Source organism: Electrophorus electricus, chromosome 24 (assembly GCF_013358815.1).
Source record: "Electrophorus electricus isolate fEleEle1 chromosome 24, fEleEle1.pri, whole genome shotgun sequence".
In the NCBI taxonomy this organism is placed as follows: Eukaryota; Metazoa; Chordata; class Actinopteri; order Gymnotiformes; family Gymnotidae; genus Electrophorus; species Electrophorus electricus.
The window spans coordinates 4,266,728-4,410,121 of NC_049558.1; the positions used below are offsets into that span (position 1 = coordinate 4,266,728).

The 143,394-nt window shown below is 42.5% G+C and overlaps 6 protein-coding genes and 2 long non-coding RNA genes across 29 annotated transcripts in view; 3 read left to right on the forward strand and 5 right to left on the reverse strand.

Moving 5' to 3' along the window:
* Nucleotides 1-8,182: 8,182 nt before the first annotated feature.
* eif4g3b (eukaryotic translation initiation factor 4 gamma, 3b) lies at nt 8,183-31,060 on the reverse strand. 15 transcript variants are annotated; one of them, XM_035522311.1, is made up of 35 exons: nt 30,342-31,060; nt 27,023-27,122; nt 25,719-25,895; nt 23,485-23,577; nt 23,068-23,100; nt 22,061-22,081; nt 20,930-21,118; nt 20,525-20,639; nt 20,285-20,391; nt 20,074-20,199; nt 18,738-18,879; nt 17,419-18,312; nt 17,265-17,344; nt 16,922-17,138; nt 16,712-16,836; nt 16,499-16,618; nt 16,209-16,364; nt 14,868-15,065; nt 14,577-14,723; nt 14,208-14,444; nt 13,078-13,182; nt 12,847-12,985; nt 12,625-12,710; nt 12,271-12,367; nt 12,054-12,174; nt 11,726-11,940; nt 11,338-11,453; nt 11,026-11,198; nt 10,585-10,710; nt 10,387-10,468; nt 10,114-10,212; nt 9,764-9,910; nt 9,582-9,684; nt 9,297-9,443; nt 8,183-9,173 (listed from the first exon to the last, which is right to left on the reverse strand). In XM_035522311.1, exons 1-35 carry the CDS (start codon nt 30,485-30,487, stop codon nt 8,992-8,994), a joined length of 5,361 nt encoding a protein of 1,786 aa, XP_035378204.1. In that variant the 5' UTR covers nt 30,488-31,060; the 3' UTR covers nt 8,183-8,991. The 15 variants fall into 15 exon arrangements, with proteins under 15 accessions (XP_035378204.1, XP_035378205.1, XP_035378209.1 ...); XM_035522312.1 differs by having other exon boundaries at nt 9,770-9,910; nt 12,625-12,713; XM_035522316.1 differs by having other exon boundaries at nt 12,625-12,713; nt 27,023-27,095; nt 30,342-31,058.
* A 5,003-nt stretch (nt 31,061-36,063) lies between these two features.
* On the reverse strand, nt 36,064-37,284 carry lactbl1a (lactamase, beta-like 1a). The gene is given in 6 exon segments (XM_035522650.1): nt 36,064-36,411; nt 36,413-36,530; nt 36,532-36,619; nt 36,622-36,794; nt 36,796-36,863; nt 37,192-37,284. Coding segments are annotated over 6 exon segments (888 nt in total).
* A 1,155-nt stretch (nt 37,285-38,439) lies between these two features.
* On the reverse strand, nt 38,440-48,067 carry LOC113569981. The gene is made up of 3 exons (XR_003409857.2): nt 47,881-48,067; nt 39,614-39,713; nt 38,440-38,891 (listed from the first exon to the last, which is right to left on the reverse strand). It is a non-coding gene; the product is annotated as an uncharacterized LOC113569981 (long non-coding RNA).
* On the forward strand, nt 45,622-81,761 carry ephb2a (eph receptor B2a). 4 transcript variants are annotated; one of them, XM_026998130.2, is made up of 16 exons: nt 45,622-45,751; nt 54,117-54,181; nt 54,514-55,198; nt 67,262-67,417; nt 69,033-69,368; nt 72,536-72,660; nt 72,941-73,103; nt 73,795-73,903; nt 74,000-74,064; nt 75,285-75,407; nt 75,584-75,831; nt 76,431-76,646; nt 76,941-77,090; nt 77,539-77,732; nt 78,091-78,246; nt 78,793-81,761. In XM_026998130.2, the coding sequence occupies exons 1-16, from the start codon at nt 45,652-45,654 to the stop codon at nt 78,899-78,901; spliced, it is 3,000 nt and encodes a 999-aa protein (XP_026853931.2). In that variant the 5' UTR covers nt 45,622-45,651; the 3' UTR covers nt 78,902-81,761. The 4 variants fall into 4 exon arrangements, with proteins under 4 accessions (XP_026853931.2, XP_035378299.1, XP_035378301.1 ...); XM_035522406.1 differs by having other exon boundaries at nt 78,118-78,246; XM_035522407.1 differs by lacking the exon at nt 45,622-45,751 and adding an exon at nt 50,965-51,034.
* A 711-nt stretch (nt 81,762-82,472) lies between these two features.
* LOC118240722 lies at nt 82,473-85,340 on the reverse strand. The gene is made up of 3 exons (XR_004775600.1): nt 85,233-85,340; nt 85,044-85,120; nt 82,473-83,150 (listed from the first exon to the last, which is right to left on the reverse strand). It is a non-coding gene; the product is annotated as an uncharacterized LOC118240722 (long non-coding RNA).
* Nucleotides 85,341-86,132: 792 nt separating this feature from the next.
* lrrc38a (leucine rich repeat containing 38a) lies at nt 86,133-91,946 on the forward strand. The gene is made up of 2 exons (XM_026998204.2): nt 86,133-87,099; nt 90,999-91,946. Exons 1-2 carry the CDS (start codon nt 86,472-86,474, stop codon nt 91,241-91,243), a joined length of 873 nt encoding a protein of 290 aa, XP_026854005.2. The 5' UTR covers nt 86,133-86,471; the 3' UTR covers nt 91,244-91,946.
* Nucleotides 91,947-97,488: 5,542 nt separating this feature from the next.
* On the forward strand, nt 97,489-137,951 carry vps13d (vacuolar protein sorting 13 homolog D). Of its 4 annotated transcripts, none has more exons than XM_026998240.2 (70): nt 97,489-97,994; nt 98,579-98,788; nt 98,888-98,965; nt 99,306-99,496; nt 99,633-99,713; nt 99,806-99,922; nt 100,004-100,108; nt 100,265-100,435; nt 100,620-100,720; nt 100,866-101,034; nt 101,179-101,280; nt 101,747-101,948; nt 103,027-103,209; nt 103,321-103,451; nt 103,581-103,647; nt 103,795-103,974; nt 104,056-104,186; nt 104,293-104,425; nt 104,583-106,832; nt 107,178-107,317; nt 107,415-108,497; nt 108,608-108,698; nt 108,812-108,938; nt 109,033-109,213; nt 109,751-109,951; nt 110,929-111,082; nt 111,298-111,511; nt 111,837-112,008; nt 112,405-112,520; nt 112,627-112,839; nt 113,007-113,275; nt 113,373-113,506; nt 113,888-114,043; nt 114,190-114,388; nt 114,488-114,562; nt 114,693-114,890; nt 115,230-115,319; nt 115,490-115,630; nt 115,756-115,881; nt 116,303-116,377; nt 116,874-116,979; nt 117,086-117,238; nt 117,461-117,596; nt 117,852-117,899; nt 117,995-118,145; nt 118,252-118,468; nt 118,549-118,796; nt 118,952-119,143; nt 119,233-119,359; nt 119,566-119,708; nt 119,814-119,944; nt 120,071-120,246; nt 120,349-120,472; nt 120,597-120,832; nt 120,974-121,076; nt 121,209-121,366; nt 121,905-122,013; nt 122,137-122,307; nt 122,409-122,513; nt 122,715-122,864; nt 122,965-123,114; nt 123,286-123,379; nt 123,511-123,659; nt 124,065-124,199; nt 125,391-125,558; nt 130,433-130,565; nt 130,764-130,959; nt 135,003-135,134; nt 136,285-136,525; nt 136,658-137,951. In XM_026998240.2, the coding sequence occupies exons 2-70, from the start codon at nt 98,692-98,694 to the stop codon at nt 136,787-136,789; spliced, it is 13,158 nt and encodes a 4,385-aa protein (XP_026854041.2). In that variant the 5' UTR covers nt 97,489-97,994; nt 98,579-98,691; the 3' UTR covers nt 136,790-137,951. The 4 variants fall into 4 exon arrangements, with proteins under 4 accessions (XP_026854041.2, XP_035378570.1, XP_035378571.1 ...); XM_035522677.1 differs by having other exon boundaries at nt 109,751-109,933; nt 120,971-121,076; XM_035522678.1 differs by lacking the exon at nt 116,303-116,377 and having other exon boundaries at nt 120,971-121,076.
* A 3,526-nt stretch (nt 137,952-141,477) lies between these two features.
* The window catches only part of dhrs3a (dehydrogenase/reductase (SDR family) member 3a), a 10,150-nt gene continuing 8,233 nt past the window's right edge, over nt 141,478-143,394 (reverse strand). For both annotated transcript variants that reach the window (XM_026998244.2, XM_026998243.2), the window contains 4 exons: nt 143,391-143,394; nt 142,362-142,600; nt 142,067-142,192; nt 141,478-141,865 (listed from right to left, as the gene is read on the reverse strand). The exon at nt 143,391-143,394 is cut by the window's right edge and continues 116 nt beyond it. In XM_026998244.2, the coding sequence (XP_026854045.2) occupies nt 141,781-141,865; nt 142,067-142,192; nt 142,362-142,600; nt 143,391-143,394 (454 nt within the window). In that variant the 3' untranslated portion in view covers nt 141,478-141,780. The remainder of the gene's footprint in view (nt 141,866-142,066; nt 142,193-142,361; nt 142,601-143,390) is intronic.

Genomic DNA, 143,394 nt, shown 5'->3' on the forward strand with positions numbered 1-143,394 from the left:
TTGTGTGTGTGTGTGTCCTTGCAGCTCCTATGCCTGAAGTAGGAGGGGGTTGTGCGTCTGTGGGCTCTCGCTCTCCCTCCCGCTTGTGCTCTGACGGCTCCCTCACACTCCTTTGTTTATCAGCAAAAAGCCTACTACAGCTCCCTGCTAAAATAAAAAAACATTACTATATACTATATTACTATATACTATACTACTTGCAATTCCTAACATTTACACTTGCTGCATACATTTAAATCACTCACTTATGCTCTTCACTTTCTGTGGGTCTCCATGGGGACCATTTTGAGTGAACCTTTGAGTGATCTTGTTAATTCTGGGGCAAGTATAACCATGATGCATCGTATATATAATGCCTTACAATCAGTGTTCATGTTCACTAATCACTCCATGAGCATTATGTGTGCATGTCATAACAGCCTCTAGCTCTTGATTAGGTCTTGGTATTTTATACAGTGGTTCTTTGTTTCACAGCATATCGAAAATCCCTTTTTGTAATTTCATGCCGCCCTTCAAAAAAACCATCCAAAAGCTTCCTTTTTTTCTCCTTTTCCACAGTTGTTCTGAAGGCATCCACTAATTCACTACTACACCATATTTAAAATAAACTTCCTTTACTGATCTACCAGTTTTGACCCATTTCTCTCTGAAGACTCTTGGGATTGAGGACTTGCTCCCTTGAGTTTAACACAGCAATTATTTTTCCTCACAGTTGCAGCTTTCTGCACAGGTGTCTGCCTCCAATTCTCTGAGCTCAATGAGTTAATTCTGTTCACCAATATGGACGTAGCCAGCCCTCTATCCCACTAAACCTGCCTCTTGTCTATCATTACAAGAATCTCTAACCCTCTACACTGCCTCCCATCATCCAGCACTGGCAGTAGTTCAGACAGTCCCCACAATAACCGCTCTAATCCAACTGTTGCTCTTACAGTCACTTGGCTAAACAGCAACTGCAGCCAACAGAGCCCTTTTCCAAATGCTCCTTATTCTTTCCCTTACTAAAATGAGGAAATACATTTTATGTCACTTAGTCACATTATACAATTTAAGATTTATTAACTCTAGCGATTGCCAACACTCCTCGCCTGCAGTTTCTATGTATTTTTTTTCTCAAGGCAAAATGCGTTCGCACTCAACAAATCGCTGTCCATATGATTATTTTAACCGCAAATCTATTCCCTCGATTCTAAGTTGTTTTGTTGGATTTAACTGATTATTAACGTATTGACTTAGCCAGAATTTACTTGGGTAAATTAGATATTCACTGTTCCAAAATTCTATTAACTGTTAAATTTCTTATCCTGTAATATTTTAACTCTACCCTTCTCCTATTTCTGCTACCGCTGTAACTGTCACCGGTTTTATATACTGTATCCTCTAATCATTTCCTTTATATTACTAAAACCACGTAAATATATTTTGCGTATACGCATTAGATGATATTAAACAGATCTGTCTGCGTATCCATTCACTTCCTTTGTTAAATTAGTGACCTATACAACCAAACCAAAATAATCTTAATTATAACCCGCAAAAAAACTGTTGTGTGTGACGGGGCAAGCTTAGTCAGACGCTAGCGGATAAGAGGTAGAGCTTTTATTACAATCCAAATCCGTAGTGGTGAAACAAGCAAGGGACAGAAGCAGAAAAACGAAGCCCGGTGTAATCACAATCATGAAGAAAAAAACTGTCCGATTCAAAAACCAGAGATCAATCAAAGGGTAGGCAAAAATCGGAAGATAGTAACACGGGGGAAAACCTGGTCAGAAACACAAACAGGAGACCCTGGAGGCAATACTTAGCATCATTGAACAACCCTAGGCATGTTCACATGCACTGAATACTAGGGAAACAGGTGAAGTCAATACTCTGGTGATGAGGATCTGACGAACTGGTGGCGATTGGATGAGTTGGCCTCCGGGCGACGAACAGCATGTTGGGTCTTGTAGTGTGCTTGGGTGTCGGGCGGCATGACATTATGCTGGTATGCGTCGTACAATACGTTATTGTTGGTAATCTATTAACTCGCGACGGCCATATCAAGACAAACGTTTAACATTTATCTCTTAGCGCTTTTTAATTCACAGGCTCTATTATTATTTTCTTTTATTGTCTTTATTCTCTTTTATTCTCTGCGCATTTTCTTTACATCACTCGTTGTGGCCACAGTTAGACAAAAACAACTGGAACAAACACAACATTTAAATTCAAGTTCAAGTTTGGTTTATTTGTCACATACATAGTCATACACAGTATAACTCGCAGTGAAATGGTTTAACATTTATCTGCTCAGCTCTTCTTTGTCTGGAGCGCTATTTATTTCTCTTTATTCTCTGTATTCAATTTATTCACTGTGCATTATTCTTTACTTCATCATTTTTTATAAAATTGTTTTTTTCTCACTATTTCTCTTTATAGTAAGTTTTTGTGAAACTATTTTCACTTTCACTGGCTAGTTTTTGTCGTTCCTAAATCCCCAGTCGGGTAGTTGTAAAGTTAAACATTCAAATATAAAATGAAGATACAGACTTCAGAATTAATTAAAGAGAATAGTGGGTCCATGTTTTATTGCAAATAAACATTAACAAGCATTACTGAGGCACCCTCCAGAGAATATCTAACAGCCGAACAAAGAGTCCAAATTCTGATACATTGGTCAGAATTGATTATTCACCCCATCGTTTTACATGCTAGGGTATGCATTCACCACCATTACATCCAAACCATATATTAGTCAACATATGCAAACTGACATTGAACACCAACACCATTTGTAACCCGTTACCACCACATTCCAAGAGAAGACGTCTCTTAACCTTGTCCTAAAGAAGATTATTTTCTGTAGCATGCTGAGCCTGGTGGGGAGGTCATATATCTTACCCTGAGGTCCACCAAAGCCTTCCCAGGATCCTAGGTTGAAGCCTGCATAGGCCTCTACAGAGGTCCTGTATGCAAATAATCCTGAAAGGACAAAAGCTCTCTATACTCCTTTATGTTTTATATTATTAATATGTATAATGCAATATTCGGCCTCTTTTGCCTGTTAACACTCTTTTATTACCTCATTTTCTAACTGTTACTCCTTTTTGTTGTTATTTTATATGTTTTATCAGACTATTCTCACTCCCTTAATTCTCAGTCTGCACCCTTAAGACCCCCAAGACCCGACTACAAAACTCTGTGGACAAGGTCTGAATACCACCTATGCAGAATGTTTCAGACAGGCATTCTGCTTACCTTTGACAGTGTACACGTGTGGATTCAGACCCTGATCACAGAACAGTGCAGCTTTGGGTGGTCCGTCAGCTGGCGCTTTGTCCTGCCGACAGCATGGGTCCGTTGCCAATTGTTCCAATTGATCCACCAGGTACGGGCCACCAATTAATGTGATTCCTACATTTTCCCCATATTCCAGTAATTTTATTAACTACACTTTAAACAGAAAATAAGATACAGACTGTGGAATTAACTGAAGAGAATAGCTTTATTCTGAGCTCAGTGTTACTATTACGTGACAGGTGTGCACGTTTGTGTTTTGTATTGGTTCCTTTCCCTGTAAACCAAAAAGATGCCTGTGGGCCGAGACGTGGGCGGGACTGCTGCTTTAAAGGCGGATCTTCGGAGAAAGTGTACAGCGCTGATTCAGGACATGCTTGAGTATTATTTTGGGCATTTTGTGAACGTGTACAGCTCTGATTCGGGACATGCTTGAGTTATTATTTTGTGAAAGTGTGCAGCGCTGATTCGGGACATGCTTGAGTTATTATTTTGGGCATTTTGTGAAAGTGTGCAACACTGATTAGGACCATTCGGACCAACCTATTCCACCGGCTCCGTAGTTCTATGCCAGTGAACCTTTTGAGAGGGTACTGGTGGATTGTGTTGGGCCGTTACCTAAATCGAAGTCGGGAAATAAATTTCTGCTTACCATCGTGTGTGCCGATACGCGTTTTCAAGAGACTATATCACTACGTAGGATTACCACTTCAAATATTGTTCAACCCTTTGTGAAGGTTTTTCTGTTTGGCTTGTCTAAAGTGATTCAGACTGATCGGGATATACATTTTCAGTCGAAACCTTTTGCTCGTGTTACGGAGAGTTTAAAAGTTAAGCATGTTATTTCTAGTCCATGTTATTTCTAATCGCAGGGATGCCATGGAATGTTTCCATCAGTCTTTATTCAATGCTTCGTAAATATTGTTTTGAGACTGGAAAAGCGTGGGATGAGGGAGTCCCTCTTGTTTTGTTTGCAGCCCGAGAAGCCGTTCAAAAATCTTTCAGTCTTTCTACATTGGTGTTTGGTCATACGGTACGGGGACCCTTGAAACTTTTGAAAGAATCTTTTGTGGGTGCTGATACGACGCAAAAACCGCGCCATGTGGTAGAATGTCAGTGCGTTTCGTGAGCGGTCGCTTAAAAAGCGTGGGATGTTGCTCAGGAAGCGGTACAGACACAAATGAAGGAAACTTTTGATAAAAATGCAGTGGTTCGTAGATTTAACCCAAGAGATCGATTGCTGGCTTTGCTTCCTGTTTCTGGTTCATCTCTTGCAGCTCGTTTTGCTGGACTGTGCGTCGTAGAGAAAAAGATGAGCGATACAGATTACGTTAAGATTCCTGAACGTAGGGAAAGTTCCCGCGTCTGTCACATTAATATGTTGATATCGTATCATAGTCGTTCCATTAACTGATAGCGTGAGTGGTTAAGTTTCTGTGGGAATTGTTGCAGCCTTGTCTGTACCCGATACCGATAGTATAGATGGACTGACCTCTTGTGTTAAATCAAGTCATACTGCTAGGCTTCCTAATTCCGAGGCTTTGTTACGATTGTCTTCTCAAATTGGTCATTTATCGGAAGAATAGCAGAAAGATATTATTCATTTAACTGCTGAGTTTCTTAGGATATTTGGTGATGTTCCAACTCAAACTCATGTGTTGCAACACGATGTGAAAGTCACTGTTGAAAAGCCAATTAAACAGCACCCGTATGGTATGAACGCTCTTATAAAACAAGTGAAGTAGCTGGTGGATCACGTCTTTGCTAAGACCAGCAATAGTCCGTGGAGTTCCCCTTGTTTGTTGGTTCCTAAACCAGACGGAACGTTTAGGCTCTGTACGGACAATAGGAAGGTAAATGCGGTCACCGTTTCTGACTCATACCTTTTACCGCGAGGATTTATGAAGGATTGTGTTGATAATGTTGGTGCTGCTTGTTTTGTAAGTACGTTTGATATGCTGAAAGGTTATGCTGAGGCTTCAGAGACTTCTGCCTTTGTTACTTCTGATTTTATGCAGTACACCATTATGGCTTTTAGACTTAAAATGCACCTGCCACTTTCTAGAGACTAATACTATTTTGGGTGATGTGCCGGATTGTTCCTCGTATTTGGATGACTTGGTTGTGTATTCGCTTGATCGGTCCAGTCATGTGAAGTCTTTGCGTGTTCTTTATTCAGCGTTTGGAGAAGGCATCTTTTGACCATGAATTTGGCTAAATATGAATTCGGCAAAGCAACCGTCATCGAGCAACCATCGACCTTTAGAGACGAAAGTGACCGCTATAGTGAATTATACTGTCCCAAACACACGTCGGGAGTTTGGCTGGATGTTATATGGGATTTTGTAAAAGATTCTACCGTAGTTGAGCCTCTAACGAGGCTGCTTAATCCTTCAGTCGTTTGAGTGCGATTGTGCTTTTAACAGTGTTAAAAACCCTTTTAAATCATACGCCCGTGCTAGTTGCTCCCAATTTTGCTCGGCCATTCATGCAGGAGGTCGATGCAAGTGCGGTTAATGCTGGATGGGTGCTTTTACAGGAAGATACGGGGATGGATCATCGTGTTATTACTCGCGTAATTTTAATGGGCATCATTTGAATTACTCTACGATCGAGATGCTGTTGCTTTTAGCGATCCAACATTTTGAGGTTTACGTGGGATCTACACATCTGCCTGTTGCGGTATAAACCGATCAAAACCCTTTGGTGTTCCGATCCAGGATGTACAACCAGAACCAGCAATTGATGCGCTGGGTTCTTTTGATCCAGGACTATAATCCGGCGATTAAACATACAAAGGGTGTGGATAATGCGGTCGCTGATACGTTATTCCGTTCCTTCTAAAGGAGCATTTTGATAAGGGACCAGGCTGGGGTGGACATTATATAGAAAGGTCTTAATTTTGGGGGCGTGCTGCGTGCCAGGTGTGCTCGAGTGTGTTTCGTATTGGTTGCTTTTCCCTGTTGCAGGTAAACCAATAAGCCTTGTGGGCGGAGGCGGGACTGCCGCTCTAAAGGCTGATCTCGTGCATTGAGTTATTACTTGAGGCCGCTTTGTGACAATGTATGAACTATACTGTTTAGTTTGTTTGCGAGATGTGGACAAGTCCGGTAACATGGTCACAGGTGACTTCAATGTATAGATGGGATAGATTAGGGGCAGGTGCCACTTTGTTGCATTGTTGCAGGAAAGGTATGCTGTAGGCAGGGAAGATATTTAATTTTAGTTTGTTGGGCATCGCTCATAGCGTCCACCCTTGAACTATATGCTCTCGCCATTGATTTTTAGTGGTACAAGTAAATTGATAAACGTAGAGGTTACTGGTGTTGGTCTCATCCTTGGCTATTTTACACATGCCTTATTAATTCATTCATATATATATATATATATATATATATAAAATTACACACACTCCTCTTAGGACTGTTACAGCACTGTCGATTTTGCCACAAACGAGGCATTGTCCGGAGAATCTCTAACGATAACAGAAAGAGCACACATTTAAACAAATTTCAGAAGTGATTATGTAATCGCCCCATCTATACGTACTAGTGTTTGAAATCGCCAGTTCTATCCAAACATGCATTATGCAGTATATGCAAACTGAGAACTCATGCAAATTGAAGCTTGACACCATTGTCCCATTGGAGGATTTTCCTCGTTTTTTAAGCGAAGATGATCTTTTCCCAGTATTAATGACATTTCTCACGAGAACAGTTCAGAGTGATCTGCCTTAGACTTGCAGAGGCCTTGAAACCACCTGTATCAGAGCCTCTGTTCTGCACTTACAGACTCAAAAGGGTCTCTCAACTTTAAGATACCCCAAAACATTTTATTACATTATTTGTACAATTATCCAGTTCTGCTACCATTATCTGCAGATGTAAGGTGGTGTGTTAGTGTTCTCATTCAAACCACCTGGTGTTCACTGTAGTTATAGTTTTGGTCTGTCTCAATGTCCTGGCTTTAGTCCAAGACCTGACACAAAGGCCTTCTGTGAGGCCTTATAGTGAAGTCTGCAGAAGCCTTTTCTCTACATAATCCTGTTTATTTTAGACCATCTGCATTCTTCTGCTTACAATATTATTTTATTAGCTCAATACCATGCAGATCCTTCATAATACCCTATGCTTCTGTGCATGTGCTAATCAGATTTAAGATTGTCTAAGATAGCTCAGCATGGTCTCATTTGTCTACAAACCTACACTAGACAAATGTTGATTTCTATTCACAGATAACATTTATCCAAGTGTGTGAATCAGCATTTTGGCATACCACTGAAGCCAGTTCCTACTAAATTGCACCCATCCTCTTTCAAACTTCATTAAATTCGAACGTGTAGTTCAGGAGTTACAGCTAAAGTTAAAGCCTGACCTTTGTACTACTGATTAGATTGGAATAGGACAGCTCTCTGTCAGTTTAAAAAAAAAAAAAAAAAGATTGAGGTTCAAACTCTTGCAAATATTTTGGCACCAATTTCACTCAGATCAGGTGAAAATCCTAGGACTGGTTTGCAAATTATCAACAAAAAAAAGGTGAAACAGGCAGAGCCTCTGTGAATTCAGAAGCAAAGGAAGAATAAAATAAGAATAAATAAAAATAAAAACAAGAGCAAGATTGGGCTTATGTTGCTTGCTCGAGTAGCAGGAGGGACTAGTGGCTATATTTCATGTCTCCATGTCTTAGTTTGGTCTACAAACATTGTTGTGGAGGAGGAAGAGGATGAAAGCCACCTAACAAATACAATAGGGCTTGGAGCCCTAATAAGTCCAGTCCAACTTCCTACTGTAGTCCAGTGCTTCTAGTTTCTGGAAGCATGGCTGTCTGACACCACCCACTGCAGAGAAAAACCACACCATCACCACCGTTTGTGTTCATGTATAGAAATATCACATCAACATGGTTTGTGTTTATGTATCATTGTTGTTGTTTTTTTTTAATTTATTTACAAGCTTTAAATTTGCTCTATCAGTATGAAGAATTACAAGCACTTTAGGTTCAGCAACATCCCTTTAGTGTTTTGCACTAGTTGCCATTTGCTCATTTTATTTCCATTCAAGGTTCTTGTTGTGACTGTAATCTCAGCAGTCTCCTGAATGCATAGTTCTGCCGGTTTATATGTTTCCACATAGAGCAAGCTAAAGCAGAAGGAAAGGTGACATGGTTATTGAAATAATAACCTTAAACATCTGACGTACAACTACGTCAATCCTGCCTAGAACCCAGACTGAGTTGATATCCCCATCAAAATTTACTGTCCCAAACCCAACAATCTGAAAGTCAGGGAGGCTCTAATGATTTTTTACCATTATATTAATATCATTATTGACATTATTTCTATATTCACCACTGTCTCTTGTTTTAACCATCTGCAAATGTTAAATATAGTTTTGTCTGCTGTTCTTAAAAAAGGAAAAAACAAAAACATAAATTAGAGTCTGAACTTTTGTTTCTTTGTCGCACATAGTTGTATTATTAAAGTCTTTTCCTTAAAAAAAATTAAAAACTTAACTGAAATATTACTATAAATAATACAGGTATTTATTTTAGTGCTCCAGCAATTTTAAGTCATCCTGTTGCTGTCCCTCATTGAAGTGTGAACTCTTCCCATGATTTTGCTTTTATTATGTTTCGTTTTAGAAGATGCAGTTATTGTTTCAGCGACTATTGTCTTTCAGCACACGTTGGCAAATGTGTCCATTTTCCCTCTCGTCAATTGTCCTCAGACTCTTCCTCGGCCTCGCGCAGCCAAGTGAAAAAAGCTGTCACGGATTTGAGGGCCACGCCCTTGCCTTGCTGCTCAGCGGGGTCTTTGCTGGCCTCCCACTTGTAGAAGGCATCCTCTGAGATCACATCCTCGTCATACAAACAGTCAAAGAACATCCGGAGCAAGTCTGGGGAACACAGCAAAAATGTAGCAAAGTGAACACTTAGCAACAAAGACTTTGGTAGTTTAGAGTGGGGCCCACTGGCATGCATTAAACAGCAAGGAGAATGAAGAGGGGGTTTGTACTCACTGGGGGGCTGGTCCAGTTTTACTATCAATGCTTGAAGTGCATAAAGTGCTTGCAACTGTCTCTCTGTGTCCGAGTTAAGGTACTTGTGTAAGACAGGCAACCGCTTCTGGATAATGGCCGTGTCCACTTTTGAGGAGGAGCTCTCAGCTGTGTCCACGCAGCCCGCACAGACACACAAAACAAACAAGCAGTACATCTGTAAATACATTTTGACTGACTAAAGCAATTAAGATAAAAGCAATGCCGGATGTGTGAGTGTACTAAACACACAATGCCTTTACATACAGACCAGGCCAACAGGCTTACTTCTCACTGCTGCTCTGCATACGGCAGTCATCAGAGCTCTGAGGAAGGGAGCTGAACTCATTTCGGATTCATCTAGATTTGCCTGCCAGGGAGAGACCACAAATTAGAAAGGCCATCCTAATGAGTCAAGCCTGCCTGAAATGGCGGCAATAGCGGAATACCTCTACCCAGTCGAAGATTTGTTCATCGCTAGCCATGTCCTCCAGGAGAAGCTTCTCCAGCTGCTTGTTCAGCTCCTCAGGCGAGAGCGCTCTCTTAGAGACCGCACATGCCGGACTCGAGCAATCAGACAGAGTGAAGTCTAGTTTCTGGTGGAGGTTAAAAATGGAAGTGTAAGTGCCGAAATTTCCTTCAACAAATCCAAGCCACACAGTTGTAAAACGCTGCACAAATGTATGACACAAACTTAATTTACAAAGATATTACTGCAAAAGTGGATAGTTTCTTTAAAGCTACACAGTGACATCCAAATCGGCCGAGCATGTGTGATGGAGTGGTGGCAAGAGCTCACCTGCTCAGTGATGAAGCGAGGCACATCCTCCATGTCTGGGAGGAAATTAACCCAACTCAACTCAGAATCCCTCCATAAGGCTCCCACTTTCCTATGGCTCTGCAGCACAGAGAAACCCAAAGCACAAACTGCTATAACCTCAGGTACCATGACTACCAACTACACAAGCACCAATGACCTGACAATATCTGGTAAAAACAAGATCAAACATGTAAAGAAGGGATCAAGCAATAATTACCAATAGACTGATATTGTAATTTCTTTTCAGCTTACCATATGTTTGCATAGCAGGTGCAATATTTCAGAAAATAATATCCCAGCTCTTCCCACAGGGAGTAATGGTTTACTAAATTCACTGCAAGACCAAGAATAAAGAAGACACTGATGTCAGCACGCAAAACACATGCACAGATTACTTGCAAACTGGTTGACTCATTCGCAATAATGATGAGATCCAAACAATCATCATACCTAAATAATTCTCTCATAGAGATTCCTCCTTCGCGGAGCACAGGACTAACCAGCTCCGCTAAGTACAGCCATATATGGGGAATGTCAATGGCCATATCATCTGCCAACTCAAGGGTTTCTGAGAACCTGGGCAAACACAGAGATGGGGAGAAAGGCAAGTTATGTCAGGAAATCCTCTCTGTTGCCTGTTGCTTTTCTGATGAGGTTTGTGGTTGTCTAACAGCATTTACTAGCAGTAGAAGTTGATGAGATTCTCAAAGATTCAAATTCTCAAAGTCTTCCCTCCTCTTAAAATTTTTTCTCAAACTACTAACAAGGAAACTGTAAAGCAGACAATCTTTTAAATAATAACACTAACACAAGTGCACTCAAGCTGTCCTAGTCTCCTGAGCTACAAAAGAGCAGGCAGAATAAGATGAGTGATGAGGAATGCGAGCTCACCCTTTAAAGAACTGAGGTTTGGAGAGGCTTCCAGCCTGCAGCAGCTGATAGAGCAGCTGGCCCATGTGGTCGCGTGTTATCTGGCTCCTCTCCAGTGTGGACTCCACACCCACCCGCACAAACACGTGAAGCATTGAGGCCTGCTCCAGCTCCTCCACACACTGCATAGCCTCCTGCACGCATGCACCATCATAGAAATCATTGCAAAATTTTAAAGAACGTTATCCAACATGACAGACACTCAGCTCCTGAATGTGATTTGGATTAAAAAAAGGATCAGGCACTGCATGAGGATTAAATAGCAACCCATACCTTATAATCGCTAATGTGCAAAAACTCATCGATGATGGACTTGGAGCGTTTCTCCATCTCCTCCTCTGATAGTGCAGGCTTGTCCGTAGCAGGGCCTGACGCTGCTTCAAGTTTTACTGCCACAAGGAAGAGAGCACACGAATGAGGCAACACGAAGCCGAAGCTCTGATAGCACTGCTGACTCCAGACGCAATTAACTGAATCAAGTCTGATCCAAAGGCTTTATGTACCTCCAATTTACAATAGAGATCAAGGTCATCATCACTAATTGGACAATGCAACCAGTCCACTCATTGATTAAATCTTGCATGCACAGGTTAGTTAATGTACATTCCAAGGTACGTGTTTCCACACTATTCAGTTGTGCTACCCTGTGTGCATATCGCACCAGATTCCCTGGATTGGCTGCGCTCCAGTTTGCTCCTGTTGGCTGTGCTGGGCAGCAGTTTTGGTGTGGGGGGGACGTGCGTGTCCTTGTGCGCCTCCTCCTTAGGAGGCTCCTCGGGGGCCTCTTTACTGGCCCCACCCACAGAGGGAGGCCCCGCCCGCGAAGGGGCCGAACTCAGTGGCTTATCATTGCGCTCCCGTCCTGAGCTCCCACGGCTAGGATACACACACACAAACACATTTGAAAATCACCTTTAAATGAGACAAATGACTCAGACAGACACTTTATAGAGACCTATGGCTAAGACGGAACCCGTGCCAGGCGGTACCTGCTCAGGCCTCGCTTGGACTCAAAGTCTGGGCCTGCGGAGGATGTGGGGGCGGCTGCCGGGACCGAGGGCTGCAGGGCTGAGTAGCGGTTCAGGCTGCTGGCACTGGGCCGCAGGGTGTCTGCATGGACAACAGCTGCATCACAATCCGACGCTTTTGTCACACTGCAAAAAGCATAAGCACGGCACTGGCCCGGTAGAAGCTCCACTGGCTTACCTGACTCGCTGGCTCTGGCTCCAGCTCCTCCACTGCTGCCTTTCATCCAGTTCATCTGCGCTCGCGGGCCAAGCTGGATTTTATCGTCTATCGTTGGCTAAAGATACACACGGGCAAACATCAATTCAGTGTATGCAAATTACATTTAGATATTCATGTTGCTCAAGAGGATGCACCATTATCACCAGCAGGAGGGGCTGTTCGGTGCTAATGTTCAAGCTGATACATAGCACATTACTGTGTCTCAGACATGCAAGAAACTCTTGAACATCTTTCATTACTAAAACTCCAGTTCAGTCCTCGAGACTTAGCCAGAGATGTGTTACAAGAGAACAGGTAATGAAAATGTTCTACCTTGGAGATTTTGGGGATTTTGGTGGGGTCTATTGTCCTACTGTTCTTGGGCACAGGCACAGTGTTCCAGGTCTCTTCTCTCTGCACTACTGTAGCAAGAAAGGTGAGAGGGATGGAGGACTAAATGAGGTGTGTGCTTTGACTATATAATGTAAAAGAGAGAGAAACATGGGGGACTAGGACAAGCTGTAAACAGTCTATAGTATCTAGCATCTCTGTGACCTGTTCTCCTCTTGTTGTCCTTGGACAGCAGCTGCTGGTGCACCTTCCTCTGCTCCTCCTGCTCCTCGATTTTGGCCTCCTTGTGGATCTGCTCAATGGTCTTGGGCCCCTGGTCAGCTCGCCGCGACACCCAGTTATGCTGGAAAGGCAAAACCAGCAGATGCACACTTTTGCATCACCATCCTCTGGAATGGGAAACACAAACACACAAACACTGGCATAGTCACCAACCAGTCGCAGGTCGATGACGTCCTGGAGCATGAACCGAATGCGTGAGGAAGTCTTCCTCTCCTTCACTATCTTTTCCATCTGGTTGAAGTACTGATCCATTCGTGGCTGGGAGAGAGGGAGAGACAAACGACAAATTTCAGGTATTCTTCTTCGGCTATCGAGTCGACCAGTTGTGGTCTCAGCTGAACTCCTGAGTTTTTGCCAGCACGAGATGTTTATGACGCTTATGTAAACCATACTGCCATGCACGTTGGTCAGTGCTGTAAAGCAGTTCACCAACACTGTGGGTGTAGCTGTGCTGTCATTTGGCCTTGGGGAATCCAGCAGTAGCAGGCGGCGGTGAACGGGGAGCAGGCTGTCAGAGCACACCCCACGTCCCCAAGGGCAAAAGCTCCTACTAGCAGCTGACCAGTCCTGAATAAAAGTCTTTCAATTTTGGCGGCTGCAGTACGAGCAGAGCTAGTCTAACAACCACACTAACAACTTCACTAAATAACATGAACTTGGGCACTTTTTAAATCATTGCCAAGGCCTAATAATACACTGATATCAGCACAGCATGCTAGTCGTACTATAAATGAGAAAGAATAAGGGTTGTGTGTTTGACTGTTTGTTTGTTTTTTTTGGGGGGGGGGGGGGGTGTTCCTACTCCTAATTAGTTGGCCATCCTGTCACACATCAGAGTGCAGGCAACAGGCAAGCAACAGAAAACACTACGACAGCAAGACTTTTAGCGACAACATTTAAACATGCTTGTTTTTAGGTTAAAAGCATGCATGGAAAATTTTTAGAAATGACCAGGAAAATTGAAAACAAATAACCAATCACATCAGTTGGGGACTGAACTGTCAACATCATAATTGCTGGTCCTACTAGACACAAAATGGACACTCAACATGGACAGTCAATATCCAAATGTAGCTGCAACTTCATCCAGTTTCCATGTGCAAATTACTTGCTGTGAAAAATGCATTCCGGACAAAATGTACACAGACGCAGCACTGCATGCCAGCATTCGTCTCCGCATGCGCTGTAAACCCATACACGACACATTAAAAGATAAACCGGTGCAATGCTGAGCATCTGCTGAGAATATTAATCAACCCAGACCAGGCCCATTGCCTGCTTACCTTGGCCTTCTCGAAGTCCAGGTCTTTTCCGATGGTGGTGAGGAGGCGGCACAGACACTCCAGGCTCTCCTCGTCGTGGTTCTTGAGCAGCTTGACCACGCAATCGTGCATGATGGCCTCCGTCAGCATGCGCAGCTTGAACAGCTCCCCGATGAACTTGATGTTGCCAATGGACCTCCTGCGGGCCTTGTCCTTCGCCTCCTCCAGTTCCTCCTCCAGCCTCTCCCGCTCGCTGGCCTGGCGTGGCGAAGACGAATACAAAAACAAGAAACAACACATTTGGATTTGATAATGACTTGATCGCTTTCCGGCGCCGCTGCCGATTTCGGGACTGGCGAGTAGGGTAAACTAGATAGGGGTGGCGTTTACCGAGGAAGCTGCTTCCAGCTCCCGCTGCTTCTTCTCAAAGACATCATCGTCCACCTTGTCCTTCTCAAACTCTTTCTGACAGCGGTTCAGCAGCAGCTTTCGGAAGTTCACAGTGCTGGTGGGCTTGTCTGCCATGGGCACTTTTAACTGCGCAGGAAAGACATGTAGGGCAAACACTGGGGTATAAGACAGTTGAGTGTTCTCTTACTAAACACAAAGTAATTAAAGTTCCCGTCAATTTAGGGTGGTTCGACCAGAATTCACTTCCGTGTATGGGAATGTGTTACTCACCATAGCCAGGCAGCTACACATATTGCCATAGGCCACAGAGAAGCTTGGCTCATCGATGGCTTTTTCGAAAACCAGGTCGATGACGCCTTTGAGGCGTTCCTCTGTGTCGATGGTGAGGTCCATCACCTGCTTCATCAGCTGGTTAAACATCTGCGGTGTCAGTTTGTTAAGGATACTGCGCACCTTCCGGAAAAGCTCCTGGAGAAGACCCAAGGAAAACGGGCTACCAACCAAGTTTACCATTGCAAAGATCCCAATCTTTTGTTAAATTCCGGCATTTTTCCACACATTACTAACTCCTCATTTTCACCAAATATTAACTTCTGCCATTTGGAACTTCCTCATGAACAAAAATCACTCATCTTTACTGTATAGACTGATAAAGGCATCACACTTTCCAAGAAGTATAGCATTGGCAGCAAACAGTTTATCAAATTTTATCAACTAAAATCTCTTATGTCCTCCAAATTCAAATGAAAACACATTACACCCACCTACAACTATTTCAGATTTTATCAACATACAACTCCTATTAAAAAAATATACATAACAATAACCAAATCTAATCCAATCATAACCCTATCAACCAGACAATGCAATGAAGATCAGTCAATCGTTCCCAATGCTGAATTGGGCACAAATTTGAAAGAATAATTTTAACTCATCCAATAGGCACTAATCTACAACATCACAGAATTCAGACAAAACACCATAGATAACTATATGCATGCCATATGGTACAGTACACCCATAAAACATTTTTGGCAGGAAGCTGCCAACCTTTTATCACAATCTCTAAATATCACTCGGCCCTCATCTCCAGCAGTGTCTGCTAGGAGACAAGTCAGCAATCACTGTGACAGAGAAGGCTCCACAGCATAAACCAGTGCCAAGAAAACTATCCTTGTGAACTGACAAGCAAAAAATACCATTACTCACTGGAGAAACTTACTACTGGATTACATTTCAATGGCAAAAGGTATCAACATGCATCAATAACAAAACTACTAATTTTTAACTCAATTGAAGTGAGGTGTTCAGACTATCTACAACACTGACTATCTCACCAAAATCAACACAAGGAACAGCAAGCAAACAACATCTGGCCCTCAGTATCATCACACCCCCTGTTTACACTAGAAACCAAATGTTCCCTGCACAGCTACATTCACGCACACTGCCCACATAGACACCCAATTAAACAATGACTCTATAATTGAAATATCCAATTCTTGAAGAGCATATTGTGAAAAATTAAGTAGTTTTCAAGCTCACCATATCAGGCTGTGACTCTGAAATCTGAAAACAGAGGTCCAGTGCATGGTGGAGTCAGGAGCTAACCTGAGTTTTCTGGGTCTCGGGGTCCTCTGTGACATTCTCCCTCTTCAGGCCAGGTTTCCAGGCGTTCTCGGCCTTCTTCAGCTGCACCTCGTCGTTCACGGACACATTGGTGATAATTTTGCGCGGAGGCGGCCGTCTCGGGCCGACACTGAGCAGCTGAAGGAACAAATGGGTGCTCTTTATCATGGTAGGTAACACCGTGGCATAGACCTCGGTCACATCAGATGACCATGTGCTCGTTCGTTTGTGAGAGAGACAGAGGAGGAGAAGGGAAGAACGGAGAGACCAACCGGTGCACCCCTGCCTCCAGGAATTGCCCTGCCAAAGTCTGCGAATGCTGGGGTGAAGTCTGGGCCTCTGGAGATGATGCGAGGGTCCACCTGCCGCAGCGGCAGCTTGTTTTGGTTAATCTAGAAAAGAACAGAGTAAAGCCAAAGTCCATCAGCCCCTCCCTGCGGAATGGTTTTACATGTCCCCCAAGGCCAATGTTTTAGCAGGCTTACCTTGTCCAGTACCACATCGGAAATTGGAGGAAGCCCCTCTGGCTTCTGCACGCAGGCAGGCATGAACTGGAATCCCAACAGGAAGTCTCTATTATACTGCCTCTTCCCATCCTTCAGCTCTGGCTCTGCAGGCAGAGAAGGGTACAGTGAGCACCTGGAGAGAGTAATCAGGTGAAAAGAATCTGAAGGCTAGTCGGAAGTGGGACTCACTATGTATTGCGTTGGGGGTGGGCTCTTTTAGGACAGTAGCGGGTACGCCATCGCTGCTTTCCGTCTCAGGGATATGCGCTGGTCCATTCCTCAAAGGCTCCGCCTCCTGCTCTCCGTTCTCCTCTGGTGGCACCCCCGCAGAGGCCCGTCTCTCCCCACCAAAAGGAGGAGGGCTAGTGCGCTCCACGAAAGCCTCCATACCCAGCTCCAGCTTCTCCTAAAACACACACACACACGTTTAACTTAAACTAACAGTAACAGAGCATATTTGAATAAGTAATTAATCTAATATCTAATCTATATACATATAAAACACAAGAGCAGCAGAGTGACCCAATCTCACCTCTCTGTCAGGACACTGGACCTGCCCCACAGAAGTGTCTTCTTTTGGCTTCTTCCACGTCTTTGGTAAACTAGTCATTGCTGTCAAACATAACAAATCAGTCTGGTGCCTTTTTACTGCACCAACATAGCATGTCGTGCATGTAGTTATTTACCTTGACTCAAGCTTTGTCTAAGATTGGGCTGTAAGGTGGGCTCCACTTTATCCTCCAGCAAGACCTCTGGCTCCGTCCCAGCCTCTTTCAGCTCTGGCCCAGTGGAGGCTTCCCGGGCCAGGCCTGCCTCTCTGGCAGCCTGGCCTGGGAGAGTGAGGCCTGGAGGAGGCGTGAGCACAGTACCAATATCAGCAGCAGTGGTGGAAGGCAACGAGGGCGTCGCCGTGCCTGAGGCAACCGCATCTCCGGCTGCTGGATGTGCAGCCTTCGCCTCCGCACAGTGGGCCTCCAGGGCCGGGCTGGCGGGGCCGGGCTCTGAGATGGGAGCCTGTGGCCGGGTAGGGCCGGGGGCAGGCTGCGGCTGGGGGGTGTGGCTGGGCTGGAAGCCCAGATCATCGCAGGGAGGAGTGGGATTTGTTTCGGCCAGCCCGTTGACAGCTTTGACCTCCTGGGTTGGAGAGATGAGCAGCTCTGAGGGGGCCTGCTGGACCTCCAGTTTCTCTGGCTCTGGAGAGATGGCTGGTTCAGGCTCTGGTGAAGGGCCGGGGGTCTCTGTCCCCTCTGCTGCTGACAAAGGCTTGGAGGGGTTGGGGGCTGGAGCTGAGGCTACACTGGGGGCTGGTTCTAGGCCACAGGGAGGAAGCTCAGATTTCTCAGGGGGATAAGAGTCTGGGGTGGGGGCAGGAGCTGGAGCTGGAGCTGGAGCTGGGACAGGTCCAGGTCCAGGTGCAGAGACAGGGACAGGAGCAGGAGCAGGAGCAGGAGCAGGGGCAGGAGCAGGGGCAGGAGCAGGGGCAGGACTGCCGGGCTCTCGCCTCTGCACAGGAGGGTCGACTGGCCGTAGCCCTGGTGATGAAGACTTCAGCATTGCACACTCAAGCTTTGGCTTGTCATCTATAGCCAATCAGAGAGGAGGGTTGGGAAAGTTGAACCACCAAAGGGGGGGGAAACAAAAAAAAACAAAAAACAAATCAGTGGAAAGTCAAAAGCAAATCAACAACAAAACAAATCCGCAGCCCATCGTGACACTAGATTCATAAGGAAAGGTCATGCATATGTTTCCTAGCCCTAAACCAGCTGTGTGTGTGTGTGTGTGTGTGTATTTATTTTATATATATATATATATATATATATATATATATATATATATATATATATATATATATATATATATATATATATATATAAAAATAAAATAATATAAATAATAGATAGATAGATAGAGAGAGAGAGAGAGAGAGAGAGAGAGAGAGAGAGAGAGAGAGAGAGAGAGAGAGTGTGTGTGTGTCAGAGGGTTCAAAGGAACAGTGAGCTCTGACCTGGTTTCAAGTCAACGGAAGCAGGAAGGACCTGAGCGCTGTCCACGTTATACATGACATGCCCATGCTCTGCTACCTGGCTGTTCAGCTGCTGGGATTTGAGGTAGAAAATGTGAGGATAATGAGGGTGTGGACATAAAAACTAGCAAGAGAGAGAGAGAGAGAGAGAGAGAGAGAGAGGATATTGCACACACATGCAGAAGAAGGAGAATGGGAATGGGGGGGAGGTTGAGTGAGCACAGCAGCAGAAGTGAGTAGAGAAAGAGGGGAAATGAGAAAGCACAAGAGGGCAAAAGATCCAGCAGCAAAGGCACAAAATGTGTGTGTGTGTGTGTGTGTGTGTGTGTGTGTGTGTGTGTGTGTGTGTGTGTGGGGGGGGGGGGGTGGGTGGGGGGGGGTTGAGGACACAAAGACAGCAAGAGACAGCAGACAAGCATGGGGTGGTGTGGGGAGGTGGTTAAATAAATGGGCAGGGGAAATAGGGAAAGAGAGGAGAGATGAACACTGTTAACATTTAGGGAAAGAGGACACAAAGTAAGTGCAACAACGCAATAGTGAGTGTTCCCTTTACAGAGAGGCCTTTCCTCAGAGAAGCTGAGGTGCTCAGGTTTTGGCCGAATCATTCTTAGAGGGCCTTTACATGGGCTGTCTGTGTAGAGGGAACACGAGGGGAGATCAGGAGGAGTCGAGCAGCTGTGAGGGAGAACTAGGATGGAGGCAGATGAAAGAATAGGTAAGGCAAGTTGAAACATCAAAAGACATCTGAAGAGGCTTCTTAAATACATCAGAACAGCCACAATCACACAAGCTACTTAAACAAGTCAAATATGACGGAGGAGGGTCAATGGTACTGATTTGTTATGTTTTGCTACAGAGAAATAGCAACAGTAACTAAGCAACTAAAGCTGGATTTACTTATTTATTGGTAAATGCAGGGTGGGTAAAGCCAGACTAGAGGCATGAGATAGCTTGAGATAAGGAGACAAAGAGGAGATTATAAAGAGGGAAGCGATACAACCAGATGTTGTGATTGCCACTATGTACGTGGGACCTACTGCTTCACTACAGAATTTAAGGCAACCCCGCCCCCGCCAACCAGCTGGCTCAACAGTGCAGAAATATCCGTGACAGACTCACTGAAGGAGGAAGTGAGAAGGGCTGGAAATCAAACTATGACGCTTTTAATAGGACAAGACAATGAAACTAGCCAAACAACCTGCTGAAGCCTTGTTATGAGGGAGGACTAGATGAGAGCACTTTGGCCTGTGGAGTGGCCCACGCGAGGCAGTGCCCTGCAGACGATCAGGGGTTCAGGCTGCGGGACCGAATGGCTTACCTGTGGAGGAGTAGGGGTAGTGGAGGGACGTCCCACTGGAGGGGTTGGGTTCCGGCTGCCGCCTACGCCTGACATGATCTCCTCTGTGATATCCTTGCCACCCTGGTTAGGGTCGCGGATACGGATCTTGAAGGGTAAACGGTAAGTTATTTGCATCCAAGTCAATCCACAGTCAAATTAATTTCACCTCTGAAGCAGGGGGAACACTCACTGTTTTCTTTTCCCTCTTAGTCGGTGGAGGCTGCTGAGCTGTAGGCACTATTATGGATGGAGATGGGGTGTACATGGTCTGGCCAGGATAGTATGAAGGCCCTGCCGCTAGCGGTGACCAAAAAAAGCACTAGTTTCAGTTAGAGAGCAAACAAAAAACTAGTTCCAGCCAGCATCAATACCCATAAGAGAGCACACATGTGTTTCGCAGGTGCGGGTAGAGAGAGATGTCCAAACTCACCATATGCTGGAGGGAAGTCTGCAGGAGAGGGCCCAGGGTAGAATGTGCTGGGTCCTGTGGGCTGGACGGTGTACTGCTGGGGAGGTCCCACGTAGGGAGGGCCACTGTGGCGATACTGAGAATGAAAAAGTACGCAGAGGTGAAGGGACTACTAGCACCAGACATAGCCAATCAAATATGACAACCCAAAAAGGGATATTCTAAGTGGTAAACAAAGTTAGTTTATTCAGTGTAAAAACTTTAAACAGAACTTCTCATGTCTGCTTACAAGATAAAAAGGTACAGTAGCTATATATTTTGGGAGTAGTTTATTTATTCTTGGCCAACCTCTTTATAGACAGATTTTCAGCCCATTTGCTACACTGTGTACATATTTGCACAGGCACCTTTCTCTGCTCTGGGTACCTGGGGTATGTAGTACTGGGCGGTCTGGGGTGAGGGGAAAGGCATGGGCGTCATGGACGTCATGGACATCATGATGGGCTGGCTGGGGGGGTAGACGGTGGCGGCTGGTGCCTGGGACGCAGGTCGAATGGAAGGGCTGTTACTTGGAATGGCAGGCCGGGCTGTCTGCATCTGAGGCCTCTGGAAAAACTGGGAGAGGAGCGCGAGGGTCACAGAGCCGCGTGGAGTATGCTGCAGCGGCTGGCTCAGACCCTCGGAGTGAAGACTTTGGTCAAGAGTTATGTCGTGGACACTACAGCAGTTGTACTGGCAATGTTGAAGAGATATATACATAAAAAAAAGTTATACATTTTCAACAAATCTTGAATGCCCTGTAATGTTAGACATGCAAGACATGAAAAGAAAACCTTTCAAGAGTCTATTTTACATGCATGGCACTAATACACAGGTGATTGAACTACCATGAAAAATTAAACAATCGATACAAATGAAGGATGCAACTAATTAGCCATTACTGCAGGAGAGGGGATATATATATATGTAAAAAGGTACTACTGACATGGAGGGCCCTCTAGTGCTAGGTCCTTTTCCCTGACGTCAGGACATGGTTTGTACATGTGAACCTTGTTCACTTTTAGGTCAAGAGTCAGAAACCACAACTCTGGGCATAAACCAGTCCAAATGCAGCTTTTATATCTTGCATTGACTTCTGTCAGCACAATCACAGTTCTAAAAAATGGTTAGGGCAGTAAACAACAATTATTGCAATCACAACATGACTTCTCATGATTCTCACATACTGTCTCCCACCGAGCCGTCACCATCTTAACATTTTCTGGACATAAAATCCCCCCTCCAGCAGTTATGTAGACAGGCAGAAATGAACCTTTGTATGGGCTCCTGGGTTATGGAGCATCCATAACATGTCCAAAACAGATTATTAAAAAGCACTGCAGTCCGGAGGAAACAAAGAGAAAGAAACTAAAAGACAAAGCAAAGGTGCTGGAGTCCTCCGAGCTGGGGAGCAGAGTGGAGCACAGGTGCAGTGAGCAGGCTTGAGGAACAAAGAGGCCAGCTCCAATGAGCTACTGGAACGTCATGCCATGCATTTCTTGAAGTTTGCAAAATTACCTGAATGGGTCTGAATCCTCCCTTGAAAATTGAAGCAGGAAAGAGAGAAAAGCTAATGGGAGAACGCACTGATTGGTGTGGAGGGTCAGAGAGACTGGAACACGCTCACATACACTGGCACACACGATTTAAACAGGTCTATATTCCGGAACTCTATATTCTGGCCCTTCAGAATAAACATGCCCAGCTAAGCATGTCACTTCTTTTATGAAAAGTATAAAAGTAAGACTCCATGAGAGAAAAGTGTAGACTATGCCGTTTACACTACTACAGACAGACTGAAAACAAACGTCACCTAAATAAAATCACACTGTACCTCTTGAAAACATGTACACAGACAAGCACTGAATGAGTGGTAAAGGGTATTGTAGCCCAACTATTACACATATATCACCGCTCACATTTTCCACTTTTTCCTTTGACAAAACAGCTCACATTAACAGCTGAGGCACTGCACTGGCTTTCTAAAAGGAGATGGCAGATGGCACTATAAATTACCTTCACTCAAGAATGGAAGAAAACAAGGAATGCGGCATGTTATGCGCTCGTGTACATAGCTCGGTCACACATCCCTGCTTTGGTCTTCCGACATACACTGCCCTTGATATGAGGTAATATGGCCACCTACTGTAAGATCAACCTTGGGTCAAGATATTATGCAGATCCTTTATAATACCATATGCTTTTGTGCATGTGCTAGTCAGATTTAAACTTAAAAACTCTCTCCTAGATAGCTCAGCCTGGCCTCATCTGTCTACAAACCTTCAAGAGGTCTCCGGTACACTAGACAAATGTTGCTGTGTTCCATTCACAGATAACATTTATACAAGTGTTTATGCAGGTCAGAGAGCTGGGATGCAGTTGGGAGACAGGAATCCATCTCCCCGTTAGATCAATGTGCGAGTTGGGGAGGGGAGTGCAGTGGCTAGAACTCTAAGCTCAGCGAGGTTTTACCACAGGCACACAGCATACAGTGGGAGGTGCTGCTCTGCGGCGGTGGACGTTACCTGGTGGTGGGCAGGACGAGACCCCGGGGCAAACTGGGGGTGGAGGAGGGTGGGGGAGCCAGGCAGAGACAGGGGTGGGGGGCAGGCAGGAAGAGAAGGGGAGAGACAGGGGGAAAGAGAAAGAGATGACAAATAAAATATAAATCACAGGCTGTGTGAGGCTGGTGGGCAGGTTGCCATGCTATCCGGGCACAAGCATGAAGCCACCCACATCACACTGCCACCATCTACGCAACAGCTCTGACCAAATCAACTGTAACATCAGCAGCCTACAGCAGTGGCACAAGAAGACTAAAGCATTTTTGTCCAACAGTGCTCAGGACTAGACACCTTACTCAAAAGGCAGCACAGCACACAGAAGGTAAAGAGGAAGAGGAAGACGCCATTCTGAAAATGCGGCTAGAGGCGGGCACTCACCGGGCGGCTCTGCGGCTGGGCGTTCATTGGTTGCGTTGGCGGGGAGTAGACGAGAGGGGTCGTGCCAGCATTCTGGCCCGCCGTGTACGGAGACTGCAGCAAACAGGGCAGGGTCACGGAGAGGGACCAGACGGGGGAGGAAGGGGGAAGGAACAAAAACAGAAAACAAAAACAAAAACAAAAACAAACAAACAAAAAAACAGAACAACCAAGTGATTAGGAAAAAAATATAGAGCAGATGGAGAAAAGAATCAGGCTGGGTGAAATTCCTGACTAAGTTGGGCCCTGTCCCGCATAAGGCTGGGGCGAGTGTGGGTGACAGAGCGAGGGTGTCCACTCGCTGCTGCTGCTGTGCTCTGCTGACTCCTGCAAATCTGCCATCGCCTCAACGCTGCCTTCAGGACCCAGCGAGGGGCGGGGTAGGGGTGGGGGTTGGGAGCAGAGTAGGAGAGAGGGCTAGGCGTCGCCCTGGCCGGCCGCAAGTGGGCGCTGGCTCAAAGACTGCATGCGACAGTCTGTCTTACAGAGACAGAGAGCACAGCAGAGTGGGGGAGCTTAGCCAACACCTCACCACTTCCTTCCTTTCTCCTTCCTTCTTGTCTCCATTCAGACCTGGGGTCTGCTTTTTTTTTTGCGGGGGGGTTTAGTTGTGATTAAGGCTTTAGATCCTGAAGCATGTTCACTGGAGTCTCTATAAATAGCAGTCTAGCAGGGCCATGCTTGCCGACAGCATGGTGCGGGCGTAGAGCGGAAATCTGAGTGCTCTACAGAACAGCTGAGTCACTGTGACTGACTTTCTATTTCAGGGAGACTATCAGCTGGGCACAGTGAGTATTTGTGTGTGTGAGCGTGCATTTGCGATGCGACAGTTTACACACAGAGCCATCAGTAATAGGCAAGCAGAATCGGACAAGGGGTGATCCGCGGTACATGCAGGCTTGGCCAAGCATCTTCACAGGCCAGGTTACCACCCAGGTCACATGGCCTGGGGTTTCTGAACTGATTAATGCTCCACCATGCTGGGAAAACTCACTGTTTGGAGCTACATGTAGACTTCAGAATTCATATTGACATGTGAACCTGTTTCGAACTCAATACTGCCATGTCAGTCATGGCCTCAATATCAGTAAAGCTGAATCCTATCAAAAACAACAATTTTGATCATTGTGCCTTGTGCTGTGAGGACCAAGTTAAAAGAAGAGCATGTAAAATGACTGCTCTCTCTGAGGGACCACTTGGGACTCACAACAAAGGAAACATGTGAACCTGCTCACTGGAAAATTCTACAGTTCATTGGTCTCATGGCAGTGATCACACACATGACTTGGGCACTGGAGGCACCAGTAGAGAAGTTTTAAAACTGCAATACACAATTAATTTTATAGTCCAGTTATTACACAAAGTTAGAGATTGCAAATGGATCTTTGGAATAGAAGACAGGACAGTGTGCTGATTGTCCATTCTTTTCTGTATTTTTTAAAGGAAAGCTGAAATACCAAAAAGTATAAGAAACACAGACACTGCGCTAAAAAGCAGTTTCCACTCACAGACAGTGAACACAGCAGGCCACAGAACACTACACAAAACTGGCTGAGCTGAGGACCATTTTCAAACAGAGCAAGCAGGGATGCCCAGCATAAAGCCAACAACCAAAGTAGCTCAAACTAAAATGGCAGTATGGTTCTCTTTTAAAATCAAAGATGGGTCTGAAGGTACATTTGTTGGAGAGAGAGAGAGAGAGAGAGAGAGAGAGAGAGAGAGAGAGAGAGATCTAGCTATCTCCATCTTACTCTGAGCCCACCACTCAAATGACAAGCATACTTCCTTCTTTTAAGTTACAGAGGGCATAACCAGAGATTTAGGAATGCTTGGCCCATTTCAGCTGGGTTTGGCTCTGCTGAGAGTGAAGATAAGATGGACTGGTTGGTTATTCTAACAAGAATAGGACGTTTGACATGCTAGCGCTCGTCCTGACTTCATTCGTGAAGTCCATTTGATTTGACTGTTTGCGTCTTGTGAATAACGCACACTGTATGCCACCAGCATGAGCGCATCCCTAATTCCTCTGCCTGGAGACTGAGCATAATCTCTTACTCATCTCAAAGATCTCATAGATGAGTAAGGAGCTTGACACAAACAAACACCAAGATGCTGATCAGCTCAACGGTGGAAGAACACACACACATTCGTACGCACTCCCATGCTTTCTCAGGCAGTCGCATGGGTGCACTCACCCCTCCTCCTGCCTCCCAGCCTTTAGGGTGGCCATACAGATGCGCAGTGGATACTGTGGAAACTGATACCTGAGAGAGGCCAGGGGAGGACGCATGGCCCGGCGGTGTGGCCGCTAGGCTGGGGTGTCCTTTGTTGATTTCGTGCGCTGTGTAAGGGGGGCCAGCAGGTCTCTGTACCTGTAACCCATCAAGAGAGAGAAAGTACAGTTGTGATGAGGTATGGACAGGGGACAACCACAACACGCACACTGGGGGCGTGGCTCCTCATGATGAAGGGCAGTCTTAAGACAACAGCAAGGGAAAAAAGGGGAAAGTTAATCAATAAAAATCGAAATCATCAACTTTGGCGACCTTAACTGTCACTTCGGGCTCCTGAGCCTCAATCACAAATGACTTTTATTCCCATGGCACTCAGACCCGCTTCACAAAAAGGCAGCAGCACACCCTGGCTGCACCCGTCTGCAGGGCTCTTTAAAGGAAAGTGGAGAGGTGCCACCACATCTCCTGCTCCATGGGCGGGAACTACGGCCGAGCTAGCATTAATGCGGCCAGCCGGGTTTAGCGTGGCTCTGGTGCAGCTGGAAAAAGCCCTGGCCGTGGCTCCGGTCTCTGGCTCAACAGAGAGCCCACTTTCCCAGGTTCCATCCACAGGTGGAGAGTGACTCACTTTTTGTGGTTTGACCCAGGATTAGGGCATCTTATCTGAGAGGGGGTGGAATGAGGTTGTGTTCAGAGAACGAGAAAAAGAGAACGAGACTGTGTGTGTGAGAGCGAGAACGGATAAGATGACAAATACAGCCATCCAGGTGGATGATCACAAGGCCAGCAGCCAGACTCCCCTACAGCCCAGGAAACAGGAGCGGGGGGAGTACAGCTCAGCAGAAAAGCAGCCAAGCTCCACGCTGCTGTCGTGGCACAGAAACGAGTGGCCCTCTCCGCTGAGCCTCAAGCCCTGCTAAACTCCCCCTGAGCCTGCCGCGCCGATCCTCGCAGCTGTAACACAATACACCTGCTTCTTTTCTCTTCCTGGCTCAGGCTGAGACCTGGTTTAAATGCAACTCTGATTAAACGAGAAGGATGAGGATTGTCAGAGTGAGGCGAAACTCTTCAGCCCTTTTAATTACTTGGTTTGTGTATTTGTTTATTGGGCTAAAAAGAAGTGTGCAGGGGACAGCAATAAAAATCTACCACAAAACTCACACAGACACAAAGCACCTGGGGTCAATGATGCATGCACCTGCACAGCGTCAGACCGTATGTGAATACATAACCATAAGAATAAGAGACAGGAGGGTCTCACTTACACTGTAGACGGCAGTGACGCCAGGCTGTGTAGGGAAGATTCGCTCGTCCAGGGTTGGCTGCACTCGGGGGATCCTGGGGTGCAACGCATTAAGGAAAACTCTGGAGAAGCAACCACTTAAGGCCAAACACATCAACAAGGTGGGAGAACACACAAAACGCAGGCATGCGGCACACAAGGTTGTATATATGCAATCAAAAAGATCAATTTTAATCAGCAAGTTTAATCACTAATGAGTCACAACATACAGCATTATGTCAAAGGAAGACAGATTTACCCCCCCCCTTAGGCACTGGTATCCAGGAGAAATGAACAGCTTAAGTCAACAGCTCCTACAAAAATGGAAACATCTGTTGTACTCGTTTTTTTTTCCACCAACTGTTGCTCTTTCGTTTCTCTCTGCCCCTCACCCCCCAGTAAGAGAACATGTAGTTTGGAGAGAGAGGCTCCTGTGGGCTGTCGCAGTGATACAGGCTGCTCCGGGTGCTGAGTGGACTGGAATTCACAATGTTGTCAAGACATGCCTGCTGTCATTAATGTATAAAGCACTCTGCACTCACCACTGCTCTCCGAGGTGCAGTGCAAAAGAAACGCCGCACGCCCTGCGTGGTCATCCGCAAACTATACGTGCTACACTGTGCATACAAACAAGACATACATCTTACTGAGGTACTCAGTTCCAAATATTTCCTTGCTGCCCTGCAGAGCAGCACCGGGGTGAGAGCATGGACTGAGAAAGGAAAAGTGCCGGGAGCAGGGCCCCTGCCATCAGACGGCTGGATGAATGGCAGAGCTTGTCAAGTGAAGCAGTGATGGCTGAATGTACAGCAGGGTACAGGAGCCCTGGAACCCATACAGATGGAGACGCCTCTCCCATCTCCAGGCCACCGGGAGCTTCACAAACAGGGCTATTGTTACGAGGGTGGAGGCACCCTTCCTCCAAAGCCTCACTTCAATCAGACTCAGCCTGCACCCAGAAAATATGAAGATTAACTGTAAATGGATTAACGCAACAGCTGGCAGGCACTGATTTAAATTTCGCCTTGGTTTAGTGCCACAAAATGAAGGCCAAGGATGAAAAGTCCCGGATGACTAAGGGTGGCTACTGGAGTGCTTCCGGGTCATGCTTGTTTCCCACTTTAACAACTACACTTAAAAGGAGTGCACAGGTTAAGATATTTTTAGTACTAGAGTCTGATTAATAATTCCAGTATTCTCACTTTTAACACTGCAGCTAAGGATTGGGTTTTCCTCTGGGCCTTGGGAGTTCAGTTAAAATAAGACTAAGGCCCTGTTTCATACAAGTGTACTGATGCCTAAAATTCAGACCGCAGAATAAAGAATTGTCTCTTAACACAAACACAAATCAATGAGCAGTGATATAAAACTTTAATTTTCTAGACTTGCAGTAAGCACTAAAATTTCTAAAAGGTCGTTTTTCTAATTAACCAACTTTTAAAAGGAGACCACCCATTTTCAGATAACAGCTTTCAAGATGAAGAGCTCCCAGAAGTAGACACCGAAAGTTTATGATGAGAACACTCCCTGAATCTCAGGCGGGCATGCTAAACAGCACAGCCTTTGTCAGGGAAACAAAGCGGAGGCTGAATACGCAGTACCATCACCTTACAATACCAACAGAAGCTCTCAGTGCAAAACAATTACTTTTCCAGTGGTGTGTATCAGTACATGCTAATAAAATGACCAAACTCATTTCAAACTTGAAAGGAACCTGCACATGAGAAAGAAGAGACCAAAAGTGAAAGAAAACATTACCCGTAAATCAGTTTGGGGAATCCCCTGCTCCTCTATGACAAACAAGACAGACTGACGAAAACTATATTTAGGTATTAACTATAGCTTCTCTGTAATCTCAACACTGTTTACATGGAAACTAAAGACTACAACTACAAACACTTTAAGAAGCCTGACAACTCAATGTCTATAAATGATCATACTCTCACCTTCTCCTGGTCTTATCTTTCCACAACTGCCATACAACACAGAAATCAGAATCTGCCCGCAAAGTCTATTATAATAGCAATAAAAATTCTCAAATATATGAATACAAATATAATATATGCATCATTATTTATTTAAGAACCTACACTGTGCTTTTCTTTTTGACTGGCTCAATGTTGCTTCATTCCTTGTTCTGCATAATAAAAGACAGCATGTCTGTACATTAGATGACTGTCACTGTCAGCAGATTCTGAAAGCAGGTTAATGCTTCTGTCTCTGAACTTCATAAGTTTATTGGCACCTTCACATATTGGTGTCGTTCATTTATCGTTGTTTCATAATAGTAAGAGAACGTTACAAATCTTATCCTTAAGCAAGAATAACTCATTACAAGTTGTGCCAATCACGTCACAACGACACAAACCAAATGGGCACTTGAACATACTCATCTATTAGGCAAGCTCCTCCAGCTACAATACCATAACTGAGCCGCGTCACTACAGACATTTGAGAGTGGAGATGAAAAATGAAATAGACTGATAATTACACAACATACCGATTTGCTAACATCTTGTATACAAGCCGTAAACAAATACTTGACAGGCATGGTCCCTCAAGTTTCCCCAGCACACACTGCGGTACGGCGAGGTCTTAATTTAAAAAGGGTCAATATAAATACGTTACTATAAACTACACCGTAGTTTAAATGTTACAAGGAAGAATGTAAGGGTTTAATGAAAAACGCTCAAAAGACGTGGATAGCAAGCGACTGGCAACTTAGGGATGTGTCAAACGAGACGATATGGCCCTCAAAATGTTGTCTGGCTACATACCACCCACCTCCCTAGCCAACTTAGCTTAGCTAAACGATGAGGAAAAACCAACCGGTATAGGCTTCCCGAAATTGCTGCTATTCGTTACTGAATCTAGCGAACACCCTGACGAAGCTGCTGTACAATGATAAAACAACTATCCCACCACGTTTAATAACATGGGCATATAATGTCTAATCTTGACGCTCTCTTATTTACAAGTGTCACACAGCCATGTAGCGGGGAGAGCGAGTTAGCAAGCTAAGTGGTTAGCCTGCAAAATCGGCGATTTGAAAGCTAGTAACCAGTCACGTAGCTAGTTAAAACGGTTATTTTCTGACAGTTGGGAGAGGTAGCAAGGTTAGCTGTATCAACGTAAAGAAGGCAGACGAACTGTGGCCAAACGGCAACAATCAAAACACTTCACGCTGGACTCACCCGGCTCTACACACAGGGAAAAGGACACAAAGCCCTCGCTAACTAGCTAACGGACAAAAAGAAAAAATGTTTTCAATATAGTACACAGGGGACGTTTTCAAAGGATACTGCGTTGGTGGTACCGGAGGAGGCTGCTGGGGCCCCGGCAACGGTACTGTAGCCAGGGTAGCCCGCAGTTGATTTGAGGGTGACGGCCCGGTTCCAGGTCCAGCGGCAGCGGCTGACTTCGGCACCGCTTTCGGCGGCAAACTCATTGCAAAAATCAAATGGTAAATATTTACAATAATAAACAGCTAGCTATTTATAACTAGTAGCTTAAAAAATAACGCGCATAAAAATATAGCTAGCCAGCAAGTTGCGCCAAGAGCAGGCCTTGACCAAGCAAGTTGCCGGTGGCAGAAATGCTTGCTAGCTAGCTAGCTAGACAGAAAGCTTTAGCCAGCTAGCTAACAGTCCAGCTAGCTTATTGAGCAGCAAGCTAACGTTAGCTAGCTAGCGCTTATTGTGGTTTATCTTCATTGCTGAAGGATGGGGGCTGTTCCCCCTCCCCGGTCGGGGTTTCCGAGGATCCAGTTCGTCTCTGCTTGCCAGTGCGTTCGTGAAGACGTACCCTTATTAAATTAATAATACTTGATTTTACAACTGCTATTTAACGAGTATCTCTCCACTGAGTAGGATGACTTCGTTCAACATGGCGCTGTGGCCGCCTCCAGCAGTCCTACAGGACTGACGACTCGTAGAACATCGGACAGTTCCGACAGCTTTCGGTCAATGGAATTTCGGCGATTGACAACTGTAACTCTCCTGACACAGTTAATAAGTAAATTCTGAACCATCGTGTATTTGAGCCAAGTTAGTTTTTCAGTAGTTCTACACTGAAAATAATTGATGGGTTACGGCTCACGTCAGCTATGTCGCTCAAGTTTAAAAATATTTCAAATACGTTCTGGTCCGATACAGAACAATCCGTGGTGTTACAGTGTCACCTTGTGTCCACAATGGAACTTGCAGTCTAGTCTACAAAAATGTGCCCATTATTTATGTTGCTGCTGTTTTTATATATATATATATATATATATATATATATATATATATATATATATATATATATATATATATATATATATATATATATTTTTTAATCTATCTATTTATTTATTTATTGTGGGTCAGGAAGTGTTCCATGTAGTGTAAATAATGCTTTTATAAATATATATAAATATAAATATAAATATCAGAATAAAAATATCACAAAAGAAAGTAACAGATGAAAAAGTGGACCATTAATGTAGATGAGATACATGACATAAACTGCACCTTTAACACAATCTTAGACATTACAGTTGATGTACCACCTCTGAAAGAGACCTTTGATGCCGAATAATGCAAGTTTTACTAAAATAAAAATTGGACATAAAAAAAACTTATTTGTAAATGATGCTGTAATTGCTTGCAAAATATCCTAGTTAAATATTCATGTGTGTTACATAAACAGGAAAGCAAATAAACTTACACAGAATTAAAAAAATAGAAGTTAAGATTTAAACTTTGAAAATTAGTCAAAATAGAAGTAGGCATTCCTTAGAGTCGCATTCAGCAACCAGTGCAAGCAGCAAAAGCACAAATCTGACACAAGCCAGCATGTCTGGAAAGAAGTGCTGCAAGACACGCAAAAATATTTTTTTCCAGCAGTTCCAGCAGTGTCCTGTCTTTATCAGTAAGTACTTCAATATAATAAAATATCATATAAACAAACATGGACTTTCAATTTCACCCCTTTACATGAAATAACCCACTAAGTTGTTTGTTGGAGCTGCTGCATGCTTACCAAGTCTGGAAAAAGAGCCTTGTGCATTTTTGGTTTGGCACAGAGGCTGAAATTCTTCAGGGAGGTCTTGGTTTTTGCATACTGCCAGCGTAGTGGCTGTTCCAATTTACTGGGGAATCCTTAGCCATGAGGACCCAAAGCTTTTTTACTGAGTCTAGTAAGAAAGACCTGGAGGGAAAAAAAAGTGTGTGTGTGTGTGTGTGTGTGTGTGTGTGTGTGTGTATATATAAATGTTTCTTTTCTTCAAACTTGCCATCATCACTGTAATTAACATCTCAGAACATCTCAGGATTACACATTTTGCAATAAACTAGACTCTGCCATCTCAAGTATAGTCATTAAGTTGGCTAAATGTACTTGAACCAGGCCAAACTTGCCGGCTATATCAGCTTCATTTAAATATGTTTGAGAGACAGCATAATTCCAAAAACATTCCAACTCAACTTTAATCCCAACAAAGTAACAACTCCTACTAAAGGCCACCCACTCTCTATTAATGCAGTATGAGAATTATGAGGCAAACAGTAGCAGCTATGTTTGGAAATCCATAAGCGTAATGAAGAAATTGATCTTTTTAAAACCAATCCTTTCACATAATTCAGATAATTTTTAAATGTCAGGGTTTAATCCACTAACTGAATTATGATATTTTTTCAATTCATGGTTTGTACTAAAATCAAGAAATTGGCTTTGCTCAGGAAAACAAATGAAAACAAAAGAACAGATTGCAGACAGATTGCTTCCCCTGCTTGATTAATTAAACCACAAGAAAGTTGTCATTATTCCCAGTGATTTGGAATTGACTTCTTCTGAGCAATCTGTACTATTAAAAGGTCTAATATTTGTTCCTACAAGGCTCATTAATTAATTACTCTAAAGATTTGAAGGCAATTCAAGGCTATATGCTCATTATATAAATGTGCATTTTATATATATATATATATATATATATATATATATATATATATATATATATATATATATATACACACACACACACACACACACACACACACACACACACACACACACACTGAATAGAGTTTTCACTGCTAGCACTAGTATGAGCTATTATTTAATATAAAGATTTTAGAGTTAAACTAATATTCCATGATAGCTGTAGTTATTGTCATGATGGCAAATTCTTACTTGAACAATCACAGCATCTAAAATAAGAATGAATACCAAAATTAGCAGGACATTTCTCAATAATGTGCTCATCTTTAGTTCACCTTAGGTCTGAACACATGCCAGGTCTAAACAGATTTCCTTTTCAACTATTTGTGCCTTATGCCTTCTCCCTATCCTTTTATATTGCTTTCCCTCTGACAATTATCATCTCCGCCCTGTGGTTGGGATAGATAATAAACTGCCAGCCAATTTCCAGTGTAATGATAAAATACCTTTTTATTAACCTTGCTAACACATTTAGAGAGACATACAATGTGGCATGATGACTTTAATTCCTATCAGCACTGTACTACTACTACTACTCTAATAATAATATATCCTCTATGTTTAGTATATAGAAAATTATTTTTGTCAAATATATTGCTTACAAATGGTTTAAGTTTTGTTCAGATGCTACTGGTTTGTTATCAAACCAAATGTATTGATATAGCTCTTTTTAAAACATGTTGTCCAAGCCCCCAGTGAGCAAGCCAAGGGTGACAGTGCCAAAAACTCAAGGAGGGGGGGCATCCTCCTCTGGTATGATCATACTAGTACACATAAATATGAGTACTAGAACACATGAGTAATCAGTAATGTCCCTTTTCACAATGAATTTATGACATGTTTTACAAAAAGAAAGATAACAATGCTAAATGCGATGACCCTGGGGAAACACCTCTCGTCCTCTTAACATGTTATTCGAATTGCATATTTCTACTGGCTACTGGCAGTGGTGGGAGGTTAATGATTAAAGTAATATCTTTTGAATCACAGTTTTGTTTCAGGAAGTGTGATTAATCCTATTTTACTGCCCTGTACATTTCAAGGGCAGTATTAACAGTACTTTTTAATCGTTAGCTGAAGTTTGTGAAGCATAAGGCCTGAAGTGAGAATTTATGACATTTATGCTGCTCCCAATTCCAACAATAGGTAACCAAAACAGATAATAATAGTAACAATGTGTGTGTGTGTGTGTGTGTGTGTGTGTGTGTGTGTGTGTGTGTGTGTGTGTGTGTATGTATGTATATATATATATATATATATATATATATATATATATATATATATATATATATATATATATATATATATATATATATATAAAGGGTGTGGATTAACGTTTTTGTAAAATAATGTTTTACAAATTTCCATATTACTCTTGACATTATGATCTACATCCACCATAAATATAACTTCTTGACAACTATCACAAAACGCTAGTGGGAAGGTATCCGCGTGCAAGGCGTGTAGAGAGTGAATGGAAGCACAAGTCTACTACAAGAGATGGGGACCTTAGAACAAGCTAGGGTCAAAACTGAGGAAACTGAGAGAATGAGCAAAGGTACCAAATGCTACTCCAAAAATATGAAACCCCCTCCCCCAAAAAACAGGTCGATTGTCAGGGGTGTGACAAAAATGATCACAAATATAGTCACAAATACAATGTGCCAGAAATAAAAAATAAGTTTGTTTAACACCCATGATTCCCAAAACAGCTATACATTTTCCATGGCAAAAACACATATACATTTACACTTATAATAGTTGCACTTGACCAGAGAAACTTAAAGAAGTACTTTGTAGTCTCTATGAAAAAAATATCCACATGTGAGAATAGATAGGTCAGTGTTCAGAATACGTTCAGGTTAAAGTTTAAGTATTTAAAAGCCTAGTGACTCAGTGAAGAGGCAAGTCTTCAGTCTTCATTTGAAGACTCAAGTGTCTCAGCTGTATGGAGAGCAGGGGAAGTTAATTTCATCACCTAGGTAGCAGGACAGAGAAGAGAAAAAAACCTCACTTAAGATCAACAGGTACTCTTAGGGCACATGTTCGATTACAAAATTCTACATATGGGAGAGTGATTAAAGGTTTATTTGTAAATTACCATTTACAAAAAACAAACAAACAAACAAACAAACAAACAAAAAAGAATGGAACTGTTCATTATTAATATGTCCTCAGCATTTGTTACTAATCAAACAATAGTGCTTTGTCTTCCCTCAAGCATAACCCAATTATCCGCTCTCACTTGATAATCTACACTTGGTGAAATTTTATACCATTTTCTCTTTCAGGAATTGACGGCCTCCATCTCAGTGTGGTATCTGCATCACTTTGTAAGCGTTCAGACCTGGGACCACAAATCCAGATGCAAGTGCCTTCTCATCCTGGCTAGAGTACTGTTCAAGTTTGGTTTATTCGTCACATACATAGTCATACACAGTATAACTCGCAGTGAAATGGTGGAGAGTGCGCTGTCCAAACTGAGGATAAGAAAACAGGGGTGCATAGAGAAATATAGATATTCTCTATATGTGAAATATATATATATGCAAGATAAATATATATATTCTATGTATGTACAAAATATATTAACAATGTATGTACAATATATGTACTAAACTGTACATATATATGTACTAAACTGTACTAAACCAGCACTGTACTCTGAACTCTTCTGGCTGCTACTGGTGACTGCTATGTTCAGTGTAGCATGTCACTGACTCCTATGCACAACTCACTTTACATATGCCCAGTACTGTGTACTGGACTAAATAATTGCACTGTCTACTCATTTTGTATTTGTCCTGTCCTGTATTTATTATTGTTTATTTAATGTTTATTTAATTACATTTTTGCACTATATTGGACTGTTTGCACTTATGTAGCATGTTGTCTGTTACACTGTTGTTTTGTGTTGCACCATGGTCCTGGAGGAACATTGTCTCATTTTTGTTGTGTACTTGTATATAGCTGAAATGACAATAAAACCTCTTTGAACTTTGATCTAAAATGTGGAATTTAACCAGCTGTCTCTTGGGCTTCCAGTTATATAGAAGTGGTGCCAACCTTTAGCTTGTACCTTTCTTCTAAGTGACCTACTAAGTAACACTTTCTGTGTTTCAAAGACACCAGTGCATCTGCCTGTGGCCCACACTGCTGCAGGGTCAGCACTCCATTACACCCTGCTTTGATCACATAGAAGGTCACGACATTGTAAGTGAAGCTGCCCAAGTAGGATGTCGAGTTAGGCGGAGAGAGGAGGACATGTTTGGTACTTCTCAAGGTGCTCTTCATGGTGGGGAAGAGGTAGTTGTAGACCTTGGCCACGGGGTCCTTCCCATCGGACTTGGTCCCAGCTACCAGGATGATCAAGCCCAAGCTCAAGCTCAAAACAAAGGGAGTACAAGACCAAATAGCTGTGCAGATCTCCATCTTTGTGGATGATCTCATATTCCAGCTGCTACCAGGACATGCCGGATTGGTGTGCGAGAGACATCAGTTTGGTCTTGAGGGTCATGGCAGAGCACACAGTGGGGGCAGGAAACAAACAGTACCATAAGAAGCTTGGTCCTGTCCACCATAGTGGAGTACATCTGCCCAAGGGCTGGTATCAGCTGAGGTCACAGAGAGGCAAGGACTGCCTGCTCAAGTAAATGCCCACTGCCATCTGCTTCTTGGTGTCTGTGGTGATGTCAAAACTGGTGTCCTCCTCGCCTAACGTTTAAAGGATATTTTTAGACATCCAGCTCTTGTAATCAGTTCCTGTCACTTCATGGGACATGGGCCAGCACAGAGAAGGCCAGGTTACTGTAGTGACATCTGAGAACAGAGAGGCTCACAGAGAACTACTGTGTATAGGCTTTGAATTCCCTCCTGGCATCCTTCTCAAATGTTGTATATTTCAAGCATTTAATTTGTTGAATTCATTACTGCATCTATTTACACTTTCCAAACTGTTCATTCCTCATTATGTCCAGAGATGTATTACACAAATGACTCTGGACCTTGTGCTCTGCACATCTGTGTGTGCAGGGTTTCTTGGTGTTTCCCTTGCTCTTTCACACCTGATTGAACTAATCAGGTATTAGAAACCAATGTGGAAAATTGCAACCATGTGCAGTGCATGGGATCCTCTGCCTTAAGATTTGCAATGGCTGTTCCTTGGTCTAGAACATCATCCCATAATAAATCAACCACAGCCTGGGTCTCACTATTCTAGAGTAGACTGGTCCCTATGAGCCACCTGGGTACATTTACCTGATACATTTATCCAAAGCAACTTGCAATTATGACAGAGGACAAGTTAAGCAATTGAGGGTTAAGGGCCTTCCTCAGGGGCCCAACAGTGGCAAATGGGCAGTACTGGGGCTTGAACCAGCAACCTTCCAATTACAAGGCAAACCTTAGGTATTAGAAACCTTAACCACTGAGCTACCACTGCTCAGCTACAACCACTAATACGTTATCTTAGACAACTTACCATGTAATCAGTAATTTCTATTATTTTAGTACTTCATCTATGAACTGTCAAATAAAAAACAGTTAATACATATGATTAAGCCCCAAAATAAAATGGCATACTAAAAGTGGGCTATTAGAAGCTCAATGAATGGACTTTCAAGGACATTGCCAGAATAATGGCTTTAGACTAAAAAGGCTGGACAAAAACATTTTCTGTAACGTGTTCTCAGATAGGAGAACTGATTACAGCAACCACATATAGCAACACATTATTTGATTGCAAACCTTACTGTTCTCCTTCATAACAACTTATATAATATGTAACAATACATTTTCATAACTATTTTAATTAATTCAGTTGGCTATTCTGTGTGAAATACAAAAAGCATCCTGTGTTAAGTGAATCTGCTAGATTTAGGCCTCAACTACCTATAACAAAATATACCTAGATGATGATAACTAGGTTATTGTTACTAACAAAGATGTTACAACTAGGCATAATTATCTATTCTGTTAACTAATGCTGGTAAATAATTAACTGAGAATTAAGAATTAACAATGGCAGCAGAGAACCCTCAAACAAAATGATTACTGTCCATCAGGTCATCTTGAATAATTGGATTTATTAGCATGGTTGTTTCTGATATTTTGATGGAGGTAAGATACCAGCCCTGAACTGGAGACCTAATGTTTTTCATGACACACATATAAGACTACAGTGATACCCAATTGTGCAGTTTCCTCACCTGTAGACTGTTTACTCATTTGGAATGGGTTACTTCTGTTTTTTTCTGCCAACATTCCCATTCCACAGCACATATAAATCATATATAATGGTTCTGTTGTATCATTGCTGTTCTTCAGCATCCACCTAGATAAGACAAGATTTACAGTGTCTTTCAAAGTGCATTTTAAGGTTGTTTAGCAAGCGCGAGACATTATATACAATATAGTACAATATAGTATGAACCAATCAAAATTTATTTATATAGTACTTTTGCAGCAGACATCACAAAACAAATGTCCAAGCCCCCCAGTGCATGTCCAAACATTGCAAAGGTGACAGTGGTAAGGAAAACTTTCCCAGGAGTGTGAGGAAGAAACCTCAAGAGAAGCGAAGACTCAAAGAGGGAACTCATCCTTCTGTGGTTGACAAGAGACAGCACAACAACAAAATGATATTGTACTGGGTGCCAAGACTCAGTAAAGCACATTACTGATCCAGCAGTACTGATTGCTGGTATTGATCCTGGCTAAGGTGACCTATTTCTTGTGGTTTGATTTCACACCACATGATGTGACCTTTTCCTGAACCTCCACGAGGGCAGGGCCAGATGCTCCAGCAGCTCCGGCTGTGGGATACATGGACACAACTTCTCCTCTTTCACCCTCCTTGACTTTTGTTTTAGCCACTGGCTTGGACAAATTGACAAAAACAACAACAAACAAACAAACAAGCAAACAAAAAACAAGCTGTAAGGCTTGGTCCAAAAGATCTCTATACAATAATGCATAAAAGGTTGACACTTTTCTGCATTATGGATAGCACTTATCATGCAGATACAAGACCAAGGACAAGGGCGATGTTGTGCCACCCTAATATACCCTCATCTTATCATTTAAGCAATGTCTCCATTCATTTGCCTTATCTACAGAACAAAGCCCTGAAATGTAATCAGGCAGTCAGCCATATTATTCCAATATCACAGAATATTCGTATTGTATTTATTGTTACATAATGTGGTGTGGATGTGGAATGGAGGGTAATGCTAGTATGGGTGCTCAACCATAATGGAGTCATTTACGCTGCTGTTGCATTCACCTTCCCCCAGGAGACAATCAGGCTTTACAGTGCAAAGAAACCTGTGAGCCTCTGTGTCAAGCTTTGTGTAATCCCTAGACTTCCCCCACAAACAATCAATTAAGCATAAGGAGATCAGAAGGCCAAATGTACAAATGTACTTCCAGGCATTATCTGCACCAAGAGCACCTTTTTAAAATGTCATTCCCCACACAGAACAAATGGAACTACTTATTTGCTGCTGAGGACAAATATGACTGTCAGGTTTTGGTATTGAATCATTAAAAGAAAAACACTTTTTGAAGAAGAAGCATTGTTATTTTGCACTCCTACCTCATTTTGCCTTGGCAAGCCTGGAGTGCCACAGGAAACAGCCTTGAGAACAGATTCACCTTCAGATTCCACATTTTCATACAGCTGTATCTCCGCTGCTCTGGTATGCAAAACAGTTAAAGAGATAGGCTGCAGTTCACATCATATTCTTGTTCCAGTAGCACAATTTGTTAAAGTATCGTTTTTTCCCCCAATATGTAATGATTTTTCAGCTGTAACATAGAGACTGATTTTTCTGTGCGTTTTCAAACTTCATTGCTGCCAATTGGAAATGCAAACAGATATGTCATTAATGCAGTATCCTTTAGTATTAGAGTTAAAATTCCTTGTCACTGGGATTGACAAATCCTTGGAACCCCATAGAATTAATTTTAGTCATTTAAATATCTGCTTTTTCTGAAACTGGTTCCACCTCTTCGAACTTCCAAATCACTCTGCTTGCACCAGTCCCATTATTTTGGTAGCCCTGGCTTTCCTTAGGGTTTTTTTGGCATCACATAATATCCATAATTGATCACCTTGTAAACAACTCCTCAAACATCTCAAATAAAAGCTAGAGAAGTTAGTCCAGTTCAAGCCATTTCCAGTATATTTTGTGGATGTGTTTTGTTTATTAATATTTTCCTTGCTCAGTTTAGTACATTGCTGCATTGTTATTCATTCAACTATTTTGTCCTTTGGATAATTATTATAATTAGGCGTCCGCTAGTGTAACTACTATGTGGTACAGTTTCTCTCTCAGCAAACAGCACAAGAGGGCAGTAGATTCTTAAGCAATTTTTCTGTTTTACTTAATGTCATATAACATTCATCCTATAACCTTTATAATTTTTTTTATATCAACAAAACCTATAAATATAACCTCTATGCTATATAAGTATTATGTGTATTGAATGTATTATCTTTGTAAGTATTATATTTGCTGTTTTGGTGCTCCTGTTGCTGTGACATCATGGTTGATGTGCAGTTAGTAACATTGAAGCATATGAAAAACACGTCAGCTATTTTGCTTGTGTGGAAATAATTTTAACAAAGAACCAGGCATGAAATTAACTGCTGTGAATTGCTGCTGAAACAGGACTCACTGGCCAGCCCCGAAGTACATGGCAGACCTACTTATTTAATGTTGTCAAGGACATACAATCAATGCCGACATTCATCTTTGGCATTACACTAGTTTATACCTGTTACAGTTAAATCATAATCTGACAGGTACACGGTTACCCTTTCTATACAATTAGAGCGTTGCAATTTTTTATTTTTTATTTTTTGGAAAAGAAAAGGTTTCTGTTGTGTCTATGGGTGAAGAATGAGCAGGGCAACAAGGTTTGCTATTTCTAACTAGCTGAAAGTGGCAGCAGGACCCACCCCCTACACCCACCAAGAGGCCACCGATAGGAGCCACGGTCATTTGGCTCCTCTCCCTTCTTATTATTTAGTGGTTCTCTATGTCTGTCTCTGGTTTTCCAATCACTGTCCTTACTGTTGTACTTGCCAAACCTTCAGGACTGTGGGGCTTCTGTATAGCATCCATATCACTCACCATTTCCTGGGTCTAATTCATACAGGGGGCATGTCCATGCTCCAGATATTAAGTTACTCATTAAATATTTGCTTGCCCCCTAGGCTTTGCAGCAACCTTAACAGAAAACTCAAGCAAGTCCTGGAAATGTCTGAGAGAGCAAACTTGTATAACCTCCACGTCATTTTTTCCAATTTAGATCAACAGTTTTAGAACGGCAGCCACATATCACTGTGTGTTAATATCACGGATGTGTATTTGGCAGAATGCTTTGGTATTTGTTTCTTATCTTAAAAAAATGTTTTTTTTTATGTGCGACATTCAGACTTTCTGGTTGTAGATGAATGCCTATATGAGATTTGACCATTTGTATTGTAGTTCTTGAAACATATAAAGCAGTGGCATTTGAGCCTTTTCAAACCAGTGGGTGGTTGCTCGAATAATCCACTGCTGTTGTAATTTCCAGATCTTAGTCTAACTGTGCTAAAAATATGGGCAATTTAAAACATTGCCTGATTATTTCAGCATGTTATTGCTGCTGCTTTAAAGCAGCAATATTTGAAATGGATCAGGGCATGTAAACAAGCCAAACAAATAACATCACACAAGATGCACAAACACCATTAAATATTCAAAAGTCCTCTATGGTTTATATACACTTACACCTAGTTAAAATACCCAATTAAATGTTGCATAATTACATTTATCTGACACCTTTATCCAAAAAAAAGCTTGCAATTATGAGTGAGTACAACCTGAGCAATTAAGGATTAAGGGCATTGCCCAGTGGCAAAAGGGAGGCTTGAATCAACAATCTTCTGATTACAAATCAAGTATCTTAACCACTGAGCTACCACAGCAAGTCATGAAGGTGCTTGTTAAAATGGTAGCTACAAACACTCAAGCCAAATTATTTCAGCAGCGCCATCGTATACTTTACTATAGAACCCCCTCTCATTTCCCCTGTGTGGCAATGCTCGTGGTCATTCCCCCATACTGCCCCCCACCACCCGCAAGTCCTAACAAAAGCATAAACAACCATTTATATTTGCCGTTGGCCTGCATGTTGAAGTGGACTGCTGTTCCTGTCATGGCTCACCACTGAGGGGATGGTTGCATCAACAGGGCCTAACTAATATGGTCAAAATTGCTAAACTGGTCCTAGGTAAGACCACTGAGTTTACGCCTATTGTACCAAGTAAAGTTATACCTATGTGCAACTAGTTGGTCCATGTAAAATATTTGTAAGAGTGACACTTGCTAAGCATTTTGCACTACTACTAAGCAAAATTGCTGCTAATACTTAATGTATAAACCTAGTATGCATCTATCCTACTAACTATAGAGCAAAACAAAACAAAACCTGCAAAATTAATTTCGCAGACAGTGAAATATGCGCATTGATTGAATTATATAGTTTACATAAAGCCACACTGACCTCTAAACAAAGCAGCATAATAACAAATAAAAAACACATCTAGCTAAAGACATCTAGATGAAGGGTTGCTACAATGTTTACATCACCTCACCTTGCCATTGTGACCTTCTCTATACCATAGAAAAGGTACAGAATCTGACTTTATGCCTGTTCATGACTATGGATACATTTTACACCTTCGGCTTGCGACTGCTTTGTGCAACAGTCTTAAAGTTAGAAGCAAGCAAGGGAGCAAAGCAAAGCAAGCAAAGTTTATTTATATATAGCGCTTCTTACAACAGCTGTTGTCACAAAGCAGCTTTACATGTCTGTATCCAAGCCCCAGTAGAGCAAGTCAGAAGCAGTATTAGTGAGGAAAACAGTAGTGAGTAAATAGTCACTTTTATTACAGTGATGAATGTGGCAACATAATACTCAAAAGATGTGTATAGGTCAGAATAACTTATCATTGCATGAGGACAATATGCTAGCCAAAAGACTGTGCAAACAGGTAGGTTTTCAGTCTAATTTTACATATTGAGAGTGTGTCTGAATCCTGTACCGAGGTACAATATGCATTCCATAGTCGGGGTGCCTATGGCTAAGCTACCTGCTGTGATTTACATCCAGAAAGTTACATTTACACTTACGGCATTTAGCAGACACTCTTATCCAGAGAGACTTACAAAAGTGTAATTTACTCACAGAATATATCCTAGCCAGTACAGTAGGTTAGAGTTCAAGATACCATTGCTGTTGAAATATAGAGATCAATGCTGATACCTAGAAATGTGAAACAAGTGTAAGTTCTATAACAGACAACGATTTAGTTACGACCGATTTAGTTTACGACCACGGCACTGTCCCAATTTTTGCCCTAAGCACTAAGGTCCTCCTTCAAGAACTTTTATGACAATGTAACGACAAGAATACCTTGCTGAAATTTGATTGTGAATGCCCTTCTGACGTGATGCCTTTACATCTGCCCAGCTTTTTTGTTCAACCTTAAGATTACACGAAAACAGGATAACAAAACAGGATAATTCTCCACAATTTCAGCTGGTGACAATTCTAATTAAGTACAGTTAAAAACATTACTCATACAAGTATTCAGTTAAGTAGTGCTTTTTTTTTCTCCTAACCTTTCCAGATGTACAACCTTCAAATCATATCAATCTTGCTAAAGAAAAAAATATAAAAGATTCTAAACTTTTTTTTTTTTCCTCAAATGTTCCATCCATGTTTGATTGGGATAACAATGGAACACGGCTGCTGGCTTTCACGAAACTGTGCTCTGATGCAGACATACGAGAGGGACACGTCAAGTGCTCATCAAGTGCTCACGAGCACCCCAGTTGGGGAAATGAAAGAAACCGGGCACCCTGTAGCCTCGCACACCTAAACGGGCACAGGCAAAGGAGGGGAGCGAGAGTGCAAGTGGAAGTAATGGGACAGGGCCCACATAAATAAGGTTTCCAGAGAAAGAGGACGTTTCGGACAGAGGTCCTTCATCAGTTCTTCAACTGTGCCAGCAAAGTGCTTCTGAAGGTCTTTATATATCTATAATTTGTGCACTGGATAGTCACTGATACAAGTCAGAATAGAAACCTGTTTCACGGTTCAATTCACGACCCACAAGTCAAGGCAGATTAGACCTGATTGGGTTGTTGGTGCCATATGTGACCTACAATCTGTGCTCTGTGTGCATTAGTAGACAGGAGGGTCGTTGATCTCCCTGGGCAAAGGTTTCCATGGGAACGACCCCCAGATCCTCTAGAGTGCTGTTTTTTAGCTTCCACTCATCTTGAGGCTGAATTATTCTAGATTTCTTTATGTCAGTTCCATATTCTTCTGCTCTATTTCCTCTCTCTCTGTCGCGCTCACTCTTGTTGCCCAGTTTATACCAGTTTGCAGTCACCTCTTGCTCCTAGCTTTTCTGTGCTCCTTTTGTCTGGTGTACATTCTTGATCTACTTTTACAATGAGTCATCGTGATTTGTCCTCCCACTTTCATATCAGCCACAGCCACACAGAGCAAAATAGTATTCTGCCAAAAATGTCTTACATAAAAAACAAGCACATTTGTGTGTTCCTTTGCCTTTTTTTTTTATAATAGCCTACAAAATGAAGAATATAACAAAACAGCAATTTCCCTATAGAAATGTGATTGTAGCTATAAAGTGAAGTTGCTTTCATTTTCATTACCTACATTTAGGTTTACATTCAATACCTGTCTCAGGCTATATTAATGAATAACATATCCAGAGGCAAATTATGAAATGAAATAATAACCAAACCAAGCATGATGGGTTTTGTGGCCAGCAGTGCTGTGCCAGCTGTGTAGAAGCATGTAAATGTAATTCTCACGTTGGGGTTAAAGGTCATGTGTACAGATGAAAAAGGAGAAGGCACACCAGCTGATCTGTCATCTATCTTCAATTTACACAGTGATGAGCTAATGAGGTTTGATGTACTTATGAAAAATTTGAATGGATTCAATGATGATATATTCGATAGTGGATCAACACCCTTGCCTGAACCACCGTCCTTCACTCCATACCCTCTCAACGTTTCTTATTCAAACTCCAGGTGGCACTGTTGATGCTGATACATTTCTGAACGCAAACACAATAGAAGCCTACTCTGTAAGGCATGTTCTGTGCAACATATACATATACTCATAATTTACTGATTTTAACCATCTTGAAATAGGTTGGTGTTCCCCAGAGTTTATTTTATTAACACCTACTTGGTGCTGCTTTAATAATTATGAATCATTAATCATTGGAGCTGATTTTACAATTGGTTACAATTTTTATTATGTTAAATTAGCATCACAATTTCAATCGATAACAACAAAAACTATTATTATTATTATTATTATTATTATTAATAATAATAATAAATAGTTATTGAGTCTATCATAATGTGCTTTCCGTCGTTTTGTAGACTAAAGCAACACATTACCGTCCCCCCATGTCTGTGTTTTATTGGTTTCGCCCAAACTTGGCGTAGTTGTGTGTTCATCCTACCCAATGTGGCTTATTCAATTGGTTGCTAAGACGGAGCTTTTACAGATGGGCCAGCGGATAATTTTTCAATGAGTATACCGGCTCTTTATAGTCATATGGCCAGATTTACAGCAGTTATGCTCATGCTTCGTTTATTATGGATAATACCACCTTTGTGGGCTGTGGAAGGTAAGAAACCTTGTATCCCGTCTTGTGTCTATCAGAACGCGTGGTCTGAGATGTCAGTGCGAACTTGTGAGATGGTACACCACCGTTGGCTTTTATCAGTGAAAAAATCCTTCATTCTACATGCACATTCAGTTTGAACGATAATCCTGATGTGTTTTTCAAGCACTAACTGCTTGAGTGTAGCATCGTGATCATTGAGGGAATTGGTGCAGGTGCAATGCATCTGCGAATAATATTAAAAATGCTTCTTTATGTGGCTCGGAATTGCCTTTATGTTAGATCTACTGTTAGCTTATAACTGCCTAGGCATTGTGTGCTAAGTTCATATATTAAATCACATCATTGTTAATCACAGAAAAAGTTGTAGCGATAATAGCCTACATCTGCTTGTTTCTTTTCTTTGATGCTTTATTTACGTCAAGTGAAGAGTACTATGAATGTGTTGAAAAAATAAAACACGAATAGATAAACAGGATAAGGTTAAGTGATTAGGTTAAGTGATTACTATCTACGATATAAAGTAGTTATTTATATTCCTATATGAAATGCAATGTGCTTCGTGAATAGCTCATGTGAGCGATGCGCTCGAACATAGCGGGCCATGAGCCATCTTTTAAAGCGCGACTGTGTAGGTACACGGGCAACTGTCTGCACATCTGCTGCTGCTGCTGACCATCACCAGGCGCCATAGCGCCATAACCAAGCTGACCAGTCCCCAGGAATGGCATATATATACTACTCTTCTGTTGTTATATACAGGCTGTGCATGTGTGTTATTTTTTTGTTTTGTGTCTGAGAGAATTCATAAAGCTAAAGGTAAGTTTAAAGAAACATTCAGTAACTTATATACTCCCCCCCCCTCCCCCGCGCAACACGCTCTCCTTGTGGTGAGAGAACTGGGCGTTGTTGGATTTCATACCTGTTGCAAATTAATTCTAAATGAGAACGTAAATGCTAAAAATGCAAAATGAGAAAAGTTTAATGAAAAGGTTCAGACATTAGCTTCACTATTCTATTCTATTATGAAATTACATTTCAGATAGATTATTAGCACTGTATTTTCCAATTTTAGATTTGTGGCAGTAGTGTCAATAAATATTTGCAGTAGTTTAAATGTCCAGTGTATGCAGCCGAGGTGATACTTTCCTTCAGGAGGAAGCTTAGTTTAGATAAAAATCTGTTAAACCAGTCACGTATCTTTAAGGAATTATGCAAAATTGATGAACAAAGATTGGGATGAACTGCTGTTTTCTTTTTTCTCACTGGTTTAATACGGCTGGGCAGACTGCACACTTGTCCAAAGTTAAACCGTTGGATTCAGTCAATACTATGGAATTTTTGATAGCTATTTTTCTTTTGATGAGCAAAGAGGTTAAACAAAAATAACCACCGGAAGAATTGCCTTTGTGCGTTCTTGTGCTTGCCAGTGTAAACTGATATTTTGTTGAAAATGTCATTTTAAGTTTAATTTAAAAATACAAATATTGTACGATTGTGGTTATCTTTTTTTTTTTTTGCCTGCATTTTTATTTGTAAATTATTGTCTTTTCTATAGCCTAACTTGACCCTGCATTTGTAATTATAAGAAATCGTAGCATTTTTGAAAAGGAAATTCTGCATCTGGTTTGTTACTCTAGATGCTTTCACAACGTCCTGGTCCTGGCGTAGAGCAGTAGAGGGGAGTTATGAACAGAATCTTATAAAAGCAGGGGAAAGCCATGACGTCCCAAGCAGGACAGAAACTCAGACTCCTCAGCGACTAGCGTCAAGGAAAGCAAAATATGGTCACTTCGCGTCTAGTCATTTGATTTGTTTGAAGTACAAAACGACTGAATTGCACACACATTCCCCTGTTGACTTGTAAAAACACTCTCCATTCTAGATAGTTTTTTGCTTCATTGCTCTCTTTTCAGGTAATATAAGTAGCTTTGTAATTGGCATTGTACATGTAATTTTTGAAATATATGACTTTATACCTTAACACTTAATTAGCTTTGAATATTTATTTAACATCTATATGCCTTCACTTCAACACTATGGTTAATTTTAATCATGAGAACAATGTATGAAAAATGTTATGTATGAATTAAATGTTTGTGTCATGCATGGTAATTGAATGTTATACTCACTCTGCATATTTTCAGTCGCCCCTTTTGCATGTTCAGATGAACTCATCAACGAATTTGGTTCTGGATCGGAACAACAATGCAGCTTATTTACATTTGGATAAAGAAAGAATAAAATAAAAAATCTCCATGCGCACCTGGGTGACAGTTGTGTGGTCATGAGATGTCTGCTAGTGCTGGCTCCATGTGACGTGTGTCAGACGGGGTCCTTGGCCTCCTGAGCTCCCCTGTACCTCTGCGTTAGGAGGACCTCCCCCTGGCTTCTCTGCTATCTTTTGGAGACCTTATGCAACGAGGGCAAACCTGACCGATTTCTGCCACATCCATGGCTTTGGGACGGCTTCTGAGTGCCCATTTAGGAACTCAGAGTGCCGCTGCCATCTCCCGAGTCCGGACAGACTTTTTTTTTTTTTTTTAATAATCAAGGAAATTTTAGCATGCAATTATGCATGCTGTTTTTAGGTTGTACCACCTCATCCTTTTATCATATCGCTCTTGTTGACTTGCAATGTTAACGTCTGATTGAGAGTTTTGGCCGTGCTAGCCAGAGAGACCTTGAATTGTTTCTTGCGAAATGACAGAATTTTGTCTGCAGGCTTAGCAGGGGTCAGAATAGTGAAATTATCAGGTATTCAAGAGGGACTTGGCAACTGCTTGACAACTTAATTATCCCTCTGTCTCCTCAGTTTTGTTTAATGTGTCAGTTTGGATGGAATTGGGCGAGCTGCACTGTCTTTTCAATGTTGGTTACATTGTGTGACTAATTTGCTGGGAAGCTTGTTTTCCTAAATAAACAGCTAATTTTGAAATGCTATAAAATGTGCCGCATCTAAACAGAATTCATGTGTGCATCACGCCTGATAATTCCCCAGTGCTCATGCACTGCTTTTTCCTCGAAGCTGTTTTCTTGCATTCTGGCTGATTGAGCATGAGCGGCAGAACATTTTTGTGTTTCCTACATTGTGTAGTTCCTCTAACTCATCTGGTCCCTGAGTGCGAAGGTGGTTGGAGGGAAAATAGATGTCTCCTACTTCTCTAATCTAGCTCTGATCTCTGCCCCTTCACATTTAAAATGGATGCAGTGAAGTGAACCTCTGTAGCTGCAGCTTTCTTTGTTGAAGGGATCCCGCTTGGACACGATGTATCATTGACCCAGAAGATTTTGTTCCAAGGAGAATTGTGGGAAAAGTGGGAGAGCTCCCTGAGCTAAATATTCAGTGCTCAGAGTGATTAAAAATCAGATGAAAAGTTAATTTGCTCTTATGGCCTGAAGCTACTAATCTAGTCTCATGTCCACTGAGGCACAGATGTGATTTTCAAATGGATATGGATATTTTAGAGACCATCAGTCTTTAGTCAAAATACCACGAATTAGATGTTCATAGAGTACTTCTGAAGCATGCCATTTCCTGAATTTGTTTTACATAATTGGGGTTTCTATTTCCTATTGAATAAAGGGTAAATGAAAAGCTGCCGTTTCCAACTGTGCAAAAGAAGGTAGCCAAAAACACTTTTAATATGTGCTGCAGCCACCTTTTCAGGGGTTAGTTTTGTTACAGATTTCCTTTCTTCTTTGATCTTATACCTTTTATCTTGATAAATAACCCTCCTATTAGTAGATTTGGCTCTTTGTAATTTGCCTGCAGTGGAGTGTACTCAGCAGTCACCCATGCCAGGCTTATGACAGGGAATCATCACAACATTCTCATTGGCAACTCAGATTCATTTTACTGTTAGTCAATACATATCATTATGCAATAGTTTCCCCTCGCTAATTTCCCCTAGCTAAATAAAAAATCACTAAAGCTATTGCGAAAATAAATGCAAAGCATAGGGATGCTGAGAAGGAAACAAAATATCTTTTGGATTGTACAAATAGATTTTTTTTTCTTGTAATTAACTTTTTTTTATAGCACTGACAAGACTTTGACATAAATTTGTAGCATGCAGTGATATCCTTGTGTGATATCATTGACACATCCTTGACACAGACAAGAAAGGAAAATGTGGCCCAGGCACTACTCTATCCTTTATTAACTTTATTAATGTTGGGGGCTAGTTGTGTTTTATACTACAATATTCACAGTTTTTAATAGTTTTTAATGTTCACTATTTCTTAAAAAAAAAAAAAAAAAAAATTCTGTTTGTTTCTGTGCTTAATAATAGAAGTTTTGAGTTTTTGACTAAACAGATTGAACAGTCCCAGCAATCTTTTGGTTTACTGCTTGTATCACTGAAGCATCATGGCCTCTGTGCTCAGTCTCTCTTAGCTTGGCTGTGTTTAGGAGCTTGGCTGCTTTTTATCTATGCCCAGCATGGTGATCACTGATTGGCTAAGATGATTGAGTGAGGGAGGACTATTGTATTGTCTAGGCTTGGGTGTTTATTCCTGCCCATCCTCCTCCTCATTGGCATGACAATGCGGCTTGTATTTCTGGGGCCATGCTGATTGGTCACTGGGGCTGTGTACTAGACACCACCATTACTCTGACCCTTTGCCCTTTCAGCCATACAAAATCCATCTCCTGCTCACAAACATGAGCTGCCCTTATTATCTAAGATATGCTTCAAGAAAAGCGCTAAGATAAATGTGTCAGACATTTGAGTAATTGAAGAACCAAAGCAGTAAATGATAAATGACTGAATACCACAAGGGTCCTGTTGGACTCCTGAACACTAAACCATTAATTATAATGACTTAATATTGCACACTCATAACTCTGTGATCAAAAGCTTTGATAGAATCTTAGACATAGTTATAGTTGATATGGAAACACACAGTTATTTGAAATAGATTTTTTTAAAATGAGCCAATACTCCCATTTACATATTTACCCACACTATATGAATCACACAATGACCGAGTAAACATTTCAGCAACCCACCCACAGGCTGAGTGACAGAACTAGAGCACAGAGGATCAATTGGCCCTGTCCCCTTTCTAAATTGAGGATGCATTCTCTGCATGGTCCCTGTGAGTCCACAGAGTCTTATGGCACATGGAAAGGATTGCATGGCCTTTCACACGTTCCATCGATTTTGTCTGAAACTTGCTGGAAGTGTTCCCTCCGTAAGAGATGTGATGTGGGAAAGATTCGTCAAACCCCGTGGTCCACACAGGCGTTTGTTCCATCGGCGGGCCAGAACACCTAATCAGGTACTCCTCTTTGTTTTTGCCGAGGAGGAGATAGTCATTTACAGCCACTGTTATATAGAAATCAGCAGTGCATATGCAAGTGATGGGCCCAAGATTTTTCTTTTAATATTTTTGGTACGGTGGAATTTGCCCGAGATTGTGGTGGGCTGCCGAGTTCGTGAGGGATTTTCTAGCACATGTCATGTTTGATCAAAGCTCACTGTGAATTAATTAACTCTACATGAATTATTCAGCATGTTTCAAGTGCGGTGTATGAGGCTTTTCACAAGCTCTCTTGGGAAAACAGACAAAGAGGCAACCTCATGATAGTATTCCACACTGGGAGGGATGAGAGTGTATTGTCATAAATAAACTCACCAGTGTGCATGTAAGATTGTTTATGGAAGATCTCAATGGGTAAAGCCTAATTATCACATGTCCTTAAGATGGTGCTTGAATTAAGAGTTTAGCAGGTGCAGTACTGAATGCAGGTGATGATAGCTTTTATAAGTTCTAGATTTAAAAAGAGCCAGAAAGATGTATTCTATTCTGTTGGACAGCACAGGGGAATTTTTAGCATTTTTGACTTGTAGGTGAAAAAATGTCAAATATTTTTGTAAAAATGTCAAATGCCACTATTACATATTTTTAAAAAGCTTGGAAAGTTGATATACGCAACTTTAACAGTATGGCAGTTTGAGTTGGAAAAAAATATTGTTATTATTTTGACTGACTGGTACACACAGGTGGATTTCAAATTAGTCTGTACTATTGATGTGCTTTGTCCAGCTGCAACAGTATTGCCCTGTGTTAATTGCCTGCTTATGGAGCAGGAAACTGTTTCCTGAGTTACGACGAGGTCATCTGTTCTCAATGCATGTCTGGACAGAAAAACAGTGACTCCTTTGATTTCATTTTGAAGGAAACCTAGGCTGGTGTGTATTTCTTTTATCATGCAGAAATGTGAACACTTACAACCGCTAATTACAAGTGTGACTTTGATGAGGTCCACCGCACACTATGCTCATGCTAAGGGAGACCAAGCAGGGTGATCAATATACACCATAGCATCTCGCTAGTGCTGTCATGTCCCAGTGGGACCATGCGTCTCCTGTGCCTTCTTCATGTGATCCAACTCCCATGCCGCAGACATGAGAGACGGAATGAATAAACATACCAAAAACCGATAAATAAATAATTAAAAAGAAATGTGGGACTGAAAGTTGTCTTTTGGCATAATGAGCTGAAATTCAGCAGAGCCTAGCCACACTTCCTTTGGGATTAATCCAGTGTAATGTACAGAGTGTGGCTCAGCCTGTCGGGATTATACGTGCCGGACTGGCACTCCCATTGCCCTAGTTTTCATTAAAATATCGAGCAAGTGAGTAAGAGGGAGAGAGACAGGGAGAGAGGTGTATTACAGGAATGCTTTGACAGATGGAGTGGGGGTTTCATTTGACTGTACCATGTGTGGCGGAATGTTCAGACCTTCTCTCTCAATCTTTTGCAGGTCTGTCTTTTTTGATGGCAATGTTTAAAGAATCTGCTATTCAAAGGGAGAGATTTTTGCAAACTGCGAAATTTTGGACCTCGGTCAACTAGACCGTTTGAATATGTCACCTCTTAAGGGCTCTTAGGATTGTCACACAGTCTGCACAGCCACATCTACAGTTGTCATATGGTTATATCCAGAGCCTTACCCACCCACTGGTGGTGGTGTGCTTGAGCAGAATTGCACGGGTTATCCCTCAGCTGCAGAAGCTGCTGAAATATAAATGAGGCACTTAAAGGCATGGTCTGTATGGAGCCAGTGTTTAACAGGGATCCCAGGATTTTGTGTTGGGGTGGGTGGGGGGGGGGGGGGGTGGGGGGGTTGGGATGTGGATCCCATCTCAGGAAGTCTTTCTGCCCCTCATCAAGTCCTAATACAGAAATGCAGTGGACAATCTCTTTCTGCCCATGTAAGGCCCATATAGAGCCCATATGCTCTGACAATCTGACAAACCTCCACATGATCATCTCTCAACATATGAAGGATTGGCTTAGTATTGCTTCACTGTTATCCATTAAAAAAGTGACCTCCTGAGTATGCAGAAGCTGTAGGTACAAATCCTAATTCATTTTAATAGCCTCACTGTCTCGCCCATTCCAAATACCCTACTGCCTCCCTGAGCAGAGTGTGCTGTTAGGTTAATGAGTGGATGGTCAGTGAGTTCATCAAGACTATGCCTGCCTGAGTATGCAGAATCTTTTGGGGTTTTTTGCTATATTTTATCTGCTATATTTGCCTCCTTTGATTTAGGGCTTTGCTTGTAAAATGTGGTTTTGTTTGACAGTTTCAAAGCAGCGTAGTATACTATATTCTTTAGCCCTCTTCCTGAAAATAACCCTGCAGAGACTCGTGGTGAAAGGCTGTTCCCATAGGCTCTGCAAATGTGCAGCGGCAGTTGGGCCGAAACTGGCTGAATAATTGAAAATGTGTCAGACTGCAGGGCCATTTCAGAGCAGTTTTATACTACTCGCGGTAAAGCAGAAGAACGTGCCCTACTGTGCCTGGACACACAGTAACGGTGTGTGGGCCAGTTATTTTTTTCCTTGATTTTTTTTCTTTCCTTCCACCCACCTGTGCTTCTGAGAAGCTGACCTTCGGTCTCCAATTCAAATAATTAAACTGATTTTCTGAGCCTAACCTGAACACATTCCTTAAAACACCTTGGCATAAAAATTTATTCAGATATCCTCTTCGTCATATATTAGCCCACACCTGCTTGATTGAAGTTAATATTATGTAAACCTACCCCGCCAGACAACCTGCTCCGCCTCTTTGCTCCTAGACAGATTGAAATCGTGTAGGTTAGCGGAACTCAGAAAGCAAGGTGATCCATTGCTGATGGTACCAGTCACCTTTAAACCAATAACAAGCCTGACTCCCATCCATTTATTAGGGTTAAGAGGCTAACCCCAGCCGTTGTTTTTCTACATGGCATAATATAAGTCATTGCAGATTTAGCATTCAGGAAAGCTATTTATTATAGAGCATAATTAAAATCTAATCACAGCAGCTGCATTGTACTCATGTGTCCCCATCCTGTGTTTCTTTCAGATGTGTTGATGGACTCAACAACAGCGACAGCAGAGCTGGGCTGGACAATATACCCATCATTAGGGGTGAGGGCTACCAAAGGGATCTGCTCTGTCTTTTTACAAGTGCCTTTTGTAAATGCTTTGCTGATTTACATTACATAAAATCAGTGCTATGCTGCACAAATGCACAATGACTCACCATGTTCAATGCCAAAAATAGCATTTGAATGTATTCCAAATGAAGCCTAATAAAGCTTCTGCTCAGTTTTTACTGCTGTAGGTATGTGAGTATATTGCCTGTGTAGGGCATATAAACAGTAGAATACTTTTTAAAAAGTGCCTACTCATGTTCGTGGAACATGTTTTCGCTCTTGGGAGAAGACACTTCAGCTTTACAGCTTCTGCTCTGTCTCTAGTGGGAGGAGGTGAGCGGCTACGACGAGAACATGAACACCATCCGCACCTACCAGGTGTGCAACGTCTTCGACACCAACCAGAACAACTGGGTACGCACCAAGTACATCCGCCGGCGCGGCGCCCAGCGCATCCACGTTGAGATAAAGTTCTCTGTGCGCGACTGCAGCAGCATCCCCAATGTCCCGGGCTCCTGCAAGGAGACCTTCAACCTCTACTACTTTGAATCGGACTCAGATGTGGCCACCAAGGCCTACCCAGCCTGGATGGAGAACCCGTGGGTTAAGGTGGACACCATTGCGGCTGATGAGAGCTTCTCGCAGGTGGACCTTGGCGGCCGAGTGATGAAGATCAACACTGAGGTGCGCAGCTTTGGCCCTGTGTCCCGCCATGGCTTCTACCTGGCCTTCCAGGACTATGGTGCTTGCATGTCCCTCATCGCTGTGCGTGTCTACTACCGCAAGTGTCCCCGCGCTGTGCGTAACGGCGCCGTCTTCCCAGAGACCCTGTCCGGGGCCGAGAGCACCTCCTTGGTGGCGGCCAGGGGCACCTGTGTGCCGAACGCAGAGGAGGTGGATGTGCCCATTAAACTGTACTGTAACGGAGACGGCGAGTGGTTGGTCCCCATTGGCCGCTGCATGTGCAAGGCGGGCCACGAGGCTGTGGAGAATGGCACCGTCTGCAAGGGTGAGTTTGCTTGAGCATTTGGGACTGTTGATTGAGAGCTGGTCTGATTTCATTTAAAGCACATTTAATATTCTGTGGCGTATTAGCTCTTCAGACCTACATATCGTTAAAAGAAAAAAAGAATCATTGTCAGTGGTCTCTATATGTATTGTGACAATGAAATAAGAATTCAAATTCAGAGTGTATCTGGGCATATAAGAGGGGACTCTCTCTTCCCTTCATGTGCATATGGAGGTGTATCACACAGCCCTTCAGTTAGAAACCTTTCACTCTGTGGAATAACGAGAGACAGGAAGACATCAAGCCATTGTGTCTTTGCCTTTATCTGTCTCCACGTCTCCATCTCAAAATCCATGCAGGTTGTGCCTAATGACACATAAGTATACATAACACGCATAAACACACACACACACACACACCTACACTCAAACTAACATGAGGATATGTTGTTTAAGTATTAATGCATGAAATGAGTGCTCCTTCTCCTGTAAGGATAATGGAACAATAACAAATAGAGATCCTTCAGTCAGTGGTAATGCAAGCTAGATAGCTCTGAATGACTAGAAGGATTTAGGGAAAAGGTGTTTTTTCTTCTTCTCCTCTCAGCTCTCAGCAGATATGATTACATTCATAGAGAGCTGAGCTGCAATGAGGAAATGGTTTTGGCAGAGTTCTCCTGGGCACTGTTGACAGAATATAAATTACTAATGTCCCTCCATCTGGAGCAGTTGATGGATGGAAATCGGCAATATCCTCGGCGAGCACGCAGCAGATTGTCTCTTTTATTTCCCCCGGTGTTAATCCCCCTCGCTGCCACTGCTTTAATGACACTACTAATTGACTAATTTGGAGTGTGGAAGGGGAGCGGCATGGACACTTAGACACGGCTCTCCCTGGCGATTCGGTTCAAATATCACGCACAACTAATATATCCCCCCGAGGTGGTTAACCAAGAAGTGCATGTAGACAAAGGGATTTGAGAGCTGTGTTCTGGCATCATTGGAAACAGTGGTATTCTCATTAGTGGGAGGTAATGATGTAATGACTTAATTATTTGTAAGCCTTTTGTTATTTTAGAGCATATCAATTAAATAAGATTTATATATAGTGCATTGTGCTTGAGGGTAGTGTAAATCCAAAATACAGAGGTAAGTGATTTTATCTAATGGATCATATAAACCCCAGGCTCCATTTTTAGCCAAAAGAAGTAATAGACAATATATTAATAATCATAATTCATGAATTATGAAAGTCCAAACCTCAGAACAGCTGGATCTCAGATTCTTAGAATTGGGAATACACTGGCCTGAAAATTCTAGGCCAGTGCCGATCATCAAGATTATTGTATGAGTCGATAACATGCAATGTATTTAAACACAAATGCCCATATTATTTGAGTAATGAATATACATACTATTAACGACATATAAAAAAAAAAAGTAATTGGGTTCAGCAGCTTTGTTATGGTATTTAAAAATGTTGTTGTGTTTCAAGCAGTACTGGTAATTTTAAAACAGTATTTGCCAATCCCAAAAACGTCACCTTACATTATTAATCCCTCCTTAGAAGAAGATTATTAGAATGTTAAATTCCTGTCAAAAAGCCAAGGGCAAAACGAGTCTTGGCTATACCTGAGGCAGTTACAGCGCTGGCAGTAATTCAGTTAATGCCCCCAGCCATTTGCTTTCTCTACTCGCATGCAGAGATGTCTTACATATAGCTGCCATTCTGTATGTGTTTACTGACCACTGACATATTTGACTATTTCGCTATTGAACGTCTAAACTACATGTTTTAAATATAAAAAGATTAAGAAAGGGGGGAAAAAAAATATCACACATCTGTTTTTCTGCACCAAAAATAAAATTCAAAGGCTAACATATACCTTGAATGCTACATGAGGGAAATCTATTTTCTTCAGATCTGCACTTAATCTATGTTTTGTAACTGGCCCGTGGAGTGTACACTCGCATATAAATGAATTAACTCCGTTTTTAAGCAGCTGGAATGCAGCCAAAGCAAAGTTTCTAGCCAAGATTGCATATGTCTGCAAACATAATGAGCTGAGCACACCCTTATATACTGTTACAGCTTCAAATCAATAGTGCGTTCCCAGGCGAGTTTAATGAACATTTATTTCATCATGTTGTGTTTTCAGCTGCAGGCTGAGGTTGCAGCATCTGCCCCAAAGGACCTCTTTACAAGTCTCACAGCACCCCCCCCCCCCCCCCCCCCCCCACACACACACAAACACACCTCACCCCCCAACCCAAGTCTAACCGAAGGGAGGCATAAGACATTCGGTTGCTGGTACAAATGATGAATGAGTTCTATGGAATTGAGGCTAAGCCTCAAGGTGTGCTATTGCATCGTGATGCACTTCTTTCTCTTTCGGGATCACTGCTGTCAGGCCAGGACAACTAGAGAAGGACACATGGAAAAGGAATCCTGTGACCTTAATGGAGTACCACAGCTGGTCAAGGGCAACTCTGTGTGTGTTCCGGTATTTGTGTTAGCTGGTTCATTTGTTCACGTCAGTGTAAGGCATTGAGCCCACCAACAGAACAAGACCAGAATGGAACTGTAGGTTGAGCTCTAAACCTCTCCATGGGACATGAAGACATTACCGGCTGCCAGCCTCAGTATTATCATAACAAGAATATTGTGGGTTGCCTTTTAAAAAGGATTTAACTTAACATCAAATTCAAAGACTAATTATCGTGATTACATTCAACTCCATTATGATGATTACATTTAACTTATCGTGATTACTTAATTCAATTAAGATGAATCAATTACAGACTGAAACTGCTAAAGCTTCCCTGAACCAAGAAAACATTTGAAGATGCATGCTTTGATTGATCCATGACATGGTCTGATATGCCCGTACAACACTGAAACACAATGTATGAAGAAAGAGTTTAATATGTAGTCTGGTTGCTAATTTTACACTTAGTTTGAACACGTGGATCTCTGTGGCAAATATATAGGGTCTGAGGAAGGCTCGGTATCTTTGCTGTCATCTTCAAGGTCCGGTTGCATGTTGACAGCAGTGCAACCGTACTGAGAGCACAGGTTCTGGACAGACCCAGTACAAACATGGTTACTCACAGATGGGGAAAGCAGAGTGCTGGAGTCAGCCTCCAGGACAGGACGCAGCAGATGCACACTAACCTCATGTCTGGGAGATGCACATTAGATTGCTATATGAAATTAGTGCACCTTAGATGGAAAGATGGAAATGGAAAGTCCCAACCAAATTTAAATTAAATGGCAAATTTGTGTATAAAGATAAAATGGGATATATATGGTTATCATTACACGATACAAATGCACAAAAAAGGCATATAGAACATAAGACAAACACTGAGATTAGCAACAATTGTTAGGGGACTAGACAAAATGCTTTTTATGCCTGCAGATAGAATAGGACACCAATAAGGTTATCAAAGTGTAGTTTTGAGATACAAAAATACCTTCAATTCAAGGTTCGGAACTTGGTTATGTAGTCATGCAGTCACTCTTTAGTATGAATACCACATATTTGCACTTCTTCATGGACTAACGCTGGTTAGTTGGCTTTGTCTTTTTAGTTAATATAATTGAAGCTGTATTAGTTTATGGTGTTAGGCAGTGGGAAATGCATTACAATGTAGGAGTAATCTATTGCCCTGTTTAGGAAGCACATACAATGCAACTGAATGAACGGCTCTTTATTTTTCAGTCCGGTTTGGAGAAACGGGCTGAGTGTCACACAGCATTTAGAGCAATTCGCAACCCCCACACAGTACATACATCCTTTTATAACCACATGCTGATGTCCCCACCCTTGAGTTTCTCTTTCCACTCAGACAGGCAGACAGTACCTGTCTGCCACTAGATAAGCAGAGCTACAAAGTTGTTTCTAAGAATACCAGGCATATCAGCTCTAGTGCCAATCACTCAGGACCTTGTGACTCTTATATGTCTAGATGAAACTATTCTAATACTAATTCTAATAATCATGTGGTATTATCATTTCTTGAAATGCAGCAAGGCAAGTCAAAGGTTTATTGACCTCTTATCCCTGTTAATGCATTGATATGTGGGGAAAAATCCCCACAATCTGTAGGAAAAAGAAATTAAAAGTTAAAAGGTTATATGTGAATAAAGCGAGATATTATAGTAAGGTGGAAATGCTGTGTAACTGTAAGAGTAGTTGTTGCAGTAGTTCAGATTCCTATTTTTTTTACTCAAATGTCATTTAATTAAATGTCACTTATTTTGCACTTTTCTCTCAATATAACTGACTGAGAGCTGAATGATGTTTGGGAAGGTGACCTTGCTGTTCTGTCAGTAGGGGCATTTCAGGAGGTGACTGACATTGATTGTCTTGACAAACCAGGCATGGATTTTTCTCGTCCTTCCAATTAGAAGCGTAAAAAACTTGGTAGTTTTGCCTGACAACTCTCAACACAGTGTAGCTCTAAGATTCTTAATCCTCTCCAGCTCTCCTAATGCTTAATGTGATGTATTTATCAGAAAATACAAATATATATGTAAAACATTTTGTGTAATGGAATTTTTAATAAAATGATAGTAGGAATGTTGCTCATGATGCTTTAGGCATTATCAGGTTAATTAATGTTACTACATATATTTAAGTATGCCATGTCTATATTTGATGTTTCTATATTTTTCAGCTTCAGGCAAGTATTGCTTCTTCCACTTTATTTTAAGGTGTAATTATCCAAATTAATAATCATCAATATTATTAATAATTAATTACCTTCATGGCTGTAGTTGCATTTTGTTTTCATACTGATGATTCAATGAAAGGATATTTTCTATACTGAGTGTGGTGAGGCAAGCAATCTGCTCTGACGCCAGCACTTCATTCTGTATCTGGGTACGCTGAGCCTGAGACATGAGAGGGGTCACTCAACTGCCTTTTGTCTTTTGTCTTTTTTTTTTGATCCATGATGCCGTGTGTCCTGACAACAAAGTTAGAGATACAGTGCGATATAATCCGCGGACAGTGGAAGTCATAGATGACCACTTAAGGGTACCTAAAACCTCACGTGTAAAATTTTAAAAAGTTACATTTTTAAAAAGGTTTTATTAGATATGGTGTAAATTACTACATGCTCTTTTTTAAATTTAAATAGTGAGCTGAGAGGTTATAGTTCTCTTATATTTGCAGTGTAAGATCCAGCTGATAACAGACATTTACCTTTTTTTACCTTTCTTTAGCAAGCTGCCACTAACCCCGAACAACACAGTACACGCCCTCGGATCATATCCTGCACGTTTACAAACCACTTTGGGTCTTGGTAGCCTGTGATCTGGCTTCAGGCTGTCCGAACAGCCTGGAAAGCTACAGCAGGGTTAATCTATGCTGAGTACTGGCTGTCTGCACTGGCGCTACCAGGCCTTCCTCTCTTTGATGGGAAGCAGGTGTCCTGTTGTCATCGATGAGGGACTCATTGATCAAAGGCCCGTCGGGAGTCCAGGCTTCGTCCATCCGTCCCCAGCAGGCAGACAGTGTCGGGTGAGTGGGGCCTGTCGCTGGCTCTCCTCCTCATGCCTCTCCTCTTCCTTTCAGCCGCCATGAAAGGAAAAGTGCCTCCGACGAAAGAAAGGCGAGCGGGAGGGGTCCTTTGTTACGCGTCGTATCTGTCCTGGATCAAATTTGAGATATCTCCATAGGTGTAATATGGCCTTTTCTGTTCCTGTTTAAACGAACCCCCCAGCGTGCACCCTGTCACAGAGAAAGGACCTGTTGTAATTTTGGAGAGTCGGACACCTCCATCATACCTTACTCGGGCCAGTTGACCTACTTGGAGACATAAATTGTGCTTAAAATGGCATGAAAGCCATCATCAGATGATCTCCCAGCTAGACACACCTGCTCAGATGAGGAACAAAAAGCCGGCTACAGGGAAGGAGGGCAAACGGAGCATACGCGCCCTCTGCAGAGCTGCAGCGGTGAAATCGCACTCAATATCACACTTATCAACCTGTATTCTCTTAGCCAAGGCCACTACCAAACCGTTCATAGCGGTACCCGTTCTCAGATTAAAGTGTCCTTCTGAGTGGAGCTGTTTTTGCTGGATGTGCGTCGGCCTGAATGCACTTTGACTCAGTCCAAAGGAGCTCACATGGCAGGATAGCTCGAACTGGGCACGTGTAATCATTGTGAAACATTCTCGCACACATTGTTTTTCTCCCACCCACATAAATATGCACTCACATTTAAACAGAAAAACAAATTATCGTGGATATGGAGGCATCGTTGTTGTTAGTTTGTGGTTAAGTGTAATGTGCAGGGTTACATTAAATGTTGCTCTCGCGTGTTTCTGCAGTAGTGGGCTATTTCACTCACACACACACACACACACACACACACACACACACACACACACACAAACACATATACAAACACACACACGCCGACAGGAGTACTGCACCAATATGAGTAGATGTCGGTTTGAGATAACTAAATAGTTTATTTATATACAGTATAGTATATTTGGTATCTACTCTACAGTCATTTGTTGTTTCCTGATTTTCAGTGTGGTCCTTAGCCAAGGACAAGCTTACTTACCGTTTCTTACTAGTCGAACAATTTGAAGAACAGTCGCTTTGAACTGATTTATGACCATACAAACCTTTTTGATCTAGATGCACGTACCCAGTGACGTTCTTTACTTGAAGTCAGGCTCACTGTAGCTTTGAAGTTCCCCAGCGTAACGCTGGAATGGCTCTGGTTAACCATTTCTGCATCACCCATCACCTCATCACACAACGTCGGCTTCCTTTCCCGAGGTCGTCGTGCACCTGCAGGCCTGCGTACCGTGCCTCTGCGTTCGCAGCGTTGAGTCCCAACTGCGGCGAATCATCTGAACACCACCACCGCCCATGGACCCAGCCCCCCCCCCCTGCATCGCCCCACTGCATGATGGACCGGCCTCTTTGTCAGTGTCATATTATCAGTCGTCGCCATTCACGCGTTGCCAGCACTCTCCCCAGCGGTGCGGCTGATGACTGACGCGCTCGGATTTCGCTGTCAGGCGCACAAAGGAAGCCCCAAGCATCATGGATGTGCGATGTTGACACCACACAGTCAGCGCTGGACCGGGTGTCACAGTGTCACATAAAAGAGCTTGTCGGGTTAACGCGCAGGGCTTTGTCTCAGGTAGAGGTTAGCAGATGGAGTTGACACCATTAATATTTACAACTCCAAATGAAATGAATACATTTCAACTGTCAGTCACGGCACAATGGAGGCAGTCAGCAGAAAACTGCTCCCTGGGGAGCAGAGTCTGAGGCACTGGGGACTAATGAAATATTAACATCAAACACGATGAATGAATACATAACACCAAATATCTGCCAAATATCTGGCCTGTCTGCAACTAAACTGGTTTTGACACCTTTTTAGACAAGAGTTTTTTGTTCCTTTTTTGTAACAGTACCCTGTATTCATAGTCACTAATCTGTGAAAATAAGGTCTCCTGGGTGTATGGTATAGTGTACTAAACAAGGAACGTATGATGTAACTGTGTGCCAAAATTCAGCGAAGTAATACATCGCAGAGCAAATGTTCCAGCAAAAGATTCAGGCTTTGGTCTTTGGAATAGGTTTCAGTGGCATAGACGAGGACGTATCCCTGTGGACAGTGTTCTGGAATGTTCAGGCCAGATCAGAAAATAAAGCTCAGCACGGAGTCCACCCTCACTGGGCCACTTTTAAAACCTTTCATAACACACCATACCATATCACAATAGAAGGATTGTGGTCAGTGCGTTTTTGTTTTGTTGTTTTTTTTAAAAAAATTTTAATGTGGGTATCAGTTGCTTGCAGGAACAGGCCTATCATGCAAACTATTTAAGAAGAGACAGAACAGGGCTGTTCTGACTCAAATCAAAAATCACTTCCTCTAATTTTTGGCAAGTTGTACAGTACTGAAATCTGAATTCAGCATCCTGTTGAACAGACGTCCATCGAACTGTGGTTCGGTTAGCACTGGGACTAGACCACCATCTCACAAGGCACAATAGAGGTAGTCAGATTTTTGTCAGGTTTTAAGGAAATGTCACCCCCTCTCCTACCACACGCACCCCAAATATTCTCTAGCTCACTCTTCATAAGATTCCAGACGTCAGCCACAAAGTTCTTACAAAGAGCCTGTGAGTGCCTTTGCTCTTCAGCGTTTTCTCCCCTTAATCCTGGAGCGCTGTGCTTGGAGCTGCGGAGCATGTGTCTCGGGTTGCTGCCCCTCGTATTAGGCCTCCATCACACTGCTGGCCCCAGCCTTGGCCCGGGCCCTCCCCACACGCTTTGGAGCAAGATTCCTGTCCCCCACCGTCCTGATAATCCCATGCCTCAGCAAAGAATTCAGTGCTAATCCTCCAGTCGTCTGGCCCCGGAGTTGAAAATCCGGTAGGATTCCCTTGGATGTCATGTGGAGTTAATGAGTCTATGTGATGATGAAAACAAGCTGATGGCTGCAGTGGTGCGGTGTTACAGTGCAGCGGCGAAAGATAGCAAAATGCACAACAGATATCTGAAAATTCCACATTTGTGGGTGTTTTTTCCCTTTGAAGTCATTAAAACAGGCCAAATTTTCCAGGTCTGAGTAACAAACTATTATTACACAAACTGGTACACAAACTTGGGGGATTTCTTTCGTTACATCAGGTGATATAATTTTAATATATACTACTTGAGAACACCACTACTAATACTATAGTTCTAGCGCATCCTAGAAATACTGGAGTATTATAATATGGTACATCATGAAGGTTTGTTGGCATCTGAAGTGCTGAGAATCAGGCCTTACTATGATTTGCGTGTTTGCGCGTGTGCGCTCGCACGTCTGCCACCTGCATTTGCGGCGCTCTCGCCCGTCTCCCTGCTGACTGACAGTTCGGTGCTGTGCCAGCCTTCGGGAATGGTCTGGGCACGTGATGTCTGCAGCAGGGTGCGTGTGACTGCGCGCTCACGTTAGCAGCGTTGTCTGTCTGCTCCACACTTGCTAAGTGCCAGCCTGGCCTTCCTGGTTTTTTTTTTTCTGTTTTTTTTCTTTTCTTTTCTAGTCTTTTCTTTTTTACGAACCTTTATTTATTCGGCCCGCATTTAGATGAGAACTGGTGAATAAATTAGCCAGTATGCGACCGAAGCATTTTTACAGCTATATTCAGTACATATATTTATTCAATTGATTAGACTTTGTTTGAAGTTGACTGTTAAGAAACATTAAGTTGTTTTAAAGTTGTAACGTGGCGAACATATCTTACACAGTCTCCGTCTCCATAACATTTACGATTATTGTTATTGCATATTTTGCAGTAGCAGTATCTATGACATGTACTCTGCACAGTCCTTTTAACAAAATCAGTGTAATGTCCTTACATAGCAGCGCTGGAGTAGCAATATGAGGCTAATGGATTAGAATTTAGGACTTACGGTCTTGTAGTCTATAGAAAGCTTCACTTTGAGGTGGGTTGTAGGAGCACAGGTTCTGCCTGATCACCAGCTGCTCGGTGGGCCTGTGTTCCTGTCCTCCTAACCCCTGACCTCCGCGCTTCCGCTTTCACCCCCAGTCACCAAAGACACAAGTTGTCCCCAGCCGTCGGCTAACCTGCTTCACTGGGTCTTTGTTAGTCAACGTGGATGTGGTGCTCACCTGTTTTCATGGAACAGGAATGAACATTGCAGAGTCCACCAGTCTGGCTGTCAGCTATAGCTAACTACTAGATATGCCTTATATGAGTATCACATTTCTTGCAATTTGCTCAGACAGTTGTTTGTTGCAGTGAGTCTCATTATAATCTAAAAAAATATATAATCACAGTATTATTAATGAGGTATGTGGGCTAGGAATATTTCAAAGGACAGATTAACCCACAGATTCAGCTCAAGGTTATAAAAAGACGTGTTGAAAATCTGTGATCTCAAACTAAACTCTCTTATTAATGTTTTGCTTCTGGTCTCCGACCAACATAAACAATATCCCTAACAGATTAATCCCAGACTATTTTAGCTACATAATGCCAGCCATACTGATGGTAGACATCGTGTTGACTTTACCGCTAGGTTGAGAGGTAGTACAGGGATAATGAACTGGCTGGAGCTCAGCTCCTCATCTCCCTTTAGGCTGCAGCGGTATTAGAGTGCAGCCTGTTGGCAGACGACGTCTAATGGATATTAATATTTCTCCTGCTGCCTGCACCACCAAGGAGACTTACCCAGACAGCTGTGGCTCTGTGCTGAAATAGGCCATGCAAGCCGAAGGGGTGGCGGGTGGGAGGTAATGGGGGAACTCATATACAGGTTCCTCAAAGCTGGCCGTGCACTCTGATCTGTGACACAAGACCTGCAGCAGATTGCGTCAATGCCTTATAGCATCACAGGTGTCTGGGAAAGGGCACTGTGGTGCCAGTCCCTGTAGTCACTGAAGAGACGGTGGCCCGTGCGTCTTGCAGGTTTAATATGCTCACTGTCCTAAAGTCCTCATTCACTCCTCATTCATTCTCGTTCACATTTAGCAAAGGAATCCCACACTGATTGAATCTTTATGAAGCTGTTATTAAGTATATTCCATGCTCAGTACTATTTCGCGGCAGAAAGCCACTGAAAATTACATTAGTTAAACTTATTTGACGATGAAGAGGTTATATGATACTGTTTTAATCGTCGTTCTCATTAAATTTTGGAATCTTTTAAAAAACTTTTTACTGCCTCTGTGACTTATAGAACCTAGAATGTTGTCTAAAATCTTATAGAAATGACTGTTAATGAAGGGTGCCGTGTCATATGTGGTGGCAGTAAGGAGGTTTCCCAGTCATACATTCGCATTGTAAATGAACTCTGGCCCAGAAGCTCACGTCCCCTCTTCACCAGGATCTCCAGGCCGCCTGCGCCCTAAATGCTCCTGTCCTAACATCCAAAGCCACGGCTTATTGCGGTACTCGTCCTCTTCTTCTGTTGCCCTTCGTGGCGCCACGGACATTAAATTCCGTTCCCCTCCGTTTATGTTTCTGCCACTCAGCCGTCCGCCTGCAGAGGCGTCCCCGGCACCTCGCCGTGGGCCTCCCCTCTCGCGCCTCGCTGCGAAGTGTGAATATGGAAGCTTCATACTCGTGCTGGCAGAGAAGCAAACCCCCTGTCATCAATCACTGGGCCAAGACTAATGCTCTTCTGTCAGAGCCACTGTGGGATATTAGTCTTAATAGAATGAGCTTCATTATATTAGCTCCGTCTCAGCGTGCTGCTGGAGGAGGCGGCGGCTGCGCACCTGCGCAAAACGTGCCACGCGTTTGATTTGCCTTTGTTCGTACCATTATTGGCACAGTCAGGTTGTTATTTCTGTTTTTCATATAAGGGCTCATTGTTTTGTATCCTGATATAGTGCTTTTGCCTGGGGGGGAGTGGTTGAAGTTGATTAACTTGCAATGAGGCGATATAAGATGATACCCTTCACTTGTCAGCGGTGAGAACGATGAAGAATTCTTATGAACTCTTTATTGCCTTGTTAGGTTACACATCATGCCCATTGCATGCTTTAGAGTAACAGCACCTGCAGTGTTTTCTCATGAGGATCTAATATTAATGTCAGACTTTTTAGTGCAGTAGGTTTGACTGCTCGTGAAAAAGGTTTACCTAACAGTATATGTCAATGCACTGATGCAGTAAGTGCAAAATAAAGGCACACACAGAGCTCTGGGTGATGTATGCACATGTTCTTTAAGGTGGCCCGTGTTAGTATACACTGATATTTGTGAGGGAAGCTTTAAAAAGGAGCCCATGAGAGGCCCAGCACAACACTTTGTGATGACGCATTGAGTCTGTCTGTCTATAGGATTGCACACTGAGTAATAAAAAACGCTTAATCAAAAACCATATGAGATGGTGCTTCCACATTTCTCTTAGTAACTACGCCGCTCCATTCAGTCTATATAACGTTTCAGAATTTCAGCTAAAGCAATAGGGTACAGTGGTTTGGCTCGGCGCAGGCTGATCTCTAGAGCGCAGCAAGCACTCTCCTTCACCATCATCTCTGTGCCTGTCTTCCGCCAGCGTGCTCCTCGGGATTCTTCAAAGCGTCCCAGGGAGACCAGCAGTGCCTGCAGTGCCCCATCAACAGCCGCACCACCACCGAGGGGGCCACCAACTGCGTCTGCCGGAACAGCTACTACCGCACTGACTCGGACCCCGTCCAGATGCCCTGCACAAGTATATCCATCCCTCAAACATGTTTATTTTTGTTCAGTCGCTGCATTTGCATGCACAGCAATAGCTCAAAATTAGTCGAAGTATGTCTAAGCTACTAGTCTAAAATAACTACGACTGCTAGTCAGAGTAGGCTGTGATCACGTAAACAGTGCGGTCCAGTTGTCATGGTCTTACTAAGGTCTTGGACGTCCTTCGTTTATCTTCATCCTAAGTGCAATTAAAAGCTGTGGTCCAGGCGGATTTTAGTGGCATTGTTTGAGGTAGATTCTGCAGTGTAAATGCCTAGATTGAGCCAAGCCAAATGCTGACTCTTGCCAAATTCTCGCCACATTATGCAGCAGTCCTGGCAATATTACATGTGTGATGCCAGCTTTATAATGCCACAAAAAACCATCAAATGAGAAACAAAAGAAGAAGGCGTCCACATTTTTGTGGGGATGAAGAGACATGCTTAATATTCTTTTGGAAATCAACATAATGCATTTTTTGGGGAAAAAAAATGCTGACATTAGTAAGTGTGTCGATGGATAAGGGAGTGGCAGTTTGACAACTTCAGGAAGCTTGTTTTAAGACAGGAAACTCACAGGGGTAAACTTCTGTTGCGTTGTGAAGGGGCTGCTTGCCATTATAGTCACACTATGCTGCCTGCAAACAGCACTATGGACAGATTAAGCTGTTATACATCTTGTTATACATCTTGGTTTCATAGACTCACTAAGAGCTTAGTTGGGTTCTTTTGTGCATGTAAGCATAGTCGATAAATCCCACTCCCAAAAGCGCACAAAAACAGTACCAGTGTGATCCGTGGCTGCATCTGTTTAATACGGAAATCTCCAAATCCTCAAGTAATTCATATTGCATATGCCTAAGCACGCAGAGCTGGGTGGTTTCATCTCTGGATGTGGCTGCCCTTTTTAGAAGTGCCAGTTAGTAGACCTGCAGCACTCTGAATGAAAATGTCAGTCTTTGGCGCATCTGAAAAGGAGCCAAGAAATAACAGGCCCAATGCAATTTGCATAATTCCCTGTCCCTTTTTAAGAGAGTAGGCATTTGTGAATGAGAGAAGCACTCTGATACAGGCTGAGGAGCGAGGAATACTTTTCTCTCGGTGTTGCTTTGCATTATAATAAACACAATGCTCTTTTCATCACATCACACATTAAAGAGTTAACAGAGGGGCCAGATTGCTTTGATTTTGCTCTCACTAATGGAGCAATCATAATGGCCTGAATGAATGCGAATAAGCTCATAAAAGTACAGGAAGAAGAACAATCGCTTAGCGTTAAAGGCATCCACCAGGCAGGCATCAGAAAAGAGGCAGACAGTGTTGATGATCATTCGGCATCACGTTGCTAGTTTCTATGATTTAGATTTCAATCAGTGGTAACATTAATGAAGCGTCTTATTCATTTGAGATATACTTGGAATCATGTGTCCAATTAAGCATATTCTGTAAGGCTCCTGGGCAAGAGGCCATAGTTTGGAGCACGGTCCTTTCAGCGTGCTTCAGCTGCACATAATGGCAGCGAGTCGTGGACCAGGCTCTTCCGGGGTGCACAAGACACCGTGGGCGGCCTCGCTGACAGACCACCCGTGGCCGTTTCCTTCCCTGTAGCTGTGCCGGCCGCCCCCCAGTGGGTGATCTCCAGTGTGAACGAGACATCGCTGCGGCTGGACTGGGGAGCACCGCGTGAGAGCGGTGGCCGCGAGGACGTCGTCTACAATGTCATCTGCAAAAGCTGCGGTTCAGGCCGCGGGGCCTGCACCCGCTGCGGCGACAACGTGCAGTTCTTGCCGCGCCAGCTGGGCCTTGCCGAGCCCCGAGTGCACGTCAGCAACCTGCTCGCTCACACGCAGTACACCTTCGAGATCCAGGCGGTGAACGGCGTCTCCGACCAGAGCCCCTACTCGCCCCAGTTTGCCTCGGTGAACATCACCACTAACCAGGCCGGTAAGAGACCACATGCTATGGCTGGCCAGATCCCAAGTTTAATCTCTTACTTTTGACAAAATAGGTCTCCTCATCTAGTTCATGTTTTGATGATGAATTAAGATCAAAGTCCTTTGGTGGAGGTTGATACGCCACACTGATTCACACTTTAGATATTTTCCTATATGCAAACTTGGTCTTGTTTTGTTTTTTGCCTTTTCATATTTCCCGTTTTCTTGCTTTTGTGAGAACGGAGTAGCGGGTCACATTGTTAACATCGCATTGGCAGGCATGCAATTTTTTTAAAAAAAAGAAACATCATCAGTTCAAAGGAGCACAGTAAAGTTTAATAGAGCATTTTAATGAGAGCTTTGTCCGTGTCTGCACTACAGTGAACTCGCTAGCCCTGGCACTGCAGGCTTTGGCCTTTTACCGGTGGGCCTGTCAGCCCACATTACTGCCTCACTGCTGCTGTGAAACTGCACCAAACAGCTCCAGCCTCCTCTAAAGCTCTGCGAGAGGCCACAGAGCGCTGCTGGACAGCCCGCGTCCATGTCAGCTCTCAGAGGCTGGCCCCGCCAGCAGGAAACCTACTTCACGCAGCATGGGGGACATAAAAACCCTTGCTCCCAGGCAGAAACTCATGCACAATCTCTGAGAAATGGCGAGATCTAATGACTTTTGAAAAATACTTAATGTGCATTCATTAAGTTACAGATGGTAAATAAAAATGTAGTGATTGCAAAGCGATGCAAGAAAAGTTTGGATTCGTAATGGCACAAATGCTCTTGGCTCAGAGACACACTGCAGTTTTACCAGCACAGTGCTATTTACCTCACATGTAAGTGGTAAATCAAAACGGGCAGGTGTAGTGCCGCATAGCAAATAGCGCTAGCAGACGCCAAACTTTCTTACTCCTCTTCACTGGAGATGTTTACTGCTCTCAGTGCAGTCATGCATTGCCTAGAAGTGTTTATGTATGAACTGCTATTGATCACCTGTGGAGCAGTGCGGCATACTCAGTACACTACATCCACTAGAACCTGTTCACAATTTAACCGAAATTTACATGGCCCTGTAAACCATGCCTACAAATGTTTTATTTGAATCAGCATTGGGAAATGGCCTCCACATTTCAAATCTGTTATTTTTTTCTGAGTGCCTGTAATAAAGTTTATACTTTATGAATGAGTTTTACATTCCAGCATTTGAACTTAATATTTCCTCCCATATACCATTTCAACCCCTGACATGGCCGTTTTAAACGTTAGATGGAGTGTAGATACATAAATACATAATAAAATCTTCTGAATTAAAAATTGGGAAAAGTTTGAATACCTTTGGTATAACTGTCGTTTACCACAGTGGAAAAACTCTTGGTTAGCAGAAAGACTTTCAGATGCGTTGCAGATAATTGGTTCCTCTGGTTCACAACTTGAATATCACAAGGACCTGTGAACTTGCGTTTCTTTCCCTTGTTAGAATACTAGTTGGATTTCTCTTAAATTGAACTCATTGAGACAAGTTGACTGATAGAGTTCCACTTGCAGCATTCTGTGTGGAAAATGGATTGCTTCGGCAGAGCTGAACAGGTTCAGGGAAATACGGAAGCTTTTTAGATGTACAGTGTAGTCGCAAATGCATGGCTGCTTCCGCCCCTGAGGATGTGCCATTTTAGTGCTTCACAAGACATGAGGAAAGTTGAGAATAACCTCAAATGCAGAATGTGATCCCATCTATATGATTGGAATATATTTTTTTGCCATTCAGTGAAAATTTGTTATCAATCTCATGAAATGAATTGAATTTGATGAGTGATTTGAGGAGCATTTTTTCCAGTTCTAGAGCTTCTGCTTCATCCCATGCTAATTGAAATAGACTCACTGTCAGACAAGTGGTGTACATGGATTTGCCTTATCATTAATAAAGCACTAAAACTCATATCATGACGGGAGTGCTAAATTAGTCCACACATTTTCATTGGCATGAGTCACTGGGAGTTTGGAAGTCGTTTGATTCATCTTTTTACAACCTACTCAAATCTGACAAGGCATTTATCATTACAGTTTTACAATCAGCGTCCTTTTTGGTTCAGTCCCACCTGGCACTCTTGCATCTTATATTACTCGCACACTAAACCTACAGGTCTGCGTGGTACACCAGCACGCCAAGTTTTGACTGTGAATTCAGTGATGAACTCCATCTTCATCGCTGGTGTTTTCATGGATTTCCTAGTGAAAGGAACAGGCAAAAGGCACATGGCCTGCTGCTTCTGAATGCTAGGGTGTGTTTAATATTCCTGGGCTCTACTCCACAGCCTCTACAGCAGGGGGAGGTTTATAACCCCAGGCCTGGAACACCCAGAGCAATCAGCCAATGGCAGACAAACGTCCCATTGCTGCCAGCCATAAACGGCATTTACAATATGGTCATCAGAGTTATCATTGGTGTGCACTTAACTGAAATGCTGACACACAAAGATGGAGAAAGGGAGTGATCAGCTGGCATTTCCCTGCTTTATGTCCTATCAATAAATTGAATGGCTTGTCTGAAAACAACTGGGGTTAAAGAAAGCAGAAAACATGCATGACCTGATGTCCTTACCCTTTGTCTCATCTCCCTTCAGAGATTTTTTTGCACTATTCACACTGACTTGCCAAGGCCAAAGCTAATGGACTTTGTTGCCCACTACTGCTATAGCTGGAGCCTGGTGATCATAGCGACTGCTTTAAACGCACAGTCAGTCATTAAGTAGCAAAAGGAACCACTTCACTGGGCATCTGCCAGCTTTCTCACTCTGCTTTTTGGCTTGTTTGAGACAGCAAGTGACATGAAGGATGTAGAGTTAGTCTTCAGTTTTGTGTTGGGTAAAGACTTCCCAGTGTCCTATACAGAATTGATGCCAGATTTGATGTACTGTGCAAAAGCCAAGTATTCAAAGCGGAAAAATGGGGTTTTGAATGTTTAAGTGGATTTTGTGCTCTTCTCACAGTCCTTTCAATTAGCCACTGTTTTATAGAATAGGCTCTCTGGTTTATTCTGTCTCTGACCCGATATTCACACTATCCCTCATTTTCTCTCTCTCTCTCTCTCTCTCTCTCTCTCTCTCTGTCTTTCCCTCCCTCTCTCTCTCTCTTTCTTTCTCTGTCTCTCTCTGTGTCCTGTTTTCTTTGTGTCTGTGCACATAGCTCCATCAGTGGTGTCCATCATGCATCAGGTGAGCAGGACAGTAGACAGCGTCACACTGTCCTGGTCACAGCCAGACCAGCCCAATGGAGTCATTCTAGACTATGAGCTGCAGTACTATGAAAAGGTAAATTCATGCTTTCACTTCACTGCCTGAGTTCAGGCCAAGGTGTCCTGCACTGCCCATGAGAAGGCCGGGACCTCACGTCTTCTCTTTGTCTTGAAGATGAGCTCTGATGTCTAAAACGTGGTATTATGTCTCATCATGTCTGTTACTTTAAAAGTACATAAAAGAGGTTCATGGTGTACCGATGTCTTCCAGAACGTGGCAGAGCCAAACTCTTCTGTTCTGAACTGAACTCCTCTGGGCTGGACTGGACTGAACCTGGTGTGTTGATGTCTTTCAGAACATGGCAGAGCTGAATGCTTCTGTACTGAGGAGCCAGACTAACACTGTGGTGGTTCGGTCACTGAAGCCAGGGGCTATCTACGTGTTCCAGGTACGAGCACGCACTGTGGCTGGCTTCGGACGCTTCAGTGGAAAAATGTACTTCCAGACCATGACCGAAGGTAAGGATCTGTGTGAAGCAGTCTGAGAAATATCTTTCCAGTTTCAACCTCTACTGTTTTTCTCTTCTTTGGGTTTGCCTTTTGCCACTGTCGACACAAGATCGTCCGAGTCATATCATGAGGTGTCCCGACAGCACCAACCGCCTAAAGCTTTGTCAGCAATTAGTTTAATCAATTGCTGCTAAGTGACGAGCTCCAGTAATGCTGTTGTGAATCGCTGCCAGTCAGTGAAATGGCACTGACTTCAGTCAGATGGAGCATGTCAATGGATCTCTGTGCCAAGAGCAGCACCAAAAAGAGCTCTCAGCACTACCATCCCAGCATGTACCTGTTTTCCAAAAGTGAGCAGCAACACGCAGCACTGCCCAGGGCACTTTCACTGCTACTTTTAGAGAGTTCCTAGAAGCTAACAGACATGTGAAAAGTGTGATATTTGGAACTCATACAGCACCATTTGCAGCTCTAGTGGCAGTGGAAAAATTTTGTGGACTTTCTGGTAATGTTATTAAATGCCAAGAGCCAGCACTCATAAACCCAGATCACTGCATGGATGAAACTGAACATTATGAATGCTGACACTTTGCATTGCATGGCATTAACTTCATGGAGTATGAATTTTTCCAATTTTAGGTTGTCTCTGCTGTGTTTGTGTTTGTGTGTGTTATGTTTTGTGTGTTGTGTCTCTGTATAGAGGAGTATAACTCCAGCCTTCAGGAAAAACTGCCTCTCATCGTCGGCTCGGCTGCTGCAGGTGTTGTTTTTCTCATTGCGGTCATCGTGCTCGTATTCGTATGCAACCGGTGAGCTTTTCTAAATCCTTCCCAGGAGGAATCTCATGTGCCAGAAAAATGCACACTGCTTTGTTTGCCTGTTAATAAATGTCTGACTCTCCACAGGAGAGGCAGCGACAGGACAGAGTCAGAGTACACAGACAAGCTGCAGCACTACACCAGCGGCCACAGTGAGTGTTCTCTTAGTAGCCCTCAGACAAAATGCATGTCTGTTGAAGTAATAATACTCAGGACACAGGCTTGGTGCTAGCACTGTCAGCCAATCAATACGAGCGCCAGGCAATAAGAGAATGGAATAGCACACTGGTGTTCAGTCTCCCTAATGTGTTTATGCTGTCACATTGTTAGTGGGATTGAAATGAATAATGAAACTGGTTCAGTGGAAAGACTCATTTAAATTTTAATAGTGAGAATAGATTTTTTAATGAAAAGTTGTGAAATGTGGGTCCTGTATAATTGGGGTTGGGAAAAGTGGGGACAAACACAGATGCATTGTCCAGAGCCAAGTCAGCACAGTTTATGGACCCTTCACTATATTCTACAGACTTGGTAAGTTTCATACATCTCTTGTTGTACAAGGGTGGAAGGGTTGGTGAAAAGAAATGAGACATCCATGCAATTAGGGCAGGGCCAGGTGTGTGCTGTTAGTGAAAACTTTCCGATGACCACGTCTGCTTTCATCTAAGCATCTAAAACCCAGCTGATGTCAGGCCCCAAATCAAACATGGCAGGCAAGCCCGGAAACTAGGCCAAATCCTCTCTTCCTTTCTGACATCCTTTCACATTTAAGCAGTTATAACTAGCTCTCTCTATCCTTGATGAACATGAGAAGAGGATATAAGGTGTAAACCCCAAACCTGATGCTCGATGTTTTTTCCTGCTGCGTGAAATACAAGACACAGATGTGTTATTTTCATTTCATTACACACACTGGATTTTGATGGCTAATTTCTGATGAATGGTCTGTCTCCACCTGATTGGCTTTGCTTCAGTAAGGTAATGCAGTATATTGGGCTTTGCTAATGTTGTGCTTGTGCACACACATCTCTCATGTCTCATCCTCTGTCTCTTCCACTTGGCACTGCCTTTTATAGTTTCCTGTTTAACCATTGCACTCAGAGCAGCTGGTTAAAAAGTATGAAGCAAGTACTAAGATTGGCTGAGAAGAGACTAATTATTTATTGTATTATTGGACAATTAATAATTGTATCACCTCAATCTATGGTTAAATGTAAACATTTAACTATGCAGATTAACTTTTAAATTAAATTAGCAGCACCAGTTCTAAGTTAAGTTGACAGTTATACAGTATTTACTGGAATTTCTTGGCATTTTTAGTTCTGGCTCAGCCATTCGTACATGAATTAAAGCTCCACTTCCTCTTCCTAAGTGTCACCTGGTATGAAGATCTACATAGATCCTTTCACTTATGAAGACCCCAACGAAGCAGTGCGTGAGTTCGCTAAAGAGATCGACATGTCCTGTGTGAAGATCGAACAAGTCATCGGCGCGGGTAAATGCAAGCGTGAATCTAAAGTTCCCCTTCCATTCCGAAACGGTTGGCATCGAGGCTTCAAGCTCATGCTGAATTTTGTCAGCAGACAGATTCTGTAAAAGGGAGCCTTTTAAAAGACAGATGCTGTGCTCGAAGAATGTACTACTGACACTAAACCTCTGACTCTCTGTAAGGTGAGTTCGGGGAGGTGTGCAGTGGAAGCCTGCGTCTTCCTGGGAAGAGAGAGATCCTGGTGGCCATTAAGACGCTGAAGTCAGGCTACACGGAGAAGCAGAGGCGGGACTTCCTGAGCGAGGCCAGCATCATGGGCCAGTTTGACCAGCCCAACATTATCCACCTGGAGGGGGTGGTGACAAAGAGCAGCCCTGTCATGATCATCACTGAGTTCATGGAGAACGGCTCGCTGGACTCCTTCCTCAGGGTGGGCATGAGGCACTAGTCTCATTTTAGTCCATTATCATGTTGTCTCCATTCAGTTTTGTTCATCCTTTCTGAAAACCCTCATTTGATTCCTTATAAAATATCAAATTAGTTAACTACAGACCTGAAAAACTACAAGTCTGTTTGTGTTTCATTGGCTCCCATGTTTTCCCTGCATATGGACAAATGAGAAAATCAACAGTGAGGAATCGAACGGTAATGGTTGTTAACCACGACCACTTCCAGTGTGCTTTCTGTCTCAGTCCCACATGGCGTGAAGCCACTCTTCCCTCTGCGGCCTCCAGTCGTCCTGGCGTGCCTGCAGTGTGGGACCAGCTGCGTCTGGCTTGAGGCACAGCTGGACGAGGGGACATTCCAGGCGCAGATGTATCTCTGGTGGGCTCCAGTAACACAGCTTAGGGAGGCAGCCAGAGTTCTACATTATGGGAGGGCCAAAAGGCCTCCTCTGGTAGCAGACAGAAAGAACTGCTGCAGGCTTACCCCGTAAAAAAGGGGGGAAAAGGAAAACCGAAAATACAGAGAAAAGTGGAACGCCCACGGCTCTGCTACACTGAGTTATCCTGCTGTGTGTGTTTTCAGCAAAACGACGGGCAGTTCACTGTGATCCAGCTGGTGGGAATGCTACGTGGCATCGCCTCAGGGATGAAATACCTGGGTGACATGAACTACGTGCACCGTGACCTGGCCGCCCGCAACATCCTGGTCAACAGCAACCTGGTGTGCAAGGTGTCCGACTTCGGGCTCTCCCGCTTCCTGGAGGACGATGCTTCAGATCCGACCTACACCAGTGCCCTGGTGAGCGGGCTCGTGTGCTCACCTGGTTTCCCTTACTGGTGCAAGCCTTGGTTTGGTCACATGGGGCAGAGGGGGTCAGGATGTATCATCCTGATTGGTTGCCGTTATTTTGTGGGCTATATGATTGCAAAGACACAGTGTGTTGCAGAACAGATGAGTCGTTCCCATCAGCATTTTAGCTGAAAGATGTAGCCTTTTCCTTCCCCTATGAGTTTTCCTTTTCCTGATGTAGCCTTTTCCTTCCCCTATGAGTTTAGCTTCTCCCGCTCCTGCTAAGTCCGTTTTCACTCCCAGGGGGGGAAGATTCCCATCCGATGGACTGCCCCAGAGGCCATCCAGTACAGGAAGTTCACCTCTTCCAGTGATGTGTGGAGCTATGGCATCGTCATGTGGGAGGTCATGTCCTATGGAGAGAGGCCGTACTGGGACATGAGCAATCAAGATGTAGGATATTCTGTAGATATTAGTTTATGATTGTCATTTTGTGTGATTTTACAAGTATAATTTAGAACAGTCTGGCCCTGGACATCTACTGCTGGGCAAAATTTAGATCAAAACATAATCATCCGGAATGCACCTGGCTCTAATGTTGAGATCCTACTAATTAATTAGATGAAGTGTGTTAGAAATTTACTTTCAATCAGAGGTATATCCCGGACTGGCCTTGAGCCCCTTGGTCTAACATTTTGTGTTGCTAACATACAGAGACCCCTAGTGGACAAAAATGAGTTTAACAAATCATCCTCACATTACGGTTTAGTAAAATCCAAAATTTGAGACAAATGTCCAGTTCGTTAAAAAATAATAAGTCTCAAATTAAATAGTAATGTTTTATATGTTTGTTCTCCTCTGCTGTCACTGCAAGTGCTTTAATCTGTCTTAATCTCTCCAGGTGATCAATGCCATAGAGCAGGATTACAGGTTACCTCCTCCTATGGATTGTCCAAATGCGCTACACCAGCTAATGCTAGATTGCTGGCAGAAGGACCGGAACAACCGGCCTAAATTTGGCCAGATTGTGAACACCTTGGATAAAATGATCCGAAACCCCAACAGCCTAAAGGCCACCACCCCGCTCTCTTCAGGGTGAGATAACACTGCCTTGCGAAGTGATAGAGCTTCACCTACAACACATAGCCATGGTAGATAAAGAGGCAAATAGGATTTTTATGTTTGCTGACTGCTGCAGAAATTCGAGATGCCCAGTAAATAATAAGCACTGTACACATCCGTTTTCACACCACGCTGAAAATCTATCAGTGGCAATCTTTCAGTGGCCCAAACGTCATCCCATTCATAAATGTGACATTGTTTATGTCTGATGCTGGAAATCACCCCTGTACCTTGTATTGCACGGCCTTGCTGCTGATGCTGTGTGTATGTGTGTGTGTGTGTGTGTGTGTGTGTGTGTGTGTGTGTGTGTGTGTGTGTGGGCTTGCTGTAGCATGCACCTACCTCTCTTGGACCGCAGCACACCAGACTTCTCCAGCTTTGGCAGCGTGGCTGAGTGGCTGGATGCTATCAAAATGGGCCAGTATAAAGAGAACTTTGCCAGCGAGGATTTCAGCACCTTCGATGCTGTTTCCCAAATGACTCTCGAGTACGTTTCTTCATCCTGCAGTCCTTGTGCATGTGCTTAACCATACTGAGAATCCCTCGTTATCAGCTGGGCTTGAGCGAGAAATGATATTTTACCATTATTAGAATAAATTGTCACAGTCTGCTTTTTTAACATATCATGGGTGCTGTCCGTACTTCATAAACACTGACGAGCTGCATGATCCATTAAAAAACAATTATGAACCTGTAAACAACAACCAGGGATGTGTCCATTTTTTTATTAATTTTTTTTTTAACCTGTTGCTTCCTTAAATATTTTATTTAATAATATTTTATACTTTTAGTTAATAATATTTTTTGTAGACATGAAAATTTAAAAACATCATTTCACTCATAGGCTTTTTTAAAAAATGTGGCACTCGCTTCACTGATGGCTTTTGAGTATGGTGACATTGTGTTCTTGCTATATCACCCTCTATTGCAAGCTCTAACCGCACAAGGCACAGGCTGCTGTAGGTGCAGTCTGCGTGCTTTGCCTTCCAGGCTGTGCAGCATGTGCTAATCGGGCTCTCCTTCCTCCTCACAGTGACATCCTAAGAGTGGGTGTCACACTAGCTGGCCACCAGAAGAAGATCCTCAACAGTGTGCAGGTGATGCGAGTGCAGATGAACCATGTCCAGTCGGTGGAGGTCTGACCCTCAGGACTGGAGGCCAGAGACGGACGGCACGTGCTCGGGCTCCCCGGGCTGCTCTTCCCCTCGGACCGACTCCCTCCTCCGCCAGCCCCAGCTCCAGAGCTCAGCGGTAGCCTGTCCCCACTGGGGAAGGTCCCTGCTGGGGAAGGGCCCTGTGAGGCAGGGCCCCCACTGGGGGGGACTCCCACGCACCACTGCCCCTGAACCCACCAGCACGCAGCAGGTGGGATGCTGCTGGCCCGTGTCCTGCTGACATTGCGGTGTCGACCACTGGACCCTTTTCACTCTCATGTACTGTGGTACGTTGATGACGATGGTGATGATTATAATGACAACAGTATAAAGGAGCCAAGGTAAAACAGCTTTGTCCTTATTATGATCATCACCATTAGCATTGTTAGTTTTGATCCATAACTTGAGAAATCTGTATTGATAGATTGCAAGGCTACCCTTTAAAAGGGCAATAGGTAAAATCCAATTAGCTCTGTCTTCTGAAGCTGTGTGTGAGTCTTCTGCTAAGAGCTTTGTTCGTGTTGAGAAAAGTGCATACAGCAGCACAATAGAGTGTGGAGGGAATGATGTGGGTTTGATTTGGAGTCTAAAATGGATTGTGGGCTAATGGAAAAAAAAAAAGCCTCTTCTGTTGCTGCCATATGGTAAGGAAGGAATCCATGTGGCAGCCCATTCCTAAGAGGACCCTTGTAGAATTCATGCTGTTTAAAAATTTGTGATGAACAGAGACTTGGAACATTATTTTTAATGAATATTGTGGTGATTTTTTTTTTCATGCTTTTGGTATATATTTATTTATTTTGTACATTTCGACATGAACCGTGCAGTCGTTATTTCCTGACAGCCTTCCACACACTCTCGTGTAATGCGTATATATCAAAGGCACTCCACTTCCTGACTTCACCACTGTCCTGACTTGCCGTTCCAGTGCAACTGGAGCGGGCTGCGTGGGTGTGGTCGCGAACGGCCATCGCTTCCGCTCCCGATGTTCGTACAGTATGCACGCCTTGGTGACAAAGTAAATGTTGACATGACTTTGGAATGAGATGTCATGTTTTAAGAGCCTTGACTGTTCTTTTCACTCCCCCCGCCCCCCTCTTCTAGCTGTGTATATAGTACGTTTCCACTGCACATGGAATAGTGGCGTGTATTGAACGGTGCAGTCAGGTGTGTGCTGTTGGCATACACTGGCAGCTGGTGGACTCTGAGCAGTACTAGCCTCAAGAGGGCTGACCTAAAGACACTTCACAGGACACTTTGTTCAGTCTACGTTTTTATATATGTTGTTTATAATTGTTGTTTATAACTCATTAAACATTGTGATTTTTAATATAACGTACATTATCCAGTATAGTATAAAGCAGTTGATGCATTTTTAGGAGTGTTTGGCAGTATTTATGCCATGTATTAACATGACAGTCATAATTATTTGAAAACCGTCCTCATCCAAGCTTCCAAGAGTTTTTTTTAATAGATTTAACTTTTGATTAGTCTTAATTCCAATCCTTCCATCTTGATTTTCCATCTTGATTCTGCTTTTATGTCTGACTGTGGTTGAATATCACTGTGGAATTGAATGGAACAACTGGGCTGTTTCCTGCATCACACACAGCGACAGACAGAGGGTATCTTGATTCACTGTAGTAAGTCCCACTCCTTACATCTCTAGGGGACTTTGTTGAGCTAGAACACTGGCCGGAGGAATTTTTTTAAACGCACACCTCCTTCCCTGAGATAGGTGTGGCCATTCATCCAAGCAGTATCAATGTGATCACCTGAAATTCAGTGCTATCTTTTAAGCTGTTGAAGAGGTACATGTTTTTCCACAAAACTCCTGTAAAGTACTCCGCTCTGTAAATGTCTTCTTTTTTTTTCTCTACTACATGCAGTGTGGATTTAGGAAAAATTTAAAGACAGATGTTCTAAACACTGCAAATTACTAACCCAAATGTATTCATTGCATTTACACTGTGACAATCATGTCCTGAATGTGCTTCCTTTCACATAGTAAGCCAGTCTTCCACTCCTGACCAACTCTCAAGCATATATGTTTTGCTTTCTTTCCTTGGTTACAGAGTTCATTACAAGGATGTGCATATTGTTTTGCCATACCTTTTTGATCTTCCCAAAGGACAGTTATACTGTCAGAGAATGTGGAATGTGTGTATGTGGTCTGTGAGCATGTGGTCTGTGTAGCATGTGAAAGTGGTCTGTGAGAATGTGGCATGTGAGCGTGTGGTCTGTGAGCGTGTGGTCTGTGTAGCATGTGAGAGTGGTCTGAGAATGTGGCATGTGAGAGTGTGGTGTTTGAGAGTGTGGTGTTTGAGAGTGTGGTCTGTGAGTGTGCGGTCTGTGAGCATCTCTCATGTCCATGCCTTTTTTCCAAGCCAAGCCCATTGGTTTCACCTTGCACCTTGGATTATTGATGAATGACAAGTAGGTCAGTCAAAGAACTGAAAAAGTGAGTGCGATCAATGCTGGTTGTTATAAGGCCAGCTGTCCTGTGATGTACTGCTTATTTAAGAGGATGTTTATTGCACTTTTACCTGCAGAATGAGTTGACTAAAAGAATTACATTTTGCCAAGATGGGTGCTGTTGTAATTAGGAGAACACACTTTCTGTACCCTCGAGAATGGAACAAAAGTAGAAAACTAATGAGGATTCAGTCTCAAAAAATGTGTGAAGCTTTTCTCCCACTAGACAACAACTATGGCTACTCACTCCGAATTCCTTTGTCCTTTTTTTAAAATGAGAATGGGTCATTATGTAAAGAGGGACATTTGGTGCCCCAGAGTCTGTGGCCATGGTTATATATGGATATACAAAGCTTTCAGGTTGATGCTATCATATTTCTGTACAGTCTCTGTGTGTTCTGGATATTAAAAGAATGCTTAAGACACTTCTTCATTCACATAACCAATTCATTTGCTTTTGTTTTGCCTTTTCTTTCTTTGCGGTGCTACTTGCCCCATGCAGCGGACACGGTAAGAAAAAACTATTGGATTTGAAGTCAATTCAGTGTGAAAAACCGAAATATTATTCCTTTCAAGAATAAAAAGGTATTAACGTCACTATAGTCTCATTCCTAGCTGTGAACCTTTGACTAGCATGCCATTTGTGGAAGTTTTTTTTTCATTCTACTTTTAGGCTCTGTCTTAGTCAGTAGAGGTCATTGGCTCTGCACACACACACAGAAACACACACAAACACACAAATGCGCGCACACACACACACACACACACACACACACACACACACACCATTTTACTATGAGTTATACTGTGTATGACTATGTATGTGACAAATAAACCAAACTTGAAACACACACGCACACACACACAGAAACACACACACACACACACACAGAAACACACACACACACACAGAGAGCTCTGTTCATTCTGATACTGTGAATGAAACTGGACACCATGTAAAATAATCCTGCCCTGTCAATGAGTTTCCTGATGAACTGTACTTATGGGTTTACTTTCTAAAAAATAAGAAAGAAGTGAGAGAAAATGTTTATTCAATAAAAAAAGACTAAAGGTTGTGATCACATTCTAGACGTTTCTACTTCTTTGAAAGAAAAAAAAAGGATAAGGAGGTTGTGGATTATGTGAGAAGGCATTCATACGACTAACACAAGGGGGCAGTATAGGGCACAGAGTAACGCATGTCCCATTAATCTGGTTTACGAATTGTGTATTTGCTGAGATGAAGACTATGTATAGAATGACAATTTTGTTGCATTTAATCAAAACAAACACTTTAAACAATTTACTGGAAATCCATGCTATTAACTTAATTTAAATATTACATAATCTAAAAAAAAAAAAAAAAAAAAAAAGAACAGCAACAAACAAAAAAACATTTACTGTCTTGTTATCCATTTTAGCCAGGAGTTTACACTGTTTAGACTACAGAGCGCTTCTGTGTGAGGCCTCTACCAGAGTCTCTGCTATTAGGATTAATTACAGTTTCTCTCATCTGTCCCCCCTTGCAGATTCTTTGTCTTTGACTCCTTTTTAAGGAGCCAACAATCAAGAGCTCGCTGTATTTCTCAGCAGCCTGTAAACTCCTCTAGCTTTGTCTGAGGATATCTAGGCAGAGAGAGCCTGCAGACTCCCGAAATCCCTCTGATCTGTGGAATCCCACAAGCACTTGGCCGGGAACATTTTTGAACGCCGATGTATGCCCCTGCCAAGTGGTGCTGTAACAACTTCCACCTGGCAGCAACTGGTGAGAGACAGGCGGATGGACAGACAGACAAAGGAGCGGTCAGAGAGAGCAGTGGTGGGGGTTTAAACCACTGTGGGATGAGAACTATGGGGCTGCTGCTATGGAGCAGCATGCTACTGACCACCCGCTGCACTCTTAATCTTTTACCTTTCAACATAGACTGCTGTAAATCAAGACTGTCCCACAGCCGTCATGCACAATATTAAATTAGTTTCATCTATATGGATAGATAGACAGATATATAGAGATAGATAAATAGATATAGATAGATAGACAGATAGATATAGATCGATATATATATATATATATAGATAGATAGTCAGATATATAGGGATAGATAGATAGATCTATATATATGTAAATAGATAGATATAGATCGATAGATAGATATATCTATATGGATAGATAGACAGATATATAGAGATAGATAAATAGATCTATATATATAGATAGATAGATAGATAGATAGATAGATAGATAGATAGATAGATAGATAGATAGATAGATATATCTATTGATCTATAATCTATCTCTATCTATCTATATAGATAGATAGATGGATAGATGGATGGATATGCCTAGATTGGTGCTTGCTAAGAGCTGGAAAATGAACTATCCCATAAAAACAACATAGAAATTAAATGTATTTATTGGCAAAAAATGTTTATATATAAACCAAATTATAAACCCCTTATTCAGATGTCAGACTTTAATTGCACATGTAAGAAATTACTCCATAAAACTCTTTTTGGAATATATTCATTACTAATTCTATTTGTTTTGGGAGTTGTTATCCATGCTCATTCTTTAAGCATTTTATGTATGTCTAAACAAGCTAAATCAAACTTATACCTCCTGTGTAGCTTCTGAATGCACATCATAGGGAAGAAAGCAAATTCTAATAAATGGTGACAAAAGTCACTTAATGTTGGTGTAAATTGTCTAGACCAGTTGCACTTCTCCATCATCCGTTCATAATGTCCTCTCAGTCCGAAAGCTGAGCTGTTTGGCTATTCGGTCAGGGTTACAGGAGACCAAGACATGCCGTTCTTGGCTGTGTTGCTCAGGATCATGTGGCGTGAAGTCTCAGAACACACCTGGAACAAAGCTTTGTCACTGCGTTCAACCTCTGCTGATGGGTGCTCTTTTTGAACATGTTAGCACCCTGCCTTCTCCTGGCTAGGAACACCTTCCATGCGGCTAGCCTGCGGAAGGCCACCTCGGGTTTCCCATCTTGATCAGGTTCCTATATCCAGGACCCGGGCTGGACGTCCTGCTGCACCCGTCCCTCCTGGGCTGGCCTCGGCTGTGACAGTTGGCTTCGTACAATGTATTGAGTGACCCTCACCTACTGCTGCACAGCCAAAAGATTCTACAGCTGCCCCAGTGTCTTGAGCCACATCACTGTTTTTAGACCCTTAGAGGCATTGTTGGCATGGGTTGCTCATGTTTCCCCTCCTTTCCCCGCGGCACTCTGAGGGCAGCTGGCTACGGTAAGCCTCTCCTGACATTTATTACTTATTCAGATGTCAGACCTTAATTGCACATGGGAAGTCAGTGCGGGTTTTCCCACATCACTGGCTGTCCCACTGCGAAGATATATTGTGTTTATCCCTCATCTGCTAATGAAAATGGCATTTCATTTTTTTGTTCAAAGGCTGGACATGAGGAAGAAATGGATTTTCTGCTAATGCAATTGCAAAAATCAGCATTTGTTGTTTTTTTAATTTATTTTATTTTAGTATACAAAAGATAAACTTTGTTTCACAAACTAAAATAGTTGGACCTTACAGTACTTTTATGCTCAGTTCAAATGGAATGTTTCTGACATGTATGGTTTTTAGGTAACATGGCCATTAATCTTGATGTAAGAGTTATGGCTATATTTACCATCTGGAACATCCCTCTTCTTCTCCTGCTTTTCCATTCTTTACATAATGACAAATGAGTGTACTGGCACAAAAACTCTGTGGGTGATAAAGAAATTCTGAAAACATATTTGGACTCAACACGCAAAAATACATAATAAACAGGTTTTTTGTTTTTGCAAGAAGCAAAATCATAGTTGACTAGCGTTACCTGTTAGATGTTTCTCTGTAAGATCAAGGCTACAGTAGTATGAGAGTATTGGTCTGCACTGGTCTGTCGTTCTCTGTTCTGTGCTGTGATGTTAGTGGAAATGCGTCTGTGCTCCCAGCATGTGTTCTACTGAGCCGGGGATTTATGGTGGCCCAGCGGTGAACACGAGACTGGACCACAGCGAGGTGGAAACAAAAAGCCCATGGAGAGGAGAAATGCTCTTGATATAACACTCACGGCTTTTTCATGCACTTGGAGCAATAATTGTGACTGTCGCTCATTGGTATGCGGTTTCAAGATTGCATAATTTACAGCCTGTATGCTATTTTAGATTTGTGTTGCACTCAAAAGAAAGGTCTTCCCCTGTACAGCTCATGGTCGATTCGTTTCATGCTCGCTGTCTCTCTATTTCATGGCAGCGCTGTGCAGATGGCTCTGTGTTAGTGCTCATCGCCATGGCAATGGAGCTGGAATTTGCATTCACATGCTGACTTGAAATGTGGCACAGGCACGACAGCAGAAGACAAGCTGAGTGTTACTGTGTGTGTGACCACCACTTCTAGGCATCACGATCCACCTGACTCCAGCCAGCATGGGATATCAAATCTGTGGTAGCTGGCATACCATGCGTTGTGTGCACTGAAGAACAGGAGCACATGGACAAACATGGAGACATGCATAGGACGAGCTGAAGATTTAGATTTAGAGTTTGCAGATGAACAGACTGTGAGTTAACCCAGCCAATCAGAACCTCCCCTTTTGTCACATCCTGTCTCCCGCCCAACCCCCCTTCACACCCCCAGCTCTTCCTGGTCTGTGGTTTGCTCGTTTCTATTTACCTCTCCGCTAATCCCCGGCGTGTCTCTCATGCTCTTGCGCTCTCTCTCTCTCTCTCTCTCTCCTTCCTTTGCTCACGCTCTCTGCCTCTTTCCTGCTCACAGCCAGCGGGCTGCCACACGATCCGCACCGCCTGCTATATGATCTCTTGGAAAGCAGCCTTGCACATCTCTGTTTGCTGTTGGATGCTGGAGCTTTTGTAAACTGTGATCTAACAGAATGGATATGATGCCTTTGCAACAGCCCTGACTCTTCGCTCACCCTCATGCTCCCCCCTCCCTCCCTCTCTTCTCCTCAACTCCCACCCCCTGACCCTTACCCAGTTCCATTCTCATCCTGTGCCCCTTTCTAAATCTCCCTTCCAGTCCCCCATTCTCACATTCCCTCCTCACCCTCCCGACGATGTTCTCATGTGTTTGCTGTCTTCAGTCTTTCCTTGTCTTGCTGTCCATTGCCTCAGTCACTTTGGGCCAGCGCTGCCCAGCCAGCTGCCTGTGTCCAGACCATCACACAGTGGACTGCACTGGTCAAGGGCTCACCCGTTTGCCAGACTCCATCCCTCTTGGCGTCCGGAGGCTGCTTCTCGCTGACAACGGAATTCTTTGGATCCCCTCTGATTTCTTGGTTGTCTACAGCGATCTTGTGTACCTGGACCTGAGGAACAACTCCCTTACCAAGCTGGAGCCAGGGACACTGCCTACCTTCTCCAGGCTTGTCTACTTAGACCTGAGAAACAACAATCTTACTGAGATCCCCTCAGGGACTTTTGGAGAATCCCACAGCCTGATCAAGCTTCGTTTAGGCAACAATCCCTATCTGAGCATGCTCAGTCGGGGAGCCTTAGCAGGCCTCACCTCCTTGAGGGAGCTGGAACTGGAGAGGAATGGGTTTTCTGTCCTGGATGTTGGGATGTTGAGACAGCTGCCTTCCCTCCGAATAATACGTTTGGAAGGGAATCCCTGGGTATGCAATTGTAGGTTTACCAAGCTGTTTTTCTGGCTGGTGGAAAATCATCACAAGCTCCCAAATGGTAAGCTGCTTAAATCCACTTTTTCATTGAGCACATGCTTTTGTCTTTTACACATGAACATGCCATGCTCTTTCACCTGCCCACAACAACAGTCTGGTTTGTTAGGCCATATACACAAAATGATCTTGGCGCTTACTTCACACCACATTTCATATAGTGTATAGCCTGTTGTCAATTTTAGAATGAACGGCATCTTTTTATTGTACTTACGTCAATATTGTGCATATGAAATGCATTTCCCGGTAAGAGGGTAATTGCTTTTCTGTGCAAAAGAAATTGTCACATGACATCAGTTACCAGAAGAAGATGGACTACTTCACATCCACATTCACACACTATCAAAGTCATATTCTATTGATTGGGGTTCGTTCCCCCATCTGTGCAAGTGCACCACACTATACTAAAAAGAGTCCATGGGCAGGACTCCTAGCAACACATTCGCCCGCCTCCGTAACATGGTTGAAATTGTAAGTTGCTCTGGATAAGTGCATTTGTCAAACATGTAAATGTATTACATTTGAATGCATTTGCTGTCCGTATTTTCACTGAAAGCCTTCGAACTGTGACATGGCACACCACCTAAGTGCCTAGAAGACACTATATGAATGTATGCGAGAGATGTAATAGCACTAAACCAACACTGGGGGCAATCTCAACAATATGCTACGTTTTTGGCCATGCCAATAATTATGGAACATGTGCAATGTTATGACTACTCACCTTGAACTCCTTTTGCTCTTCTGTTTTCTTGTAATCGACCATTTTCTAAGTGAGAGATGAGTGATGGGCTGATACTGATTGATCACTAGTTCCACAGTGTATGGTCAGACAGTATCTGATGTAGGTTCAAGGTCTTCAGGTTTCTGAAGGCTGACCTGGACAGAGAATTTCTGTAAGCAAATGAAAAACCAACTTCACTCAATGTCCACCCTTTCCACTGCTCTGTTCTCCTTCATAGAGACACTGTTGACATATGTCAGCTGGAGTCAAAACCCAAGGACTGTATTTCCTCATTCTAAGGCTAAATAATAAAGTTGAAAGAACCTTGGGGGAAAAAAACCCCACTACAGATTGGTAGATTACATAATCATGCGTTTTCAACAATGTTTTCCAGATGTAATTTGTGTAATTTGCAGTTAAACTGAAGAGCTAAATGAAGTAAAGAGCCAACTCAGATGGGTCAAGTCATTTGAGTCACCAAAATCGCGAACAACTAATTAAATTAACGAAACTAACAAAAATAATGAAGAAAAAGGTTGATTATTAACTTAAGGTTGATGACCCAACATACACAGGGGTCAAAGGTGACCACATGGCATCCATAATTTAATGCAACACTGAATGTGATACTGATGACAAAGTACTTGTAATGCACTATAGATGCTTGCCACCAGGTAACATGAACTCCGCTCTCCTGAAAGGCCAAGAAATAACAGGACTTTCACTGATAATGTGCTGTATTTGTAAGCAAAATGTCATGTGCAGTGCAAATGTATCAAGCATGCACCAAGTAAGACAGACATGACTGGAGTGGTTATAGTACCATATCAGGTTCCATTTCCAGCTGATTGACTGATTGTTTGTTTTTGCAACCCGTCATGACACTACATTGGAAAATTACCTATACAGTTATGACAATGCAGGCATCTAGATGGTTAATATCAGTATTTTAACATAGATGTCCTTGAGTCCTAATATAGCACTCTTGAGTCTGAGAAAGGTGCTATATAAATGTAAATAATAACAATAATAACTCTGTATTTCTAAAAAAAATATTTTTTTGTATTCAAAATGCAAGCTGTGGATGTGTGTGCATATATAATAATATGATTAAAAAGGCCTATATATATATATATATATATATATATATATATATATATATATATATATATATATATATATATATATATATATCCACAAGCATATCATACCCATGCATACACTCCCATATATGTGTGTGTGTGTGTGTGTGTGTGTGTGTGTGTGTGTGTGTGTGTCTCAGTATAACAGTGACACGACAGTGACATGATAATGGGTGCTGCACTGTTATGAGTGTAATAGGCACAGCAGTGTCACTGCTGGGTTGAGAGTCCTTTGCCACCCAAAGACTGTGAACAAACTGAGCATTAATGAAGAGATGAAGAATAACCAATACACACTGCATGTGGCAACAGAGGTGGTGTAATCTCCCACATCTTAACATGATTCATTTTGTGGCTAATATATAAAAGTACATATCATATCACACATCATTTGGGAAAAGTTGGTTTACTTGCGTATTTGTTTGTTTTTGTGCTGTTGGGTGGGGGAGAATGTGCTCCTGTGTAAAACACTTAGCAGTCAGGAATGCTGAAAGTCTGGAAGAGCTTGTGAGGCTAGGAGCAAGGCCAGGTGAGACGCAAACAAAGGATGCTGAGGTCACTGAATCCCTAAGTGATGTGATAAAGCCTTTCTGTCTACACTGACACACCTATACTTATCACCGTATGCATGCTTGATGATGTCAACTGACTTGTCAGTGACAGTACAGGTTAATGCAGTGTCATTCACTTTATTACAGTTATGAAAATTGTTACAATTGCTACTATTCTTATCAGTATTTTCAATGCATTCAAAGAGAGCAAAAAGAGAAACCAGAGTGAATGCCATTTTTCATCTGAGTTATGGAACAGGCTTCATCACAGTAGTTGAATCACAGTTTTGTTGTTAAAAAAATGTAAATGACACAAATTATTGCTATGCAACAATAATACGCTGACTTGTCTGGAGTCTTGTGCAGTATGAAACAGATCGTCGGCATTGCAGGTGACCTTAGCGAATGCAGCACTGCATTTCTCCCTAACAGAATGAAGCAGATAGAAACTTGTTTGCAGGCAGCGCAAACTCTCCATCCATGGTAGAGGTAGTTGACGTAGCAGTGGGCGCAGCGGGGCTGCTCTGTCCCTGATCTCCCGGCAGTCACGGCAGAGTCCACGAATGCTCAACACACTGTGATTCATTTCCAACCAAGCTGAAGCAGCATGCATTTGGCAACAAGCATCCAGGGTTGGCCTGTCTGTCAGAATGTCACTGGACTGTGATGGCATTGAATGGGGAAGAACGATTTTGATTATGGACAAGTACAAAGTATATAGCGTTCAGTTTAATATCTGCATATTTGGGGCACAAGCTTGCACTATTTTGTGCTGTTGTAGTCTATGAGCTGGTCACCTTTGATAGAAGAAGACAGAATTAAAAATATAAGACCCAGAAGTCTCAACACACTGGAACAGTGCTTGTGACTCCTTCAGTCACATGCACATTCTTTATTCTTTAAATCTTAACTTATTCATTGTAAGGCATTATAATGATATATCTTGTATTTATTACATTTGGGCATGTGGTTACCATAAAAAAATTCCTTGTACATTTCAAGATGAAAAACGTACTCTAACCAATCCAGATTGGATTGTAGCATTAAAATGTTCTTGCACGTTTCTTGTACTGTTCTAGTTAGTACTGTTTCATTGTACTGTATTGTATGTTTTAATATGCTTCATTTTTATTTATTTTAATATAAATTTCAGATATATATTTTTAGATTTTTTTTTTATATCTCTTCTATTTCAATCATCTTTTGTACTATGCAGTTTATTTTTTTAATCAAATGTGTTACATAATTAAAAATTCTTTGCCTTGTCTTTCCTAGGTAACAGATTTGAGATAATTGGACATGAACACATACATACAAAAGTCACTGTGTCATTGTGAAACAAAATAGCTATCCAGCAACAGCAAACAATTTAAAGTTTTCCCCACGTTTTTTCTCAGATTCCCCCCCCCGTGTGAGGATGTGCTGCTGCCTCCCACTGTGCAGCTATGTTGCTGCGTCTCAGTACGATTTCTCTCCTCTTCTGCAGGCCTGGAGGACATGGAGTGCTTGCTCCCAGTGAACGGGCAGTGGATCTCTCTGAGCATGCTCTCCGAGAACAGCTTCCGAGAGTGTCTGGGCGTGCTCTCGCTTAAGGACCTTCTCGTAGTCATGTTCTCTGGCATCGTCATATTGGTGATCTCCATCACTACCAGCTTCATTATGGCCTCGATTATCAGCTACGTTCAGCAACAGAGGATGAAGATGTTGGCTGAGGAGGAGGGGCTGGAGTAAGCGCACGGCTGAGCTCCACCCCGCCGGTGCACTGTACTGCACCTCGCTCTGGATGGAGGGCCACATTTGCACCAGGGAAGACCCTATTCGCCCCTCGGTGATGCTCGGTGAGGCTGAATAAGCTGCCACACATCAGGCATCTCCCCTCCATGTATGATGCTTGATGAGATGTTGGAGTACTTTTATACTTGAATATCTGAACCAAGCCTTAAGACATGAACTGTTCGAATAATTATGTAAAATTATAGTGTTCTAGACCCCTTTATCTGGGCTGTGATTTCATGGAACTGAGCATAACATGTTAGCACATATTTTTATGTAAATGTGCAAGGTAATTAATATTTTGTATGTTATTTTTGTTAATGTTGGAATGAATCTCACTAAAACAGGTGAGGTTAATGTACTTGCACTTTAAATAAGAACTGATACATTGCACATAACCCCAGTGAGCCATAAAGTAGATGGTATTATAAATCATAATTTCTCATGTCACCAAAGAATTCCTTAAAAGATTTGCATCTTCCTACAAATTCTGGGGTGGGTATTAGGGCATGTTATGCAATCAGTTAAGATTTGAAAAAACACACCCAATAATTTAATTTATTGTCAGAAAATGATCAATTAGTGGCAACTACCAGTGCAGCGGTAGCTCAGTGGTTAAGGTACTTGGAAGGTTGCTGGTTCAAGCCCCACCACTGCCAAGTTGCCACTGTTGGGCCCCTGAGCAAGGCCCTTAACCCTCAGTTGCTCAACTTGTACTCAGTCATAATTGTAAGTTGCTTTGGATAAAAGTGTCAGCTAAATGCCATAAATGTAAATGAATCTTGTATACAAGATTATTTAGTAAAGGCTAACAGGAACAAGAGACATGGTGAAGACTCTCTGTATAAAATCAAATGTTGTAACAACTGTGAATAGAAAGGGAATATCATTATTACTTTTTCACTTTTATCTTGAGAATTTCCTTTCCTTTTTTACTTTGAGTAATAATTAAATAAACAGTGGCACCAAAGTGTTACACAACTGAAGTGCTTTGCTCATTTTACAGTAAACAACCATTTTAAAGTGATTTTGCTCATTTTACAGTAAGCAAATAAAAACACCCCACATGGTCTTCATACAGTTACAGTCAGCAGTTTAAGTAATTTCTTTATATGAAGTAAACCCATTCAGATGTTTTTGGGCAAAACATTGTAAAAATTAAACACATGATATATCTAGTTCTCCATGGTATTGAGTGTTGCTTTTTTTTTTTTTTTTAGCTATCTTTTATTTTAAAAAGTATTTCCGTTATTCTGCAGTACTTCTGGTTAAATAACATCATAGCTATTCTCTTCATTTGAAGATAATCTTCTAAGAAGAGATTAATCTAGTTGTTTAAATTTAGTTCTGAGTTCTTTTGATCAGACATTCAAGTCCACAGAATGTTAGTAACCTATCCTATGAATAAAAGTAACTATAAGGCATTGTAATGCTGCTCATTACACTTTTTATGTCCACATGTTTAACTATGTACTATTTTCTAAAATAAAGCCCTGCAGGTGATGTGAAAAGTGACCAGTGATCCCATGTGAGCCAATAGATATTTCTCTACAGGGGTTCCATTCCAATCAAAGAGGCTTATTTTTAAGATTTTCAAAAATAAACAGCAGAAGGAAAGGATGCTGTTTTTTGCTCTAAGCAGGATCATGTTTTTAACTGCTGTGGGTTCTAAGCAGGATCATGATCGTTAGGAGATATTCCAACTGAAGTCTAACTTAAGCCAAATATTTTTGGAGGGAAGAAATTGTTGGTCTACATCTGCAGCGTGTGGGAGGAATTCTCTTCCAGCACATGCATTGTAGCAACAACAATCTGGCTGCACATCTTTGATCAAAAATAGGCTTAATTTCTAACACATTTGTTATTTTATGTTTGTAGTCCCACATTATTCATTATCTCATTACTATAATTCTGTGTAATGACTATATTATTAGATTTTATTTTTTATTCTCACCATTTTTATAGTTTATTATCTAATCTTGTGCCAGAAATACACTGTAGTATGTATTTAAATGAGCATGTAATCACACATTTCAGCATGTAAAAACGTTAAATGACCTGTAAAATTGGATGTATGTTATAGCAGTGTGGAGTTATAAGTCCACACATAAGACCTTATTATTCCTGGTAGTGTGAAGAGGTCCATGTATGGATTGAGTGCCAGTGGATGGGAGATGTCTCTGCAAGCTAAAGCAACAGCGCACAGAGCTTCAGGGCATCATGAAGCAAACCAACTACAGTCAAAGACAGGTGCCAGCAGCCTTTCGCCTTGTACACCCCACAGATGGAAGATAAGAGTACCCTGAAAATGATTCATGTTTTGTTAACCACCTCTGCCCCCCCAGCCATTTTAAGAAGGTAGCAGAATGAGATATCTACCAATATGAGGATCTTCACCAGCCAAAATCTTGCTGTCGCCATAGTTACATGGCTGCAGCCCAGCTTGCTTGAAGATCTGCATTGTCATGAGTCTCCGTCTGCCTTCACACTACCCCAGACTGGAGCTGCAGAAATTGGCAAGGTTGCACTGCACACACATCACAGGAAAAACATTTATATAGGCTTGTATTTTATTTGGTAGTAGGAAAATATTTTAATTATTATTTTAATAGGCTCCCCACACTATTGTCACTGATATACCATTACAGTATACCTTTGGGCTTCACTGAAATACTATATTTACAGTGCATCTGTTTTCTAGGTCAGGGGTTGTTCATTTATTGTTTCTACTATATGTCATTATATTTCATTACTTAATTTGTATTATTGCATTTATTCAAAGCATTCTATTTATTAATGTGTCAAATAGTACAGTAGCATATTATTTTTAATATTATTAATATTAATAAAAAATCTATATAGTTCTGGGAGAATGAAGGGTCATATTAGCACCTGCCAGGGCCTGCCTAATTGGGTAGCAGTGACGATTACTGTAGCACTGGGGCTCAGGACACTGATCCCCCAGCATTCTCCTTATTATCTAGGCTGCACCCTGGGTGTGCAAGCAAGATCCCAGGGAACAACAAGCAGCGTGACCTGGCTTTCTGTGCAACTCTACTGTTACTGACACTGAAGCTGCTTGCCTTACACATGTGGCAAAGCACCCACTCCGTTCGGTGCTAATTACACAAGGCTAAAAGCACACACATATCCATTCATGCTATAGCTACCTCTCCCCGATGCCCCACCCCACAGCCCTTAACCCCTGGAGTGGCGCTTTGTTATGTTTACCCTAGAAGTAAATGTATGCTAGAAAGCACAGCAATTTTAAGGAAATCAAAAATACAAATGGAACAATGTCATATTGTATTGTTTAATAGATCCAGTCATACCTCATTACAAAATATAAAGAACATAAATGGATTTTTTTTTTTCAAATGATGTTTGTGTACCAAAACCACAAAATTACTTCCAAACATTTCAAGTAACTATTTATTTATAGTAAAATAATTTGTAATATTCCAAACATAACATAAACCCCCCAAATGAATGACTACAAAATCTGGCATCATCCGAGTTCTGAGACATACATAGACATCTTGTATACAGAGAGAAAGTTGGATGTAAGATAGAGAGAGAGAGAGAGAGAGAGAGAGAGAGAGAGAGAGAGAGAGACCTGTCTTCCTGTTTTGTCCAGATGTGGGGGTCCATAAGAACGCAAGATGAGCAGATGGCCTTCTACACCACCGCAAGCATGCCATGGATTATGGAGCGGTGCATCATCAGCCAGGAAGTATGAAGCTTCACATCTGCTGGGATTATCAATATTCTGTGTGCTATTTAAGAGCGCAGCCAATTTATTCTCTCAAGATGCATGACAAACATAGGCAGGCATATTGGCTATGTTCACCCCTGAAAAATATGGTGGGACAGCAGTGCCCCCAAGAGGCCTAGTGTGGTCAGGATATTGTGTTGCCGGATCTGAGTGGATTACTCTAAACAGTGCATTATAGACTTTTAGCTCTTATAATGTAAGATGATGTCATGTCATTTTCATTTGGTAATTAGACATGGTGCACATAGTAAAGTCTGGAACACAAGTCATTATTAAAGACTGACACTGGCAGTATAAATGCAAATGAGAGACAGTGTAAAGGAGATGGTATAGCCTACAGCGACTTCTGTAAATAAAATGCATCTTAGATATTTACAGTAGTTTAAATATACACCATCTCTTGATCCCTTGCCCTAGTTTCTTTATCTAGCACTGAAAGACAAAATAATAGATTTCATGCTAAACTCTGTTGAACATTTCACAATGATTGTAGGCTGCTTAGAAGAAATGTCAAACCCAGACCAGAATAGCCTGAGGGCTATAAATGTCTCACTGCCTTTGTGTGTGTGTGTGTGTGTGTGTGTGTGTGTGTGTGTGTGTGTGTGTGTGTGTGTGTGTGTGTGTGTGTTGCTCAAAGATTCCATCCCACATCTAAGCACTTGGGCACTACATGATTAACTATATTGCTTATTTGCCTAATATTAAATATTCCAACATTGCCAGTCATAGCATAGCTTATTCAAATAGGCAAAAAGGCATAAACAAGTAAAGAAGATTGTTATGGAAGCAAACCCCCCCCCCCAAAAAAAAGCCTTAAAAGCAGTGGAAAACATTAAACGGGTTTGGGATGCATTTGACACTCTACAAAGGTTAGTTTAAATATTTGTGGTAGAATTACTTCTGATAAAAAAGAGGTTGATGAGTATTAAAAAGCCTATTTTCAACAACTGCTGCTTCTAATATTCCCAAACATTCAGGTATCTATAATGGACAGCAAGTACTGTTTCTAGTCAATTAACAAGAAATGATTTAGGTTGTGTTTTAAATAATCAGTTATTAGGGGAGGCAGTGGTCCATAAAGAGTTAATTACCATTTAACAAAAGACTATATTTTGGCTAGGAAAGCTGTATTACAGGGTGTAACAACTTAAAAAGGACATTTTGATTATGCATCTACTTTCTGGTGTGGCTGCTCTCCTAACTGTATTAAGAGTAGACTGAAGTCTCAAAACAACTTGATTAGGGATATACAGAAAATACCTCCCTGCTATCATTTGAAGGAGGATCACTTTCAAAGACTCAACTTTCTTCCAGTAGAAATGAGAATAAATCAAATTGATTTGAAACTTACTCATACAATTTTAAATAAACTAGTCCCAATCTACCTACTTAATTACTTTAATTTAGTAAATAATCTTCACAATTGTGCAACTAGAGAGAGTGTAACTAACTTCATACCATAGGACTTAAGAGTTTAATGGGCAAAAGCATGTTTTGTATACTGCAGCAGTTATGTGGAATAAACTTCTGTTTTTCTTTAAACAGTTACAAGTTGAGAGTAGCTTTAAACATGTGTTGAAGAAATTACAACTTATTGTAATATATTTATGCAATTTTCTTGCGTGACTGATTGTTACAATTAATTATTTATTTATTTATTTATTTAGAGGACTGCAATGGAAATAACCCAGAGCCTTGTGTTTTTATCCCCAGCATTTATTTATGTGTTTATTTGTTTATATGAATGCAATCTTTATATATTCAGTACATTTCTATGTATTCAGTATCATCTATATGCCTGCCTATGTTTGTCATGCATCTTGAGAGAATAAATTGCGCTTTTAAATAGCACACAGAATATTGATAGTCCAAGCAAATACGAAACTTCATATTTCCTGGTTGTTGATGAACCGTTCCAAAATCCATGGCATGCTTGCGGTGGTGTAGAAGGCCATCTGCTCATTTTACGTTCTTACGGACCCCCACATCTGGACAAAAGAGGAAGACAGGTCTCCTATCTATCTATCTATCTATCTATCTATCTATCTATCTATCTATCTATCTATCTATCTATCTATCTATCTGTCTGTCTGTCTATCTGTCTATCTGTCTGTCTGTCTGTCTGTCTGTCTGTCTGTCTGTCTGTCTGTCTGTCAATCTTTCGTTTAGACTATTTTTTACCATTAAGAATACCCACCATTAAGCCTACACAGCCCTAACAAGATATATTTAACTTATATTTTTTACAGTTTGATGTCGTAATCTTGGAATCTATTTTCTCTAGACCTTTGGTGAAATGATTAACGAGCGACTGTTTATAGTGAAGAACGGATTCACGAAATTCTCATGTATAAACCCAAACACTAGATGTCCACAGTCACCAATGTGTGCGTGACCTTTTATTTTGTTTTGCCACGTGACCGGAAAAGCGCCGATGGAACCGCGATTCTTTCAGTTTGACATATCTGGGCGACAAATACGCAGGTTCTAGCCATCAAGTAATAAAAGCAGATGATTTTCGCAAGACCAAGTGACCGATGCAGTCCGCATTACAGAAAATAACCTCAAACATATCGCTCAGTCCAGTTTTATATCATGTTTAAAAAGTTGCTAGTTGTCCGCCGGATATGCCAGCTAGCTGGGTAGCTAGCTAAGATAGCTAAGTGTAGCTCTCTGCAACCTTCGCTTCAGCGTGTTGTCTCATTCTGCTGGTGTCGCATTTGTCTTGAGGGTTTTGCCAGGCGTTTCTCTTCGTGGGAACTCAACTGTGTGGTGTTAATATGTGGAGACGACGCGTACAAAGCTAACAAACGCAAAGGCTGTCTTTCACCGCTGTTTCCTTTTGACAAGGACAGACTTTCTGTTCATGGACACTGGATACTTAACAGCCTGTCGCTCTGTTTCTGGATGACCTGTGGAACTTAATAACATTAGGTTAGATAAATTTGTGTGGATTACAATGTTTCTAAACTGCTTGTCTTGAAAGGTCGCCGTTCACGTTCGGCCTACAGTTATGGTAAGGTGACCAGCAAACCTTACGTTAGCAGGTGACAGCTAAGAGCAAATGTTAAGGAAAAGTTGATCAAAAACGCAATTTAACATTCGTCTGATTGATACTGCGCTCTAAATTGTCTATTTACACGGTCCTCTCTGATCTCCAGTATCTAATGGTAAAGTTAGATGGCGTTAGGTTAGATGCCATCTTTATAGTTAGGCAGCTGTCACGGAGTTTGCCTGCTGTCTTTGGTTAATATATAGTTATATTTTTGTGTATTGTTGCACGCAAATATCCATCCATCCATCCATCCATCCATCCATCCATCCATCCATCCATCCATCCATCCATCCATCCATCCATCCATCCATCCATCCATCCATCCATCCATCCATCTTTGGCTGCTGTCCAGTATAATGTTAGGTTAAGATAAGTCTGTTGTATTGGTTTAGAAGTTTCATGTTTGAATTGATGTATGTTTCGGTAGAACACTAATATTTTGCCTCTGTTTCTTGTTTTCTAGAATTCAAATGACTGGAGTGAGCATTGACTATAAAGTCCCAGCCCCTGTTTGCCATCAAAGCTTCCTTCCCATTTATGCACTGCCTAGCCCATTTCCCTCCACTCTGACCCATAATGTTGGAGGGACTTGTTGCATGGGTACTTAACACATACCTAGGCAAATATGTTAGCAACCTTAACACAGATCAGCTCTCTGTTGCGCTTCTCAAAGGTATGACTCTTCTCGTTCTCATTGTGTGCCATGCTGCTTGTGAGTAGCTACTTTTGATCAAACATCATCAATGCTATGTTTTTTTTTTTTATGTTCCAGGAGCTGTAGAGCTTGAGAATCTTCCTTTAAGAAAAGATGCACTCAGAGGGTTTGATCTGCCTTTTGAGGTCAAAGCAGGTGAGCGCTAATTTAGCACTGTGTGCGGTTCATGCCACTGAGACAGTGAGGAAACTCACGCTAACAATGAAATGCCTTTTAAAGACAATAAGGATTTTTTTGGTTTGGTGACCAAAAAGTGCACTTTTGTGTCTAGCAGCTGTTTTGTTTGTAGGTTGTTTTTTTTTTTTGGTTCTTGTTCTTTGCCTGCATAGATAACTCTCAAAAAAGTGTTGAGAAACAATTCTTAATGGATCTCAGTAGTGCTAAATATTAAGAAAGTGTATTGAGTGTGCAATAAACATATGTATTTCTCTTAATTTTAGTGTAACACTTGTTTTATGTTTCTAAACTACCGCAGGCTTCATTGGGAAGATCGTGCTTCAGATCCCCTTCTATCGGCCTCACAGTGACCCATGGGTCATCTCCATGTCTCAGATAAATCTGATTATTGGCAATGCCCAGCCCCAGGAATACGATGAGGTGCAGGAAAGAAAAATTGAGCGTGAGCAGAAGAAACAACTGCTCAAAGCATTAGAGGACAAATGGAAGGTAGTGAGCTTTGAAAAATACTGACCGATGCTTGTGCTTCAGTGTAAAGAACTGGTTACCTTTACAGTAGTTACCTTTAATAACTGGTTACCTTTACAATGAAAATGATTGTACAATTGTGTCTGTGTAATTTCAGAGTGAATGTGAGCAGAAGGGTGAGTCATACTGGTACTCTGCCACTGCCTCCGTGGTCACCAGAATAGTTGAGAATATTGAGGTAATTCCACTTTTCCCATTTTATTATTGTATATTAATTTCACTGTTAATTTCAACCTAGTATAATGACCTTACATATCTTTACATCTGCAGCTGAAGATTCAGGGTGTGCACGTAAGGTTTGAGGATGATGTCTCCAACCCAGAAAAGCCCTTTGCTTTTGGAATTTGTATTAAGAACGTATCAGCACAGAACTCCTCTAAAGAACCGGTGAGATGAACAGTAACAGTAATTGAATTTATAAAATGCATTACAGCCTTCTCTTATGTTAGTTGAATTCTTTGCTCACAGGCTCAGAAGCTCATGCGGCAGAAGCAGCTGGAGATTGAGGAGTTCAGTGTTTACTGGGACACCCAATGTACCATGCTGGCAGATCTTCCTCAAGCTGAAATACAGGTATTGCTTTGGAAATAATAATACCAAAAAAAAACCCACTACAGTACCAGTAGTTTGATATATACCAGATTAACGAAGTAGTTTCAGGACTTTACCTGATGTATGATAGTTTTCTCCTGGGACATGCATTTCTTTTTTTCTGTATTACCCCAATAGGAAACCATGACCACTTGCATGCATAGCCGAGAGCACCAATACATATTTGAGCCTGTGTGTGCGTCTGTGCTTCTGCGGAGGAATGCGTCTAAAGAGCCTCTGCGCTCACGTCACACCCCACGCATCCAGGGCCAGGTGCAGCTCGACCCTCTCTCACTGCACCTCTCACAGGTACTGGACAGCTTGCCTGCAGCTGTCAACTCAGCTTTTAGCTTATGACTTCAATTTTTTCTTTTTTTCTTTTTTTTTTTGAAGAAGAAATTGTCATGAGAAGAAAAACCTTAAGACTTAAGATTTTATTTAAGATGTCTGTGTTGACTCTCAGTGGGTACTTTGGGTTGAATCCAAAATACAGGTTCAGTATCAGCAGATAATGGCTTTTCTGAAAGAGCTTGACAGGCGAGAGAGGGAAATGCTTTTTCGAAAGTGGAGACCCAAAGTCCCTTTATCAGGAAAGTAAGGCACTTTGCATCATATTTGGAAATGCAAGCAATCATGCAAATATGTGTTTTTTTTATCATTTAGTTTTGGTTGACTTTTCTCTGTCTGTGTATGTAAATGGATCAGCGTTTAAAATAACTAGCTTTCTTGTTTCCTGTAGCTGCCGGCAATGGTGGATGTATGCCATCAGTGCTAACCTGGACAAGATCAGGGAGAAGCACAGGTGCAGGAACTGGAACTTTGCTCTTCAGCGTGCACGTGATACACAGCTCTACACAAGCCTCTATAACCAGAGACTCGAGGGAGTTGCTCTGACTGCACAGGAGGAGGTAAACCACCCGTACTAAACTTATAGACCTAGAGGACTGAAATGATACAGTGCACAAAACCATAAATCACCAGTATAACTAAGTATAACTGGCTGATTTTATTGAGAAATTGTGGACTACTGTGGCTGTGTCTTTCATAAACAGATTGAGTTTGAGAGGATTGAAGATGAACAGACAGTGGAGGAGTTGCAGAGTCTCAGGGAAATTGTTCATGACTCCTTTCGAAAGCAGCTGGAGATTGCAGAGGCAAGCTGATATGCTTTATGTAGAAGCTTGAAGGGCACTAACTTAAAGGGCCTTGTGCTGAGCTAAAATATCTTGCTTGACATTAAACATAGATATAAGACATAAAAAGATGTAACAGTAATCCTGTGGATTAAGCTCTGACCTTCATCATTGTCTGTCATGGACATTGAAGTATTGTGTGCATCTCTTGGCCCAAAGAGAAAAAGCTGCCACATATGCATGCTACATGCTTAGAAAACTATTTTATCTATTCATTCAACTTGCTTTTTGGGCCACGTTTAACTGCAGCAGTACAACCATATCAGACAAAGGGCAGAAACTTTATTGCAGCAATTTGCATATTTAAAAAAGAACATCACTGTAAGTCTCGTCAAAAATGTATGATCCTCGTTATTCTTGGTAATGAATAAGCAAAGTATTATTGAATTGGTGTCTTAAGTACTCACCACAATTAATTCATTCTCAGGGTGTCAGAGAGCCCATGACCGAACCTGAGGGCGCCTCCCCCTCCAGTTCTATTCCAAAGAGTGGCAGTTCTGGTATGATCCAGTACCTACAGTCCTGGTTCCCCGGTTGGGGTGGATGGTATGGAGGTTCTGAAAGGGGCCTAGATGGGCAGCCCATGGCTGATGACCTCATGCAAGGAACTGCTGAATGGGATATTCTGGGTGAGTTGAGATGTTTTGTATTTAGAAATGTGTCTCATACTGGATGAAAAAAGGATGGGTAAATAACTATCTTAAAATAATGGTATTTTCTCAGCATTTTCCTTTTACTAAACTCAAATTATGGATTATTACTTGTAGTGTTGTCTTTCTTTAATATAACAGCTTTATAAAATTAACGCCAAAGAGGTATAACCTACTGCCGTATTTAATGTGACGTTAATAGCACATATTTTATATATCACAGTAACATGTTTCCTCATTCGTAAATGTGCATTGCCAGCATATTTTACTATTTCAGTGATTTGTGGTAGTACTGCATTTTGTCCTCATTTGCATATACCATTCATAATGGCACACTGCTTCTCAAAAAAAATAACCACCTGATACTGTCTGATGGTAAATGTCCTTGTAAGAAGCCTTTGTGGATTTTCCCTTGGTCACACATGCAAGTCATCAACAAAATTCTGTACATGCACCCATTTAGCTAATTGACATATGTATTTAAAATGCACATTTTTGCTCTGTTTGGGGTGAGCATGATGGCACATTTTGCAACTGCAATAATAGACTGTGACTCGCTTTAAAACTATCTCAGAATGCCATAAACATTTCCCATGAGAAATGCAAATGTAGGTGTTGCAGAGGAAGAAACTATTCACATATCTAGACTAAGGAGAGAATTTTGCTGCTATGCCATGTTTAAAAAAAACTAAAGTCAACTCAGCACAACCATGTAATTCCCATTTTGGTAATTTACAAATGCATTACATTTTATTGTAACTGGCAGCGTACCACTGGTCATGCCTGGGCTTTGTCATCTGTCTCTTGATGTGGATCTTTAAAATATGTGTGGATTCATTTATATTTCGTTGTTCATTGACTTTCACCAATCTGGGCAGAGGTAAAATTAGTGTAAGTTGACACCAGTGTGCTTATTATTGCAACAGTTACATTATGAATAGGAATTAAATACTGTATAGCACATTTTGTGTGGCATAGTGCAGTTACCATCAAGTTTTATGAATCTGGCCCAGTCTTTTATGCATAATTTAACATGAATTACTCCTGCCATTCACAGCTGAAACGGATGACCTCTTTGACCCACTAGAAGAGTCTCGGACATTAAACACTTTCACCAGGAGGGATCACCTCTTTGCACAACTGGATTTCTTCCTTGAGAAGGCAGCCATCACTCTCTTCCAGCAAGACAAGTTGAATCCTTTGTCCAGTGAGAGTGGGGTCATACAGCTAGAGTTTTCAGGTGCAGTAAATATCGTTCCATACATCTTTTTTTTTTAATCTCAGAAAATATTGAATCTTATTCTGTTACACATTTTTTCCCTAAAGCTAAATGCATTGTTTTGATTTGCAGGGGTGAAGATTGGTATTGAGTCTTTACCTCGCTCAGAGTCCTCTCTACTGTCTGTCAAGCTTGGAGGGCTGTTTCTCAGAGACCTCACCACCCAGGGCTCTATCTTCCCTGTCCTAGTCTCACCAAAACTGGTAATCTTCTCTAGCTCATTGTGTGAAAGTTTACATCTGCATATGCAGCTATTTTTGTTTCTTGCACCGGACTTGTCATCCTTTGATAATTCAGGATTAAATTAACATGTTTTCTATAACATATTTTAGGATAAGGTTGCTGTTGCCATCAATCAGCCCTTTGGAGAGAATAGTATCACAGACAAAAGCAATATGGGTGAGTGGTTTTAATATATATGAATGTCTTATTTTTCTGGCCACCTTGTAGTATTTAGTTTTAACTTTATGTTAAATAGTGAATTCTTCTCACAAACTTGAGTAATTTAGAACAGATGTGTTTTCTTTTATTTATTAATTTGTTCAGATTCTGATATGGAGTCCACGTCATCCCCTGTTTTTGAGATGATCTATGAGCGTAACCCAATAAGGAGTAAATTTGAGAGGAGACTGGAGGTCAATACCAGTCCTCTTAATATCATCTACAACCCTCAAGCTATCAAGAAAGTGGCAGATTTTTTCTACAAGGGAAGGGTTCATACTTCAGGTTGGCACTGGATTACTCAATTGTTAGAATTTCCATTATTAATTGCCATGTTTTTAATTTTGGCACTTTTGCTGTTTATAGGGTTTGGATATCAGTCTGAATTAGAGTTGAGAGTGACTGAGGCAGCAAGGAGACAATACAACAAGCTGAAAATGCAGACAAAGGCTGAAATTCGGCAGACCATAGACCAGCTGTTGGTTGGAGAGTTCATTGTAAGGCATTTTAACAATAACTGTTGTTTCATTATGCTTGGTGATGCTAGTGATTATTGTGTTTGTACTAGTGTCTTCAACCTTTATTTTTTCCTATTTACTCTAGGAGAATAGTAAGCGTTGGACAATGAAATTGGATATATGTGCGCCTCAAGTTATTTTCCCAGATGACTTTCAATCTGAGGACCCCATGCTAGTTGTAGTCGATCTTGGTCGAATTCTCCTTACCAATTCTCAAGGTATTGAGTGTGTGAGTGTGTGTGTGTGTGTGTATGTATGTATATATATGTATGTATATATATGTATGTATATAAAATGTATATATGTGCTTAGCTTTTATGGGGTTTTTTTGGGGGGGGTTTTCTTGTGCTCCATTTTTTCTTCTTGTCCTTATAGAAGATCCTAAAACAAAGTCCAGGACCTCTCAGTCAGAAGATGAGGAGTTCAGTGACGAGGAATACCAGACTCCACTAGCAACACCTCCAGAGTCTCCACTACCCGAACCAGAGAGAGAGTTTAAAGGTCTGGAGAAGAGCCCTGACCTCTCCATCCTTAAATCTGCAGAGGGAGTCCAGGCCTTCAGCAGGATCTTGTATGAGAAGTACTCCTTATCTTTTAACGACCTGCAGATCATGGTTGGGCGCTACAAAGACAACTGGAAACACTTACAGGAAAGTGAAGTGGGGCCCACCCACGTAGTGGAGAAGTTCAATGTGCTCTTACAATTGGAGCAGAGACTGCGTTACACCTCAGACCCTCAGCTCCCTGGTGCAGTTCTCTCAGGTACCTTACCAGACCTGAAAGTACATGTTAACCTGGACAAAATGACTGCATTGAGAAGCTGTCTGGCAAGACTTGCTCGCACAAGTGGAGATGAAAACATGTGCAATAAAGCAGAGAACGTCAAGTCTCCTGACCCATTAACACTCCGTCATGAAAAGATCTTTCAGAGGGACGACAGTCAGTGGAACTTGCAGGAGTATGACAAAAACCTTACCAAGAGTGTGACAACTCTTGAGCAGCAGACACGAGAAGTATTGGTTGAATCCAGACTACTTCTTGCGGAGTTCAACATCAACTACATGCAGCTTGGTGTGGAAAGTGGGGGGCGGTATATATCTGTTCTAAAGGTGTTTGGTACAAATGCTCACTTTGTAAAACGACCTTATGATGTTGACGTCTCCCTCACAGTCCATGGTCTTCTTCTAGTGGACACCATGCAGACATATGGCTCTGATTTTGACCTGCTTGTGGCATCTCATAAGCACCTTAGTTTTGATGTGCCCACTGGGAGTCTCAGAGAGAGCCAGCCTACATCACCAGACTCTCAAGATGGGAAGCCACCTGAACTGCCAGACCTGGGTCTGCCTTTTGACAAAGTATCCCCTCTTAGCTCACTTAGCAATGAGGAGGCACTCATTAAACTGGAATACCAGTTTGTTAGGTCAGATTGCCCATCAATGAACAGAGATAGCTCTCTACAGGTCACCACCATACAGGTCAACAATTTGGATATTATTCTCAACCCTGAAACTATTGTAGAGCTGCTCAAATTTCTTCAGCAATCATTTCCTAAAGAAGAGAGCACATGGGCTCCCTCAGCACAGCAACCTACACCAGTGCCTAATGGACAAGACCAAGACGAACTCTATCAATCCACTTATGATCAGAATAAGGAGTTAACTGTAGAGATTCATAGGTTAAATATGCTACTCTTGCGAACAGTTTCAACTGGATCTGGCTTAGGTGGTGAAAAAAGAGGCATGAAAATTGCCACAGCCAGTATAAATGGGACAAAAGTCAACGTTTCTATGGGTAGTCGACTTGATGTCAACGGCTCCTTGGGTTGCATTCAGCTTGTAGATTTAACTCAGGAAGGGGGTAAAAGTCAGTTTGTGGTCAGTATTGGAAATTTAGAAGATGATACCGCTGTAGAAGGTGTATTTTTTACTGGTTCAGGGTTCATTCCCTATGAGGCTTTAAATTTCCACCTTTTGGAGAAGTCCCCAGGAGAGTGCTCTCTAGAACTCCATATGGCATCACTGCACTACAATCACTCGGCCAAGTTCTTGAAAGAGCTCAGTCTTTCTGCCAATGAAGTGGAAGATAACTTTCGTTCCATGCTGAAGAGTGCTGCCACAAAGGTCTCCTCTGTGCTGGCTACTAAAACAGCAGAATACAGTGGCATGGTCTCTCTCTTTGAGACCCCATCTAAGAGATCCAGACTGCAAAGTCTAAGCAACTGGACACTGGAGCCTCCAGAATATGAAGAAGATCTTACCGGTCCTGAGGAAGAACAAGGCACAGACTCATTTCTGGTCAAGCTTACACTGAATGTCAGCATAGAATCCCCTGTTGTATCAATTCCTCGGAAACCTGGACACCATGAACTTCTCGTTGGTCACCTGGGAAGCATTACCATTCAGAATTTTGCTGCAGAGCAAGACACAAAAGGACAAAAATTGCAGGTTGAAGTTAAAAATATAAGGCTCTATTCTGTCAATACAAGTAATCTAGTCCCGAAGAAAGGGCCTCGGACTGACAGCAGCTCCAACCCCAGTCAGTCACCATCTCATAATCCCATCTACCTAGATGAGCCACAGTTTACTCGGCAAGACTTCTTTGTGTATCTAAGTCGTGGAAAAGGTGAGAAAGGTTACCTTAATGATACCATGTTTACACATGTTGAAAAATGACCACACCATGTTTAATAAGTGACTTAAGAATGAAGTCCTGCTTAACTGTTTAACTTTGCATGCTTTGGACATGTATGTTTGCCAAGCTATTTGCTTAAATCATCATTTTGAAATGAAATCATTCAGCTCTAGTTTTAAGTGAGTCTGCTCATTAACATCAGGGATGATAGGTAGCCTTATTCTTCAGTGAATGTGTACAATATGCCAATCATATCACATTGAGCTAAAACTCATTAAATGGACTTTCCTGCTTAACTGCATTTTCTGTTTGAACATGCTATTCCTCCCTCTTCAGCATTTCACATTCTTAAAGACACTACCATCCAGTTTACTCTTGAAAAAGTTCCTACTGTTGAAGACATACAGTTCTGTGATGAACCATACCACAATACAGGATTACTTAGAGTAGAAGGCAAATTTGTCAATGCCGTTAAGGTAAAAAAAAAAAAAAATCCAAGTCATAGTAATTAATACAACTAATATGATATTCATGACATTCATTTTCTTTCTTTGGTTTCTTTTGTCCTTTTAGGTTTTCCTTTGTAAGCCTGTGTATGAACAGGTTCTTCAGACTTTAGATAACCTGTCTTTGATTGAGGAACAGAGAGTAACTCCCAATGAGCCTCCAACTCCCCCTCCGCCGACACCGTCCTCCACCAAACCGCATCGCTTCCCTGATCCACAGGGCGGGTTGTTTGCTCGGGACAACCCTCTTATCGGCTTGTCTTACTCCTCGATGTCATCCTCTCTCTCAACCCCACTCCCTCTGCAGAACCACACCCAGCCTCTACAGCTTCTCTCTTTTACCCAAGTCAGAGCCAACTTCAAGGTATCTGAGCTTCAGGTACAGCTGAGTGCAGACCTTAGTCAAGGATCTCAGGGCTTGGTCAGTCTGCGCTTCCAAGACCTGGAAGGAAACTTCACTAAGGAGGATCCTCATTCTCTGTTAGTCCAGCTGGCCCTTCGCTCCCTGCTCATGGAAGATCTTCTGGAGTCAAATCCTGAGTCAAAACACAAACACCTTATGGTTTCCAGAGGTGCCCCCAAACCGTCTACCTTTAACACTAAAGAATACCTCTCCCAATCATGCCCATCCTCATCCAATGCCTTGTACCCAGAAATGCCACGCTCGCTACCAGCTCAAATTGAGGAGGCCCAGAATGTCTTCCAGTTTTATCAGCGGCATCCTAGCACTCCTGCAGCATCGGGCAAGAAAAATATGAAGGACCCAGGATGCCCCAGCACCCCCCCTCCATCGCCCTCTCGGAATACAGCATCACCTCACCCTCTACCAGACTTTGATGACTCTCTTGTTCACATCAGTGTGCTTATGGTGGAAAGAAGGCATCCCGAGTTTAAGACACGCTATGGCAGCATCAGTCGTAGTATTGATGTGGACTTCAACTGTCTGGATGTCCTCATAACGCTTCAGACTTGGGTCGTCATTCTTGACTTCTTTGGCATTGGCTCTACAGCCAACAACCATGCAGTGAAGGTGCCTGCCACCTCTCCCCAGTCTATGCCTGGACACCCACTGTACAACACAACAGATATGTACCCTGAGATTGATGAGGAAGAACCAGAGGAGAAGATCAACACTAAACTAGACCTGAAGGTAGAGATTTGTCATTAATGTTATTAGGTTGAATTTGTGTATGAAAATGTGGAAATGCAGAATAATTTTGAGGGCTTTATAAAAGTGATATTTCTGTTTTCCTTCCACAGGTTCGTTCCCTGTCTTTGGTGTTGAATAAGAAAACTACAGAACTTGCCAAAGCTAGCGTCTCAAAATTGTTAACACACTTAGAAATGATAGGTGAGTTGTCATTTTAACTTTTTAAGGGGTGTATCCCTTAGCATTTATATAAGATTTATGTAATTTCAACTAAGAACTGTAATTTAACATGCACATTTGGCATTACATTATAGATGGAGATCTTTCATTGCAAGGAAGCCTGGGTAGTCTGTCATTAATTGACCTGACCCCACATGGTGACCTATATAGGGAGCGCTTCACGACCCGGGGGGGAGAGGCACTTATCTTCAATATAAATAAGTAATGAACTCTTACTTTGACAATGTCACAACTCTTTCTGTACCTCATGATAACAGTTTGATTTAGAAACCTCCAATCATGGATCTTTGCACAGGTACGGAGAGCTGGACCCTTCCTTGGAACGGGACTGTGACATGAAAGTGTCTCTGCAGATGGCCTCAGTACAGTATGTGCACACGCAACGTTTCCAGGCCGAGGTGGTGGCTTTCATCCAGCACTTCACACAGTTGCAGGATGTTCTGGGCAGACAGAGAGCAGCAATGGAGGGGCAGGCTGTAAGTAGGCCACTTGCATCCATTGCTTGCTTACTGTTAACCTTTGGAAAGAATACGTTTCAATGCCTTATGTAAGGTGTCTGTTAAGCGGTATTCTATGTACCCAACATGGTGCAATAACAATGTGCATCCTTGAAAGTTTTATTGAAATAACATACGGCTGACTTGTGTAACAAATAGTTTGAGTGCCAGCAGTTGAAAATGCACCCTGAACCTGTGATAAAAGTAGGTAATACTGGCAGTTGTCAACTCTCATTTCTGTCATTGTAGGGACTGTGAATTCTAAGTCTGCCAAATACTTCAGTCTCCTTTCACATGTTTCAAACCTAGTATTTGGAGGTTTATTGGGATACTCACAGCTGCTGTTAGACAATTAATGTTATTAAATGCTTTGTGGTGGTGTAGTCAGAAACAACATGCTTGTTTTTTAATAAATTCTAATTTACTTGTCTTGTTTGCTGTGTATTGCACATTTCTACATTTCTACTGATTTGAGGTGAAAGAGGATGGTTAATAGTGTTAATATTCCTGGCCTAGGTGCGGGAGCGTCCACAGCGAGCCTCTCGTTTGCTCTTGGACATTGTGGCTGGGGCACCTGTCCTTTTGATCCCGGAGAGCTCCCGCTCAAAGCGCCTCATGGTGGCAAACCTGGGCCAGCTCAGAGTGCGCAACAGCTTCCTGCATGCAGGCGCGCACGGAACCTTCTCTCTTAGAGACAAGGTAGAGAAACTTACCATGGTACATACCTTTTTTCCCTCTCTGGTGAGTTGTGGCACCACCTCCCGCACATTTACACACACGCATGCGCGTGCACACACACTGACTGATGTTCTGCCACTCTACACCAATGGGATGCATCTATGGAGTATTTCCCGCTCTGCTTGGTTCAGTGGAATATCTTCATTATAGAGAAGGTTCCTGCTTTAGGGAGAATGAGTGAGTAGGCCCAAGACTCCTGTAAGGCAGTACTTTAATGAAGGAGCTTCATGGATGCAGTCCTGACATTATCACCATACATGATTACTAACTGACCATTGTACTGGCTTTTAAGATGAAACTGTAATAGGTATGTATGTATCCTATATGTGAGAGACCCCATTTTCTGTATTTATTTTATTATGCATCTGTAGGCTACTGTTTTAAATATTCTTTTAAAAATAAAAATGACGTTTATCACAATGGTTTTGAATCAGATTTTATTTCTTTAAAATATTATTTACCTTATAACTTCTTTCTGATGTTTGTGAAGAATTTGATTTTGCATGCTAATTCATACAAGGACCCCTCTTACTATAAGGTATTAGCCGTTGGTGGTTTTATGCTTTGAGGTGTTTCTGTTTCACTGCATATTCCTGTGATGTTATAAGCAATCTTTTCAACACACAAATTTACCTATGTTTTTGCTCCTAATCTGCTAATCTGACCACTCAAACACTTTCTGGTGTGAATACAGCATGGCATCACACTTTGTGTTTGTTTTATACTTCATTCTGTTGTTCCAGCTACACAAATTCTTTTCTCTAGTGTCATTTTGTAAAATAATATTTCCATTAAATATTTCCATCATTTTTACTCTGACTTTCTTTTCCTTTTTTTTTTTTATTTTATTTTATTTTTTTTTTACATTCATTACTGATTTCTGATGGAGCTTTTATGACTGACTGAGAGGAACAGTTGGGTGTTTTTTTTGCTCACACTCCTGCTTTTTTTCAAAGGATCATGTGAAGAGCACTCAAGCTCCTTGTGGAAAAGTGAGTGAGGAAGCATCATCAGAGGGAGCAAAAGCTTCCAGCTCCACTGCCACTGGCTTCACCCTGGGCAGGCCCAAGGTCACCATGGGACACAACACAGATGTGTCTCCCAGCCCAGGTGAGAACCAGTAATGCTACTGTGCTTGTGGCATAAGTCTTAACATACCACCCAATTTTAAGAATACTACCACTACTACCAACAACAATAATAATAATAATTATTACTATTACACTTTCATAATGTTATTTCAATGTGCTGTTTCTATCGCTTTTTTTTTTTTTTGAATGATAATTATGTTCTAGTGGCTAGTTAATGTGTGCTTTGTGTCGTAGAGGACCACGTGTGTCTGCTGGACTGCATCGCTCTAGACCTGCAGGAGATGGACTTGTTTGCTGCAGAGTGGCTGCCCTGCGAGCCGTGGGACAGCGTCGGGAAGCACCTGGACACAGACCTTGTGTTCCCCTCTTACTCAGTGCGCAGGACAGGAGGCAGCCTGCTGACTGAGCGCTGCCATCTCAAACTCAAAGTGGAACGCAACCTAGACAAGTAATGCAGTCTGTACACCAGGGGCTTGCTCCCTTTTAGTTATTTTTGTGGGAATTTTGAGCACAGAGTAGCACTGGTAGAACTACGGTCTACAAAAGTCTTGAACCATTGGAGCCAGTTTACTCTGCTAAGCCTTACACCACCTTTTTCTTTCAACAGTCAGCCTACCACATGGGTTAGGGGTGCAGGACCCTGCAAAAGTGGAGTATCTCTAGCCCCCCAAACCTGTTATTTCCTTCAGTCTGAAGTCTGTTGTTTAGCTCTGATGTGCACCTAAAATGTTTTGCACATTTGCCAGATCACATCACCCGCTTCTGTTTTTTAGGGAGCTGAGTCATGCTGTCCCTGACATGACCGTCCACGGCAGCCTGTCTTCTGTAGACTGCTCCATGGACCTGGAGAGGTACCAGCTGATCCGAGGCCTGTTGGAGCACAACCTGGGAGAGTCTGTGGAGGAGTTCCTCAGGCCCTACAATCTCCAGGACCCCAGCAGCTATGTAAGCTTCCACTCCTGCCCTCAATTCACTTTATACTTACAACTTACTTTGGTAAACGTTCTTATGTGTTTTTCTTATGTATTAAATGTTCTTGCGTCTTACTTATTACTGTCAACTGATAATGATTTGAATATAAAATAGGGAAAAAAATTCTTATTTGTGTATTTGTCACTTGTGTGTAGTGAAATTACTGACAATGAATGAAGCCTGCTTATGTGCTGCTATACAGATGACATAATGCCAGTAATGCTAGCATTGTTGTGCAGATGGATTACTTGAAGGTCCATCTGCTTTGCGGAATATGGAAAATGTGATGTGTACACCACTGTGAATAACTGTCATGAGTCAGAGATGGAGGGACTCCCATATCATCTCCCCTGCATTTCTCACTGGCAGACGGTGCTGAGTGGTGACGTGTATACGGGCCTGTCTCTCCTAGTTGACATGAAGAATGTCAGTCTGGAGTTGCTTGATGGCTCCGGAGATGCTGGGCATAAGCGGTCTTTGGCCAGGTGTGTAATTCACCTCCACTTTATTTCCGTATGTATTTGTTTTGTTTTTTTGTTTTTTTACAGAAACAATTAAATATCTCTCTTATTTTTCTTCTGTATCCTACAGGTTTGATTTTATGAAATCCAAGTTACTGTTTGAGAGTTTCTCTAATGGGTCCACATCTGTGAACCTGGTGTCTCATTCACTCCTGGCCTACGACACGCGTTACAGTGAACACAGCAGTGCTGCAGAGGGCAAGCACAATGTGTTTGACTGTATTCTGCAGCCCTGTAGGACTGCTGGCAACCGAGCCTGTCTCCAGTTAGAGCTGCATTATAGGTACCCTTTCCCAAATTCTAAATAACATCTTTTACATGCAGTAATTGCTGTAAGCATCAAACATACATACTTTTTTCTTTCTAGAGCTAACCAATATTTTAGTCATCCTGATATACATGAGATGAATAATTTAACATCTAACTGCTTTCAATCCACCTGGGCTCTAGGTCTACCCGGGACTCCTCATGTTTTACTGTGGTCCTGAACAACATGCGAGTGTTCCTGATCTTCGACTGGCTGTTGTTGGTCAGAGACTTCCTCCATATGCCCGTGGAGAAGGATGCAACCCCTGCCCGCCAGCGCTGGCCCAGTGGCAGCAGCGACCCAGCCAACACTGCTGTCATGCCCAAAACCGTCAAGAGGGGTGTCGTTACGAAACGTTCCACCGTTCCCGTCACCCAAGACAAATATCTGGAGGTCAAGCTCAATGTAACAGGTAAATATTCCAGAGCCCTATAATATGCCTTTTCAGTAATGCAACTTCTCCATTTTTATTGGGCTTAAGTGCTCAGTATGGTTGTTGTGCTGTCCAGGTACAGAGTTTGTAGTTGTGGAAGACTCCTCGTGTTTGGACACCAATGCCATCATTTTGAAAGGTACAACTGTTCTCACCTACAAGCCTCGCCTTCTGGACCGGCCCTTCTCTGGCAGCCTGGCTGGCATTGAGGTAAGCCCTTCAGCATAGGATATCAACAGCTACTACCCTATCACTTTCTGATATTAACTTTTTAAAAATTATAGCCAATTTTCCAGTTTCTCAGCCTTGCAATATATTGTTTTTCTCTTTTTGTAACTTCAAAACAGTGGACCCTTTAACCTTTTCTTCTCTTCTTCAAGCTTCTTCCTCATCTCTGTTCCTCTGCGTGCACTCTCAAGTCTTCTGGACTGGCCTCGTAGCTGTCACAAAATTGAGGCTGGTCACTGTTGGGACCAGATCATGTCATGGCCCCCAAACTATAGAACTCACATCAGCTGTTGTTCTTTTTTTTCCCCTTGTTTATATTTGTCTTCTTTAACACTTGCTTCCTCTCAATTTGTGTCCATTAAGGTTTTCTCCTGCCGGCTGGGCAGTGAGCAGGACACAGCTCTGTCCATCATTGATCCTGTCAACGTGCAGGTGGAGCTCTGTGGCAACCCCACCTATGAGAGCAGCTCAGGGCTTCTGGATGCCTTCAACATAGAGGACTTCCCTCCTTTGCTGGAGGTCAGAATACACTCGAGATCCTCAAAAACTCAGCCTGCAGAAATTGGAGTTGTTCTCACATATTTTGTGTACCTTTGCTCGAGCCATTTGTTCCTTTTAGAATATTTTCAGTCCTCAGAGGTTTATCTGATTTGTTGTCTCCACAGATCCAGTTCCCTTCTCTGGATATCCGTCTTTCCTACAATGATGTGCAGCTTTTCCTGGCTATTGCTAAGTCCATCCCCACCAGTTCCCACAGTGTCACTGACCCAACCTGCACCTCCCAGGCAGCGCCTTCCACTGCCAGTCCAGACACCACCTCCAAACCCAAAGACAGCTTCAGACTACGCACAGAGGCCCTACTGGGTAGGAGCCACAGCAGTTTGTGTTACTCTGACTTCCTAGTACTGTGAGATGTTAAGTCATAAGTCATTGATTACAGTCATGCTGTGTATGTCACTTCAGAAAATCAGCTAACACACCTACAGGACCTGGGCTTCAGGAAGGAAGACTGCAGATGTGCCCTTATTCATTGCAAAGGTCCGGCATAATTTTTTGAATGTTTCTGAGTCAGCGTTTGAGTTGCCTGACTGCCTTAAACTAGACAGGCCTTGCTTGAAGGAGGAAATGCTGGTGGGTTAGGGTGAAGTGCGAGCGTGTGTCGCTGCAGGTCAGCTGGACCAAGCCGCAACATGGCTGCTGAAGAACGCAGAGAGCACCTTTGGCAGGAGCAGGGCCAACTCTGATTCACTGTCCCACTCAGCTCTGCCCCTGTCTGGAGTGGAGGTCAAGGCTGAGAGTGTGTGCATATGCTTTATTGATGACTGTCTGGACTGTGACGTCCCCCTGGCTGAGCTCACCTTCTCACGTAAGATCACTGAGTTTGTGGAGAGTGATGCATTTTCTTCCTTTTTTGTTTGTTTTTTAATGTGTTCATCATATCAGGCAAAATCAGGAATCTAGCTATGTGCGACCGTGCTGCCAGAAGTGGTACTTAGTCTAAATTCTGTCCAGGATTTTGTAATTACTCATGTTTATTGAACAGTTAATGCAACTGTTTGGCCACTTTCACACCTAACTCCTAGGCACAGGGATGGTGCAAAAGCTGTGCCATGCTTCGTGGATTTGTGATTTGCATACCACTAATTTGAAGTGAGAATTTAGGGTGCTTTCTGAAATGTCTTTCTGCCCTTCTGCATCATGAAAGGACTATTGGTGTTGCAGAGGATTGGCTCTACCCAAGAAGGAAATGCCAGCTTTACTCTCTCTGGTGATTACTACAACCGAGAGCTCTCAGGTGAGCTGGAGCAGATTCGAGTATTTTATGCCAAGCTTTAGAGATAAGTGATGAAATAAAGACTCTTTTATGACTAGGAGAGGCCGAAGGTATAGTCCGGGGCTTAACTGACATTTATCTGGAAAGTAAATAGTGCTGCCCTTAAAGCGCTGTTGACTGTGCGTCTGCAGGCTGGGAGCCGGTCATCGAGCCCTGGCCGTGTGTCCTGAACTGGCAGCAGCAGGCGGCAGGCCGGCTCCATCCCCCCCGCCTGAAGATGGAAGTGCGAGCCAAGCAAAGGCTGGACGTGAACATCACCTCCGTCTTACTGGGTAGGCCGTCTGGGTCAAGCCCCCCTCCCACGCTTGCCTTCTTTCCCCTTGCTGTTTGCCTCCATATTTATGAGTGGCGTGATGGTTCTCTCACCACGATGCCGGCCTGTCGTTTCGACACACAGAGCAGTACAGCGCCACCAAGACTTCGTGGTTAGCGGATTACTGCAAGGAAGACGAGCTGTCGCCGCCCTCGTCCACCTCCCTGTCCTGGATGGGCTCCTCCGTGGATCCCCCCTCCTTTGGCCAGAGTGAGTAGGAGACATGCATTCAATCCTGACTCCCAGCCAAGAAAGGATTTACTTTATCACCCTGGGGGGAAAAGAAAAAAAAAAATGACACCTCAAATTCTATTTTTTGGGAATGTCTCTATTAAAGATTAGTTTGGACAAAGAGACTGTTATTTAATTGTTAAAGTTAAAAATAATAATTTGTTTAAATGTTGAAGTTTTAAAAGATTGTGTTTCGCTCACCTCAGTGACATAGAGTGCATATGCCTTGCAGCCTCTTAACAACCTTACATGTCATGACCAATGAGGATAACCTTAAGATTTGATTTAAACAGTTGTAATTGAAACCATGGGCTTTCCTTCCCTCAGTGCACTCCTGTCCTGCATCTTCCTTGCATGTCTCTCTCTTTACTCTGGACTAACCTCCTCTCTCTGCTGTCAGGTGTTCCGCTTGCCTACCTTAGAACTAGAAGCACTGCAAGCTTGACTTGCCTTGAGCGTCAGATTCATTCCCGAGGTACAGTTCATAGACTCAGCTGCAGGAGTTTAAACAAGTTGGGAGTCAGTGTCTGAGGTTGTTGCTTCTCCTCCACCTTTAACCCCCTTAAACATTCCTTCTGATCTTTCTTCCTGTCTGCAGACATTATTGAGTTTATTTCCATTTAGCAGGTCATGAAGTCACCCTTGTTACGCTCACCTCCACCATCACAGCTCTGCATCTGTCTAGGATATTGAAGATCATAGAGTCGCACCATTTATAAGACTTTGAAACTCTAGTTTGTGAAACTGTCATTTTGTCTTTCTGCACTGATGTCAAAAGACGCAACCTACATTTGCATAAGGTTCATACAAGACCAGAACCACATGTCTAGTCAATCAAACGTTTTATCGGAGGTATCTGCATTTTCATGAGTTGCTTGTTGTTTGGTATGGAAACATTGCGTGGTCTCTGTATTTGTACTGCTCTTAGAACTGTGGTCGCTTTCTGATGGTGTTTTCTTGCATCGTTTCAGCGGAGGTGAAACTGTCTAAAAGGAGGCAGCCGTTCATTCCCTACGCCTTGCGCAACCATACGGGCTGTACTATGTGCTTTGCTACCCTTACCACCACCCCAACCAGGTCAGAACTGCTGCTTTCTTCTGTTGGACATTACAGTTTGCAACAAAAGGGAGATTCGTTTCTGTGTGCGCCATGTAAATCCAGTTTGCTTCTCTTTCATCCACAGGGTGGCACTGTCTCACAGTGGTAGTGCTGATTCTATATCAGATGCACATGGACCTGGGACAGATGACACGCACAACATCAGTCAGTGGAGAGAGGTGCTGCCAGGAGCAGAGATTCCTTTTGAGTTTGAGGCCCGTGAGAAACGTAGACACAGGTGTGTGTGAACTGCTTCTGGGTTGCAATTCGGCTGAGGAAAAAAAATGCAGGCTACTAAAATAAACAGTATACTGGTAACACCGTATACTCTGCCCTTCAGAGGAAAGTGAGCCAAGCTGTGCAGAATTTTGTCACTGGGACATGACTTCTGAATCCTCAAAGCCTTAAGGTTAACAATGGGGATGTTAATTTAGTAACAGTCCATCTGTTTGCTGCTTAGACATACGCATGAGCTGAAGCTGCACCAGCTGTTGGTGCGTGTTGGAGGCTGGGAGCAGGTGAAGCCTGTCTCGGTGGATAAGGTCGGAGTTTTCTTCCGTTATGCTGCTCCTGATTGCAACAACCCCTCCAACACAGTGAGTTTTTGATGCTATGAAAACACAAGCACAGTTATTTCTCTGGCTTCAGAATAATGTAAATCGAGTCACTGAATTACTCAGCACTTGGATAATTCTCCCCACACATTACAGAGGTCCATGAAATCTTTTATGGGTTTTCTTTTTAACCTTTTCTGTGGTGTGATTATCATCATTAAAATACAATATTATGTTAATGTTTAGTTTAGCTTGAATGGTGACATTTGAACGTTTCTTCTGATATGGTTCGTATAGGTTGGCAGCCCAGTCAGCAGAACGAACATCATACATCCTCATGTATATGTAAGTAGTCACCACGTTTCATATACGCACTGTTAACTGGTTACTGAGCCCATTTTAATTTCAGGTGAGTTTGAATATTGAAACTTCCTGTGCAGTTCTCAGCTTTGCCTCCTGTCAGAGTTGTCTTCTCCATCACCATGGAGGGTAGCGCTCGCAAGGTCATCACCGTTCAGTCCGCTCTCGTGGTGAAAAATCGCTTGGAGGTTCCCATGGAGCTACGGTTGGATAGCCCATCAGCTCCAGACAGTGAGTCTCTAAGTGGCCTCCTCCTCCACCTTATGCACCATTGTTCACCAGTACACTTCAAGGAGTTGCCCTTGGGAAGCTCTTTCTCATGGATTGTTTCCAACAGAGCCAGTCGTGCTTCGCCCTATTCTGCCTGGAGAAGCCCTGGCTATTCCCCTCCACTTGACATCTTGGAGGCTACAGGCCCGGCCCAAAGGCCTGGGGCTGTTCTTCTGCAAGCTGCCAATACACTGGACCAGTGTGGAGCTGCCTGGGGAGGTGAGCAGCAGCAAGAGGGAGTGCCAGTCGGCCGACTACGACGACCAGCTCAAGCATAGCTTCAGGTAAATGCTGACGAAGTTTGGCTTGAAAGAGAGAGTGACGTGTTTGCTCGCGACCGACGGCTTTGATATCTGCTCTTTAGATTTTGCGTGGTTATCAAGAAAGAGAACTACCCTGAGCAGCAACCTGCCAAAGCCATTGCTGGTGGCACCAAGCAAATCTACCGGCAACCAGGCCACACCATCTATCTACTGCCTACCTTAGTGCTGGCTAACCTGCTGCCCTGTGACCTCAACTACTACATCAAAGGCACCTCAATCACAGGAACCATGAAGCCAGGCAAAGAAGCAGTGCTCCACGCTGCAGACACTTCACAGAATATAGAATTGGGTAAGCTGGCAATAAGTTCAGATACGCACACAGATACTATTGCGTAGGTGTTAATTTAGAAAGATATCCATGGCTATATATACATGTAATTTTAATAGTGTACTATGATGCCTGACAGCTGGCATGGCTCCTAAACCTTTCCGTGTCCTCTCCAGGTGTTCTTCTGGAGAACTTCTCAGTGTGTAAGGAGCTGCTGATTCCTCCGGGCACTCAGAACTATGTGGTGCGCATGCGCTTGTACGACACGAACAAGCGCCTGCTGTGCCTCACCCTCCGCATCGTTCTCCGAGCCCAGGGGGCACTCAAGATCCTCATCTCCGCCCCCTACTGGCTCCTGAACAAGACTGGTACTCTGCCTGCTCCTTAATTATAGCTCAAAAGTGCGATGATGCCATGGTCGCAATGGTATAATTTACAGGCGGCTATTCTCCTGCAGGTCTGCCTCTGATCTTCCGCCAGGACAACTGCAAAACAGACGCTGCCGGCCAGTTTGAGGAGCATGAGCTAGCTAGGAGTCTGAGCCCACTGCTCTTCTGCTACACAGACAAAGAGCAGGCCACCATGTAAGTGAATGAAAGATGGGTAGTGACGTTTTCACTTCATTCTCCTAATGAGTCTTTCATTTATTCAGTCGCCGACCGACGTGGATCCGGACCTCTGAATTTTCCTTTGTATTCGGTCTCTCTCTGTGTGTGTGTGTGTCTGGTTGTCTGGATGTGTCTCTCTCTCTCTCTCTCTCTCTCTCTCCCTCTTTGTGTTTGTGAATCAGGTGCACTATGCGTGTTGGTAAAGGGATCCACCCAGATGGTGTTCCTGGCTGGTGTCAGGGTTTCTCTTTGGATGGGGGGAGTGGAGTGCGAGCAGTCAAAGTCATCCAGCCAGGGAACAGACCGGGACTCATCTATAACATAGGTGAGTGAAACATCACTCAGACATTCTTCTCCATGTAATGCTGTTTTACTTATCTTGCCATTTGAGCATTACAAGCTTTAACGGGCATAATGTGATTTGTTTAAGGAATTAATGTTCGAAAGGGCAAGGGGCGTTACCAAGACACCCACATTGTGACGTTTGCACCTCGCTATTTGCTTGACAATCAGTCTTCGCACAAGTTGGCCTTTTCCCAGAGAGAGTTTGCTAGAGGGAAGGTAAGAGCCCAGTGTGAATATAAGCTCCGAAACGCCCCTTGTCTTTTTGGACAGTTTTGCCATGACAAATAGATAAAAATCTTCTTGTATTGATAGTGACTTTAACTCACTGTGTGTGTGCTCTAGGGCACAGTGAATCCTGAGGGCTACATCTCCACTCTGTCAGGCTCCAGTGTGGTGTTCCACTGGCCCAGGAACGACTATGACCAGCTGCTATGTGTGAGACTCATGGACGTACCCAACTGCACCTGGTCTGGGGGGTTTGAAGTCAACAAACCTAAGTCTTTCTATGTCAACATGAGGTACTCCAGCAACAGCAAAAATAATAATTCCAGTAATGTCTTGTGTGTATGGTAGAAATGGAATAGTTTTGGTAATATGTTTTCTTTCTTTGACATCCACAGGGACACATTGGGCAACTGTTTTTTTCTCTGTGCTGAAATCACCCTGAAAGGAGCGACCTATCAAATCTCGTTCCGTGACACTGACCAGCTGCCCCCACCCTTCCGCCTAGACAACCTCTCAGAGGTTAGAGACAGCTCTTCCAGATGCGCTGTGGTTTTTAATGTGTCCATTTAGTTTTCATTTCCGGTTATCCAACTGCCTTCCAATGCCTTGTCCCAAGCTGATTGGTGTTTTTCATTAAATTCAGGTGCCTATCCAGTTCTGGCAGCACGGAGTACCAGACATCAAGCTTCACACGGAGGTGAAGCCTGGGACAGTGCTGGACTACGCCTGCGACGAGCCCACTCTTCTCCCCTACCTCACTCTGACTGTAAAAGGAGCCGGCTCTTCGGAGGTCACCGCTGACATGAACAACTTTCGAGAGTACAACAGGCTCTACTATGAGAACTTCATCTACATTGCTGCCACTTTCACATTCTCTCAGTGAGCTCTCTCCCAGACAGTTTTTTAAAGTTCAAAACCACTCAAATCGTTTTCAAATTTGCTGTCACATAGGCTGCCATGCCACGATTGTAATAGATAGTTAATGTCATCACCGTGACTGAGGACTTGCTCTGACAGCAGGGGTGCAGATAAAAGGCCAGGAATGATGAAGCGCAAGGCCAGCTGCACTGAACTGGTGCTTGATGTCAAGGCAAAGACACAGAGAGTCATACTGAAGAAAAAGGTGCCATCTTCTTCTTTTCTAAGATTCTTAAATAAGGTTGTTGTTGTGGTTTTTTTTTGTTTTTTTTTTCTTGCTAAAGATTCCCGGTAAGCATGCATCCTAACCGTCCTGGCTCTCTTGGCTGGTCTGCAGGAGCCAGGCAAACGATCTCAGCTGTGGAGGATGACGGGGAAGGGAATGCTTTGTCACGAGGGTTCCTCCCCCCCTCAGAGTAAACCTTCCCAACCCCGACCTCTCGACTCCTCCCTGGTGCTGGACATTGCTGGGCTGGCTGCCGTCACCGACAACAGGTCAGTCTGCGCTGACCTATAGTGTGAATGCTGTGGGATGCACTTGTGCATTCTGCATGCATTTTGCGACTAAATCAATGGCATACAGCCAGAATAATTCCAAGTTACATAAAATCAACACTTTTTTTTTTTTTTTTTTTTTTTTTTATTCATGGATATGTAAATAATCTGATTAATTAAAAATATTGAACTTGGTTGTGGTTTGTCCTGGCAGGAGTGCACTGTTTTCAATTCACTTTTACTGTTTCATTATTTAATAGTGGAACAGTTGTGAAACAAAAGCATGAAAAACAACTTGTCTACATAACCTGTCTATATCTTAAAACACATTTGTTGTTTTAAAGCATATTTACATTTTTTTTAACTGCAGCATGCTTTAATAAGCAGCTAGAAATAGTTAATTGTTAAATTTTGACATCTATATGTTTATGTATATTATACGTGTCTGTTTACAAAATCAGGCTTTCGTGTCTTTCTTTGTGTGTGTCTTTCTGTATGCCGCACCCCTCCCCCTCTCTCTGTGTCTTTTGTCATGCAGTTATGAGCCACTGATGTTGAGGCGGCCAGACTCTCGCCGTAGCACTACCCAGACATGGCACTTTAGCTCTGGCATGCTGACCTGCGACTTACCCAGACTGGTGGTGCAGGTCTGGCTCATTCACTTGGATGACTGACCGTCTTGCCTGCACTTGTCAAATGCCCTGTTGTTCTTATTTTGTGTATTGTGTGTGTGTGTGTGTGTGTGTGTGTGTGTTCGTTGTGTACCACAGGTGAAGGGGGGCATCACAGGGCTTTATGATGGTGCGGAGGTAGTGCTCGGACCTGACACGGGACTGCTCGATCTACCCCCACAACAGCAGTTTATTAACCAGAAGATGAGGCCCGGCTCTGGGGTGCTCTCTGTGCAGGTGCTGCCTGATGGACCTACTCGTGTACTGCAGGTATATGCTCAGATGTCAGTTTGTTGAATGGTAATGAGACTAATGGGTTCTTCTCCTACACTAGATTTCTGATAGACTGGATGCTTTTGCGCTCCCTGCAGGTCAGTGACTCTCTTCAGCGGCGTATTAACAGATCTACTCCAAGCTCAGAGGAAGACAAGAGCACGAAGAATGCTCAGAAGGCGGACGCTAAAGAGGAACTGGAGGTTAATTCCTTTTATTTTAAGAATTGTAATATACCAGTTCAGGTGTTTTAGGTAGATGATATGCATCTATAACCTGATTGAATTTCATTAAAATAGTGTTGAATTAGCAAATCTTCCATATTGAGGTCATTGTAACCAACCTTTTCACATCACATCACCATATTAAATCAGTAAAGTGCTCTCTGTGTTTTCTTTGTGTAGGTGATGGTGAACTTGGAGGAGGGAGTGGGCCTGTCTCTGGTGAACAAGTTGCCCGAGGAGCTGGTGTTCACCACACTGTCTGGCATCAGCGTGCACTTTACCCGCACGGCCACCAGCCAGGTGCTGGAGCTCAGTGTACAGAACATCCAGGTAACTGCAGTAAAGCCATGCAGTGGAGTGGTTTTTCACATGCACCCTCATCAGAGGGGGGAAAGTATCAAGCAGAGCGCCTCTTGCCTCTCTCCCTCAGGTGGATAACCAGCTCTTGGGCACCACTCAGCCTGTGATGCTGTGTGTGACCCCAGACTTCAGCGAGAGCAGTGCAGTGGATTCTGGACCTGCTCTGCAAGTCAATGCTGTCAAAGTGCCCAGCAGTCTCATGTTTACTGAGCTCTTCAAGGTAAGGCCTGATTCCATGATTAGTAAAACAGGAAAATTAAAGTATGTGTCCAAAGAATCAGGATTGGAGGGTACGCACTACTCATCTTTTGTTGAACATTCATATGTAGCTGTGTCTTGCGTGATTTAATGTGTTTTGTTTTGGAAAATTCAATCCTATAATGTTTGCCAGCACCTCATGGTCACTGCCCGACACTTCACTGTCATCATTGAAGAGAAGCTCTTGCTCAAGTTGCTGGCATTCTTCGGCTATGGGCAAACAGAAGGTGATATAGTAGTTTATAATCTCATATGTAAAGTTAAGAAAGTTACAGTCTGCCAAAATTTCCACCACTGCTCACATTAAAGTTGTGTGTGACAGCGCTGCATATGTGTATGAAACGGTGGTACATTTCAGAGGTTGAGAAATTGGATGAGAATCTGTATGAGAAGCCCAATGAGGATGCAGGGTCTCAAAAACGCTATTATTTTGAGAACCTGAAGATCAGCCTCCCCCAGGTCAAACTGAGTGTCTTTACTTCACACAAGCTGCCGCCAGACCTCAAGGTAAAATAAGCTCTTTAGATATATCTCTTACTGAAAATACATCAAGGGCCTTATTTAGTGGATGAAGAATTATCCACAATTCCTGTGCTCGACAGAAGAGGTTGCAATGGCTCCCTCTTTTTCACTTTGTAATTCGATTTTACTGACACTATAGCCGGCCAGGTGATGGAGCACAGTGTTCTGAACACTGAGGTGATTAGGCACAAAACTTTAAAGTAAAAATACAATGTAAAGAGACTTGAGGGAATTCATGAGGGAAGGGATACCAGTAGTATCTCTGATTCTATCACTAGTATCAAAGTTTCCTAAATTTCTGCATTCATTGGAATGCCCAGTGAATGTGTTAAGACAAGCGGTTTGTGTGGTGATGGGACTGTGGTCAGTTTTTTTCCATAATCTTTACAGGCTTTAAAAGGAACCCTGGGATTCCCACTCATCAGGTTTGAGGATGCAGTCATTAACATGTATCCATTCACTCGAGTCCACCCGTATGAGACCCAGGAGATCATCGTCACTGACATACTCAAACACTTCAGAGAGGTATGGGTCCTGACCTACCTGCCCTCTGTTTCTAATTTTTATAGGCAATAACATAGACAAATGCTGAGAGAACTGGCCACACTAGTCCAATAAGACTAAAGATGAAGCATGGCAGTGATTTGTGGATGACCCTTCTCTCACCCAAGGACATCTGTATAATGTTCAAAACTGACAGGAATGCACAGATTACAGGCAAAATGAGGCAGTGCAACCTCCCAGAACTAGGTCTGCAAAACCAGACTGACAGCCTGGACAGCTCTGGCTTTCTGCAGGAGGGGCATTTGTCTACACGGGGCCTTGAGACAGATGATAAACCACACATTGAAGTGATTGGCCTGATGCTTTCTCATGAAGCTGCAAGGACTCAGATAGGGATGGCTGCTGTTTGACCAAGAACCATCACAACAAGATTCTGCACAGAGGTGTGGAAAGTATTAATCATACAGTGTCGTGCGCTGGTAAATGAGGCAGATGATTACCACAAAATGGATGTCTGTGACCAGCTGCATGATGCTGTCACCATAAAAGTGAAAATATCACTTTTGGTCAGGATGGGTTACTTTCAAAAACCAAAAAGCAGAAGCACAGTAAGAACTTCAAAATTGCAAGGAAGCTGGGCTCAGATTCAAGATACTCAGTGATCCAGCCAGTTAAGAAAACGAGGACTACATGTGAGAAGGCTGAAATAATATTTTGAAGAAATTCAAGTTTTTTTTCCCCTAACACCTTAAGGGCAGACAGTGGGACCACAGTAGGCAGGTTGTAGCCTTTTTCTATTGCCAATTCTGACTCACTAGTTGGGTCTCTCTCTACCACACAATAGCTCCCAACTTGGCAGAGTGAGGGCCAACACTTGCTTCCTCTGAGATGCATGAAGCCAGCTACCATGTCTTTTCGAACCACCACTCGCGCAGTGATATTGACCAGTCTGGAGGGATGTTCTAACTGCCCAATTCCGGTTACATAACTCAGACTGGCCAGGACTGGCTAGCCTAACACTGACTGTCCTGGTTTAATTTTTTCTCAATCAGACAGCAGAGCCAGTTATGCTCTTGTACAGATGACTGTGGTGTCTGTGTTTGGGTGCAGGCTATACTGAAGCTGAGACTGTTCATTTCATTTATAATCTGTTAACATTCCAGATCACCTCTTTTAAAAGAGCTCTTCAACTCCACTTATGTTTGTGTGTAGGAGCTGATCAGTCAGGCTGCTCAGATTCTGGGATCGGTGGACTTCCTGGGCAATCCCATTGGCCTGCTGAATGATATTACAGAGGGCATGTCAGAGCTCATCAAGTCAGGCAACGTAGGATTTCTCATCCGCAATGTCACGCATGGCGTCTCCAACTCAGCAGCCAAGGTAATGTGCTACACTGTGTACCTAAATTCCCCATAGTTCTCTTCAGGGTTTTTATGTGACTGTTGTACTAGCTTGAAGGGAGTTCACCATATAGTTACACTAGTTACCTTGCACTGTTTTTAACAAGGCAGGTCCAAGGTCTTTAAACTGGATACTCTTCTATGTACTTGGGCTTCGGTTGATCGTTGTATAGTGCCTTGGGCTGTTTTGTTCCCTGAGTGGCCATGAATTACACATTTCTAAGAATAAAATAAACCCATGTGGTTATTTGGTTATTTCCTGGAAAAAGATGGAACAGCACACAAAGGTCAGACACTGTTGACTAAGCAAAGCATTCTGACCTGTGTGTGTGTGTGTGTGCGAGCGAGTGTGTGTGTGTGTGTGTGTGTGTGCGAGCGAGTGTGTGTGTGTGTGTGTGTGTGTGTGTGTGTGCGAGCGAGTGCATGCGTATGTGATTTGTGTGCTTCAAGAGAACAAATAAAGCTCATTGAAAACAAAATTCATTAAAATTAAGGAAACCTCAATTTCCATATTACTTGTAGGAAAGGGGAAATCCCACCTGTTAGAGCCCAAAATTGCCTACCCTTGCCCTGGTTTTAAGATGAGCATAAAGATGTAAAAACTGCATATTGTTATGTAGCTATGTAGGACAAAACCTGTTTAGGGAATTTGGAAAAACTACCTTTGAAATTTGAAAAACAGAACATCTGATTGCTGGAAACTGACTATAGTGACTTGCAAACATTTTAAACCCCTTTAAAACATTATTTGAATCATCTGGATTACAAATAACACTGATACACTGGTACTGTGTCATACTTTTATTTTTTTAAATGATGCTTAAAAGGTATCCATTTAAAGTGATATTAGTTTAACGTAAGAAAATATTCTGTGGTAAAATATGCTGTTTGCCTCTACCTTTTGAACAATTTCAAAATTAACTGGATAAAAGACTAAGTCGAGTATTGCTGGTCAGACTGAATCTGAAGCCCAGCTGTGAAAATTGATACCTAAGAACATTTTAAGGAAATAGTTATAGACATGTTCAAGATAAAAGGCTCCAAAAATGTCCAAGTTAATATTCCATTAAGCACTGTCGGATCAATGCTGAGGAAATAAAGCACATCGTATCACCCAGGCACTGTGTAGACAGGGTTGTTCCTCAGTCACAGCAAGAATGAGGCTTGTGCGGGAAACCACAGAGGGGCCAATAGTCTCTTTGAAGGAGCTGCAGTGAAGGTGCACCTCTGCATATGACTGATCTGAGTTTGACAGAAAGCATCAGAGTGATCCAGTTAAAATGTCAGAAAATGCTTTGTGGTTAGATGAGACAAAAATGGAGGATTTTGGCGAACAGTCAAAACACTGTATAGTAAATATTACACTGCCCATTCCTCAGCAAACACCACGCCAACAGTGAAGTATGTGGGTGGCAGCAGTTGAGAATGTTTGTCTTCAGTGGGGACTGGGCTATCCTGTTAAAACTGTAGGACAGATGGATGGTGCGATTATAGGGAGTTATTACAAGATACCCTGCATCCATCTGCTAAAACTAAAGCTTGGGAGAAACTTCACCTTTCAGCCAGTCAGTGATCCTAAACACAAGGCCAAAGCAAAGCATTTTGGCTTTGCTATGCACATAGATTCATAGTTCAAAATGTTATGCAAGCTCAACGTGTTTCCATAGCATATGAGTTTATTTAGCTCCTCGCCGTTTTATATTCGCTCTTGCACGTCGGGTTCTGGAGACATTCCTGAGCTCAGAGTAACTGGACTCTTATTAGTTGCCCTCTGAGAGGACTCAATTGTGTATTTCCCTGCCAGGCTTCATTTGCACCCAGCGCTGGTGCGGCAGCAGATGGCCTGTACAGTAGCCTTGTGGGCTGTGTGTGGTCGGAGCCGGTACTCCTTCAGCCTCTGCTTCCAGCCCTGCAGCCAGCACCCGGTGTGCCTGCGTGATGGGGCCAAAGAGCCCCGGCGCTTCGCTGGCAGCCAGCTCCCTGTCAGCCGGCCTCTTTGTGTGTTTTTCTCCTCAGCCCTCCCCTACTCTGCGTTTACTGCTCTGGCCATGAGAGCACGCTGAAACTGTCACTAAATCCTGCCCTGATTGGGCTGCAGATTCTCCGCTGTTGTTCGTCCCCGGTCTTTGCTGCTTTTCACCCCTGACCGTAAATATCAAAAGCATTGTAACGGCACGTGCTGTTAATGTGGACTTTTATGTGGTTCCGTGCAACAAGCTGTCTTTGTTTCCTTTTTAGGTGTAACGTATATGATTTGGAGAAATTGTTAAAGAAAAAAAATAAAGGGGAGATTTTAGTGTGGTCTTGCTCTGGGCTAAGGGGAAGAGTGTTCCCACTCAGTCTTAATTATCCATGTTGCCACTGGCAGAATAACAGACACACACACACACACGAAAAAAAATACTACTCCCTGTACACTCATTTTCAAGAATGTTCAGCAGATCAAATGAAAAGGTTTTGCCAAGGATACCCACCAACCTCATACAATTCCTTTTAATAGAACATTTCTGTAAAGGTTTTTCTGAACTTTAGGCATCCAAAAGTCTTTGATTTATATACCAGGGAATAGAACAGTGAGTGTTTTTACTGTTCTTTGCAAACTAATTGGCCACCCTGGATTTACTTTTGAACTGATAGCTGCTTTTGTTATTCATATCTTTTTTTCAAGCGGTTTGGAATACTGGTACTTTGCAATATAGACTACCAAGATCTTTTCCATTAGGTTTTAGTATGTAACAGTCTGAACTCTTACATAAGCTCTGGCTGGCTCTGGGGCCTGCCATTAAAGCTAAAGGTGCACATTGCTGCTTTCAGCATTGCCTCTGCTTGTGTAGAAGTTTTGTACGCTGTTTTCCTGTGTTGCTACATCCCTTCAGCTACTGTATCATAAGCTATAAAAATGCGAACATATCATGTTTCCTCTCCTTGCTTTAAGGCATGCTTAATCGTAGCTGAAGTGGAGCTTTGTCATCTGCAGAACGATTTCACTATCCTCACCTCATATAGAGTCCCTCCTCTTTGATTGCCTCAAGCTGAACTACGTTATGACAGTCACACTACGGTTGTATCCTGTACTTACATGCACACACACGTTAAGGGGCCCTGCTCTCAAACAGGAGGAACTGATGGTTTGAGCAGGGCGATGGGAGTGCCATAAACTTGAAAGCATTCTCCTCTCCTCCTCCTCCTCCTCCCCCTACCCCACTCAGATCTGGTAAGTGTGTTGGTTTAGTTTCACAGCAGAGCTTAAAAAACTAGAGAGAAGGAGGAGAGAATCGGGGCTGGCCTTCAGATGAACTCACCAGGGACTTTGCTTGGAGAGGTCATCCCAAGTTCATGCCTGGCTCCTGCCGGAACTCTGCAGAATGCGCCTGTGTTTACCCAGCGCTCAGACTCCAGTAGGGAGCTCTCTCAGCCTGTAACACAAACCCACTTCCAGGAGGCACCTGCTGGGGAGTGTGTGTGTGTGTGTGTGTGTGTGTGTGTGTGTGTGTGTGTGTGTGTGTGTGTGTGTGTGTGTGTGTGTGTGTGTGTGTGTGTGTGTGTGTGTGTGTGTGTGTGTGTGTGTGTGTGTGTGTCTGCTTAACTCACTGTGCCGAGAGGGTGGGAAGCCACCCCGCTGGACAAATTACTGCCTGATATATTTGACAGCTGGATGAGGCACTGTGAAAAATCAGCATCCCCATGGCTCAACACTGGAGCACATAGTGTGATGAGAACCACACCAGTGATGCAGAACATAAAGTTATGTAAATAATGTTTTCGTGGTCATGGGTTACTTAATGTCATTAGTGTGTGAATAAATGGATATGTCATTTATCTTCTAAATGCTTAAGAGAGTGCTGCATGTACATATTTTTCACGGATTTCGTAGAATTCTCAATATAATTTCTTTCTGAGAAATTGAATTTTTTTTTTAAACTTTAGAACTGAACATCTGCTCTGTGTATTACTGGAATCATAGAGCTTTTTGAATGTGTGACTGACTGCATGAATTAGCTTTTTGGGTCATGTGTATGGAAGGACTTTTGACTAAAACAAATGAGTTATCAATCACTTCACACTGAGAGCCACAATAAGTCATTGATGTTATCCAAGGCAGACAGTCCTGTCCTTAGGGACACTGCAGGAGGCTTTTAACAGGCTGAAAGGGCCAATGTTGGCATCACAACTGCTTGTTATTTTAACAGACAAGTTCTTGAATGAGATGAAGATTTATTGAGACATGAATTGTTAATCATAGCACCTTTTAGAGTGGCTTGAATTTGTCAAGACAAACTCTCACATTTAAGAACATCAATCTCACTATATAAACATTCATCACATTTCTTCAGTCATGAGACTGAGCTTATAGTTAGTACCATGATGGTTAATGAATTGTCCCTGTTGGCAGCACAGCTATAGGGGATTGGGAAATTCAACCAGCAACCACTGCACTCATGGCATATAGTATAAGTCAGAAAACACCTCTGCGCTGACTTCTGACTTCTAAATAAACTGACATTACAAATCACTCTGTTTAGCTAGTGAAACAAATTTCTACTTTGTCAGCAATAGCTTATAAGCTTGTTGTAAAATAGCTTGCAGATGTAGGTAGCTGTACAGCTACAGTAGCTTACCAACTATATAGATGGCAGACTAGCAGATCACATTTTTTTCTGATCAGTTAACTGTTCATATCATATTAATCAATATTTGTTTTATAAGCACATGCCTTTTCTATTCTGTGAAAAGTGGGATCCCCTTTGTGAAAGCTAATACACGGTGGATAATTACTCATTCTGTTTTCGACTTGGCTTTGCTCTTCCCCAGAGATCGCACATCTGCCCTTTACTGGTTTGTATCTTTTTGCAGTTTGCTGGCACCCTGTCAGATGGACTTGGTAAGACCATGGACAACCGCCACCAGAGCGAGCGAGAGTATATTCGCTACCATGGAGCCACCAGCGGGGAACACCTGGTGGCCGGCATCCATGGTCTTGCTCACGGTATATGCCATATTTTGTAGTTGTATTTACCCAGGCATGTCGACTCTGTTACGGTGCAGCGCAAGTACCATTTAATACTGCTCACAGTTTAATACCATTTAATACTGTATCTATTTTGTGAGCAATGTATCCCTTTCTTGTATCTTGTGTGTAACATCTCCTACTCACTGAGTCAGTGTCGTGTTCGGTGTTATGCAGGCATTATTGGTGGTCTAACCAGTGTGATCACATCCACTGTGGAGGGGGTGAAGACAGAAGGTGGGGTGACTGGCTTCTTCACGGGATTAGGGAAAGGCCTGGTTGGCACAGTCACTAAGCCCGTGGCAGGAGCGCTGGATTTTGCCTCCGAGACAGCACAGACCGTAAGAGACATGGCCAGCCTGAGCAACCACAGGTAACGTTCAACTCAACTACTAGCACACCAAATTCAGGCTACAGTCACTGTATAAGTCATTACCCTCCCACACACTCCCACACCCACAATTCCCACCCTTTGTGGTTACGTTATGTTTACAGCATTTTGAGCTATGGCTTAGGCTCTGTGAACTCTCCATAAGCTCTTAAACACCAGATGTACCTATAAAACCCACCTGTCTTTTAATTAGTTTAGTTTGTGGCTGCCGGATTTTACTCTAATGAAAGGTTCATAATGATGCACACGGCTACGCAGGCAAGTTCAGTTGATCCTTCTTGCTGGTTTAAGAGCCTTCCCTCTGGGTGTGACCCCCACCTCTGGCTTCGACACTGCCCTACCTACCTGAGCTTTTATGAGGGGGCCCAGCAGCAGCTCATATTACACAGGGTGTCTGGTATGTAAAGCCATTTGTTCTGCATTTACCTATGTATATGTGAGGCAGCCAGCCTGTCGACAGAAGTCAGACTCACTGCACTGGATGTTTGTAGCCTTCCCATTCTAACTGGAGAAGGAATGAGAGAGTTTCCTGCTCTCCAACCCTGTGCGGTGGATGGGGGAGGAGTGTGGGTGTGGGGGAGGGTGTGGGTGGGTGTGTGTGTGTGTGGGTGGGGGGGGCACCTGGTAGTGAACTGTGCAGTGGGGAACTAGGGGAGGGTTTTTGAGGGAGGCATTCGGAGCGTGGCTGCCACAGTGCAGCAGGGAGTTCAGCCAGAGTTCACAACGAAAACGTACAGGATTCATAGGTCACAGCGGACACTGTCTGACCTCATTCTTGCGCTCTCTCAGAACCCCACTCGCCATAGGTCACAGCGGACATGGTCTGACCCTGCTATTACACTCTCTGAAAAACCCCACTCGCAGGTAGAGGAAGGTTCCGCTCTCGCAGTATCTCTGCCTTCTCTCCCAAATGCTCATCTCACCTCAGATTGGCTCTATATTTCCTACAGACTAGTGCCTTAGTCCCCATTTAAACAGTCACTTCAACATTTTTCCCTTTCACTCTCATACAAATCTTTAATCCCAGGCCACGTTGTGTTTTCCCTGCAAATGTGACCAGCAGTGAGATGAAAAGGTCACAGGGGAGTGTTTATTACTGCTATGTCCTCTGAACAGCCCCATCACGTCTCCTACATGCACTGTCAAATCACAAACAGGAAATAAACATGGGAACCAGGCTGGAGCAGGCCAGGAGGACCATAACTGTCCACACACTCCCTCTGCTCTCTTGCCCTGCTAGTGAACTCTCCCTCCTTCATCTCTCAACAACCCCACACACACACACATATACACATGCATGCATGCACCCCTCCTCACTGCACTATGCAATCCAGGCAGCCTTCCGGAGCCAGCTCAATTACAATCCCAAAACAAAGCGGAGAAGTGCCGGGGGGCAGCAGCAGGGGCTCGGGCTTCGGCTAAATAAACGCCCTGGTTCCAAGCTCATAGCTGTCAGTTAAGTTTGAAAAGCATGTCTTTTCTATTACCCTGCACAGTATATGAAATTCTCTTTATGTGGTTTGCCCGATGGCCCTTGACTCAACTTTGGGAGGCGACATCAAGGAGATGTTGTGTTGAACATCACATTCCTTCTCAGACTCATGATTAGGTCAAAAAATTAGTGAGCTACGTATATTAATTTTCAAGTATATCAAGTAGATCTCCACTACACTCCCCATACCTGCAAGTTACACCTGGAGAGGAATTTGGCTGAACTGAACTGAGACAGTGCGGGGTTTTCCCCAGAGAGACTTGACTAGAGCCCATGCAAAGCTCTGTTAACCTCCAAGCAGGAGGAACTATGCAAGCTTTGAATTTATCACAATGTCTTATTATAGGTGAGTGTATTTGATTGTCTACAGTAACAGAATTATTTGTGCATATCTATTAAAATTGTGAATGAACTAGTTTGTTTAATAATTAACGATTTGCATTAAGATGTTTTCCAAAATGGTAGGTTGAACTTCTTCTCTAAAAGTGGCATTTTGCCAATGAAGCATTTGTTACCTGAGCTCTGTATGATTCCTGGTCTGTCTACTGTTCAAAATTATATTTATTTTGGTATAATGGACAAATATCTGTGAAAGTGATTGGTTCGTCTGAAAGCCAGCATCCAGCCATTTTTGTTCCTACAAGTCCATATGTTAAGTTTTTCATTAATTGTTTGATTCATAATGATAGGGCTTATATACTGTTCAATTCCATATTGGTTTCTTCAGAGTCTAGGTAATTAAAAGATATTCACTGCAGAAATATTAACAGTCTTTTAATGTTTTGGGGGGGCTAGTATTCTAGCTCACGCGCTCCAAACAGGGGGGTATGGTGTTCAGACATGTATACCTCTCCCGCACAGCTGCCTCGCCGAGTCCCCACCCTCAGCCCTGCTGCTCATGCTGTTTCTCGGAAGGCAGCAAGCGGCAAGAGCTGTTTGTTTGCACCCATTGACAGATGACTGGCTAGACTCCAAGTCCTGAGTCTGACCTAGAGTTGAACCCTATTGTTCCAACACCACAATCGAGCGCAGGGCATTGTGCGCAAGTGCCTTCAGAGCAGTGGGTGAGGCTAGAGGAGGAATGGTTGAGAGTCACACTGCATACCCGGGGCCAGATCCCATAACTTATGGTTATGATCCATGTCTCAGAAAGAGAGCCAAGTACATGTGGAATTATTGACTCCTCGTAAGGAGGAAACAGTCTGGAGATTGTACTCTATCAAAGCAACCAAAGTGGTGATTTGGTATTTGTTGCTCTTCTGTAGCTCTTAGGCTAGATGCAGATGAGTTTTTGCAGTTTTGTAGTTCTGAGACTTGTTGCATATGTTTAAAAAGGTTGGCCATCATCTCTTTTTTTGGAACCAACTTGCAGACATCTGGTTTTCAGTTCGAGGAAAGAGTCTGTTTTTTACTTTGCATCAGACAGAGGCTAACTGTACAGGTTAAGAAGAGCTCTCAAAGACAAAAAAGGTAGAGACTTAGTTCTTCTGAGTGAGCACATCTCAGCTGTGCTGTTCACCATGCCCCTCGTCCAGGGCTCAGTTCTAGATTTGTGGCAGCAGCTGTAGATTCTTGGGCCACAATTTAAACAGAACAGAGAACACAGTTCACCACCGTCTTTGTGAATCAACTGGAAACCATCAGCTCTAATCAAATGACTGCAAGCCCAGATTCAAGCCAGATGTAGGAATTCAAGTTCAGCCTGCAGTGGCAGTCAGGGAGAGGCGGGCTCATTCGCAGGAGAACTGGGGCTCTAGTTGTGCTTTTACATTGCGGCTGCTTGGCCCGGCTTCTCACTTTGTCGTGGACCTTAGTGCTTTTCTAAGCTCTGACCATAAAACAGGAAGACATGTGGTGGACCAGGCTTAATTAGGGTTTTCCTGGGAAAACGGCACGGCCACCTGGGAGCAGCTGGGAGTTTAGGGTGGGTGGAGCAGTGATGAAGCCACTCCTCTGTTCCAGTGTTGGCTTGTATCTGCAGAAGGCTCATGCATACATTGTTGCATGTTTTAGCATATCGTCAACTCCAGCAGCCCTGATGTTTGAGTGCCTCTGCTCAGCTGGGAAATCATGAATTCGCCTGCATATAACAGCAGATTGGGTCTTTAGAACGCAAAGATTTGTTTGGATGTGAAAACACTGCACCACAAAGCGGTGTCATAAATGGCCATTGAGATCAAACAGATTGTTCACTGTGGATACATTTGAACAGTTGTTTGAACAGGCGTGTTAGTTCTAGAGAACTGCCTGAGCTCAGGAATGGCCATTTAAGAGGACAGAAAACACAATTTCACTGAATTAAGTAGTGTCTCAGTTATTCCCATATTCACCAGCACAATGTAGATAATGATGGTAGTGTGTGTAGATGTGCAGCTTGAAGACCCAGATATGTTTCAATATACTGTCTAGAATGTTGTTTGTCTGCAGTATTGATCTCTAATTTCTTATTTGTTGCTCTGCTGAGCATTGACAATAAAGCTTTCTAATTGTGAAAGGTTTTTGTTTGTTTTTCTGTGTTTGCGTGTGCGTGTAGGCTGGGTGTGCAGCGGGTCAGAAAACCACGCTGCTGTAAGGGTCCTCAGGGCCTGCTGCCTCGTTTCTCCTCCAGACAGGCTGAGGGACAGGAGCAGCTCTTCCGTCTCACAGACAACATCCATTCTGAATAGTGAGTGTTCAGCTCCACCCCCTCACACACTATAATGATGTGTATGATGTAGGACTATTTCAGTCACACTTTTTTTTTTTTCCCCCTTGATATGTATTTTTACACCTTGTATACAAATCTCACAATCTTAGAATATATTCATATGCTCATTAATGGGTGGATGACAGGAGAAAAGGAGAAAAAAATGTGGATGAATTTCAATATTGAATTTCTTGGGCCCATACAATAACTTTGTTGTGGCCAATACCAGTATTAATATTCAATCATTTTAATGCATTTCAAACAATAATCTATATATGAAGTACAGCCTGTGTAAGACATGTTAAATCTCTAAAACTGGATTACTAATTAATTTTACACAAGCCATGTTTCAGGTAAATCAGACATCACAATTGTTATAAACGTACATTGTTCATAACACAAAGGGGAACAAAAACAGTTTCATAATTTAATTTCTGACCTTTCTCAAATGTTAAGGGCTATTTCTTGCCTTAAACCAGTGTAGGTATGAGAGAGCCTGTGTCTGGAAAGTGCCGCAAACAAAAGAAACTCATAACTGCAAAACTACAGTCATTAAATGCAGTAATATACAAATAAAGCCTAGTTTAAAATTAAATTAATGCTTTATCAGTTGTATAGATTAAATTAGTGGTTGTAATTATTGGCTAAAATTCCATTATTGAACAGATAAGGATAAATTCAAAATTTGTTGTGACATTTTTTTTTTTAGAGGGGCACATCTTCATTTTTTAACTAATTGAAAGAAAAAATTGTAATATAAAGAGGATCACATTCAGGTGCTGGAAGCTGCATTACAAGCAGAAGTGAGTGTAAGCAGTCCCAGACCATGCATCTGTGCTTGTAGCTGAGCCAGAAAAGGCGCTCGTCACCTCCAATGCTAATCCATCCACCTCAGCAGCCTCCCTCCGACTGCATGGCCCCGGCGACCTCTCCCCTCAGAGGTGCCACAAAGGCTATTACTCTCCCCAGCAGTAGAAGCCTGTGCCTCCTGCTCACCGCAAGGCCTCATGATTACTCTCCACATGTACAGCACGCTACATATTAAGCTACATCAACACTGGCATGGCCCCACCAGTGCATGTAGCGTTATAACTTATGGTAGTGACTCATATCTCGTCTTCCTTTGTAGCTTCATCGCTGTGGAGCCCATAGACACCTACTGTGTGCTCATCTCATCTAAGGTCGTGTACTTCCTGAAACCCGGGGAGTATGTGGATCGGGAAGCAATTTTTCTGGAGGTCAAATATGATGACCTCTACCATTGCCTGATTTCCAAGGACCATGGGAAAGTGTATGTTCAGCTCACCAAGAAGGCTGAAAGCACTAGCAGTGGCTTGGCCTTTCCAGGACCCTCCCAACAAAAGCCTATGGTAAGCAAACCTGCTTTATATTTTGGCTCTTCGGCAGACGACGTAAGCACGAGGCTGTAACTTCATAAAGTACCCCAGTCAGACTTACTCTCAGACAGACCTGCAAATGCACTGACAGTTTGGTTCTTCCAGGTTCACGTAAAGACCGAGAGCCTCGCCATCAAGATCTCCCAAGAAATCAACTATGCCAAGAGCCTTTACTTTGAGCAGCAGCTCATGTTACCACCCAGTGAGAGCGAGGACAGCTTAGTACTGGACTCCTAACCAAAATCAGCTCATGCCAGGTCGGTCTAATTTTTGAAGTCTTTTTTTTTTTTTTTTTCCTAATACTGTTTTCGTGGTCATTGAAGAGTGACCACCCACTTAGCCAGTTCTCAGCACATACTCACAGTGATGGGTCTGGGTCATGATGTAAGCTGGTCTATAATAGTATCCACCATCAAGCACAGATTTGACTATGATTGATTGATTAATATGCAAGCATTTTAAAGAGTTTTCTGTAGAATTTAGAAAATAAATATTTTGTTTTACAGATGTTTATAGTTTGAGTGGTATTTGTTGCTACTGAAATGCAGATAAGTAATCTTGTATGTGTTTGTGTATGGACAAATGCGTACATATACAGCTACACTATTATGACACAAGCTGCAATGTATTGTATAAATCAATTGTGAGGGTTTGTGGATGGAGGCTCTGGGGTTGCTCTACACAACTGCCTTTTACATTGTTTTTCCTCTTTCTACACACACACACACACACACACACACACGCACACGCCCACACATGCACATATGTATATGACGTATTGTGTGATTGGTGATTATATTGCACTGATAGATGTGCGAAACTGCTGCTGCTCTCCAAACGTACTAGCAAAGCATAGATAAATTGACGTGTATACACACAGAGAGAAGTTTAAATAACAAGTCAGTGAACTTTCACCACTTTGTATGCAGTCTAGTTTTTACATGCATTTTTTTGTTTTTGTTTTTTTGTTTTTTTAATTGGTTATGTGATTATTTTTTTGTCTAGAAGCTTTTTAGCAAATGTTCTGTGACAGAATGGCAATTTAAAACATTGTAAATCATAATAACAAATGTGCCTATGGTTTGTAACAAACAGGACATAAACGTTTGCACCCCAAAATGAAATGGGAATCAAGAATAATTTGATCACTACAATAATTGTTACTAATCTGATATTTTACCCAGACAAGAAATGCAGATTTACTCTTTTTGTTTCAAATAAACTGTTGAAACTCTGCAGTGAATAGTAGCAATATTTTGTGCCTTTTGTTATTACAGATAATTGTGTTTTTTATTAACAAATACATCACATTTGTTCCTCTGCACTGCCCTGACTTTCTTCTCTTTTGTTTAGAACTTGAATCCACATTGAAATAAACAGGCAACTATGTCAAATAACAGCTATACGTTTTGATTTTGGTTGGTCTTGATCAAAAGTTTTAGCTGAAGAACATCTACAGTTGATACCACTCATTATTTTGCATTTTCCACACAATGTATTCATTTCCACTGTGCCACTGTTATTATATACTTTTTATTCATCCTTTTTAGTCTTTTAAAGGAAATCTTAAACTTGAACATAGTATTGTAGCAGTGACTAAATTGCTGATACTACTGAGAACAACAAAATAATGCATGAAATGTAATGACAAATTCAGTGCTGTTACTGTAAGAATGCAGCAATAGAACATTTTTCCTTTGCTTTAGCAGGCACAAACACACACAACTGCATATAAATATAGAGTGAAACATAGGAAGTGAAATTCTCATTTTAAATGTATATATTGTAAAGGCTAATGAAACTTGGAGGGTTTCTTTCACATTAAAATGTTTTGGGGGCTTGTTAGACTTTCTGAGCAGGCAGTCTTCACAGCTTTTGTAACTGAGAAGTTAAATATAGCCTCTTTTGTTTAAAGGACAATGTATTATTCAAGACTTTAAAAAATGAGGTTTTAAAAAAAAATCTTTAAGCATAGATACATCCACAAAATGAAGTTGACCTTCAAGATTGGACTGTGTTCACATACGGAAAGGAGCAGCAGAAGAGGGATGTTTCTCAACACTAAAGCTATCAGTGAGGTGTAATGCATGATTACAAGTGATGGGAAACCATTTTAGGTGTGGGTTGAAACACAGTGCAGCTACCCTTTAATAATTAAGAGTATGGGTAACCATGTGTTATATCTTGATGTCAATCTCTGAAGAGAACTCATTATTTACAAAGAGAATCTAAAATAAATGTCTTGGTTTTGCCACTGTGAAATGACCCACTTTTTACTGATGAGTTTAATGTGTTTCATTTTACTTTTGCAGGGTTGTGTAAACTGTTAGCTACTTTACACTCACTAGGAACAGTGAAGTGGAGACTCCAGAGTTAAGCACGGCTGCAGCACAGGCCCTCGACCTTCATTCTTTTTGTTGATTGACAGTGTAATGGGGTCTCCCCCAACAGGAGAGCAGCTCAGAGTCCGTTTGTCTCGTTCCACAGCTTACTTATTACTTAAGGATGGGCGTACATGATTCAAGCCTGCCTAAGGAGATGAAGCCATTTTTAGAGTATGGATTTTCGCAGGATAATCTGTGGAAATGTTCAAAATCTGAATTTCATGAAACATTAAATGAAGCCAAATGAAGGATGAAATCTTTTCATACTCTAGGTCAAGAATTGTTCAGCCAACTGTCACCATTATAACCAATTTCATGCATGTTTCTCTTACCACAAAGACTTCCCCTGAGATATTTCATTCCCTCAGTGGAATGAATGATTTAAGTAATGGAACTGAATATTTTCTTTAGTTCAGTTCACAAGAAAACAGTATAAATCTCAGCAGACACGAAAAGGCTGATTCTTCCCAAGTGAAAAACCAGTTCCAAAATTAGATGCCCTTATGAGTGCTTTAATTAAACACAGGTTAATAAAACATTGGTTGATTTTCCATGTGCAAATGAAAATCTGGTTCTCACTTGGCCTAACAGCTCTCTGAAGACAAGTCAAGCATCATACACAAAGCAATTAACAAATAAAAAGAAGATAAAGATAAAAACAGAATTTCAATACTGTCCCTCTGAACTAAAATAACATTGCTTTAAACCTAACTGAAAGCTATATAAAACAGAAGTTTTCTAGTCCTGCTACAAAAAAGTCTAAATTGTCTTAGAATGTTGGTTGAAGTACAAAGTGATTTGAGACTCCTGTGTAGTTTAAATTTCTTGAACATATTGGACAAATATGCCTGAGCTATTTAGCAATTCATGGATAAAAAATACTTTGAAGTCAAGTCTAATATATTGGGATCCAATGTAAGGAATTAAGAGTAAGGATCCTATTCTATGTGTTCTATTGTTTTGCTTCTTGCGAGAAATCTTGCAGCTTCATTTAGAATTTACTGAATGTTTGACTTTATAGGAAGTACAGTAAGGACAACTCTGCTTAAAAACAAAATGGCTGAGCTTCTTATGGACAAGAAGAGCAACTGTGTTTGTATTTTTGAGATGATTGAATGCTGATCGAGACTTCACTGGAACACCTAGTTGGTGAAGAACGTCTTATTAAAGTTCATGTCGGCTGTTAATATTTGTCACTATACAGGTTATATTCTATAAGAAGGGCCAATGAATAAGACCTAAGACACCACCCCGTGCTCCTGAACAGTCGTTATGGTCGCTCTTCTCCACCTGTGCAGGGTCTCGTGAAACTCTTCTGGGCAAAGAGTTCATCACAGGGTGAGCTGTCCATCCAACAGCCTCCTCACATTAATCTATTTGGCTAACCTTGCTCTGAACTCGCCCCCTGAGATTTGAGCTAACTTCTCCAACACACGTGCAACCCATGACAGAGTTTCATGTCATGATCCCAATCAAAAACATTTCCACTGGCACTTTTGTCCATACAGAGATCCAAGGTTTAGTTGCAAATTGAACTGAACTGCTTGCTTAATTTTGGTGTCAGAGGCATTTGAAAAAATAACCTGCAAGATGCCAGAATGGCAAAAACAAAAAAACTTAAATTTTAGCACTTTTTGAAAAATTACATTTATGAGCTTATTTATTCTGTGAGAAACATCAAATTTTTAGCATTTTCTAATCAATCACACAACTGGAATTACAGCCTAGTAAGAAACCATTTTATAAAATGAATATTTTATGCTTGTTTCTTATGAGTGAACATCCCTAGTGCACTTCTTAAATTCTAAATTCACATTTAGAAATAGACATCAGCTGCCTGTAATCTGTGTGCAGGTTTTTTATGAGATACTAGCCTCCTTCCTTAAGTCCAAAATTACTAAAATTAGCTATGGTGTAGTTATGGCATTTTTATATAACTCTATACTATGTGTATTTTTATAACTGTCATTATCATTTCATAATAGCGGAGTACAGAAGCACATTTAGCATAGTGGGAAACAATGAAGGTAACCTTTTGATTATTTGAGCATACCCACTTAAATCCATTCATTAGACTTCCAGTTGCTGACCCTTTGCCACTGTGCGTTCCTGTTAAGTAGAGCCTGTGTTTTGACAACCCTACCTCGAGAACTATGAGCTCATGATTGGCTGGCCTGAGGTTGAGGAATGCTGAAGAATGAAATGCCTGTGGGTTTTGGCTAGGAGAGACAAGATCACTGCCAGGGACATACATGTCTCTATTTTCAAACCCCCATGAACACATACAAATAATACTCACTGGCGAATTTTAATATCAAATACTGTTTATTTAGTGTTGACATTAGTATGGAGATATATACAATTGAATTACTTAATGTGAGTTAAAGAAAACTGCTTGTATGGTCTTAAATGACAAAAAACAGCATTTAACTTTAGTATTAATAAAAAAAACTTCTTTTTTTAAAAAGTGTGCTCAATCCATGGCATTCGTGTGAGGGGTCAGCATTTTCACTGAAGACTGTTCCCAGAACCAGTTTCTCTGTCTGCCAGCCTGTATTCCAGTATCCTCACCAAGTACAAAGAGCACTCTTAATAACAAATCTGTGAGCCATACAGACCAATACATCAGTATTACCAACACAAGCAACTACAAATGATGATTCCACATTATACCCAGTGACAAAATTACACTGGATAAACAAACCACTGTGATACACCAATCATTGCGATTCTGAAGTCCTTTTGCTACAGCTTGTTTGTCGATCCAGGGATGCAGTGCTTGCATTGCATGACAAGTTGGCTTAAAGGATCTTTTGTATCCCATCCTTCCCTGGAGTTGTTTCTTTAAGTTCGTCCCTTGAATGTGTTCATGCAGGTGTAGCTACCTGCAAACTTATGAATTTCCTCCAGAGCACACTGTGGCAGCAAACTGGGGACAAAGCAAGAACTAGCAAAGGTTAGCAAAGGGGTGGAGTGAAACAGGTATATGCAATATTACTATAGTAGCTGTCAAATCACAAAAGGTATGTATGTGTATGAAAAAAAGTTGGTGGATTGGTCAATGAAATAAAGCTAATATTTACTTTATTTTGCAAAAAAACCTACAGCAGTGTTAGATGTCAGAACAGACCTTTTTAGGATGACAAGTAAGTGCATGGTCCATGGTAGAACAACGAAGGCAGTGTTAGTCCTGACTGCATCTACAGTTCTCTGGGCCACCACCTCAGGATGCAGAGGGGGAAAAAGATGAGGGAACCTGACAAAGGCAATAAAGAACTAGATGAACCAATGAACAGAAGCACAGAGACAAAACAGCTTGCTTTCACCAGTCCCTGCATACATACAGGCACTTCTGTTTACATGTAGGTGCATCTAGATTTACATCTTGGCCAATCCCTACTCGTCTACTGATTGTGATACACTACCTGACACGCATGCCTTGAAACATCTCTGTGTCGGTGTGGAAGGGCAATACTGTGGTGCAGTCCACTCCCGGGCAGTCCAGCAGGCCCAGAGTAAGGCTCTCCATGAAAGCGTAGGCCGAGGCCTTGGATGTGCAGTAGTCGATGGCCCCAGGGATGGAAGAGAGGGAGAGGATGGAGTTGATGCACACCACGTGGCCGTGGCACAACTCCAGCATCCGAGGCAGGAAGGCCTTCATGGTCTGTAGGGAGGAGGGATGGGACACATTTTGTATTGTTCTGCTCCTCGCTGCTATTCCCCCAAGTAGCATTAGGAATTTCCGATAAGAAGAAGAAAAGCCCAAGCAAAAAGTGGCAAGGACTGTAGAATTGCTGCAGAATCCCACAAGTAAAAATCACATGGCCAACAAGAAGACTTGATTCTTTTAGCAGATGTTTGAATGTTGGCCCATGTTTGGTGTTTGATCTCAAGTCAGAGGATTAATGGCTGTAAACTATTATTATTACATCTATCCACTACCCACGCCATACCTCAACCTATCACAGACTCCTCTGCCAAAACCTCCATGTGTTTCAAGTTACGAGTAAAACAAATTACTACCACCTTTAGGACTGGTTACTTAACATATATCTAAAACATCTGAATGTCACCTCTGATTATCATATCATTAAATTTGTTTTGAACAACATGGACAATGTTGGGCTTATATAATCAATCAGATTTTCCTAACCATTCCTATATCACTGTTTCAACTTTTATTGGAAATGAATCCCTGGAAGTGTAGTTAAAGAGCAGCCAGTTATCAAGAATGAGTTTGTTGCAGAACTTATGTTTAAGAGGCACGGATTGTTTTATGCAAGAAATGCAAAGTTTAAAGCAGAATTTTCCATCTACTGGCAATAAAGGACATTTTGAAATCCACAAAGAAAACCATGTGCACTTGTTGGGGTCAGTGAGAGGTTACTCTGGGATGATTCTTATGTATTCCTTAGAGAGAATAGAAGAGTACTGGGTTTGTCCCTTTTACTTACCCAG

Coding starts and splice junctions, on each gene's coding strand:
- eif4g3b (XM_035522310.1), bottom strand. CDS start 30,487: ATGAGTTTGCCGCCGAAAGCGGTGCCGAAGTCAGCCGCTGCCGCTGGA. Junction 27,123..30,341: donor CCTCCGGTACCACCAACGCA/GTATCCTTTGAA, acceptor TTGCTTCTCCAG/AGTTTTCCTTAATGCGTTGC. Junction 9,911..10,113: donor CTCGCTTCATCACTGAGCAG/GTGAGCTCTTGC, acceptor AACCTCCACCAG/AAACTAGACTTCACTCTGTC.
- ephb2a (XM_026998130.2), top strand. CDS start 45,652: ATGAGTATACCGGCTCTTTATAGTCATATGGCCAGATTTACAGCAGTT. Junction 77,733..78,090: donor ACCACCCCGCTCTCTTCAGG/GTGAGATAACAC, acceptor GGCTTGCTGTAG/CATGCACCTACCTCTCTTGG. Junction 78,247..78,792: donor GTTTCCCAAATGACTCTCGA/GTACGTTTCTTC, acceptor TCCTCCTCACAG/TGACATCCTAAGAGTGGGTG.
- lrrc38a (XM_026998204.2), top strand. CDS start 86,472: ATGTTCTCATGTGTTTGCTGTCTTCAGTCTTTCCTTGTCTTGCTGTCC. Junction 87,100..90,998: donor TCATCACAAGCTCCCAAATG/GTAAGCTGCTTA, acceptor CCTCTTCTGCAG/GCCTGGAGGACATGGAGTGC.
- vps13d (XM_026998240.2), top strand. CDS start 98,692: ATGTTGGAGGGACTTGTTGCATGGGTACTTAACACATACCTAGGCAAA. Junction 112,009..112,404: donor TCCAGGACCCCAGCAGCTAT/GTAAGCTTCCAC, acceptor TCTCACTGGCAG/ACGGTGCTGAGTGGTGACGT. Junction 118,469..118,548: donor CAGCTCAAGCATAGCTTCAG/GTAAATGCTGAC, acceptor TCTGCTCTTTAG/ATTTTGCGTGGTTATCAAGA.